The sequence below is a fragment of the Chanos chanos genome, chromosome 5 (assembly GCF_902362185.1).
Source record: "Chanos chanos chromosome 5, fChaCha1.1, whole genome shotgun sequence".
NCBI lineage: Eukaryota > Metazoa > Chordata > Actinopteri > Gonorynchiformes > Chanidae > Chanos > Chanos chanos.
This window is the reverse complement of record NC_044499.1, coordinates 22,247,237-22,354,928: the sequence shown is the minus strand read 5'-3', so window position 1 is coordinate 22,354,928 and position 107,692 is coordinate 22,247,237. Positions and strand designations below refer to the sequence as shown.

Sequence of the window (107,692 nt, the reverse complement as noted above, 5' to 3'; positions counted from 1 at the left end):
TTGTAAGCTTGATAATCCTTAAGTTTTATTAATATTAGATTGCGCTCCCATTAGGCTTTGCTGGTCAGTGATCTGATCAGTAATCTTAGCCTTGACATGATGGGTTTGCGTGAAACTTGGTTAAAGCCAGATGTTTTTTTCCCTTTTAAATGAAGCTTCACCCCCAACAATTCCTTTTCTCATGCTACTAGAGCAGCAAAGAAAGGTGGGGGTGTAGCTCTAATTTGTAACACTGAATTCCCTCCTAACATCCTTAGCTTACCAAACTTTGCCTCCTTTAAGGTGCTCTCCATGAAACAATCCTGCACTACCTCATCTTTCCTTATAGTAGTGCTCTATCGCCCTATATTCAATTTCCAGATGAATTCTCTGAATTCATCCCTGATATTAACTAGAGTGGATAAAATCCTGATACTGGGGGATTTTAATATCCACATCAATAACAATTCTGATTCTCTGAATAAAGCGTTCACAGCTATTATAGGCACATTTGGCTTTAAACAATATGTCCAGGAACCCACTCATTCCAATGGCAACACCTTAGATCTTATTCTAGCTTGTGGTCTAAATGTCTTTCATGTTGTTGTATCTCCCTACTCTGCTGCCCTCTCTAACCATTTTCGTGTTACCTTCCAGGATACGCTCCCCTCCCCGTTAGTCATCTCTACCACGGTTCAGTAATTAAGGTAAGTGTAAGTATAAGTAATATGTGATCATTTGCTGAGTTGGTTAATGTGACCAAAGTCTATCACTAAAGTATCACTATCTAACTTTATTGATGTCCAGAATAATGTTTCAGTGTTGACGTACAAGCAGCTTACGCTCAGCAGATCGCCAACTATCACAAGCTGAGTAAACTGCTTATTTGTTCTGTCAGGAAAGCTGAAGAAGCTACTCTGACAACTGTAGTTAGGTGACAACAATCGGTCAGAGTAAACTGGTCACTCATTTTAACATTATGAAGTTGCTTTATTTACCTCTGTATTTAATTTGTCCGTTCATCGTGGGACCCTTTTCATTTATTTAGTGATAACCCATTCGCTAACTGATCTCCACTAAGTGGAGATTGCAGGAGTCTGCAGCCAGACACATTCTTGGGACAGTTGTTACAAGACCCTAGATGGCAAGACTCTTGTATTACAAAATAAGGTAGTGCACTTGAGCACTACATTAATGTAATATTTCACTTTATTTAGGTGTCCCCCATAATAAATAAATAAAATAAAAATGAATTAATTCATTAAAAATATTTATATATGTGTATATATATATATATATATATATATATATATATATATATATGTGTGTGTGTGTGTGTGTATAGCCGGCACCATGATGGACGGCCACTGTTTCTCACTCAGTTGAGACAGATCATAGGCAGACATACCGATGTGCACTTTACCAGCCCCCTTGCCCAGAGACCATTTAGCCTAGGCCAGCCACATGTGCTTCTTTAAAAGCAGTGAACTAACGTTATTTGTTCAGGACTGAATTTTGACTGGCCAAGTAGCAGAAAAGCTTTTTCTTGAACCCTGTAGCGTTATCCTTTGGGCTAATTACACTAGCTACAAAGTTGGTGGCAACCTGAGAATGCCGTTGCTATAGATGTGCGCTACAGACAATTTAGTATAACTTAATTAAGCCGCATAAAACTCTAATGTTAGATAACTTTACTCACCTTGAAAGTGTAAGAAGATCGTAACTGGTGGTTGGCACCTAAACTAAACTAATGACTAAACTAATTACATTAAACAATTCCACTAAAAAATAACAGCCTGTTCCAAACACTGAAATGATAAGCAAGGTGTAACACTTCATACATCCATGCAGGCTCACTGTTTGGCAAGATCAAGTTAGTGCTGCGCTTTTTATCTATCTATTCTGTTAAATTTCCGATCTCACTAGTTGCTTATCTTACTTTATCTTGTTCCTTTATCAGACAGCATGTTAAACTGTCAGCTTGATCTCATTTTTATGACCATTTATTTATGAGTTACAAACATTTACAACTGGCAAAAGGGAGCCTTATTGTAAAGTGTAAAACACGTCACCATTTATTAACGAGTTACAAACATTTATAACTGGCAAAAGGGAGCTTTATTGTGAAGTCTAAAACACATCACCATCTATTGATGAATTACTAACATTTATAACTGGCAAAAGGGAGTCTTGATCTAAAGTTTAAAACACATCACCATTTATTAATGAGTTGCTGGGTTTTGTCTAGAGCGGGGGTGCCCAATACGTCGATCGCGATCGACCAGGTAGTGTTGGTAGATCGCATGCCAATCAAAGTCTGTCATCCATCCTCCCTACGGCACTTGCCAGTTGATTGAAATACAGGGCAGCCAATCTGAGATCTCGTTTTTTTTCTGACAGATGAATCACCACGCATGTGCAGTCAACCGCGCAAGCTACTGCAGCGAGTTAACTAGCGAGTTAGCCTTTCAAATTATTTCCTCTAAAGAAAGGGTAAAAAATGAGTGCGGGAGCCGAATCAAAAAAGAAACTGAAAACTTACCACTTCCATGCGGAATGGGAGGAAGACTTTTTTTTTTCACAATGTCACATTCAAAGTGCATTTGCTTGATCTGTCAATCTACCATTGCTATTCCGAAGAAGGGAAATGTGGAGCGCCACTTTCGGACTGTTCATAAAAGCTACGACACGGATTTCCCTCCGAAAAGCGAGCTGAGAAAAAGAAAGGTGAAGGAACTAAAATCACAGTTGTCCGGACAGCAGTCATTTTTCTCAGGGCTTACTTCACAAGGGAAGGCAGCTACTGAAGCTTCATTGCGGGTGATTCACTCCATCATTAAGCACAATAAGTCTTTCCAAGATGGAGAAATGATAAAAGAGGCATTCGTTGAAGCAGCAGACTCATTGTTTCGGGACTTTAAAAACAAACTGGAAATATTATCTTCAATCAAAGCTGTCCAACTATCAAGAAGCACAGTTACACGGCGCTGTGAGGTCATGGCTGAGGATTTGACTCAGCAGCTTTGGAGGGACGTCGCACAGTGCAAGTGTTCCTCACTGCAATTGGACGAGTCAACGGATGTAAGTGATACAGCCCAGTTATGTATTTTTATTCAGATGGTGTTTGTAGATATGACTGCAAAAGAAGAGCTGTTAACAATACTGCTCATGAAAGAACATGCGCGGGGAGAGGACATTTTTCAGTCTTTCAAAAACTTTATTGAGAAAACCCAGCTCCCAGTGTGCAAATTGACGTCGATCACCACAGATGGGGCACCCGCGATGGTTGGCCGCTCGAAAGGATTTATTGCTAAGTGCAGGGAGGATGATGATTTCCCCGACTTCCTTAATTACCACTGCATAATACACCAACAAGCATTATGTGCAAAAATGCTAAACATGAAAGAGATAATGGATGTGGCAACAAAGATCACCTGTTCTATTCGAGCGAGATCACTTCAAAGACGGCTGTTCCGTGCACATCTGGAGAAGGCTGACTGCAACCACTCTGAGCTCTTGCTACACACCGACGTGAGATGGCTTAGTAGGGGGAAATTCCTGCAGAGATTTCGAGAGCTCTGTCCGGAGATAAAGGAGTTTCTTCTTGTTGCAAAACATGCAGAATACAAACAACTCAGTGACGATCAGTGGCTGCTAGACTTAGCATTTTTAACCGATCTGACCAACATGTTGAATGAGCTTGTTGAATTTGGAGCTGCAAGGAAAAGACAAAACCGTGGTCAATATGATCAGCTCAGTTAATGCTTTCAAACGAAAACTGCAAAATCTGTCCTCAAAGCTGCAATGCCACGATTTGAGGAACTTCCAAAACCTCATTTCAGAGCTGGAGATGCAACGGAAGACATGTTTGCACCTTAACATTGCACGCTACACCGAGCAGATTGACAACTGTTGGTCAGAGTTTGAAATACGCTTTCAAGACTTTGCTTTACTGGAGCCAGTTGCTACATTTATGTGCTACCCATTTAGGGAAGATATTGAGGTTGATTCACTGGCATCAGAAATTGCAACACTGTTTCACCTGAACTCGTCTGGAGCGGAGGATGAGATACTGACACTACAGGCTGACATTCAGCTGAAGTCCAGGGCTCATGGACAGTTTTGGAACTTACTCACAGAGGAGAAGTACCCAAACATGAGGAAAATTGCCACCTCGACTGCATTATTTGTCTCTACTTATTTATGTGAGTCAGCCTTTTCCCACATGAAGATTTTGAAGTCCAAACACCATTCAACCATGACTGATGATCATTTGGAAGTCTGCTTGAGACTGGCTACCAGCAGCTACTGTCTGGACTATGCAGCTCTGGCTGATTCCATGCAATGCAAGTCATCAGAGTAAGGTAATGACCAAAAGTGTACTCTATTGTAGTGTGCCACAAGGGTTCATGCAGTTATGCAAGGTGCACAAACATATGTTGTGTTAAGTATACTCAGATATATATATTCAGCATTTTTAGTGTAGGTAGATCACTTTGACATGGTCATTTGAAAAGTAGCTCACAAGGTGAAAAAGTGTGGGCACCCCTGGTCTAGAGTGATGTCATTGCCTTTACTTTTTCAGCAACACAGCTTTTATCTTGCACAGCACAAATCAAGTAATAACACATTTAACTTGCTGACACGGTAGGAGGGAGGTACATCTTTCACGCAGACAATTACATTTACGGTACACAGATAACATTAAACTATCACAAGAATTAACAACAGAAAGACTACATGATGAACAATACACAAACACTTCTACTAGACACAATGGGGAACATAAGCTGAACAATAATGAACTGGGGCTAAAAAACAGTCCATCACCCCAAGGCATGCTGGGAAGCTCCATCCATCTCTCCCCAACACGCCTCACAATATACCACTTTAATATACAGTGTGCATCGCAACCTGATAGCATATGTCATATGTGATAGCATATGTCCTCGTAACCTGATAACATATGTGATAATAATGAGGATGGCTGCTGATAGCATGCTGAAAATGTCATGGTAAACAGTATTGCCACTGCCTTAAGGCTGATTTATACTTCTGTGTATGCTCTATGGGGAGCCTATGCCGTAACCTACGCGAGTGGCCTGTGCCGTTGTGAGCATTTATACTTCTGCGTTGGTGTGTCTGCGTCACTCTGTAATGAAACCTTCAAAATGCTAGTTTGCGGTGGGATTTCTATGCCATTGTGTTGATTTCCTCGTGCATTACAAACGATGGAGTAATGTTGAATAAAAAGTTGGAATTCAGTCATTGCACAGCAATATCTGTAAAACAAGTTTTGCATTTAAAAGAAGGACTAGTTTCTAAACTTTGGGGGACAAACAAACGGAGCTTTTAAAACAACGAGCGTTCAGTTCGCCATTTGCCAAATATTTTCAGTCGTGACTGAAACTGAGTGGATCATGTTGGAGTTGGAGCTAATAAATGTTGAACAACAGTTACTTTTACTGAAATGACTGCAACACAGAAAAGAGAGAAGACATCGGAGGAGATGGTGTGTACGACCATTGAACAGATTGAGCAGAAGGAGGGTGATCCTATCAAGTGAACCAATCACAGTTGTTATGGTCTGCAACGACGTGTAGTTACATTTATAGGGAGGTGCGTGTCAGGCTACGGTGTAGGCTATGGTGTAGGGTATGCTGCTACGCAGAGCCTATGCCATACCTTATTAACTTATTAACAAATATGTGATGAAACTAACTGGTATAAATGCTGGCTGATGGAGAAGACAAAGTAAGCCAAGTAGCCACTGAATTCATCACTGTATGTCCTATAGGCTGCCTGGTGAAGTCAGACATAAATGTGAACTCAGGCAGGACACTGTCTGACAATCTGACTGTCTGAGCCACTGCAAAACCCCAGAAACTGCAAATTTTTCTTCATCTAATTCCTTTATATACCCTCTAAGATGACGTTCCATCTCTTTTTGTTTTGCTGTCATATTCTCTGGGAATTTCAGCAGCCTAGACACTTTTCTTGGTGTTGGTTTAAGATCAGTGCACATCTTGGCCATCTGATCATAATTCACTTTAATATGTGGCTGGATTATATTTCTCCAACAATCAATCACAAACATTGGCCTCTGCAAAAGTTTTTTATGTTCAGTCTCCATCTGAATTGCTGGAAAGATGTCCCCTTAGGCTCTCCTTCTGCACTCATAGTTGTCAAGTACTTCTAAAATGTCATCAAAATCAACAGTCTTTTACAGCCTGTCTGTGGATTTCTTGCTGTTGGTCAGTTGTAAACTGCAAAAAGCTTTAACACTGCGTGAAAAGAGGTGTATTCGGCCTGGAATACTCCTGTATATTCCCAGATACTCCACAGATAATCAGCTGTATCCGGCAGTTTGCAGCTCTGTTACGCGGCATGGAATACTCCTGAATATGTACCGTGTTTGGGGGTCTGCCTAGAGCCCTTAGTTGCCATGGTGAATAATCCCTTGGGGGTGCTTGCAAGGGAACATTTGCACTTCACACCTTGGGCCACCAGGTATCCTGCAATTGGTCAAAAGTCTTTCTTTGGATTGGTGGAGCAATGTCTTGCCCCTCCTCTAAAACCCTTCCCCATTGGTCCATTGTGGGTCCCCAGACATGAATTCATATGGTTTATATTATGAATATTATTATTGTTATTAATATTATTATTATTGGTGGTGGTGTTGTTTTATGTTCATAGGTAGATTGTATAGATAGTCTGGCAAACAAAAATGAATTACACAAATTTTATTATAAATAAAGAAAATACAGTATAATATAGATTATAAGGCATATAAATTGACATACATACATATATACACACACACACACACACACACATACATACATATATATAGATAGATAGATATATACATACACACACAACATAACAGAATAGAATACATTAGAACAGAATATACTGTAATATCATAGTATATAATACAAATGCTTTTTGGGAGCATAAATGAAACTCTGAATGTTGAGCATTCCCAAGAACAACCCAGCTTCCGTGGTCTCCATTGTGAATCTATCCACACCAGCTCATGCATGGTGATTCACAACATGTTTTTAGTCTTTGTCCAGTCTATTCTGTATCACCTCACAACTCTGTACTAAGCGGGAGGATCCACGCTGGCCCTCCATCCAAGATGGCGTCCTCGTCAGAAATTATGTCTACTGATGCGGTCCTCCATATGGCAACCTCTTCCTCAGTTTAGAGAACACTAGCTCTGGCCTTGTGCTGCTGCAAAACACAGTGAAAACAGAAATTAGATCGCTGAAAACAGCAAATGGAGAAAAAGTCTAAGAACTACTGGGGAAATGGTGTTTTGACTTACTCTTCTCCTCCTTTGCCTCGTTCGAGTGGCGATCCTGCCTCCCCTCTTTGTTCGCTGGATTCACCCGGTAACTCTTTCGAATAGTCTCAATAGGTCTTGCAGGATGCAATAGAGAAAGAAAAGTGGATAAGAAAGGAAGATTGATTAAAAAAGTTTGTTTAGAATTCCAGGCACTGCTATGAAACAATCGCGACGATATAGTCTACCAACAAAACACGTTGTCTTACCTTGTCCGTGGATCATGTCTGTGCGTGTTGTTTTCAGCATTATGCATTCTCCGCACAGCTTCCTGTAGAAGCAAAATTAATACAAGAGTTAAATTCAACCACATTAAGGGATAAAGCAGATAAAGATATGTGAATGTTTCAGCATGCGCGGCAGTCAAAGACGAAAGCCAGAAGGCTACAGAAATAAACTTACCGAAACAGAGTTATTCCCCGCTCGTCTTCTTTTTTTGGGCAGACTCCTCTTGCGCCTCTTTGATGGGACTCCATCCTGTCCAACCGCCGAATAACATTCTCCATTAACGTTTACTGCTGTTAAGACATCTTAAAAATGCATTTAACGGGGACACCAGTTGTTTGTTTTCGTTCGGATTCTGCGTCGGAAAAATTGGATATTCCCGGCGCAGGAGTAGCCTCTCCACTCCGCTGTCCGTTCGAAAACTCAAGTGTTCTTTTGCAAGCCATCTTCCAAATGCACACTATCAACAGAATACGGAGTACAATTTCTGTAATCCTTCTGTGATTTGCTTTTCCTACTTACAGGTAACCCCTTCCCAAAAGCAAATTTCGCGCTGCAGTTGCATACAATGCTATTGGTTACTGTTACTCTACGCCATGAAAACTGATTGGACAGGACTCAACCTTAGATTCTGAGTGGGTGGTTTGAAAACGGGGCGCGTCCTCGTACAGAGGAGAAACATTCCAAACAAAGCGAGGAACAGCAACAAAAACTCCTATTCCCTGTAAACCTAAAAAAAACCCCTCCTGTATCCTTTGTCCCGCATCCCTCATACTGAGATAATGCCCCGCATTTTCGCTGGTCGTTTGGTTTTTAACTGTCAGAAATAAAAAATCTATGGATCCATTATTTTACCCGCCCGCACATGAGCCGCTTATGCCATTGCGGCATAGTTTCTAATCTATTTAATAGCGCTATGTCAAAAGCAGTAAAAATGCAACATAGCAACATAGTTTTTTTAATAAAAGCCTTGCTTTCACCAAATGGCTGGGAGGAGAGCATTGAGCCTGTGGCGGCCGTCAATCAAACTGTGCAGCTGTGGGGCCGACGAATTTCTTTGCTACGTCACAAAAACCAAACTTAGTAAAACTTTACAGGTATGAAGGTACACGCTGTCAGCCGACATCATGGTCAAAAGAAAGGAAAAAGTTCTTTTATCCCTTCTGACCATGCTACTCATCCAGTAGAGATTTTGGCTTGATATAAAGATTTACATTGAAATTGTTTTATTTTATGTAATATTTTATTTTGAGCCTTATTTATTCTTATAGTTGGATTTGGTCAGGGGTTTAACTTGAAAGACTTGAGCTGTTTGATGCCTGCTGCTTTGCTTAAGTACAGTTGCCTTCGATGGGCCTGTAATGGCCAATGCATGTTGGATGTCTATCAATACAAGTGTATACAAGTGTTTCTTATTCAGTTAGACTGACATTATATCTAAGTTTTACATCATCTCTCAGCATTAGTAACAATGTCCCACATTGTCCCACACAAACTTACTACTTGTCCCCCATTTGGTCTGTTTGCATCTGGTCACCCTGTACCTTTGACCCCAAGTAAAGGACAGTTGCATAACCATCAAATATGTAATTAATGAACCTCTCATTTAGACTTTTTTTAAATTATGTTTTCAGTGTGTTTTTGTATGCTCCATTTGAAGTGTCCGTTGTGATTTAGCTGCACGACAGAGCAATGACATTAAAGGCTACATGGGCCTAACACTGCTGTATTATACACCATGCAACACCTAACCAGTTTGTGTGGTTATCAAAATATAGCCCTAAATATTACATATAGGCTAACTGATAGAAAGTTACAGCGAGGAAGGGGGGCAGGTTTCTATACCCAGTCTCACCTAGACCACTGACTGTTATTAGCATTTGAAAGACCAAGCCATCAGCTAACGACTGTGGTCACACGGATGCCCGAAAACTGCCGTCTAACAGCTGTATTCGGACATTTGCGGGAGTTTTCAGGTCCGCAAGACAAAGTTCTGCGGACATCCGAATACCTCCGGAAAACAGCAGGTTTAGCGGAAGTTCACTTTGTCCAGATATTACTTATAAGTTAGGCTTCTGAACACTTCTTCTTCACAAAAGGTGGTGCAAGTTTGATAGGAACGTAGTGGCAATCTTTGTATCCTCTCCAGAAGATCTGGCCAATGGCTTTCCAAGTGTCAGTCTTGAAATCCTTTCTGATTAATGAGACTTTCAGAGTTGTTCAAGTTGTGCAGTGGTCATAGCATTCTTGCCAGAAAGAACTGTAGGTATCTCTAATAATTCCTGATGCACAACCAACTTCCACAAAGTTATCTTGGAGTGCTTCACTGATATGAAACTAGACAACTTTCACAGGTAATACTGTGATTCTTTTTCTAGAATCACATCATTACCTGTGAAAGAAAAAAAGATTCACCCTCTTCTAAAACACAAATTAACTTGAACAGATTTACGTGAATGCCTCACTGTTTTAAACAGTTTAATTCTGTAAATGGTAACAAATTTGTGGTCAGCGGTCTGTGGACAGTTTTGAAAAATTAGACTGAATTCTACAGATTATTTAAATATTCACAATTGAAAATGTCCAGGAACTGGCCCTCCTGTTTTAGCTGATCACATTTCATGTTTAACTGGAGCTGACTTTTGATGACTGCTCTACATCTTTAAGCAAAACTATAGAGTGTGTTACCTTTTCGACAACTTTGGCACAGGCTGAAAGAGGAGCAGAAACTGCCGCAAGTTACTGGCTCCAACATTTGTAATTCAGTAACTGGTGCCGTATAAACTGTTTTCCTTTCCACCCCAAAGTAGCTTTAAGCATCTGCTTTTGTTTTCCCTCTTGCCACTGCCAGAAAAACTGTGATAACATGAAATCAAGTCCTCTGGCCTAAGGACCACAAAACAAAGAGAAGTCATTTAATCCCCAAGTTGGTACCCAGTTCACACCTAATTCAGTGCATCAAGTGACCTACCACACAGAAAACCTCTCAGATCCCAAACTCTTCATAACTCATCCGTTCATGCCGATTTTATTCTTTTTTTCTGTTAGTGCATCAGGCACAGTCAAAGCAGAAACATCTAACAAATTTCACTGGTCACATCTATACATTTGATGAATCCTAAAATTCTTCAACCAAACGGAACTCTCCTGCTTTAGAAAAGAATCTCATTGGTTTAAAGATGTCTGACTCATGGGTGCTCATGCCCTTGGACACACATGAATAAATCATCATAGGGTGCAGCAGTGTCAGTTATGTCACAAACACATAGATTAACATTTTCTTCACTTAGCAGTGAAACCAGTTTCGATACATACACTTATTCATACATTAGTCTTTGGTAATTTAGCTCTCCTGTGGCAGGGGAATAAGAAAAGAGAACGAAGGTAAGTTTTAACCCTTGGAGGGGTGTTTTATTGTCAGACTGTGCAAGAAGTATTGGTTAGGGGTACTCTATTGGTCTGCTGGTGCTCAGCATGCTAGTGGGGAGCCATTCAGTGTGGAGTGGAGCTAGTCCTGGTTGGCCTTGGAAGGCTGGTTGTTGGCTCCAGCTGAGAGCAGACAATGCTGTGAATCTCTAAGCATCCAGTGGGGTATTGAACCCTGGGTTCCTGGGTGGCAGGTGGGCACTCTCGTCATCTCAACTACCCGAGCGGCACTGCTCAGTGAGGGAGGAAGATCAGGTCAAGCCTGTAGTGGTACAACAATAGACATTAGTTTCCTTTTTCTTCTCCCCTTACCTCTCCCTGAGCTTTCTTTTTTAACTAGAACTTGATTTGTCCCTTGATGGGTCACCAGCCTTGCCTCCTTAGGGTTATCCGCCATTTCCCCTGGAAGACAAAGCGACTGTCTTAGCTAGAGGGAGAGCACATCGGCAACGTGGATACAGTGGTCTTCTGTCAGCTGCTCTACATTAAGAAACAAAGGAGAACTGTGTGTGGTGGAGGAGCCTCTGTTTGTGTCACGGGTTGACCTCCAGAGGTCGCCAAAGACTCGTTGTTCTTGTTATGCTGACCCAGCCCTCTTAAGGAAGTTTTTATTGTCATTCCAAAACATGTTATTCATGGAAAGGAACAAAATAAGGTACTCAGGCCCCGGTTCAGGTAATAAATAATACAAAACAAAAGAAAGCACACAGTAAAACACCGTTAAAAATAAAATAGAAAAGTAAATAGGTACTTAATTTAAAGTAAAAAACCAAAAATAAATATGTAAATAACTATAAAGTTAGCAGAGTGTGAGGTAGTAATAGACTATAAAAATCTAAAGATAAACAAGATAAACAAAGTGGCCAAGTGGGCCCAAATCATAGCATGCCCTGGTAAGGAACAACAGTAATAGTACCAGCAAAAATTGTTCAGTGAGAGCAGCAATTGTTACCCAGCTCCCCTGTACCTCATTGTCTCTGTCATGTGCCTTGTTTGCTTGTTATCTCAGTGTATTTAAGCCCAGTCTTCTACGTTCTTGCTAAGGCTATGTCCACACTAAACTGGGTCAGGGGTGAATGGAGAAATAATTATGCCTTTTCAGATTTACCCGGTTTAGTGTGGACGTAGCCTAAATCTTCGTGGTTCTTTTGTGTATCCCAAACTCTAACCCTATTTTTGACTGTTTTTAAGCCTATTTGTGACTGTCTTTGGATTGTTTGCCTGGTTCCACTCTGCTTGTTAACGGTAACCCCTTTTGGATTTTCCCTTGCTTGTTTTTTGCCTGTTTCAGGGACTGATTTTCTGTATCTGACTCTGGCTCCGGTTTTGGATTCTGATTTTGGATCATGGATTGGACTTGTCCTGCCTGCCTTCAGCAGTTTCCCTGTTTCTTCTTCTTCTTCTTCTTCTTCTTTTTTTTTTAAATAAAATAAGTTGAACTTTTACTAAGACTCCCTCTTTGTTATAAATCTAGATTTTTATTGCTTGCTCTGGTTTATTTCAGGGGGAGCACCCTTAGCACAGGGGAAGGGGTAACAGTCCCAAACCCTAGTTGTACCCCCCTCCATTTGTCTCATCTTTTCATTCAGTCACTAGCCAAATTGAACAGAATTAACTGTTAATTGTAGTACCTTTAACTGTATAGACTAGCTGGTTATTGTTAAAGTTACAAGCAAGGTCAAGTTAACAATAACATCTTGTTGTGATGCAGTTGATGTCCACCCATTGTCCACTGTTAGCTGGCTAACATAAGTTAGATAGCTAGCCAGTGTACAATTAAGTACAGTCAGTTCTGTCAGGAGGTGAATTGGCTAATTCTTCTTTCTGCTAAAGTTTCTTCTTTTTCTCCCACTTTCGCATCCTTCTAGCACAGTGCTTAATTTTTTGAGTGATCTTAACTTTGTAGGTTTTGGGAAACTTGCCTCTGATCAAATGAACTTGAACAATTCATAAATCTTTGAAGATTAAGCTGATGTGTGACTACTGTCTTTTCAGACATCTTGAATAAGAGTATGCAGCATACAAACAAATTTGGCATGAATTACAGTTAAGACATACAAAAAATGGTTTTGTGTGAAATTTGTTAATTAATGTTTTACTTTTAATTAATAATCATGGTAGTGTGGGTGTGCAGAATAGTCAGTCTGTGTGGGTAGTTTCATCCTAAATGAAATGCAGGAAATCAGTAACCCTGACGGATAGTCCAGTTTACGTTAGGTTAGATTTGCATATTGTGGTAGGTTAGTCTATTGTATTGACATTAAAATATCTGCACATCAGATATTATAGGCATCTAACAGAAAATAGACATATTAAAAGCAAGTGCACAAATGTTCAGTATATTAAAGATTAATCCAAGGCTCCCTGCTTTGACTCTTAGTATCAGAGATTGAGAAACTCACTCTTTCTGTCTTATGCTTAGAGGCAGCGAAGACCACCAGTAGTAGTTACATTTGAAGCAATAATAATAATAATAATAATAATAATAATGAGGCCATCTACTTAAGTAAATTTAATGCCTTATTAACAATAAATTTCAGCCTCTCGGATTAGCGTATTTGTCACTGCATTTTCAATTTACTGGTGATTTATATGAAGTGTAAAAGTTTTTTTTTTTGTTTGTTTTTTTTTCATTTAAGTATACTCCCTGCATTGCTTTTGTGCATTGTATTACATTATTACAATCATGGTTTGTAAACGAGACTGGATGCATGTGCAGGGTTGTCTTAGCTTTATTCCAATGACACATGAGACAAGGACTCCTTTGAACTTACAGGATAAAGCATTCAGGCTTCACGATACAAACGACAAATTGATAATCCAATACAATTATGTAAAAACACAAAGGCAAAAACTAGGAGTATTCTTACAAGACTGGGCAAGACTAAACTAACTGAAAACAGGTGGAACTAATAAATCAGTCATGGTGAAATGAAAGAATCCAGGAAGTAACAGAAAACCTAACATGAAACTAACCAGTAGAGGGGGAAAGTGAGAACCTGGGCATGTCAGTTACCTTGTAATGTGCCACGGTTAAAATGTGAAATAATAGTTATGATTAAGTAAACACCCGTTTAGTTGTTTTCGGTTTATCTGGTGCATCTGAGACAAAGCTGCTTTTCATATTTGTGTGAATAAAAACAATTGGGGAGACAATTTTGTTTTGGTTTCGGAGTCCTTTTAATAATTAACAATAAGTGAGGGGCGGGGCCAGAGCATATGGAAAACCAAAATAAACAAAAGCACATGACCAAAAAACAAAAACAAATGACAGCCAACACCAGAAATGACCAGCAGGGGCACAACAGAGAAAACAGTTGTAATTATACATAGGTTGAGTCTTGTAGTCAGTACAGGTGCACTAGTGATTTAGCCTACCATCACATGACTCAGCAGATTTCACTGAAATGGGAGAGTATGAAAACACAGGGTGCCTGTCTGGACTGCCAGAGTTTAGCCCTCAGACATCTGCCATAATGGGTCCTATGGGGATAATGTGAATGTGTGTTTGTGTGTGGCGAGGGGGGCTCTGACAGTGATGCCCCCACACATATGTGAGGAACTGTCTTCAGTTGCCATCCATTTATTTTGGGCCTCTTAACTACATCACCAATCACTTCAGGAATGCTGGGAGCAGCTGTATGTGCTCTCCCCCAATCCAACTCCCTTTCCTCCAAGAGGGGGAGTGTCAGATAATGGGTATCCCCTTTTCTTCTTCCTCTGCTGATCTGAATGATGGATGGCAGTCCTCTACAGGTGCTGACCTTACCTACAGCCCCATACCCTGACCAGAAACCAGGGACCAATGGGCTCAGAAAAAATGTGTATGTGTTCCAGTCCAACAGGAACTACCTGCACAACTTCATTCAGAGTATCTTCTCCTCCATCGACCTGCGGGACCGGCAGGGGTCCACTGTAGTGGTGGGGGGCGATGGACGCTACTTCAACAAAACTGCCATCGAAGTCATTGTCCAAATGGCAGCAGCCAATGGGGTGAGTTTTTAGCAATGGCTTGGGTGGTGTGTCTGGAATTTTTTGAGTTTGAGGTAGGAATATGTTGAGTCTGATTCTACAGGATTGTGTTATTTGTGAATCATAGAGTTGTGTCACAGAGTTTCTTCACTGATAGCCTACCTATATGATGTCTCTGTAGAATGCGTGTTGTTGTGTCACTAATATCAATAGACTATCAGAGGGCACTTGCTAGATACATCACTCCACATCACTCACACCTTTCAGTACTACTTCACATTAATATAAGTGAATCCAAATGTCTTTTTCGACTGTACCACCTGACTTATCGTCATTTAATCAGTGGATTTAGGGTATCTTCCCTGAATTTTGTGAACCATTTGGCCTTGTGTTGCTTGCTGAAAAATCTAATCTAATCTCATATTGTCTAATCTAGCCTGTATTTACTGTGCAGCAGTGAGAGATTGTTGCAAACGCAGTCAAACAGAGACTAATCTCCTGAAATAGATTAGTGTATAAACCTGCTTTGTAACTGATGTGTTTCGAAGTCTTCACATACTGAAAATATAATTACTCATATGAGTTGAAGCACAAGTGGGTCAGGGGATTAAAAGTAAATTGAACATGACACCCTTCATAAATTTATCGAGTCAAATGCATCGCACAGGTGCAGGGGGCATGTTTGGGCAACTGTGTAAAACCAGCCAACTATAACTGACCTGATGACACCCTTATCAGATCACCACAGTCTCTATATTTAAGACACAGTGCACTGGTGTGAATATAACATGGTTTCTATCTGACAGTTATTCTAATGGTCAGTCAGTTGTTTACGTATCACTGTATCAAGAATAAAAAAAGTCATTAAGTATAGATTTCTGTGTATAATTATGGAGAGATTGATATCTGTGTTACAATTTGTGTTTGTATATTGAAGAAATACACATTGTGTGTTGAACTGGTATATGAGGGTGATGAAGTTCTGTTTATTCTATTTTTTATTAATTTTTCATTCATAATGAGATAATGAACAAGCAACAGATGTACCTGATTATTGGCAAATGAGTGGAATTAACTATTTACCAGTAAGCCAGTGATGCCAAACATTGATAAGTAATCAGAGGGAGGTAGAGCTGGAATTATGACAGTACCCTCCCTGTCAAGTAACCTGTCCCTTATCTTTTGTGGAACATCTGTCTTATTAGAAGGGCACACATCATGTGCAGGGTCATTTACCTAAGCTTTGCAGATACGTTGCTCCATATCCCACAGAACTGGTGCCATGATTCAAGAGATGTTTAAGATGGTACTGGGCTTGTCCAGCATCTGTTTTAAGTCATGACTGCATCTGTTTTCGATGTTCTTTGACTATGGATGATAGGATACAGTAAAATCAAATTTCATTAAAAAAATAATACTAAAGCCCATGCAGCTTTACAGGGTTTAAGTTGTTTGGCTGTACATATGTACTCAAGGTTACGACAGTCTGTCAGAACTAGGGATGGTGCCTACACACCTTTTAGCCAGCATCTCCACTCCTACAAAGCCAGTTTCACCACCAGTAGTTCTCTGTTACCTATGTTCAATAAAGGACAGCTTCCTATAAAAGAATGTACAGGGATAGAGTGCAGGATGATTTCCATATCTTTGTGACAACATCCCGCCCACGCTAACCGTCTGAAGCATCGATCTCCACCAAGAACTGCTTGGTGTGGTCAGGAAGTTTTATGTTTACTACTGAGGTGAACCACTTCAAGTGGTGGAAGGCATTGACTGTGGACTCATTCCAATAAAGTCTGATAAAGAGGCAGAGATGGCACTGAATTTTGGTAGGAACAGTCAATGGAAATTAGAGAGTCCCAGGAATGTTTCATTGGTCTTTTACCATTTTTGCCCAAGGACTTACTAACTCTGCTTTTCGCTCCTCTGTTCTCACTCTCATTTGGGCTGATCATGTATAGGAGATGTTGGTTTGATGAAACTTCTTTCTTCTATGTCAAGGCACTTCTTTGTAGTAGATGTTGTAAAACTGTTCTTACATGTGATCTTCCATGGTGGCTAAGTGGAATAGGATATCAGCAGTGTGGACAATCATGAATTGGCCCAACATCTCATGGTACCTCATTTACAAATGCCCCCAAAATGGAAGGTGTTTTAATGAAACCAAAAGGCATTACCAGGTATTAAAAATGACCCAATGTTGTGCTGAATGCTGTTTTCCACTCGTTATCCTTCGAGATCCAGATTAAGTTATATGGACCCTAGATATCAAGTTTTATTCAGATATGGGACCCTCTTAGCTCTTCAATCACCACTGGAACTAGACAGATTCAGTATCAGTAACTAGGAATAAACCTCCTTGATGTATTCCTCCATTGCATTGTCTCTGTCATGGACAATGGGTGTACACAGCCTCTTGAGGAGCTGCACTAGCAAGTGAGTGGCACATCCCAAGGACAGCGAGGAGGGAGACACATGGTTTTAACTGAATACGTTGGTAAGATTCTTATAGGCCTCTGGAATTTTTGTATGAATGAAGGTTAGCAGATGTTCAGTGCTGGTAGTTGCACAAAGTAACTGGGTACAGGTCTTCCAACAGTCTGGGGGCCAGGCTGTGATCTTTATTTCAATCCATGCAATGGAGTTGCATTGTTGGAGCCTGGGGAATCGTAGAATGACCTTATGTACTGCTGGAGCAGGAACTAGAGCTCTTCGTGATGAACTACTCTGATTGTGACGTGCATCAGACTTTGACATGAGTGATGGCACCAACCCTGTACTGGTGCATCAAAGGGTGAAATGGAGGTGTTTAATGACTAGGTGGAGTTCTTATTGATGAAGTTATCAGCAGAAGAGCTGAGTCGGTGGAAAAGGAGGCACTGCAGTGGGATGTTATAAGTGGAATGAATAGTTTTTAATACTAGAGCAGAATGAGGAATGCTTACCTCAGTTGTTGTATTCACTGGTTTGGTTGATTTATTCCTCCTTTGTCATGATGACTGAGCTGGCCTAATGGGGCCAGGGCTCTGGCTACATTGATGATGTCTCCATCACTACATAAACACAGACCTCTGCTAATCAATCCATTGCTAGTTTACCCAATTCTCTCTGTGAGGTGTGTGAATCCTCCTTTTTCGCCCTTAAGGAGATGACCAAAAAATATCAGGTGATCAGTAGACCAGCGATGCCAAATGCTGATAGGTTAAGTCAGACGGAGGTAGAGGAAGAGGCTTGACAGACATACTACAACAGTGAATTGTGTTTTGGAATGTCTCACATCTTGCTGTTGTGAGAATTTGGGTCTTGATCTAATGGTAAAGTTCTTGATCTAAAACCATTCTTGACCCATCAACCCAAACTCTTTTCACACAAACCCATTTGTGCATCAGGTGGGCCGCCTTGTGATTGGTCAGAATGGCATCATGTCAACACCTGCCGTATCTTGCATGATCAGGAAGATCAAAGCCATCGGTGGAATTCTCCTTACCGCCAGTCACAACCCCGGCGGCCCCAGTGGAGATTTTGGCATCAAGTTTAACATTGCTAATGGAGGTATGAGGGACAGCTATGTGGATTCTGGGAAAGAAGGGAAGAGATGTCAACTGTGACTATAGAGTCCTTTGACATAGCATTTCATTTATTTAGAGAACACATTGACTCACTAACATTGTTCCTGTCCTATTCTGTGTCTCATTTTTAGGTCCAGCACCAGTGGCTGTCACAAACAAAATCTTCCAGATAAGCAGGACCATTGAGGAGTATGCTATATGCCCTGACCTCAGAGTGGACCTAACAACCCTTGGCAAGCAAATATTTGACCTGGAAAACAAGTTTAAACCCTTTACAGGTGAGGATGTTTTTCCACAAGCATCTGTGTAACTTCATGCCCATAACTCCTCAGTGCAGAAAAACACAAGCAGATGTAACACGCATGTTAAATATGTAATTCATAATGATAACAGCAATAATAATGTTAAAGCTTTAGAGAATAATCAAATTATGTTGTAAAACACTGAAACCATGATTAATTTTGCACGATCCATTGAAACCATAGGCTGGGCTCTTAGTCTCACTGTTCTGTTTCAGTGGAGATTGTGGACTCAGTGGAGGCCTATGCCAATGTGCTTAGGAACATCTTTGACTTTGCTGTGCTGAAGGAACTGCTCTCTGGCCCGAACCACATAACCGTCCGCTTAGATGCCATGCATGGAGGTACAAACTCGTCTTCTCCTTTGTCAGTAATGGAGATCGGTAATTCATTAATTAATTCAGTAATTCATTCATAATCCATTGAAATAAGTCTGAATAACTGTTCACCCACTCTATGGTTATACAGGATAAATTGTGTAACATTTATATAATCAGTGAATTTGTGATATTAATAGTTGTAAAAAGCCTGATTCATGGTTCAGTGCGCAACACCTCAAAAACAGGCTTCTAATTCATTGGAGTGATTGAAATAGCAGCGTCATAAAACTTCATTATGCCGCACTGATTTATTCATGCAGCAATTTCATCAAAGAGAACAAAAACCTGAACGTTGAATTGATTTCAGCCTGACAGCCTGGCTGAATCAAAATTGCTTAGCTTGCAAAGCAACAGAAAGACTAATGGACTTTGTCATAAAGTCTTCCTGAAGTTATTTTTGAAGAATTAACATACAGTCATGGTTTCAGCTGTTGAGAGGAGTTAGATAGGGTACAGAGCTTGGAGACAAGAGACTGACTGCCTCCCTCTTAACTGGAAGATTATGGTCTTTGTTAGTGTATTAATACAAATTGTCTATAATAACATTCACAAAGAGGAAGGTTAGGGTCTTTTCCTATGATGTCAAATTGCAAGAATTCTCAAAGTGTGTGGCATTTCAATGCGACTGCATATTCAATACTCCACTCTTAAGCTTAAAATTACACAAGCCAAGCATTGTCTCTGTCTTCTGGCTCTTCTTCTGAGGATTTAGGAAAGTGAAGTGGGAACATTAGTATCCAGATTATATCAACAGGGAGCCTACATGAGGGAGAAATTCACTAATTTACAAATAAATATAGCAAGTTAGCACTGGGGTCAAACCTAAAACCCATAGTAGGGTCTGTTCTTTCTGTTGTCTGTTAAATCAGTGTAACCATATCACCACCTAAACTTGAATGCACTGGTGAGGTTTTCTGAATTTAAGTGCTACAATTACCCAAGGAATGAACGTTGTGTGCAGCTGTTACGTGTAATCTTAATCAACTTGGCAGTAACATGGTACAGACTTTTGAATATTTAAGTGGCATTCAGTTTGTCCAATAAAGTTTGTTCATGACTTTTATATTCTGTTGGCCTATGTCTATTCCACAGTTGTTGGTCCATATGTGAAAAGGATACTGTGTGAGGAGCTGGGCTGTCCTGCCAACTCAGCCATTAACTGTGTCCCTCAGGAGGATTTTGGGGGCCACCATCCTGATCCAAACCTGACTTATGCCTCCGACCTGGTTGACACCATGAGGAGTGGCCAGTATGATTTTGGAGCTGCCTTTGATGGTGATGGTGTAAGCACTGTCTACCAAATGCTGACTTCAAGCTGCACCCATGGCTGACGGTTCTCTATAAGCCTGACATTAGTTTTATGTTGTTTAAGTTTAATGTTTCTCCATAAGCTTTACATTATTCTTGTATTCAGACAAAAACAATGCAGAATGTCTGTTCTACTTATTTTGACTTGTGCCTAAAAATCTTGACAGTATTTGTTAGAATGACTGTTGACCAAAATTGATGAAAACTTGAGTCAAAGGCAATGGAATCTACTTTTACACTCTTATCAGTTGCTTCTCAATGTGGCTTCCTTTTCAGTTATGTTCTTCTTTCTTATGTGTCTCTAGATGAACTTTCCTAAGTTCAGGACAAGATATGTCTTTGTCACAATCTGCTGAATCTCCTTGTCCCATTCTCCAGGACCGTAGTATGATACTGGGGAGGCATGGCTTTTTCGTCAACCCTTCAGACTCTGTCGCTGTCATTGCTGCAAATGTCTTCTGCATTCCGTACTTCCAGGTTTCAGGAGTTAGAGGGTTTGCAAGAAGTATGCCTACCAGCAGAGCGCTTGACCAGTAAAGTGTCACTTTCATTTATCTGCCTAAAGACTGGGGGTGTGGTGGTTTTTTGTACAGAAACTGGAAACTGTGATTCTATAGGCCTCAATTTGGTTTGCGGTATGTGTCTAGTGAAATGTGGATTTTTTTGTTATTTTAAGTTTTTTGTTTTTTTTTACCTCAACTCTTGTAAGTGAAGTTTTTTTTTCTTTTATCCATGGTGCTTTAATGGATAATACAAGCCACATAACTCCACTGAGGACATATATAAACTGAATATTTACTTTAAAATGTGATATTTCATCTGTCAGACACCTTTTGATGACAGTAAGTCCTCTGATGTTCCAATATAAGATATGTAACTTTTGAGCATACCTTTAGAAATAGAATGATTCCATAAACTGTGAACCTGTAAGACCCTGCTTGTAGATTCTATAGCATAAGTGTAGGTAAATGTAGTTCTAAGAATCCTTTAAGCAACAGAATGATTCTAATGTGTGTTCAGAAATATTATCGCATGGTGACACAGCCAAAGGCTCAAGCACAACCTGTTCTCTTCTCTGGGAGTTTTTGGGTTAATTCAAGCGAGAGTTAAACCCATGACAATACATATGTTTCTGCATCATTTTCTGTTATCTAAAGCGTAGCCAGAGCCACCAAAATCCAAATGTATGAGACACCAACTGGATGGAATTTTTTTGGGAACCTGATGGATGCTGGCTGGCTTTCCCTATGTGGAGAAGAGAGTTTTGGCACAGGTAGTGAATGAGCGGTTGAAGAAAACTCTGGATCTCCATGTGTGCTTGTGTTCACATTCACTGCATTTTGCCCCATACAGTCTCTCCAAATCTCATTTTCAGGTTCAGACCACATTCGTGAGAAGGATGGACTTTGGGCTGTTCTTGCATGGCTTTCCATCATGGCCACTAGGAGGCAGAGTGTTGAGGAGATAATGATCGACCATTGGCAAACATATGGTAGGAACTTCTTCACAAGGTGAGAAACTTGAAAAATGTCAGTATGATGGAAGGCCTTAACTTTTGCCAGATTTGTTTACTGCATTGAGAGACATTTTGAACTGTAAAAAGACAGGATTATGATTCACTGAAGTTAAAGTTATCAACCTAACAGTAGTTTAATGCGAGACATAATCAGTCACTTTCCTCACCCCTTAACCTTTGATGTCTCCCAATATCTGTCTACCTGTTGCACACCCCCCCCCCATCATAACGACTTCCACCATATGTATTTGTCAAATCAACCAATGTTAGTTGTTGTTTCTGTTTTTCAATGTTTTTCAGGTATGACTATGATGAGGTGAATGCCCACACAGCAGTGGAGATGATGCGACATATTGAAGCAATGATTTTAGGTAAGGCGTTTATTGGACAGAGGTTCATAGTTGGGGAGAAGACCTACCAAGTGGAAAAAACAGACAACTTTGAGTACAGTGACCCAGTGGATGGAAGCGTTTCAAGAAACCAGGTGAGGGTCCTCGGCTATTACTACACAGATTATCCTATGCTAAACTCTTGTGATAATGTTTTTTCTCATCCCTCAGGGAGGAGTGGTGTGCCTTACCGCACATAGTTTTGTACATGTAAAGTGTCAATCAGTATCTTTTAAGATATGTCCTCTTTATTTCACAGGGTCTGAGAATAATGTTTTCAGATGGCTCTCGAATCATTTATCGTCTTAGTGGTACTGGAAGTTCTGGGGCAACAGTTCGGCTCTACGTTGACAGCTATGAGAGAGACCCACAAAATATATTTCAGGACCCACAGGTGTGTCAAACTGTTTTACGTAACAGAAAAAATTGGAAGTATATATTTTTTATGCCATGCACAGCACAGCTTATTGGTACTCAACATCACTGAGCTGAGTTTTCAGAAACTGCCATAACATATTGCGACTGATTTAAATGTTTATTGATTATTTTGGGGCAGGTGATGCTGGCTGGGCTGGTCACTATCGCTCTGAAAATCTCACAACTTCATGAGAGGACAGGAAGGAGTGGTCCAACAGTCATCGCATGATATCACTATAAAGTTCCCCAGTTTCTAATAAAATGGGGCTTCTCACCAAAAAGAAAGAAAGAAAAAAATATATATATATGAAGGCAATTCTATGTTGATCACAGCAAACCATGGGTATCCTAGAACAGACCGTCTACCAAGCTAAAGCACATTTAATCTTAATTCATGTTCATAAAGCTCTTGTTTGCCCTGTTGTTGTTCTTCACAGTGATCACACACACACACACCTCTGTATTACAGCATTCACTTAAAAACTGTTTCAAGATGTCTTATCTGCAGCTAATTGGGAGTTCTGAAGTGGAGATCAGGGGGGTATTCCAGAAAGCGGGATCAGTGAAAACTCAGAGTAAGTAGTAAACCGCCTAATAGAAGAGCCCTATGGCTTCATTCTCCTAGCAAAACAAACAAACAAACAAAAAACCTATCCAGGGTGTTTCCCTGCCTTTCGCCCAATGAACGCTGGGATTGGCTCCAGCACCCTCTGCAACCCTAATTAGGATAAGCAGCTTTGAAAATGAGTGAGTGAGTGAGTGAAGAATTCAACTGTGTTACTCTGGTGGTGCAGCCTGTCTGTGGTCAGCGTGAAACCCCTCTCTTCCCCTAATCCAGATTACAGATTTGGATAATATTGTTTTATGTGTCAGTGTTTGTTTTTTGTTTTTTTTTTGTCTGTAAAAGAGTATTACTTAAGAGTTACTAAAGTGTTCTACAAAAAATGTAATTATTTTTTGGTTTTGGTGTCTCAGAGATCCAAGCACATTCAATTATCATATTCATCAGAACTATTCAAATGGAAATCTTTGCACTTTGGATGGAGAAATGAAGTGGCAGAATCACTGTTGTACAATAACTACTGAGTGAGATTTCCAGTTTCAATCATACCCTAATAGTCAGTGATGAAGGATGTCTTTGAAATCATTTAGAGTTCACTAAGCTTTCGCTCTTGCTGTGACAATCAACTAAGGAAACCCAAACGCAGAACACAACTCTGGTTGGAATGAAGGAGGGTTTATTGACAGGTTGTAGGATGGAAATGGAAACAGGCAGAGGAAATGCAGGTGGCTAGCAAGGATGCGGATGATGAGCAAGGTTGTAGAGTGGCGAAGTGAGCGAGGCGGAGTAGAGGGACTAAGGAGACGGAGCTGGAGGTTGACAGGCCGGCGAAAGGCACACTGGATGTGCGGAGTGGCTCGGAGGTGATCCTTTCGAGAGAGAAATGGGCAGATAAATACTGATATGCAAAATATCAAACCAATGGAATACAAAGAGAGACCAAGAAGTGAGTTCTACCACACAGGCTGAAACAACGATCTGGCGACGAGTGGATGAAACACCAGGGTTTAAATACCATGATGTGATGAGGTGACTGATCACAGGTGTGTAGGCAATCTGGAAGTGAAGAGAGACCACGCCCACAACACACACGCACAACAGAGAAGACAAACCAACAGGGGGAGCACAGGGAAAAGGAAACACTAGAAACATAAGGAACAGACTGACAAAATAGCCTTAACCATGACAGTACCCCCCCCTCAATGAGAGCCTCCAGGCGAACCGCCAGGTTTGTGCGGATGGCTACGATGGAAGTCTCTAATGAGTGAGGGGTCCAAAATGAGGCGACGCGGAACCCATGAACGCTCCTCAGGACCATACCCTTCCCAATCCACAAGATATTGTAGGCCACGGCCACGGCGCCGCACATCCAATAAACATCTGACTGTGTAGGCAGGGTGGTCGTCGATGACGCGGGCGGGTGGGGGGGGTCGGCCGGAGGGCACAACGGGCTGGTGGAGACTGGTTTCAATTGGGAGACATGGAATGTGGGATGAATCTTCATGGAACGAGGTAGCTTGAGTCTGACGGCGGTAGGGTTGATGATACTTTCTATTTCAAAGGGACCAATGTAGCGGGGTGAGAGTTTCTTGGAATCTGTTCTTAATGGAATATCTTTAGATGACAGCCAAACATGCTGACCAGGTTGATAAGCAGGTGCAGGGGTCCGGTGGCGATCCGCGATGTCCTTATTGCGTTCTATAGAGCGGGACAGAGCTGAACGGGCATTCCTCCAGATCTTACGGCAACGGCGAAGATGAGCCTGGACTGATGGAACGGCGATCTCGTCCTCCTGGGAGGGAAACAGGGGAGGTTGATAGCCTAGGGAACATTCAAAGGGAGACATACCAATAGCAGAGCTGATCATCGAGTTGTGAGCATATTCAATCCATGCCAGGTGAGAGCTCCAGGAGGATGGATTTTGGATTGAGACGCAGCGGAGGGCCGCTTCTAGGTCCTGATTGGCTCTTTCAGTCTGTCCGTTCGTTTGTGGGTGGAAACCAGATGACAAGCTCACAGAAGCTCCAAGGGCCTTGCAGAAGGCTCTCCAAACCTGGGAGATGAATTGTGGTCCTCGATCTGACACAATATCCGACGGGATGCCATGTAAGCGAAAAACATTACGAACCAGAAGATCTGCAGTCTCTCGGGCAGTTGGGAGCTTAGGAAGGGCCACGAAATGAACAGCTTTAGAGAACCGGTCCACTATAGTAAGGATTACCGTGTTACCCTGAGAAGGTGGCAGACCCGTGACAAAATCTAACGCAATATGGGACCAAGGGCGACTGGGGACAGGCAGAGGGCGAAGCAATCCAGCCGGTGGACGGTGGGAAGTCTTACCTCGAGAACACACAGTGCAAGCAGCAACATAAGAGCGGACATCTGCATCCATGGTGGGCCACCAGAAACTACGTTTAAGGATCGACAGAGTGCGACCAACCCCTGGATGGCAGGCAAAACGGGAAGCATGCCCCCACTGAAGCACCTGGGAACGAACAGAGTTAGGTACAAAGAGACAATCAGGGGGACCGGTACCTGGGTCTGGTTGATTTCGTTGGGCCTCCCTTACAACAGACTCAACCTGCCACAAAACAGCCGCCACAACACATGAAGGTGGAAGGATGGTGTCAGGATTGGAAGGAACCTCTTCTAGGCAGAGCTGGCGTGAGAGAGCATCTGGTTTGATGTTCTTGGAACCTGGGCGATAAGTGAGGATGAAGTTGAATCGACCAAAAAACAATGCCCAACGGGCTTGACGTGAATTGAGGCGCTTGGCTGTCTGAATGTAAGCTAAGTTCTTATGGTCTGTCCATACAATAAAAGGCTGCTCTGCTCCCTCAAGCCAGTGTCTCCACTCTTCCAAAGCAAGTTTAACAGCCAGTAACTCCCTATTACCCACATCATAATTACGTTCGGCAGGGGACAAGCGACGAGAGAAAAAAGCACAAGGATGGAGTTTCTGATCTGGGGCAGCACGTTGGGAAAGAACGGCACCCACTCCAGTGTCCGAGGCATCAACCTCAACAACGAATTGGCGAGAAGGATCCGGTTGAACCAACACAGGTGCAGAGGTGAAGCGTTGCTTGAGTTCGGAGAATGCTTGGTCTGCCTCAGGAGTCCAGGTAAATGGCACAGAGGATGAAGTGAGCTGGGTGAGTGGTGCTGCAACCCGACTATAATCCCTAATAAAACGACGATAGAAATTGGCGAACCCAAGAAATCTCTGCAGCTGCTTAAGAGAAGTTGGTTTCGGCCATTCTGCTACTGCTTGAACCTTTACAGGATCCGTCTTCACTTGCCCACTCGCAACAATGTAACCTAAAAAACTTACAGAATCAACGTGAAACTCACATTTCTCTGCCTTAATAAACAATTTATTCTCCAATAATCTTCGCAGCACTTGACGGACATGCAGAGTATGTTCCTTGAGACTGCGGGAAAAAATGAGAATATCATCAAGATAAACAAACACAAAACGATTGAGAAAATCACGGAGAACATCATTAACAAGGGCCTGAAAAACTGCGGGGGCGTTCGTTAGACCGAACGGCATAACTAGATACTCAAAGTGACCAAGAGGGGTGTTAAAAGCCGTTTTCCATTCGTCTCCCTCCCGAATCCGCACCAGATGATAGGCATTTCTCAAATCCAATTTAGAAAAAACCGTGGCTCCATGTAACAGCTCGAAAGCCGAATTAATCAAAGGTAGAGGGTACTTGTTCTTTACGGTAATACTGTTTAACCCACGGTAATCAATGCACGGACGAAGTGAGTTATCTTTCTTAGATACGAAAAAAAACCCAGCGCCAACAGGGGAGGAAGATGGACGAATAATGCCAGCAGAGAGCGACTCATTAATATACTTCTCCATTGCCTCACGTTCGGGACGAGACAGGTTGTATAATCGACTGGTGGGCAACGGAGCTCCAGGCAGCAGGTCAATCGCACAGTCGTATGGTCGATGGGGAGGCAGAGAAAGGGCTCGCTCCTTACTAAAAGCCTCACCCAAATCGTGGTAAACGGGGGGAACTGAAGACAAATCAGGAGGTTCCATCATGACTGAGGAAGCTGGGGCATCAACGGGAGAGTGAGCGGACTGCAGGCATGTAGAATGGCAAAAAGGGCTCCAGCTAATTACTTTACCTGTGGACCAGTCGATATGGGGATTATGACGAGCCAACCAAGACTGACCGAGCACCACAGGAGCGTGCGGAGAGGAGATGAGATGAAATTGAATTTGCTCGCGATGGTTGCCAGAGAGAATGAGAAGCAAAGGTTTGGTTCGGTGGGTAACGCGGGCAAGGAGTCGGCCATCCAGAGCATTGGCATTTAAAGGCTGATCCAAGGGTTCCATGGCAATACCTGCTTGCAAGGCCAGAGTTGCATCTAAAAAACTCTCGTCCGCCCCGGAATCCACCAGTGCGAGGAGCGAAATAGACTGTTGTTTCCAACACAGACTGACTTTAAATTGCAACCTTGAACGAGGAGAGATAGGGGTTGTTTTTCGGCTCACCAGCACCCCCACTGCGACTGATGAGCCCTTTATTTTGGCCGAATTGGGCAGGCAGCAACAAGATGACCGGTCTGACCACAATAAAGGCACTCACCAGACTTCATTCTTCGCAGGCGTTCAGCGGGGGAGAGATGAGCTCGTCCTAACTGCATGGGTTCTTCGTCCGTGGAAGCTGGGGGATCAGGGAGAGAAGCTGCTTGGGACGAAGAAGAAATCACAGGGCGGTATCCAAGAGCGAAAGAGGGAGGAGTTGAAAGACGACTGGCTTTCTCTCTGCGACGTTCACGAAGGCGATTATCCAATCGCGTAGCCAGAGCGATCAAGCAGTCCAGGCTGTTAGTCTCGTCCCTGGCGGCCAACTCATCCTTAACTTTATCGCTGAGGCCATTCAGAAACACCCCCTGGAGCGACGAGTCATTCCAACCAGAATCCGCTGCTAGGATTCGGAATTCCACCGAGTACTCAGCGACGCTCCGAGAACCCTGACGGAGATTTAGCAGGCGTTTGGCAGCGTCGTTACCTTGGACTGGATGATCGAATACCCTCTTCATTTCCGCGATGAAATTAGGATAAGAGGAACTAATGGTGGGTTGGTTCTCAAAAACGGCCGTAGCCCAATCTAGGGCGCTACCCCTGAGCAAGCCCATTATATAAGTGACTCTGGACCGATCGGAGGAGAAGGTGGATGGTTGCTGTTCGAATACCAAAGTACACTGTAGGAGGAACGCTCTGCATTTACCCAGGTCTCCAGAATAAGGTGCTGGCTCCGGTAGATGAGGCTCTCTAGACCGCGGAGACGGAGCAACCACGGGAGTGGATTGAGTTGGCTGGGGTTCTGGAGCAGGCGGAGGAAGTCTCGAGGAAACTACTTCGAGCTGATGGCTGATCTGTGAAACTTGGGCCGACAGCCTCTGGAGGGTCTCTATAACTTCACGGAGTTTTTGATCATGCTGTCCAACTAAGACTCCTTGCCTGGCGATGGCTTGTTGAAGCGAGTCTGCGCCTGCTGGGTTCATCGTGGCCAGATCGTTCTGTGACAATCAACTAAGGAAACCCAAACGCAGAACACAACTCTGGTTGGAATGAAGGAGGGTTTATTGACAGGTTGTAGGATGGAAATGGAAACAGGCAGAGGAAATGCAGGTGGCTAGCAAGGATGCGGATGATGAGCAAGGTTGTAGAGTGGCGAAGTGAGCGAGGCGGAGTAGAGGGACTAAGGAGACGGAGCTGGAGGTTGACAGGCCGGCGAAAGGCACACTGGATGTGCGGAGTGGCTCGGAGGTGATCCTTTCGAGAGAGAAATGGGCAGATAAATACTGATATGCAAAATATCAAACCAATGGAATACAAAGAGAGACCAAGAAGCGAGTTCTACCACACAGGCTGAAACAACGATCTGGCGACGAGTGGATGAAACACCAGGGTTTAAATACCATGATGTGATGAGGTGACTGATCACAGGTGTGTAGGCAATCTGGAAGTGAAGAGAGACCACGCCCACAACACACACGCACAACAGAGAAGACAAACCAACAGGGGGAGCACAGGGAAAAGGAAACACTAGAAACATAAGGAACAGACTGACAAAATAGCCTTAACCATGACACTTGCTACCAGATTTCCATAAGCTTGATGATTCTGATTAGAGCATTTTGTCTGTGTCGAAAGTTTTACATAAGCAAAGGTGTTAGGATAATAAACGCATCCTTACAATAAATGGAAGCCAGTGCTTTTTTTTGTTTGTTTGTTTTTTTTTCTTTGTTTTGTTTGCTTTTTAGGATCCATTTTAATAACTGTTCAAATCTGCAGATTTAAAATAAGTTGGAATCCAGTGGTTTGCAGTTTCACTTTGAGGATGTTTTGTGAGATTCCCAAACACCTCAGTGACCTTGGAGAAGAGTTACTTCTTTTATGGTATACATGGGGCAACTACTTTGGATGGACATGCACTGTAAGACTGGATGAATATTGAAGGTCAAACACAGATATAGTATGGAAAATAGGAGCATACAAAGGTTAGAAATACAAAAGACCATGGATGAATTAACAGATCAATTGTGATACATGCTTCTAAAATGAATTGTTTTTAGAGGCAAAGGCTTCTTAGTTGTCCTGGGCTCCAACTCAAGTGTTTCTGTGGTCCTAAGAGGCAACAGCCACTGATTTAACCGGCACTTCAGAGGCCTCTAAGGAACAATAGAAACAATGGTGATTATGAATCATTGTTCATAAGAGCTTTTGAATGCAATTACAAAAGCAGATCAACTTGGCAGCATATTTACACATTTTATACCAAAACAGGAAAGCAAGCCTCAGAATTCAAGACAGGATTTCCGAGTGGTGAAAAAGAATGTCTATTGGATGACCGTGGAGCTATTGTGTGATTTACATACATCTGGACACTCATGATGTTTATCAGTTAAGCTCAAGGACAGTGGATGCATGTGCTGAATGGGTTTATTTATAACTTCAGAACCTTTGGATTAGAATATGACGCTATTAAGGAACAAAAACAAGGGCAAGAATTAAACTGATGAACATGAGTCACAATGATACTAGAGGAAGGTATAACTCAGACTCTCCGGGGAAACAAGTAGACTTCACAAATTAGACACTGAAAGAAACAGGATACATACACAGGGCATGCAGGCAGATGAACAGACAACAGGTGAGACTGATGATTGACAGTTGGGACCAGCAGTTAGTAGTCTGTTGACACTGAATGCTGGTAGGTTGACCGGGAGGGGGAGGGAAATGATGTGACTATGTTCAAATTGTACAACCAAGCATTTGAGTTCAGCAGTGAAAATAATATGGATAGACAAAACAGCTAATTGTAGTTTTGACTGGGAGCTTCAGACCCTTTAGTGGGGAACCAAACCCCTGTCTAGTTGAACTCTTCATCTCCTTGGTCTGAGAGTGGTGTCATGACTGATCTCTGAACTATCAGCATCTGCCTCATTAGAATCCTGGCTTGACACTCAGATAAGGTGGAGGATGGGTCTTCATGTCAAAAAGGCCTTCAGAGTTGGCCACCTTCCTGGTGATGAATCTGTAAATATCCTTCGTGATGATCGGGTCAGGTTTCTGGGGCACTTGAATGAGTGCTGGCAGGTGGTGATGTCCTAGATGTTCTGACTGATGTCACGTCTGGGTCCACTATGCTGACCAAATACTCCAACTCTGACAGTTTTAACGATGGTGCAATCAAGTCACCCTTCCAAAGAGTCTTGGAAGCCACTTGCTAGAGATGCTTAGCCACAAAAACTGCCTCAGCTCACCCTCACTCAAGCCATCCATCTAACGGGAAACCAATTCAGCTTATCCCAGAAAATCAGAATTTCATGTGGAGCACTGAGTCCCCGCGCCACTGAGTCCACCACGGCTAAGGTCGGTCAAAGTTACCTGACATTACCGGAGGGCCTTTTCAGTTCTTCAACTCTTGTTTATTTGCATCAATAAATAAAAAAGGCATGAAAGTGAGGTGAAACACACCTTGATTTTAGTTTGGGGGATCTGTGGCCAGACAGCCCCACAGCTGTTGCCTCTGCCCCATTGACAGATGTAGCGCTTTACTCAGGCCACCTTTTCATAGAGGGTGCAGTGATGATATGGTGTGCAAGCAGCCTGGAGCAGGCTGCAAATCAGGACTTGAATAGTTGACGTGACAATTTCCTCAGTATCCCCAGAGCTTCCTTCAGTACACATGCTTGGGACAGTGCTAAGGATAGAGCTCCAGACTTATGCTACAGAAAGTAGAGGCTTGTCCTCATGGGTGCATTTGTAACAGAGTTCATAGAGCTGCTCAGAAACTTAGATGCAGCTTGCCCTGTCCCCTGGCAATGACTTCGGTCTTGTGCCAGTCCCAATTTTGGCATTATTTGGGAAACAGCATCACCTGCAGACCTGTTCAAGCCATAGATGCTGCTGTAGACGCTGATGAGGATGCTGACCTTTGTGATGCTGTGTGAGGTCTTCAGCAGCACGTCAGTATCACTCTCTGCTGTCTGTCACCCAACAGCTGATTGATATCTTCATCCAGTTTGGCCAGTGGGAGTCAAAATATTGGAGTTAAAGTAGATTTAGTTAAGAGAAATTCACATACAATTAAAAGACCGTTATCCTGACCACATCAGTCAAGGTCATTGTGACCTTGTACAAATTTTCTGTTGATAATTAGTCTCTCCCTCGCTTCCAGACAGTACATCACTGTGAGTCTGATGCTGTAAGAGTACATTAAACAATAAAGAATCTCATTACTGAGGATTGTACTAGCAAACCACGGCACCACTTCAAGGCACCAAACCTGTTGGGTTTTTTCTTTCATTTACACCAGCATGTTAGCACTAAGACAGATTGTGTAATGGGGCTGGATACAGCAACCACTGTTTAACTGTACATTCACCCTGAGAGTGGTGAGAGCGTCAAGATTCGCTCTAGCTGCCCTGCCAACAACGCTTTTGAACACTGGACGCTCTGACGTTGATGAAATAGGCGGACACAAGTTTGTTCTAAATGCTTGGTCTTACAAACTTTTTTTATAAGGACTGAAAGTCAAACAAACATGTCAACCGGTACCTTTGTGCCGACTGACCACAAGCAGGGTATAAGTTAACTTATGAAATCTTTTAAATGTAAAGCTGAGAAATTGATCGATCAAGGAAAGAAATCAACAATTATAATGATGTGTTTGGTAACAAAATAAACTAAGGAAATAAACTAATTAAAAGCCATTTGTGTGGTGTGACCTTTGCTAAGTGCTAACATTCTGACAATACTAAGTCAATTTTCATCACGCAACGGATGTGATCAAACTCCTCCGTTGTGCTGGAAACTATAATTACATGTTTGGTGGGAACAAAAGACAATTGTGTTCTCTAGAATTCTGCTGGGAGCACTTCTAAATTCCGACTGGTTGCTGCGTCATAGCTCATTACCATAAAGTTAATGGAACTTCAGCTTTATTTTGACGCCAAAACCAGCCTCGCCGTGCCACTCCTAGCCGCTGTTGGAGAAATGAGAGAAGGCCTCTAAGATGAGAGAAGGCCTCTAAGATGGGAGAAGGCCTCTGTAAGTTGAAAGTCAACAAAAGAAGGCCTCGGCGTACAAAAAAAGGGAAAATGCAAGGATAGCAAAACATGAAGGCAAAATAAAAAGGGTAAAATCTAGGATAGTGATAAGAAAACATAAGCAATGGTCGGGATGCAGCTGCTTCAGCATCCGTTTTGCATGGGCTAGCCCAACGCTTGATAATTAACACCTGCATTAAGGGTAAAGTGTCTGGGGTGAAATTGGGGACATGGTTGGGTATTCGAGGTAAACTGAGGACACGGTTGAATATTATTTTTTATTTAACCAAATAAGGACACTCTGGAAATGATGGCGTATGGAATAATGAATTCTGAGAAAATCTGGGGAAATTTCTGGAAGCAAATGGGTTGGACAATGCAAAACACCGATGATGTAAGGGGTGTTACCATACAACCATGTTATGCGTTTATTGGTTACATAGATTTAGCATGCAGGTAAAAATTTTAGATATAAGTGCATGATTTTCTGTATTATATTCAGTCACTCCCTGGGACCTGACTCAGTTTGTTGTATTTTGCTCACTGCTGAATGCAATAAACTTACACTGCATCGGACTCCTGAAGACTTTTACTGCTTTTTGAAACTTAGACTTTATTTTCAAAAAGAAGAAGAACTCAGCATAAGAAGTACAGCATTTAGTGTGGAGAAGGGACTCGGTCTTATCTGGCCCAGACCTGGGAGTCTCTCCCACACCGCTCTTCACCACTTAAAGACGCTGGCTCACATAGAAAATGAATGACTTCCGATCACTTTGATGCTCTCGCTGCTCTCAGTGTGAATGTATAGTAAGGGTGTTTTCACACTTTGTCCCTTTCAGCCCTCAAAACGAACTCAGAGCGAATAGTCTGCATATGTGAACACTCCAAACGAACTCAGACCCCTCTGAAACGAACTAGTTCACTTCAAGTCCGGTTCACTTAACCTGTGCATTGTGAACACAAATCGCTCCAGGTTCACGTCACCTTTTGCCATTGTATTTTAGCCCTCTAGGTTTGCCATAGAGAGATCACATGCTATTGCACTGGGATGCTCAAAAAAACAAATACATGGCACCACAATTAATTCAAGATCTCCCATGCTAACAAATTAATTATGTCATCACGGGAAAACAAAGTTTTGTTATTTCATAATGACAGATAAGTCGAGAAAAAAGAAAAATAACATGTTATCATGAGAAAACAATCTACTTTAAATGTAAATTCATGACATCTTAGGGTTTCCATAGGTAACGAAAGCAAGAACTACAGTGTGAACAGAAAGAGGACTGGGGCCCCATCAGAGCTGAAGTGGACCAGAAAGATAACTGAGTCCTCTGTCAAATGAACTTACAGTGTGAACGCAAAAAGAAATGAGTACCTTTTCTCTTGGTCCACTTTAAGAAGACTGAGTTGGTTTGTTTAAAAAGGACTGTGTGTCATGCTTGTCAAGAGAGGCTGGATGCATGTGCAGGTCAAGATTCAATACATTCATACTAAATAAAACAAAGTTCCAAAAGTTACAGAAGGTAGATTACAGGCAGACTGGGTAGACAAACCACAACACAGGGTGAACAGCAAACAATGACGAACAAACAACCAGGGAAAACCAAGGAAGTCTAAACGAGGAAGAATTAACTGAAAACAAGTGGACTCATAGATTCAACCAACAAGACCAAACCAAGCAACTAAGAGCAAACCGAAACTGACCATAAGAGAGGGGGATAAAAGGAACAGGGCATAACAGTACCTCAACTGACAACTAGAAGGGGGAAAAACAAGATAAACAGAGGGACAGTCAGGGACGGGGTGTGACAATGTGAAAACACCCTAAGAAAAACTATTTTGTGACACAAGTTATCATCTGCACTGATAGGGAAGAAAACAATTTTAATGTCATGAAAAGATTTAGCGCTACCATCCTTGAGTGATGGGATAATTTTTATTGGAAAATGTAATAGCTGGAATTTCATTCTTCTTGAACACTAAATATATATTGTACAGGGATCTGTGGGACAAAACTTCAGTTTGGAAATTCTGGAAATTCTTCATGTACTTTGTCTAACTTTAATGTGGAGCTTTTAATGTAATGTAGTGAGTATGTAATAAGCAATCTGATCTGTTCATACAATAAAATCCTTTCATATTTGAAGGTTTTTTCAATCGAGGCGGGATGTTCCACAAGTTTAACAGAATCATTTGAATTTATTAATTTATTTAGTCTTTATAAACCATATGAAGTGGAACAAACATGGAAAAAAATTCAACATATTTTTAGCATTTTTGTTCCATCTGAAAAATTAAGTATATTGGCTACAAAGCAGAATGGAAATCCAATCAAATCAAATCAGCTAAATGCTGAAATAGCAGATATTTCTGGCATAAGGCCAATCCTAGGAACATAAAATATATCTATATCAATGTCATATAAATGAAGGATAAATGAAATATTATACTGATCAATAGGAATACATTATTAGAATGATGTATTTTAAATATCAGGGATGTTGAATTCCTAGAAAATTAGCAAGAATAAAAAGCATTTAAATGAATGGGACCATGCTTTTAAAGCACTTTTAAATGATAAATTTGAATAGGTTTAGTGTGAATGGAGCAAAGGTACACCCACAACAGGCATGAATGCTCCTTTGCTCCTTAGTAATCCTGGAGCTAAAAACTCCATAATGGCCCTTAAAGAGCAAGACATAGCAGACAAGCAAATTCCAGCAGAGCATTCCTGACCTCTTTTCTTCCCGTTCAATTAAAACAGATGACAACTAGTCTATAATACAACAAAGCATTTACTAAATGCAAACATTTTTAATCATTTATTCCAGATTCTTAACCGTAACAGACAGTGATTAATCGATTAATCATGGTGAGACCTGAGAGGAACGGGAGCTGAAGAATAACTAGAAAAATAACCAGACATTGTACATCAGATGGTTCCTTTTTCAATCAACTGCCATTTACTTTTAGTCATAGCTGTACTATGACTAATTAATATGATAAACAGTACACATTAATCATATTGAAACTGAGCATAATAACCATTTGAAGATAAGTGTGGGAATTTTGTACACAGATCTTTATTAGTTGTTTTTTTTTGTTGTTTTTTTTTTTTAAATGTAGGGAGCGTAAGTTAAAGTTATACATATTCATACATGTTAAGCTCCTCTGAAGTACAGCTGAACACGTTCATTTCATGGTCAGTCGTATTTACAGAGGAAGCTCTTATATGTGAACGACATTTTCATTAAAAATGACTATTGTGGTCTTTATTGCACTGAACCTTGCTCTGCTTCTGCATTCCTGAAGAATGAGAGAAACCACAGAACATTATCATTTCCTTATGCCTGGCAGTGTGCTCTCTCTCTCTGTCTCTCTCTCTTTCATAATTATAATATTCTTGCTTTCAAACTCTGCCCTACTGCACTTAAAGACATTTAACTCCACACACTACAACTACTAGAAATAAAAACAAACATTTTTTAACTGCAAGACAACATAACAATAACCGTTAAGTGTATAAAAATAAGAATGAAAGGTGTAATTTGATAGAAAATTCATAAGTTTCCCTGGATAAGAGCATCTGCTAAATAATCATAATAGTGATTAAAAAATATATTGTCATTTGTACTGCCTCTTATGTTAAAATATCCCAGATACACGTCTCTGCATTATTACTGAAATGTCTTCTCACAAGCATGTTATCACAGCATTTGATGGCTCATCAGAGTAACAAGAGAAAAATTTATGCTTCCCACAAAAACCAAAGGCATGAACGCACCCTTAGGAGAAGGCTATAGTTATAGCTTGGTTCTAACAGATGAGTTGCAACAATATCAATTTCAGCCCCAAAATACTCTGCTAAGCAGTGTCTATAGCTCATGTCACTCAATATTATTCAAATAACATTTGTCTCATGCTGCTATCTCTTTAACCTCTTTTGTCACGGCTGATGGGATCCTGTGTGAATGTTTAGGGCTCACGGAGAAAAACACCATCAGTTTGAGCCTTTTCCAGAGAGTTTAAAATAGGAATTCTTCTTTGGAGATGAGGTCCTCAAACACTTGAATAAGGCTTTTGAACTCCACCCTATCCTCAGGAGCCTTTCTCCAGCACTTCTGCATTTGTGCATAAACCTGTAATCCCATGGAAAAAGAATGGAGACAGGGTCAAAAACAAAGAGGGAGGGGGGTGTCCTTGAAAATAAGTAAACATTAAATATTTCTTTGTACCTTGAGATCTACAAAGAACTATTTCTCTCATGATATTTTTAATTTTACGAAACAAAAAGTTCTTGTAGTGTTTTTTTTGTTTTCTTTTATTTTGTTTTTACAGTTTCTAAACCTGTTAAGAATTTCTATATGTGAAAGCATTTCAGTAGGGTCTCTAACCACTGTCAGTAAAAGTGGACCTTACCACATCTGGACAGTAGGTTGGGTGTGGCAGCCTCCAACCATCCTCTAGAGCTTTCACCAGTTTGGTCATGGTCATCTGACCTTGGGATCGACCAATCATGTTCAAGAAAATCTGTGCACAAACAAACAAGTCAGGGTGCTTCCCCTTCTGCTTTCAATTACAGAAGCTTACCAACGCTTTCCTAATCTATGCCAAAATTTACTGTCAGCAATCCAAACTCAGTTCTCAAACAACAGACATTAATATCAGAACAGGGCATACTCAACAATTCTGAAAGAAGTAGACAAAGATCATTGTCCATTGCGACTGGAAAGGACTTGATGAATTAATCAAATTAATCAAATGACCCATGTCAAAGGGTCAAAGTTCAAAGCCTGATGCACTGACCTCGGGCGGGCTGCTTTTCCGCTCACAGTAGGTCATAAGCTCGTACAGTGTCACGCCAAAGGACCACACATCGGAGGCCTTGTAAAACTTGCGGTGAATAAGGCATTCAGGAGCGTACCTGCACACATGTGTACACAGGTAGTCATCTCAATGTTTGATAGGCACAGCGTAGGAAGCTTAAGTTACTTCAGCTTTCCCTAGTCTGATCATAATCCATAACCCAAGTACAGGACAATTAAAGAAATTAAGCATAACCATGTACAAGATCAAATGCTGGAATTTAGGAACAGCTGCTGCTTCAGTAGGCAATGCAGATTCCCAAAAACGAGAAGGGTTAGATACATACTGTAAGTACTTTGTTATATTTTGCAGTTTCACAAACCAAAAGTACCAGACACACCATTATTCGGTGTCTGACCACTATGGTATGACAGTTGCTTTGACATCATATTCACTGTTGGAGTAGTCTAGTGTTACAGTGTCTGGAAACTCACCAGTAGACAGGGCTGTCCTGCTCTTCCCTCATTCTGTAATAATCCTCGTTTTCTTTGATGCTCTTGGTCAGGCCAAAATCTCCGATCTTCACCAAGCTCTCATTCTCCATCAACACGTTACGGGCTGCCAGATCTCTGTGGATGTAGTTTTGGGATCCCAGGTAATCCATACCCTGTGGGGACACATAATGACAGATTAAATGACCCCCTGAAACAATTACACAGATTTCCACAAAACAAAAATAACAACTAATAAAACAGTAAACAGAAACAAAATAACGGTTTTGTGATGGATACTATGTTCTCTCATTTTAGCTAAGGAAATGTCACATACCTCCAAAAAGATTTTTTGAAAGAAACTACACTATGTGCCAGAGAAAAATGATATATGGTCATTTCTTTGTATGTGTTTCACAGTACCCCTCATCCTTCAACATGAAACACAGGACCGATTTCTAACCACAGTATAAAACATTAGGAATGATTATGAATAAACTGTTATAAAAGGTGAATGTCTTTATTGTTGTTTAATAAGAGCAATTCTTATGCAGTATTAATATCACCTTTCTTAAACATTTTGCAAGTAAAGACAGTGTTGCTTAAATCCAGGTTTCTAAACAATATTCATGCATATTAACATGCACATGAAAAATCTATAATGTAATCGTGGTTTAGACCAAACACTGCCAAAGAGATTTGTTGGTTAAATCAAGGCCTATGGAAGGCAGCTTCTGTTACCCGGCATATTTGAACAGCATAGAGTAGCAGTCTCTTCAGGTCTATTTGAGGCTTGTTCCTGGGGAGAAACTCTTTCAGACTGCCTAAGGGCAGGTACTCCATGATCAGTTTAATGGTTCTTCCCCCTGACAAACACAGAGGAGATGGAACATGGTTTCAAAACGCTGTGAGAGATTTATGTGAGTGTATGTACTGTAGACTGAGACCGTGAGTCTCACTGAAAGGAAACTTCTAAGTGAGATATTACCAAAGATAAACATATTTAAAGATCTTAGACGGTGTCTAAACAAATATGTGCACTGTGTACACATTGTGTGTGTGTGTTTGTGTGTGTGAGTGCGTGCATGTGCATGCGTGTGTGAGTGTGAGACAGTGTGTGTGTGTGTGTGTGTGTGTGAGTGTGTGCGCGCGTGTGTGTGAGTGTGTGTGTGTGCGAGTGTGTGTGTGTGCGTGTGTGTGTGTGTGCAAGTGTGTGTGTGTGTGTGTGAGTGTGTGTGGGTGTGTGTGGGTGTGTGAGTGAGTGCGTGCGTGTCCTCTCACCCTCCTCGTTGCACATTCCTTTATATTTGACAATGTTGTTGTGGTAGAGCTCTCTCATGGTGTTGATCTCTCTCCTCAGGTTGTTGCTTTCCAGCCCGTCGCTCTCAGATTTAAGTGACTTCACAGCCACCAGATCACCTGTCTGATCACCGTGGGGATCGTACAGACACAGCTCCACCTTCCCAAAGTGGCCCTGTGGTGACAGAGTTACACACATACACACACGGCATACAGACCTTCAATAACCAAAAAGCACAGTCACTGCTCTGACTACAGTATGTTGACTGAGATAGGTAAGTCAGATATGTACAAACTAACATTTCGCTATGGGGCGTTTGATGACACCATGTGTTCCAACCTCTCAGTTGACAGGTATGTACAAATGGACTGAAATGTGAATGACTGGGAAAACGTGTCTATGCATAAAGAAACAGTGAAAACGATTAGGTTTAAGACCGTCCCATACCTCTCCCAGATCTCGGACTTTCTTGAGGAATCTTCTCTCAAAAATGGTTGGATCCACTTCCTGAGTGGGAAGGGTACTGGTCACCATCACTGGATCTGTAGGAATTAGAACGAAAGAGACAAAAAAGGGAAAAAAAAGAAGAAGAAACGGTGACATCATTCAAAACACTCTGACTCCCATCAGTAACAAGAAGATGACAGCTCTCAGTAGCATAATAACTCTATTCTATTCTCTCCCTTTTTGTGAATGGGCAGCTACAGTATATATGTGATTTTCTGGACTTCACTTAATAAGCTGCAGCACATTGTTTCCAGAGGAATCTTCATCTGACATGAAACAATACATTTAAGGTGATTTCTTGCCATCAAATTTCACAACAGCTACTGCAGACACTCCTCCAATTGACAGCTCTCCTTCTGGTGCCACCTTAACCAAACACACCAGTAACTCTAATTACAGATCTCCTCTGTAGGCCCTGGCTGAACTGACTCAGGTGTTTATGGGAACAACAGAGCCAACAGAAAGGGGGCTACCTAACCTGACGAATGGCCTATTGTCTTGACAACATCAGGTCATTCTGTGTAAAGAGACAGGTTGCTTGTGTAAAGAGGCAGGTTAATGGGGTAAAGAGACATGTTGCTGGCTAATCTGGTGCATTCTTACTCTGCTCTTCCAGTCGGTCCAAGTCTCTCACGATGGCCCTGAAAAACAGTCTCTTCCTGGGGTCATAGTTCATGCACTGGGTGATAAAATCAGCCAGCTCACTGCTGTCTGGAGTCACCAGGGCACACTCAGCCTCGTAAAACCTCTCCTTCTGCTCACAAGGCAGAGAACAACAACAAAAAAAAATAGATCAGGTGGCAGTTGGATTACAGTCTGATGACCACAGTACTAAAGACAGGAAACCCACTTCAGACTTCCAATCTGACTAGCTGTATTCTAACTCAACATGAGTTTTAAATGTGTTCCAAAATGCCACTTGCAGCTTAACCTCACAAACTCAGCAGGTATTTTTATTACTGCTGTTATTGTTCTTATAGCAGATATTTTACCATATGTCAATATAACGTTTATGTGAGATATAATGTTATATGAGATATAATATTTAGCCGCAGAGAGCTGTAGAGATGACAACAGCCAACAAACCATTAGCATTTGTCTTTGAGTTCAGCATTACAAGCATTTTCTGTGACCAGTGAGCACATCCATTAAACCTCCTAAAAAAGTGATCCTATCCAAGGTAATTGTACCCATTGCTAGTTTAACTTCTAGCCAGGCAAGACAAACTGCATCGTGTTAAGACTTTCAGATATGGAGGTTTTTCAGCCCAGATCAACAGAATCCTGAGATGAAAAGACTCTGACTCTGAATTATGATTGCATAATGTCGTCAAAAAAGGAAGATTTACATTTAACCATTCTGGGAGAAAGGGAAAGCCCATCCCTACCTCAGTGAGTTTTTTGCCGTGGAGTGGCACCTCTCCGTTGTGACAGATCTCCCACAGGGTTGTCCCAAATGCCCATTTGTCTGCTGCAATGCTCAAGGCTCTGGGATCCTTCACACATTCCGGAGCAATCCAAGGGATCCTGTCAATACACTCTACAGGGAGACATGGGAGACACAAACCAGATTATGTCATTCTGCAGTCGATGCACTTGGATGACAGCAGGGGGCGGTAACAACATAGGAGGTGAGACAAGTGGCTGGGTAATTTCAGGGGGTTGTGAGTTCAAATTTCAAAAACTGACAATGCATCGCTGATGTGTCCAGTGAAAAGCATTGAGTCCTGGACCAACGCAATGATAACCGGAGGTGGTTTTGGCCACGATTGTATATTTGAAGTCTCATTTGGACAGATGAGACATTTTGCGGTGGTTCCGGCAGTTGCACTTTTTCACCAGAGTACTCCCATTTCCTCTGATGAACATTTGAATTGTCATGGTGAAATTACACCCTCGGTCTGTGCATAGGTATGCAGAGATGAACAGCTGTAAAGATGTTAAATCAAAGACGTTAAATTAAAGACATTACCCTCTCTGCAGAGCACGGTGATGGGCAGACCCGGGTCACTCAGTTTGATGAAGGGGGCACTTTCGTTATCCATGCCATCTCTGGCCAACAGAATGTTCTTGGTACACACATACCCATGGACCAGCTTCTTATCCTCCTAATGGCCATAGAAATACAAACTGTTTTCTGTCTTACTCTGATACATCAAGAAGTGGCGAAAAGATGTCCGGATTAAAAGAGATTCAAACAGAGGCGGATGTAACAAAAAAAGGATAGGTAGACTACCTAACCTTGGGTAATCCTAATCCTACAGGATTTTATTTCTGACCTAATGTGGCACACCTCAATCTCTGAAGCCCTGGATTAGCCAAACTGTCTTCCAGCGCTGGATTGCAGCAAAACCATACACATCCTATTGCATTTACGAAGAAGGACTGCCCTCCTACCCTTACAAAATTTATATCGGCAACAAAAATTTGCGTACATTGTACTGTCATTTTATCTAATACGTTACTGTAAATTGTAATATTTGCAACTCAGAAGTGTATCGGAGCCATCTCATACACTGGTGCACCAGAACTAGTTCTTTTGCAAAAAAAAAAAAACAAAACAAAAAAAAAAACAGATATGTGAAAGGAAAAGTATCAAGACATTCTAATATGATACATTTGCTCAAACGTAAGTAACTGTTCATGGTGATCTTCTTACCAGATAGCTGAGAGCACTTGCTAACTGTTTAGCAACCTGAAATTTCCAGGAAGGAGTGAGACACAAGTGATGGTTACGCATGAAGAGATCCAGCGGACCGTGATGTACAAACTCCTCCACCATGATAGCTGACAGGAAAACATCGTCACACAGATAGCATCATTTTCACAATTATCAGCTGCTAAACCAGTTATCATAGACTACACTGGAACTAGCATATTTACTTTTCCACCCACATCTGCAAAAACAGCGCTTGAGAGTCATGACCCTGTATAACGAATGTCACAATGCTGTATCATCTGAACTAGTCATTTTTTATGTGCTAGTGGGTAGACCTGCATGCACAAAACAATTATTTTCTCATAGACGCTTGCAGAATTCTTTCATATGTAAATGTAACTGTCCATGTTATTAATGTCCACTTTATAGCTAAAATGCATGAGGGCATGTTTTAGATAAGATCCCCGCTCTGAATGTCTGATAATCAGTGTGCATTGTGTTTACTGTGAGAGAAGTCTGATAAAGACAGCTGTACATAATACTGATAGGCATCCGTTTTAAAAAGGGAAAGGAGTTCACTCACTGTCCATGTTACGCACACAAATCCCATACAGCAGAGCTATATGTTTATGGGAGACTTGACGCATCATGCTGACTGTCTCCAGGAATGCCTACAAAGAAAAAGAAAGAAAGAGAGAGAGAGAGAGAGAGAGAGAGAGAGAGAGAGAGAGACAGCGAGGGGGGGGGGGGGGGTGGGGGTGGAGAGTTCATTGATTTTATTTTATTTATATATTGCTGCCATGGGCAAGGTTTTACAGCTCGAGATATGTCTGAAAATGAACACATCCAACAAGACATTACGTACAATCACGTTTTCCCCTTTGGTCTTCTTACTCACTGCAAGATTTGTGGATATTGCTCTTATTGGCATACAAGGCACATTACAACATACCGTGGATAGAGGGTCTATTAAATTTCATTTCACTTTAAAACGTTGGGGGAAGACCATAAGGGCAGGGCTCTTTAAGAAGGAACATAAAGGAGTAAACGGTGCGGGTGCGTGTATTTTGGGAACGTGTCAGAAAGGATGAGGCTTGCACTCACAGAAATGTGTCCGGCCCCAAGCACCTTCAGCACCACCTTCACCTGCTGAGGAGACTCTCTCTCCCCTGGATACTCTTCATCCTCACTCCTGACCCTCAGCATGCCCGCATAGATATTGGTACGGGTGCCATGCCCCAGGTGCTCCATCTGTGTCACAGGTAAACCCACAACAGAAAGTGTATGAAGGCATTAGCTAACATTTGCTAGTGGTAGCTGTTCAACACATTAGCCATCAGCAGACTGTCAGTGTTTTAACCAAGATTAATCCTGTCATCCATAGCCCAGCATTCCTCTACACTGTCTACATGTCCTGCCTGCGAGATTAGCAGACATATGCAAGCACTGTTAAGACTTAGTAAGTGTATGAGTGGGACTTCCACTTAACATTGTTAGTCTAACAACACCTGCACAGTGACTAATACATACCCAACTCTTGATCAGGCAACAGCTGTACCCTCCATAAAGTGGGATTAACATGAACTGCACAGATGTGGGAACTGATGCCGTTTAAGTCACCCACCCACACACACACACACGCACACACACACACCTGAATTATGTCTTCACTGTGAATTCTGTGAAAGATAACATGGCAGTCTGGGGGAGGAGGTGAAGCCGCGTCTGGTCTTGTCACCACCAGCAGGTTGGAGGCCTCTGAAACAAAGAGAGGGATTCGGTTTGTGTATACAGCACTATGCTCCTATTCAAACCTACCAGGAATTCTCACTGAATGTATTAATGCGGTACGTGTTTTAAATGTCCTCCAATCTCAATACTTTGGTGGGAAATACAAAAAAGGAGTTTTATATATATTACTGAATTTTTTTAATGTACATTATGAAATATTTCACTCTCTCATACATACATATATGTATATATATGTGTGTGTGTGTGTGTTTGTGTATATATACATACATACATATATATATAAATTACACATATATGTATACACATACACACACACACACACACACACACACGCATAAATATGTATGTATGTATGTACATACTTATTTGTTTGATTTTTATGATTCATACACCTGAACACAAGAAAGGTATTCATCACAAATTCATCCTTACAATCTTAGAATTCTGTACCATAATTAACTTAATTTAATTTAGAAACCTAACTGATAAAATGAGCAAAACCAAATCTGTATTCCTGTGATGCTATTACGTAGTGGTCTAGTCTGTGTGTGTGGGGGGGGGGGGGGGGGGTGTTAGTGGTGGCACTGTGTGTTCTCCTGGCACCTCGGGGCTGGGGTGGACAGCCTCTGGAGAGTCGCAGGCTCACATGATCCGATCTGAGGCACTGTCCGGACAGGTAATCCGTCAGAGCCTTAAGGGTTGGCTGCAGTATATCTGTGCCGCACAGACGATAGCCGTCCGCACACGCCTTGATTTGGAAGTTCTTGAAACTCTTTGTGAGCTCGGATCCATACGCATCTCTCTGTAACAAACAAAAGGAGGGTACATGATCATGAACCAGGACAGGAAATGCACAAAAACATTTAAGAACAAATCATCCAAAGGACTGTTTTACCTGTCAGATGTCATGTTTTACTCTGTGTCATCCAAACCAGCCAAAAGAAAAGGTTTCCCAACAAAGTGTAAAATCTGTTTTCTAAATTTTAACATATTTTTAAATAAGAATATATGAAACGATTCCAGGAGTCAGACATTTATCTTTAAAATACATTAATAGATAGCATTTATGTATGTGTACTGATAACCTGTCTGTTACGTCATTGCTGTTTTGAAAGTGCTGAAGTGTTGACATTCTGCATTGGCATCAGAGATAGACAAACTCTCACGACAGACAACCTCATCCCTCAATAACAAACATTACGCAATACCGTGCTACCGCTGGAAGCATCAGTGCGTTTACAAACAACACTTAGAAAACTATAGGAAAATAAAGTGATATAGCCTCACATTTTTGAGAGGTTTTTTTTGATAAAGTATGATCCTCAGCTACATAAAAAAAACCCCATACACATTCAGGAGTTTGACTTTCACTCAAAACTCCTTTCTTTTATGTTGTTGTTTCTGCACATTGCTATGTGTCTCTGCAGCTCACTTTGCTGTCACCTTTGAGGTTACGCTTGTGCTCTGGCACGCTAGTCTATCTGACGTGCTATCTGACGGCAACTGTACCTCTTCACAGATGACAGTGAGGAGGATGTGGTCGTATTCGGCGCTGCTCCAGCGGAGAACGTACATGCCCACCTCATTGCCCTCCTGTCTCAGCTTGTGCATGGCGTAATCAGTGCTGGAGATGAAGGAAACCAGGTTACGTTAGCCTCGGAGAGCAATTTCATTTCATCTTTTTTTTCCTTTTTTTAGCAGTTGCAAACATTCATGCATGTTTGTGCACTGGGCTTTGGCATGTCAGCCAACAACAACAACAACAAAAAAGGAATAAAGTGCTAACAGTTGAGGTGTCATATGAAAGAGAAGAACCTACATATAATGTTCAGGTCAGTAGTGTAATTTGCCATTATTCTCCATCCCATTCTTTGACATATTTATTTATTTGACAGTTTATTTTTTTTTCAGCTCTTTGCTGGTCAGCATTTTTCTTCTGCTCCCAAAAGTTCTTACCTTATTGGACCGTGACAGCCATCACGCAACTTAATCTCTACAGAGTTAGGTGCCACGTCTGTGCACAGGAAGTGATGCGCATCTACAGTCAGCCTGAAAAAACCATCCACCAGGCTGGCAAAGGACAAGGGCTGTGCCTCCTTTGACAGTTTCAGCTCCTGGATAAAAAAAAGCCCAAGACACAAAATCAAACAAAAATAAGAGCGATCACTCTACATATAAGGAATTTATATAGGATAAATATGATATAATATGACAAGGCTAATATTACAGGTAACTGATCTGTAAGTTAGAAAGATTCGCTAGTTACAATTATGGGGGCTTCTAATATACATTTTTTTGCCATAGCTTGCATTAATAAAGCATTTGTTGTTCCCAAACAAACTGTTACTTCTCACAATGAAACTTCTTACCATTTTGTTGTTGTCTTGTTTGAAAACCGTGACCACAGAATCTCTGATAACAATGTGAGTAATCTCGTGGAAATCGGCAAATACAGTCCAGTCGTCATTTCTTGCGCTGTTTGTCAGCTGTTGACCCTGCCAACCACTTCTGTTCCTCCTCTGAGACCTGTTCCTCCCTTGGATGTCTGATGCTGAAACAGGGGTCTTTTTAAAACAAAAAGCAAACAACAAACAAACAAATAAATAAATAAATAATCCACTCTGGGTACATGAGCAGAGTAATTCGTCCAACTAAGTCATAAGTTGGGTTAACCACCTGCTCTGAGTCTGTGAATTCAAGTCTGTCATATAAATCAATGCTTAGTACAGCCAATTTTTAGGACGCTTCACTTTTCCTTCCTTCTTTTCATTTCTTTCCCCTTCCTTCCCTTTATCTTTTCTTCTCTTCCTTTTCCTTCCCTTTCCTTTCCTTGGTATTTGCGACTTTAGACCTGAAAAGTTGTAAACTGTAAACTGGAGAAATACCAGTAACAATACCAAGAGTCTTCTATATTCTGCATTCTCTGCTATAATGCTAGATGCTTCTCTGGGTTTCATACTATCACCATCACACCACTACCACCCATCAGAGCCTCTAAGAACAATGAATCAAGACACGAGCAAACCAGCAAAGGAAACCATGTGAAAGTGTAGAGGTATCCTCAGTCAATCCAAAGTTTCTAATTACACATTTGACTCTTGTCTGTGGTCAGCTAGCATTTGACCACTTCACACTAAATGGTAGAAACCAAAATTTTTTGCGCGATTTAAAGACTCGGTGTCACAGTGAAAGACTAAACTGCTCTGTCAAAAGCTACTTTGTCGACATGAAGAAAGCGTTCACTCTCTTCTCACCTCTGAAGGTTTTTTGCGCCACTTAATACCAAAGTTCCCCGACACGAGCACCTGGAATGGCCCGGCCGTTCCACTGTGTGTCCCCTCACTGTCCAGTACATAGAGAGAATTGGGCTCAAAGAGCTCAGAACCAAAGTGCTGGGTCAGAGTTTCCATCGTGGAGATGTACTTGACCTTCAAGTCATGCGGGGTCACGTTGTTACCCTGGATGGTCCTGCTGTTGAACTCCTTCAGAAAGCGTCTGAAGACAATGGAAATCCGCTGGCGCGTGAGAATACTCCTGTGGCTGATGTCGTCTTTCATATTCTTAGGAATGCAGTTCTTATACCTGCGACATGACACAACATAAGCGGAAACTACAGTAAGTTACGGTAAGTTTTCTTATTGCAGTCCAGTACAGACTTAGGACTCCATATTCATTATGTCACCCAGTGCTAAGACAACAGATTCACTTTACTGTGGGTCTGATGGACAATCATCATTGAGTGCAAAAGTCAGCGTACGTTTCAGTTAATCGTTACATGAACAGCGGCTACTCTGGTTTCTACATATTGGACCAATCGACATAACATTTTTCTGCAAATATTCACATATAAGTATGGTCAATGTTTTTTTTTAAGGAATTGGCCACCTGTTTTTCTTGGATATCTTCTGGATGGGCAGATCTCTCAGCATAGCCTGATGTGAGATAGCCATGACGGCCATGCCCAAACACTCATTTTCTATCTGCTGGATGTCATCTTCATTCGTGGTGTTTCTCACTGGAGCATGGCCTTTTACAAAGTCATACTGACACTGTACACACACACACACACACACATACACACACACAAACAGCAGCAGTGAATCCATGATATCCTCACCTATCGAAATTTGTTCAATAAAATTGGTGTGAATATCTTTAGACTATATTGGAACTTCAAATCAAAGTCTGGTTTTCTGAACATATTCAGTTAGGTCTAGACCAAGAGATTTAATCCTCACTGTTGTGTAGAGAATTATGAGTTGTAATAAACAGCATACACCACTTGGTTTGTATTGCATGTGTTGTAATGACTGAAGTTTTGAATCTTTTGGACTTCTTCGGAAGTAAACATTCAGAGCAAAATCATTCCACCCGAGTTTGAAATCGCTATCTTCAAATGTTGTTTAATACACTCCGGAACACATAGGAATGTGTCGCAGATTGTTTTTCTGGACTAGATTGCTATCAAAGACTCTAAAAAGGTGTCTTGACCGGAGAATGTGTAGCGGCAATTCAGCTGTCACATCTTCTAAGACTGGGGTTTCTCTATTTGTTTCTTATATCAGGGCACCATACCTGTTCGTAAAGGTAAGCCAGCGAAGCAACGTCCAGAAGGGCTGTGCCGTGTGACCCATTCCGTTTCAGCGTGCGCCTCCACACAGCTGGAATGTTCTTATTCGTTCCATGCCAGTTGGCGAAGTAAAACCTATGGCGCAAAGAAAAAACAATCTGTATTCTGCTTCCTTTTCAGTACATAAGAATCAAGCATCAACTTTCAGTCAGAATTTCTGCTGGACTTAATGTGGTTTCTCCTGGCCGTAAATGGTAACATGTGGTACTCTGGGTGTCATTTAAACGCCAGATCCTTGGAAATATTCTTGAGAATATTTTATTGCATTCTGCTAACATGAAGGAATTTAGAAACGTATGGAGAGACTTTCTTAATCACAATCATCTGAAAGTAAGTGTGAACGTTCCTTGGAATTATGGCTTCTGAGAATCGAACTTGCTCCACCAACAAGTGAGCAAAACTGGTGTTTAGACAATCTTGTTAGTTACATTGTATAAGGATGCAGATGCTTGTTACACCGTGACATGTATTTGTAATAGGAAATTCTACAGAATCTGGACTATCTGGACAGGAAAACTCAACACAGTCACGCACAAACACATGTGTGTGTGCGTGCATACACACACACACACACACACACAGTGGAGTTACCTCATGCGATAGTGAAGTTTTAAGGGAGTTGCGTCATTTATCTCAAAGATGTGATTGGGAGGATACCATATTTTATCGTCCTCATTGTACAGGGCGAACAGACTGTTACAGAGTGGAGATATACCTGGCAAAACAGAATAACATCCTCTTTGTTATGTCAACAATGTAATATGGCTTCCACAAAATAGACATCTAAAACAAACATCAGACTATTCAACATTGTTATTGACCAAATGTCCTCACCAAACTTCTTGGCAATCTCGGTGCACAAATCTTCCGCAGAGTGGCGGCCTTTGAGGTATACCAGTGGGTAGATGTCATCATAATAAAAGTGAATTTCAAGACCCTGCATTACGCCTGGCACCGAGAGCTGGGTCCTCCTCTTTTTCAGTATCTTCTCAAGCATTTCTTGGCCAAATTCCACATCCATACACAATGTCACAGAGCTCCTGGTGGAGTAAAGCAAACCCAGAACGTTGAAACATTATATTTCATTTCTCCATCTGAACTAGACATGTCTCCTGGATTCAGGGTAAGTTTATCTTCCTAAACTAAAACAAACTGACAAATGTCTGAGAGCCAAATCAGGTAAATGGCAATAACAGGGCATAATTACACTATTGTTTCAGTAGTGTTAGTGTCCTCCACATACCTTCACAGAGGTAACTGTATATGATGACTCACATCACAAAAATCCTCCTATTCAGTAGGAGTACTGTCTTTAGTGACACTTGTTCTGTATTGAAATGTATTGAAGCCCCCACACATATTGAATTATTCATTAACTAATTGGAAATCATAATACGGTGACTGATAAGTGAGTGAACTATAGAACAGGAAAAAAACATTGTGTTCCCTTCGCTTACAGATTACAGATTTTACAGTAGAAAAACTGAGGGAGGATGACAGAGAGAGAGAGAGAGAGAGAGAGAGAAAGAGAGAGAGAGCTTTTGTCTTTTCAGCCCAAACCAATGTGTGGACAAATGCTCTTGTAAGAAATCTAAAACAGGATCATCGGAGCAAGGAAATCAAAAGCAAAAATGGTAGACACCTAGAAAACACAAGGGGAACAACGTCCGAGAGAGAGAGAGCGCGACTGAGTGGAGGAGGGGGTTCCCAGGTTAGCAGACGAATACTTCCTTGAGTAAAAATGAAACAGTCAAACATTGAAACACTATAAAACTGTCCGCACGAACATTTACCGAAAAGGTACAAAGAATATATTACAATGCTATATTAAGAAGTGTGATAACGCTACGTTATCTTAAAAAAGTCCTTGGATTAAATTATTTTCACACGGGACCTGCGCACATAGCGTTTCCCTCAGACCTGAGGATCAATGTTTCGTTGCCATTTATTCATCCCTGTCACTTCACGAAGCAGAATAAATTTAAAAAAAAAACCTACCTTTGATGTCAACTTATTCTCATATGTAGACGCCACACATTCCAATCTACTCAAAAAGAGCACCATACGAACACTTTCGTTGAGTTATTTTGCGCGCGACAATACTTTCCATTATTTTCCAGTCGGACTTGATGCCTTGTATCTGTCTACTTCCTTGTTTCAAATCGCTGTGGTTCTTCTCGTAAACTGTGTCAGTAAGCAACTCCCCATCTGAGGCTGATTGGCTTTTTGACACATCGATCAAGTAGTGTCAATTCGATTTAACTGTTGCATTCACAGTACGCATGGCATTACACACGATTCGCGACTCTCTCTCTTACACACTTGCCCTTTAAATCGGGACTTTAAGCGATCGACTTTGTAGTCAATGGCGCACGTCACGAATGACAAAATTTCTGAAGAAATTCGTATCAGGGGTCTGACACAGAACCGCTGGGAGTCCGAGACTTAGGTTACATACACACGACATGAGGTAAACTATAATTAGACCAGGCCTGACTGAGAAACATAAACACGGAGTACGAATCTCTATGAACCAATGAAAATCGCAAAATATTATCTGTATAACTATGGCATACTCTTGCGATCAGGTCTGAGAAAAAGAAATTCGTGATTTTATTCGTGATTTTAGCCGCCTTCCAAACAAAATACAGACAAAAATATTTATAGAAGAATAAATAGGCTATGTCTTGCCTGCTGAAATTTAAGCTAGCATTTTAAATTAAATTGTGTTAAATACTATACCTGACACAACACAGTAGATGTGGCTTAACAAAATAAGACACTTGTCCCTTGTCTAAATATTATGTTTCTTATATCACCTGATGCACTCCACATTTTTCAGACATGAAAGGACTATGGTGAAAGCCCGCGAGAAGGAGCTGCAGGTGTCTACATGAAAGAAAAAAAAAACATACCACGATCATCTGTGCGGACTTGCGGAGGAGCAAGCATTTTCTGCTCCCATGAATGATATCGTAAATGAAGCAAAATCATTATCGATGCTCTTTTTTAATCATGCGTAGTTTTACCATCTGCATTTTACAATATTCAGTTCAACGCACCACAGCGAATACAATTCAGTAGGTACAACTTAATCCTGGGGCAGCAACAAAAAGCAGCCTTGGAATTTGCTGTCAAGCGGCCTCAATTTGACACACCAAATTCGAACTGACACAACATGTTTGTCGATCGACGAAAAAAAAACCCCACAATCTGTTGATTTGTATTGTTAGGCTAATATGTAAAACGATTAAACTAATTTTCTAAGGGTTTCCTCCCCATGTTTGCGTGTACAGAAAGCAAAAATTCAAATTTGAATTAATGTAATGATCACATGACACCTAATTAATGCTAATTAATCATAATAGTTCACAGCACATAGCATGTAAGCATGACAAAGTACCTGCTCCCTACTCACTCCTTTGATGTTTCTGCCTCTTCGCCACTGTGATCATCGTCACCTGTAGACTGCTTAAATAAATCCGTTATCTTAGCACACTTTGCGGCGTCAGCCAGCAAAGCCTTTAGCTTTTTTTCTTTTTCTTTTTTTTTTTTTTTGGCGCACCTTCTCTGCACCGCCGGCCGCGGGTTTCTATCCATGTTTCGGCAACGAGTACTAGATACTTTTATCAAGGGATAGATACTAACTGCCCGAGTACTACATACTTTCAGTGGTAATGGACACTGCTACCTGCTATTACGGATTGCACCAGCCGTGTCGCTGCAGTAAAATATTTTAGTGAAGATTTCTGAATATCCGTCTATTATTGAATATCTGTATATAGGCTATGTAATGCCGGGGTTGGGAAATAAAGACCGACCCTCACAAGACCGAGCCACCGGGAAAAAATTCCGAACTTCCCGATGGCCAGTCTGCGCCTGACTGAATCTGAGTTGCTAAAGAATAGTCGTTTACACATGAGAGAAGTTTGCAAGTACTTCATGATACTTTTTATATGTGAATCTGGTACATGAGCCTACATTACATAAACATTAGTCATAGACAGATTTTAAGGTAGTCGGGACTGGATAGAGTACCAAACAGGCAATTCCTAGGTTCTGGATTTTAATGCGTACAAGCACACTTGGCAACTGGGAAAAAAATCCTGTAATAAGTTTCAGGTTAAGCAATGTCAGTCACATGCATGAGCAGAAATGACATTTTTCTGATTAAATGTCCAGGAAAAGTCCTGAATCCGAAACTCCGATTTTCAAAACTTTTCATATTCCTGTGTCTTTAAGAAACTCGCTCGAATGGCATCACTACAGAGAAGGAAATAGGAAGTAAAAGTAGGAGCACTTGGCACAAAGAAGGGAAAGCGAGAGAAAGGATTGCTAGACATGGCGGGGATTAAAGGTAAACTTTTATGTCATTTTGTGTACTGGAACCTACATTACTAAACTAATAATGAACTGATTCCGAAGTGGGAAAACACAGCCCACTGAGAGTTTCACCTTTCTGCGACATGCGTCGTCACTTTGGACTAAACAAACTCTGCGTCGCTATTGTTTTTGCGCTCGCTGACCTATTTTTTAGACTGATATTTTTAAGTTGTCTTTTGCTTTGATTTGAATAGCTAGTGCAAATACACAGTATATGCTTTTGGGTTTCGATAGGCCTTTAAAAGATGTAGGCTATATTCTTCTATACTGTGAATAAAATCTCAAAATGCGAGCGACATATCTATAACGTCACTGATTATAAATATTTTATAGCTCTGACTAAAATCAAAAAAGTGCCTAGACAAACCTATGGTTGTTACTGTTAGTAGTTTTCATATGACTTAATAGAAACAGCTTATGTCGCATATATTTGCACCTCCTAGATGTGCCCTATAGGGGGTAGCAACATGTTAAAGAAGACCAAGTGGTTGGAAAACTCATTGTAAACTACATGCTGTATTTTCACGAATTATAATCACACACACTTGTTTCAGCACTGGTGGGGCTGTCCTTTAGTGGTGCAGTTGGACTGACATTTCTCCTTCTTGGCTGTGCATTGGAACAGTATGGGTAAGTTCACTACACATCAGAAAAACAGCAACTATGAAAACGCGAGTGCTTTGTGACAATACCAATGCCCAGAGCGCAGATGGAAAAGTCGATAACCTAGATTCAAGGTGTGGTTCATTAAACAGAAAGTGAAAGGTTTTGCGCAACACCTTTTTTGTGTTTTCAGTTGGACCTGCCCAGAGACAACTTCTGACATTTTAAAATAAGTTTTACGTTTCTTGTCACTATGTTTAAAAATTATAGATGTGAAGCCAATCTTGTTCTGTCAATTCCAGGGTATACTGGCCACTGTTTGTCCTTTTCTTCTACATACTCGCTCCCCTCCCACACGTTATAGCAAGGAGGTGTGGGGACTACGGTGATTCAGCTAGCAACGTGTGTCTGGAGTTGGCGTACTTCTTCACCACCGGTATCGTTATATCGGCGTTTGGCCTACCTATAATCCTCGCCCGCAAATCTCTGGTGAGCCCCATCTAGACTTGTCTTTTTCTTTTTCTTTTTTTTTGTCGTCGTTGTGCCCTAGTTTTTTCGGACGGAGATGTAGCTAGTTGTGTTGCGTGCGTTTCTGAAGAAATCGTTGGTAGGCTACATCTTACCTCTACAATGGTGAAAACAAGCAGGAAAAAGTCACCTGCCCTGTCGCGATTGGTATTCTGATGACACTTATATGCAGAATGAAAAACAACCATTTAACTATGGTAAAATATGGAAGTTTCTAAAGCAGGTGCGTGACAAAGGTTTTTAGCAAATCAGTGAGAAGGTGCTTATCGAATGATGGAGCATGCGAATGATGACAACTGTGTCTGTAGGTCATAAGTCCATTGTTCTACATGTCTGATACTTTCGTATTTGTATAGGTAATATAGATAGATCTATAGATCTATATTAACTTTTATTTAATAGTTTCCGTACCACAAAGGAGTTAAGCACTGTAAAAGGATGACTGTATTTTTTATTGGTAAACTTGGCTGCACATGTTCTGTTCCTTAATAAAGTGTTTGTGATGTTGAATTGAAACTCTTTCACAGATTCAGTGGGGTGCCTGTGGACTGGTAATGGCAGGCAATGTCTCCATCTTTCTTACCATCCTGGGATTCTTCTTGGTCTTTGGAAGTGGAGATGAGTTTGGTTGGGAACAGTGGTAGAGCATCCATTGAGTCCACGGGAATGGGAGAAGACAGAGGGGAATAAAAATCCACATGTATATACCTTTTTGGGTGGAGAGGGGAAAATGTGCAATAGTGAAACACTAAGACCAAACATAACCATTCACTCAAGCATTACTGTGCCAATGCTGATGAGAGGATGCACCTGGAACAGGTGGATGAGGTGAGTTGAAAAAACTCTGAGGTATAGTGACAAAGTAAGGTGGGTTTTGAAAGTAGTTAACAGTCATTGATTTCTCCTTGCCAGGCCGTCCACCTTCACTCATCTCTCTATTTCATACCATTCTTTCATCAGTGGCTAACAGTGGTGTTACAGTGGCTTTACCTGGGCACTACACACATGACATACAGTATACACTACAATATACACTATACATTATAAGGGAAAAAAGCTGTCACCTTGTCGTTATCTTACAATCACCATTACAAAAAGTTTCCTAGTCTCTATCTATTTCTCTGTTTCTCAGAAAAGTGGCCTATTGGGGTGTGTGTGTGTGTGTTTTTTTCAAATAATTCCATGGGTTACATATTAATGAAATGGCCTTAGATTAATGTATGGGTGTGCATGGTACATTTTCACATGTGAGCCCCATAATGGATATATTTTTAGGATTTATTTTTGTTCCTTCAGATGACACATTGTTGCTCTTTGTAATATAAGTATGGTTATTTATCTAATCTTAAAATGTTACCAGTTCCCCTGGTTTGGTTAAAAATATGTATAATTCTCACCTGTTTTCCCTTTAACCTGCTATATCTATCTCTATGGGTGTTATATATATATATATATATATGAGACATGTGGAGGTTGGTAGTCTATCTTCTTGTAAGAAATTAACTTTTTCTAGTTAATGTTTACAGTCACCAAAATTCATCAGACTCATCTATCAGTAGACTGATCATACAGCATCCAAACTTTAGTCCCATGCCTGGGAAAAAAAAAAAAAAAGAAACCAGCAACAACAACTAAATTGCTGTAAGTGTATGGCTAAGAGCTGTAGGCAGCATCACTGATGAAAGCCATTCCAGCTCAATTCAATTGTGACTCACCTTTTATTTGAAGGCTTTTGATTTTGAGTGTGGCAAAGTGCTTTATTTGAAGTGTTCTTTTGACTTTTTTTGGAACAAAGCTGTTTTTGCTCTGAAAAAAATGTACTTTTTATATGTGAGTCTATGAAATTTTCATGTGTTTCCATCATGTATTGCCTTAAAATTGACGGTAGCTGTAGAATTCAACAGAAGTTTTTCTTTTTTTATGCAGACTCAGCCACTTTTGTTTGGGAGCCTTGAATCATTAGCTATGCACTTGAAAATGTTTTTATTAGTCTGATCCATATGTTCTGTGTATATTCTACTTAGTTCTATTTTACGTAATTCGACTCTACTCTAACAGTTTTGTATTGCTGACAGTTATCACTTTGAAACAATTACACACAAGCTCTGTATTCACAAAAGTAATTGACATTTAAACCATTATGTACAATAACATCCTACGAGTTTTCCGTGCCTGTGTGGTTTATTAAAATACCACATCCGTTAAGAAATGTTTGTTCTCTGATAACTTTAATATGTCTGTAATCTACAGCAATTTTACACGTCTGTATTTGTTATACACGACTCTGTCTAATTTGTAGTTTGATTAAGCTCTTATATATTTGGACCTTACGATTAATTAAAGCCCGTATATTTTGGATTGTGCTCTCTCTTTTGTTTATTTATTTGAGTCAGACAAATCAGTGTTACTGGTTGCAGACAAGTCTCTGTGTTAAAAATCATACTGTTCAGATGGAGAGCATAGCCTTGGCCCTTGAAGGATATTGATCACTTTTCCCAGAGAAATTGCTTTCTCTTCTGTGCTTGTGAGAGTGTGTGCGTGCCCAAACACAATTAACCCTCATCTTGTCTTTTTCTGAACCCTGCTGCATTGTGCATGTCTCCCTCTTTCTCTCTCTCTCTCTCCCCCTCTCTCTCTCCCCCTCTCTCTCTCCAGCTGTTTTATAAGCATAAGCTGTATGAGATCAGCCATGATGTATCTGAACTACATCTTCACCGTTGATAGTACACACACAAAGAGATCCAAGAAAATGAAATCTGGGAATCTGGAGTTAGATTAAGATGTTAGAATTGTGAGTCTAAAGTGCAAATGTAACTGTAATTATCACAGTAGTTTCACGTCTGTCTATTACCTAAAGTTTTTCAGCTGCTGTTCACTCACACTAATAACGTCTATGAAAGAGACTTTTCTAATGAACCATCGGCTTTTGATCTCACGTTTTTCGTCGCATGAATTGAGAACCAGTTTAAATATTAATAACAGATTCAGAACCATTATTTCTCTTGAAAGGGAAGCCTTGCAGTTAAAGAAAGGCAAAGAGAGAGAGAGAGAGAGAGAGAGAGAGAGAGAGAAAGACATTAAAACTAAAATCAAAGAGCAGGCTATTCGACACTAACACTCTGTCCTGCTGAGATGCAGGCTTCGTCAGAGGCAATGGTCTCTGCTCAATCCTTTTTTTTTCTTTTTTTTGAGTGAAGTAAATAAATGAATCGTCCCCAGATTCTGGCTTTAACGTGGCTGGTGTGGCTGGATAATGATCCACCCTGGTGAGTTCTATTTTAAGACAGATCAGACCAGCCAAGGTCCACGTTGAGAACAATGAAAAGGAAGAGGAGGAACAATGCAGTATGATGGAGACATCAGGTAGAGACGTCTCTCAAGAAATATGGCATTTTTGACATCAAGTTTAACACTCACAACCAATATATTCAGCAACTGAATCAAAAGGTTGCAAGAGGCAGGTTTTGACATAAGTTGAATTTTAAGATTTTACTATCATAGAACCGGTGCTTGAAATGCGATGTTGGCCTGCCTGTCTTGTAGATGTAATTTTTTTTTCGTAATAGTGGAAAAATAGTGTTCCCACAATGATACACATCACAGATTTTGACTCTGCCATCTTGAGCTGACATATCAGCTCATTGATGTGCTACCTCACAGTCAATAAATGCCCCAAGCTCTTACAAGTGCCTTACGGGAGGAAAAAAAACGTAATTTATTCATGGACGATTTGACACATGTTTATGTTATTATCCTGCTCCGAATTAGGGTGACGCCTCTTGACCTTTTCACATTTGCACACTTAAAGATCCTTCAGTGACACAAAAACCTCTCAACTCGTTTATAATTTACAATTGAAGCCGAGGAATATTATCATCTGACGGTCTGCTTTTTTTCTGGTGTGCAGTAGATAGTGAAGGGGTGTGTACGTGTGTGTGTGTGTGTGTGAGAGGGAGAGGGAGAGAGAGAGAGAGAGAGAGAATTATGTCTAATTCAAAGAACCAGAAGAAGTTGTGGGGAAGAGGAGGAGCCCTCCAGTGAACTGGATCTCTGCACTTGAAGAACCGTTGCCTGGAAACGGACTAGCGATAATCCGCTTTTTTTCTTTTTTCTTTCTTTTTCGTTGTATTTATTTATTTATTTATTTTTTGACAGGTAAGTGTGGCCTTGAACACAAACCCTAGAGATGCAGCATATGGTGCTGCTTCTACTACTTCTGGTTGTTATTACTGTCTGTCAAAGGGTTCCATGTGAGTCCATCCAGTCCTTTGCCTGCAGCTCCTTGGTTACAACCAAGAGATGCAGACTGATAATTGGACACAATGGGATAAGTGGAACGTTTGCTTTCAGGACAGGAACTGTGTAAATTACGCCTTGTTGATTGTTTACTCAGGCAGGAAACCTTTTCTTGCACGTCATTCAATCATTTAGCCAAATTATTCAGTTCTTAAACAATATGTTTGCTAAAGCTCCAGCACCAGCAACTGAATCTTACAAAGCAAGCTCGTCAGATAGAGCCAGTCCTCCACCAGCTTAATCACTTAAATCGTTTAGAGTGATGAGGTCACAGGAAGCATAGGCTATATATTATAACCATCTGTCTGAGGTTTAACGATTTGAATTCACATCTGATTAAGCGATTGTGTGAAAACCATTATGTTCGCAAATAATCACAGAGCATTTGATGAAAAGATTTTCCTTACTCGTTCGTTGCCGTTTAAAAATGCTCACTATGGCAATGGGGTTTATATTTAGTGCAACAAAAATCTATTCTCCAAGGCAGCACGAGGTGTTTACGGAGCTTTTTTTTTTTTTGAGGATCTACCTTGTTTCACCCGTTAGTGCGAGGACGACTGATGTTCTCTGCCTCCAGGGGAAAAGGTGCCCTTGGGTGTAGAGAGAGGGTGCATCTTTGATTTCTTAAACCTCCATGTAGAAAAATATACACTGTTCTGGCTAAAGCCCTTCTGCACAATTAAGTATGAACTCTTGTTAAAGTCTGAGAAGACAGATTTTGCACGAATTATGATAATATAATAAATGAGGATTCCCTGAATTATCAAGTATTAGCCCTCAGTGATTTCAAATGTCATTTGAAACTATCGTCAAAATCGCTGTTTAGCTCTCGATGTTGACATAAACTAGCTTACATCGAGCGCAGTGTCTGTTCGGCGCTGGGCTAATGATTCACTGGCCACGTAACTCGGGTCCAGCACAATTCAACTGGGGGACGTTCGGGCACGGACAGGACAGTGCTGTTACACGACTGGGACACAGAGACAGTTGATTAGTGGATGCCAGGGACAAAGAGCGACCTGCCCTACTCAGTCAGCCGACGGATCAACAACTGTGCACATCGCTCTCAGTCTATATGGGATAGGAGGGGTTAGTACAACAGTGTATGCCGCACCTCTCAGAGGTTTCAATTCAGTTATCTGTTTACTCTTCCAGAGCAAAGTGAACACAAGGTAAGTCTGTTTCTATGTTGCTCAATATGTCTTGATTTAAGGGTACAGGTCTACGGGCGGACTGAACCAAGACAAGCGGCTACCCTGATGCTCGGCTAAGGCTTGAGATGTTTCCGCGGGTTTTCGGTACACGGTCAAAGAAAAATAGTTCTTTGGCCGAATTCTTTCTGTGAATGCACCTGTAAGTGTTCGTTACAAATCTAAATATTCTATGGCATCAGCAACAATATGACTCTATGCACGATTTCTTCAATCGCTTAGAGATGAATAGCAGCACAAATGTTCCTTCAGTTCTCAACAAAGAGTGAATGGAAAACGATGGACTGCTTCCTGTGGAAAAAAGTGGAAAACCCACTCTTCTGTATTTCTGCAACTACCACTTGGTGAAGACGATTTTGTGTCGTATGATGCCTAGTGAACACTAAGTAGCGGGTCTAAACATGTGGCTAGGGTGAGATGGGACCTTAAAGCTACAGTCTGTAATATTCAGTAGCTAAGTGTAAACTCAAACAGTGAGATAAATAATCCTATCGATTTTTTAGAGCTGTAATTTAATGCATTACTTTACTTACTTACTTTAAATGCTTTACCCATAATGGCGCCAAACACAAGTTACTACTCTGAAGTTTCATTTGAATCACTTAGTTTAAAATAATGCTCCGATATTATATTTTGTTTTTCTGCCTTTGGAGAATCATGGACTGATATCCCCCATGTCCATAGCACTGACTCTCAATCTGAGATGTAACACTGGAGAATTTTGAGCCTCATGTATACGTATGCGTGAACTTGTTTGTTTAATATATAAATCGCCGCTCCAGTGCGGTGCTTTCATAGATTAATGGCTCTAAATGTTGAAATAGAATCCCACGATGTGTTTATTCACAACGTGAGCCATTTGCATGACCTTATTCATTAATCATCTCTGCTAATTAAATGGCCATGCTGACAGTCACTTCTGTTGTTTACTGGGCCGTGGAAGCGGAGTACTGAACTGTTTTAGTCCCTGGTAATCTAAATGCTATGCTTTTACACTAGAGGGAATGCAGCTCCATCGAAGCCAGACTAATCAATCAAACTGTTTCGTAGAGTAGCGTTTTTGTGAATGAAAGCTTTTAAACACTCTAGGCTCTTTAGCTATTCCTTGTTGTGATACACAGGCAAGTTTGGCATATTGAGATTAACAAAAATACTCTGAAAGAGTGTGTGCAAGCTGTAATTTTTATTTTATTTTTTATTTTTCATTTTATTGTTGTTATTCAATTCTTGTACTTTGTGCTACATTGGTAAATACCAAAAAGAAAGAATGCACAAGGTCATGAGGGATACAGATTATAGAAAAAATACTTGCTTCCACACAACTTCGTTGATTTAACAGTTCACATCCTGTTAGATTTAGAATCCTTTATAAAAATGCTGGAGAGACTCAGTTACCTAATATTTAGCTGCCATGACTAAAGGAAAGATGTCAGTGACTTTTAAAGAAAGAAAGATTTGGGATACATTTAGGGGGAGCTTTAGTGATGCAGACTAGGAATAGTGGTTAAGGTGATTACTGACATTGGAGTCTCAGGGAGATATGTTAGCAGCTGGGGATCACCTTTGGTCAGAAGACCATACTCCTCAGCTGTGATGAAAATGCACTGGCTCAGAATGCCAGACAAAACAGATAAGTCACTCCGAATTGGTTTAGTACAAAAATATCAATCCAGGATGTTACTAGGCTGTTTCATAAAGAGCAGCCTATGGAGAACTTTACAGAGAAGAACATAATAATAGGCCTCCAAACGTATAAACCCATCATTATAGCTAAGGATGCAGGCCTGCAAGTAAAGTGGTTCAAAGAATGAAGGCGGTGAATTGCCGAGCGATCGGAAAGAAAAGTCATGTGGTGTGATGAGTCATCCTTCACCTGTTTCTCACCCAGCAGATGAGTGTCTGTATAGAACACAAAGCGAAATAAAGATACAGGCCTGAGTGCTCCTATCAAAAAGTGAAGGGGTTCTGATGTTCCTCTTACTGTGCTGGGTGGAGTTTTCCCGACATGATTTTGGTCCTCTCATCTCCTTAGAGGGCATGATAGATGCCAGCCAATACATAATCAGTGTAAACGATCACCTTCATGCTAAAGTGAAGCACTTCTGTCCTCATGGGACATGAACCAAATGCTTAAGTCTTAAGATCAGGACCTAATGGGAATCCTATGCTACCTGGAAACAGCATTTTCCACCACTATCAACAAAACACCGAATAATGGCCACAGAGGAATGATGTAGCATGTTTCCCATTCCATGCCAGGGGCCTTTTGGAATCTTTGCCAAAGCACACTGAAGCTGCTCTGACAGTTTATTTTGGCCCAACACCTGCTTAAGACACTTTATGTTGGTTTTCCTTTTAGTTCTGCAGTTGACTGATATTCTTTTAAACAAGCTGGATGAATAGGGTTTGTTTAGTTACTGATGGTGATGAAAACAACACAACCATGTTAAAAGAGCCATTCATGATTAATGAAAATCATGAAATGTCACACCATTGACTTCACAGACAGCACCGCTCTCTCTAAAAGAACTCTCATGCCTTATATCTGTACATCTGTATAGCATTAGGGAAGACACAGCTCTTTCTGAAGACAAACACACAGCTTGAATCATAAATTGTAGAGGAGACAGTGTTTTTAAATTGAATTCTGGAATTTCTGTTCTTCCTAGGAAAGAAGTCAATATTTCTAGTTAATGGTGGGTATGTCTGATGTTCAGTGGATGCTGTCAAACACATCTGACGTCAAAACAGAAGAGGCCGCTGTTCTTTGTCCACTATCCTACATTCTCTGTGCCTGTCACCCTCTCTCTCATTTTGTTTTATTTTACAAGCTGCACAGGCTCTTAAAAGCGGGGTAATTACATAATTAATGAGGTGAGTCTATAGAAGCACTGCATTACGCACACGCTCAGTGGGACTACATGAAAATTCCCATGAGGATACGATGTCATTCCTCATGGAAAGATCAATGGACAAATGTTGTCAGGGCTTTTCTCATTCCAATAAAGAATAGATGTGGGAGATAAATCTTTCATTAAAAACAAGAAAAAAGCGCATAATTCCTTATACATTGTGGCCAGTTGGGAGTTAAAAAAGTAACTGTGTACTTTTTTAATTGATTCAGCAGTGTAATTGAACCTTTTTCAGGCTTATGGTGTATTATTCAGAGCTATCATATTGAGGTGATGGAGTAATCTAAGCCCAGTCAGCAGTGTTTACATCACTGAGCTCCACTACGTCTGCTTAGCAGCAATGCATGTTGGGAGCCAGTCAGAGTAAAGATTAAATGAGAATATTATGGTTTTTTGTTTGTTTGTTTTGTTTTGTTTTTAATTCACCATGTAAATCCTCCCTTGACATTTGTCTTATATATATTGTTTTGAAGAAGAACATGAAAAAGAACTTTTTTTTTTTTTCAACGAGTCATTACTGCAATGCATTTTCATCTAATCTGTAGACCACTTTGCACAGATACAGTTCCGTTTCAGTATCGATGTAAAATTTACAATGTACTCTTTAAGCAGTGGGCAGTAAGTTGTCAGTGTGTTGTGTTATTACATGAAAAAAAAATTATATCAGATATTATAAACATAATATCTCTGAGATGTCATTTCAAATATACTCTGAGATTGTTGGCATGTTCACCTTAAATCAGTTTAAACTGTTTGGTTTTTTAGGCCGTTTACATGCTGTTTTTTGTTTCACTGTACCAGCTCTTTGTGTTTGGTACAGGATGAACCTTTAGCATACCTAGGCCTTTTGTGAATTAGCTAGATGAACTAAGAAGAACTAATTATGGCTCTGTCTTGCCATTTGACTGAGCCTTTTCCTGGTAGATCAGTCTTACTGAACCCATACCCTGGTCCGATCACCCTGATTGGATCTTACTCTGATTCGTCTCTCTGATCTTGGCTTTTCTCCATAGCTGATTTACAGCTGCCCATATTGTCTCATGGCTCGTGTGTGGTGAGTTTTCTCACACACACACATACACACACACACGCACACTCTTATATCATATTGGTGGGTCCTGTACATTAGGTCGGAATAAGCTATGAGTCTACCTGTGCCCTGGAAAGTGCTGGAAGCCTGAGAAAAGCAGCTGTCTTACATACAGGGATTAAAATGTCAAAAGCCAGTTATAAAGCAAAGGCTGATTCAAAAGGCTTTGAGTCACATCAGGTCCCAGATAACCTTTCAGACAGTGAAAAAGTGGCTAGAGAGGCTACAAGGCTTTTTTTTTTGCCACTTTTAAGCATGATAGAAAAGAGAACCTGAAATGTGTTCATTACATCTGTCAGTACCACAGTCTTTTTTTTTCATGCAATGTGTTCGTCTTGTTCACCGCATGAAAAGAAAATCATTTTTAGGGTAAGGACACATGCTGCTCCTGTACCAAAGAAGAGCATGAGGGAAATCTTTTCAACAAACAATTCTGGCAGAGCCTCAAATAAGTAGTTCAGATTTAAGAATTAAATATTGAAAATAATTACTGAATGCTCTGATGCAAATACTGAATTCCTATTGAATTCTCGCTCTTCTCTCCTTCTGAAAAGATATGAGCACAGCATAATAAAGCAAATGGCTGAAATCCTTACAGACATCTCATTAGAATAATTAACTTAATAATGAGTTTGAATGTTCCACACATTTCAGTTCCTGCTGATCTGCCAACTGCTTTGTGTAAAACGTCACTCAGTCATGATGAGTTTTTCTGCCCCTTAAAAATGAGTGGCTTTCATGACTAATGCAATTTATTTTATTTCTTTGTGTGTGTGTGTGTGTGTGTGTGTGTGTGTGTGTGTGTGTGTCTCGGTACCAATCTGCAAGCTCATTCAGTGTAGCCTGGGATTAAATGAACTACATAAAAAAACAATTCGGTGAATGAGGTCCGGGGTGGTTCTTTGTTGAATAGGAACAGTAACCATCTTTGTTAGGTCTCCTATGACTCTGAATGAGTTGAACATTAAACCACCCTCCAAAGGCTACCATTGTTTTATATACGTCAGATGATGTCGTAGACCAGTCTCTGAGCTTCTCACCTCTCCAACTGACCCGTCTGACCCAGTGTTTGTTGATATCATCGCTGTGAGTGTGTGAGAAACGTTCTCCTCAGTCAACTTACGGCCAAGGCCAGCTATAGGAACGAATTTTTACAAATCGCCAGGAGTCACAGGAAATATGTTGATGAAAATGCAGAAGGACAAAAAACCAAAAGAAGAAAAATGTAGTCCTGAAGTAAAACCCACACAGAGACGTAAATCCAAAAATGTTTTGCTGAGTGCTGAGCAGTGACCCCTGATGGCCCCTGTGGGTCAAGTCTTGACATGACTGTTGGTGTGTTACTGTGAGGTCAGATTATGGCAAATGCCACGTTGTCATAGTTACAGACCTCACATAATCAAACTTTAGCCCAGACAGATGGGGCTCTTGTGTTAAGCGATGTTTGAATGGCTGAATGGTTCTTACTGTTACTCTAGTAATAGTGCAATTGAACTTTCTTTTTTTTTTATCGAGTGCGTCTGTCTGACGTCAGCAGAGAATTGCGTTAGCTCCATCACTGGTGTGGTTGTACGTTTGACTATTTGCTGTTCAAAAGAGTCCAGGGCACATGTCATCAGCACAGGGTGATGATGAGAAACAGCGGTTCCTGCTCTAGTCCCTAACCAGGGTTCATCTGGAGACACGTTATGCCTGAGTGTTAGTGCTTCTACGACCTTCACACCATCTGAATGACCTCTAACTGTCATAAGGTCTCTAGATTTAAAAAATGTTTAATATTATTGTAGTAATATTAATAAGAAACAGTAAGCGCACATTTTAACACATTTGCTCTGAGTTGCCATTAGAGAGAGGTTAAAAGATGTTTCACTGTATTCCACGTCCTGTAGTTCTTTTTTTTTCTTTTTTTTTTTTGCCGAAGTATTACTCATACAGATGGAGCCTTGTGTGTGAATATATAATGGTAAAACTGATGACTTATGGGATGTTGTCATATCATTTCGGTTCTCTGTTGCACGAGAGCCCATTCACATGCATTCGTTCATATGCATGCCTACAAGATTTATGAGTAAATTTCAAGGTGCTACGTTTGAAAATTGAAGCGCTACCATAACGACACTTCCACTCTGATTCACATCTACAGTAGACAGTAATTTGCTGTACTGAGAAACATGCCGTCTGGGAGATAAACGATAAATTGGCCCTTTTTTGACCTTAACGCTCGATTTCCCCAGCCTGTTTTCCACATGACTGTGCCGTTCCCTGTTTCTAGCACCATCAGAAGAAAAGAGGAAGATGCAGATTTCTCTCCAGTAAGTTCGCACTTTAACAGGAATCTAAATGTACTCATTAAGTTTCGGTACAAGGGCCATTCAGTCTTCTTTTATTTTTTTTAACTGTGCCCCTTCAGTTTGAATAAGGTTATATTAAAGGGGAAGTTCATCTTTTCTCTCTTTGTAACCTCACTGTGGAATTCATTAGAACTACGGTCAGTTTTGTCACTCAGATTCATTTTGTTGTGTGTTGTTTTGTTTCTTGTGTAAAATGTTCATTTTCTGTGAAGTGTTTAATGCACTCTGAGCAATAATGTTTTATGGTTGTGGCTTTGCAACAAATAACCTTTTTGAAATGGGGAAACAAAAGGCAGAAAAAATGGGTTAAAATAAAGGGGGAAAAAAGCTACTGGGCAAGGGATTTTTGGAAGATCATATTATCTTCTTAGCACGGTTTTAATTCATCGCTGTTTAAATTGCAACATGTTTTACTACTGGTAAAGATAGGTTGTTTAACTTTTTTCCTTAGGTCAGTACTCAAGTTTCACAGTACCAGATATCAGAATGTAAATAATAGAAAGCATTGATAAAATTTTTATCAAAAAAACAGTATCCACAACTGTCAGAACAGGTTCAGAGAGACTTTTATTGGTTGGATCTTTGGACTGGAGATTTTAATGAACTAGATTTTATGGTTGAGCGGACAGGAGGACGAAGGGGTAATTAGATTTGATGTACAGGCCACAGCACTCTCAGATAAGTCAATAGGTTGCATTTGTCTAGACTGGAGCTCAGAGTAATTCATTTTCACCGCTTTCTATGAAAATGTATTACAAAATAAATACATACAAAAAGAACCGAAAAAATTGTTGGTAGGACATTTGATCTGCGATCATATCTCTTCATTTTAAATATATTTTATTAAAAGCATAAGCCGCCTGTTCAAGATCATTTTTTTTCTTTAATTCCGTGTCGGTGCAGTTCTCCATCCCTGACCATTTTCGGTCAAGTCAGAATCTACTCAGCGGATAAAAAAATAGCTATTGCTTTTCTCATTGCTCTGAACATCCAAGACCAGCGTTAATCGTTTTCATTCCCTCATTCATCTTGTTTACGTGTCTCTAAAGGATTGGAGCCAACTTAATGTGTTTTTTTCCAGAGGCTGTAGGTATTGCCGTGTGTCCCGTGTGAAAAGGATTCATGTGGGATTGTTGTGGACCTGGTCCCTCACCCTCAGGCCAGATCTGAAGGGGTCACGTTGGACACGGCCAAGCTCTTGGAGTCTCAGAGTCTGTTTTTCATGTGGGTTCAGTGTCTCACATCTCCAGAGTGTGTGTCTCACACTAGCCCTCGAGAACAGATTTGGAAAAATCAGAAAGAGTCGGGGAAAAACAGTCTCTGAAGTTTCACTGAGCTGTGGCTTTTTTAGCAAAGGTCAACTTGACCTTTCCCATCTGGGAAAATATCATTTACCCAAGCTCAGTAGAGCATATGATATGACCCTCTTTTCATAAACACAGTTACTGGCAACATGAGTGGGCCAAAACGTTTGCTCATTTCACTTAAGAGTTTTTTTATGCGTAGTTTAAAGATACATGGCCTCCACCTCTCCTTAATGAATGATAGTGAGCAAGAAGTGCAGTATTTTTTGGAAACTGTCTTTTCTTAGCCAGATATGTGATGCCTGACAAATTGAAATGTTTTGGGAGGGTTTTTTGTCTCTTTTAGAAAACCATCATGGGAATTCTTTCTTTCTCCCACCCTTTCATCCATCTATCCTTCCATCCATCCATTTATATTCATTCCTTTGTTCATTTATTCATTCAGAAAAGGCATGAATGAAAGCTTTTCCTAAGTATGCTTGTCATGTGTTGTTTGCAGAGATAATAGCAGACATGCGGTTTCTGTGAGGTATGTGTGTTAGTCTCTGACCCTTGATATCCTCTCCATTAACAACCCTGCAGCCTGAAAGAGGAGAACGTGTGTTTTATCGTAATGCTCACACCAAAACACTCTTTCGGCTGTATGTTAACACGGTTCAGCCTGGGTTTATTTGAATCAAGGTCATCAGCTCGTTCTGCTCGTGCCAATACATTTGATGCTGAGTCAGTGGCTCCCTCTCTTTCTCTCCCTCTCTCCTCAAGCCAACGCTGTCACTCTGGTGAAGCGAGTACCCGTTCAGGAAGGCAATCTGGAGGAAAAAGAGGCTCATCTGTCTCTCTGGCAGGGGTGAGGATGAAGAAGAGCAGGAGCGTGCTAGCGGTGACGCCGGGCGATGTGAGTGCTATGCTTGGATTTTCCCCAGAATTGGTGTGAATGTAGTTTACCCATTGACACTTCTGAATGTGGTTGGTGCTGCTTTCCATAGTTGCTCTTCCTTCTTTGTCCTTGTGCAGGTTTGATGTTGTGTACTGTCTACTGTATCCTTACTGAAAATATTTCCATTTCAGCTGTTCACTTCATTTATAACACAGTGCTCCACAATTTTTTTACAAAAATTAAGACACAGTTTGTTTTCTGTTATTGCTCTTACCTACTGTTTTTCCATTGCCATAATCAATTTTGATGCACAGAGTGAAAAAATAATAAAAAAGGCAGAACAAGAGGATGGAGCGAGTTGTTAGGCGATGACTCAATGGCATGTGACCGGAGGAACAGACTGGCCTCCCACGGGGCAGTCGGCAGAGAGAGAGAGAGAGAGAGAGAGAGAGAGACAGAAGGGCAGAGAGTGAGGTAAAGAGAAGAAAGAGGGATAGACAGATGACAGAGAGAGGGCACAGTGTCCATCTGTTTCTTGTTGCTAGTGTGGAGTGATACTGTTAGATGGCCTTGTGCATTTTTTTTTTCAGTAGTGTTTGTCAGGACGTTAGCTGCTCGTAGTAAAATTCATCAGAGTCCAGACCCTGATTCTGTTTAGAGTATCTGTAACAGACTATGTGTCCTGCAGCCAACAGTCTCAACCACACGGCAGTAGTAGTAATCCACTGCCTAAATTAGGGTGACTTAGAAGAGCAAAGATTACCCGGTTACCTAGTCTCAGTTTCCTTTCTCAGCATCCAACTTACCTTCAACATCCTGTTTTCAAACACATTCTCTCAACTTCCTGTTCTGTCATATTATGAATGCAATTTACACTGTCAAAACCCCCCTTTTTTCTTTTGGTTTTCTTCGCAATTATTTCTCCATCTTCATTACAGTTCAAAATCACACCACGGTTTTATGTCATTTGCTCCTTTGCTGTTGCCCCCTTTCGGCTGACATACATGGGTGTCAGGAACCCCCATTGCCAAAAGCAGCATCATGTGCTTGGTTCAGGATCAGCCCGCATCAACCTTTTATCAAAATTCACGGCCAAGCTAGTCAAAGGCGTTGCCATGGTAACCACGCCTGTCTTTCCGTCCGTCTCTTTGTCTGATCAACAGCTGATGTTCCTGCTGCCCGCGTGTGTCCGTACCACATAGATGTGTATAAATATTTAAAGCAACAAACAAAAAGAAAAACGCAAACTGACTCATTGGAGTTGGGAAAAGTACCTTGGGAAATGACATTTTACTGTTTTCGGAGCTGTGAAAAAGTGTTGGCTTACCCTAATGCGTTGCGCAGATTGAAACCTGTTTGGCAACCTGCTTATTATCCCAGTACCACCCCTGTCTTTGTCTTGAATGTATCTGTCTGTATGTCTATAGAGCACACTCTGTGTGTGTGTGTGTGTGTGTGTGTGTGTGCCTTTCTCTCTTTTTCTCTGCCTGGCCATTCGGCTGTCTCTTCTTTTTTATTTATTTATTTATTTGTTTATTTATTTTAATCTATCCTCCTACACAATCTCTGCTTCTGCATGCATGTGTGCACTTGCCTGCCACTCCATCTTTCATTTCATTAGTCCAGTCCTGCTGTCTCTCTCTCTTTCTGTCCACCTCACAAGCCTCCTTGTGATGGTCAGTGACTGATTTTTCAATCCGTCCCCTAGGGCTGTAAATGTGTTCATACAACACTATCTACATAGCATTTGCAGTTCATCACACACACTACGCACAACGAACTGAACCGTTTTCCCCTGTGCATTCAGTTGAACTGGGCAATGCATTCACTATATAACACTATACACATAGTTGTGATGTGATGGCAGTCTTGCATGATGCAATTTTGGTGCAATTTTTGTTGCATGAAACTAAATTGCAGTTAGTTGATTTTCATGCTTCCTGAAACAGGTCTCATGCAAGCACCAGTCAGCATCCCTGCAATTCATAATGTCTAAGTACAGCATTCCTGCAACTCATAATGTCTAAGTACAGCATCCCTGCAATTCATAATGTCTAAGTACAGTTTATTTGTAACTATGTGGATTAATCCATACGGGTTCATTGTGCAGCTCGCTTGTTGGGTAAGTGCGGACATATACTTAGGTTAGCCTGCGTTAGCAGGCAAGTTAGGAAGGTAGGCTGGGAAGCAAACATTGCAGATGGACTTCATTCATATTAAATGAGGGAAGACATACATAAAATGAAGCTGATTGGACGCTGAGTGTGACTTTAATTTCTTGTTCTCATAACAGTGACGATACATGAAATGACATCGCATGTGACTGGTTCCTGAAGCCGTGCTGTTTGTTCACATGCACAGCACAACACAGACTGTGAACTGTGAGTTCTGTGACCTGTGACTCCCTCATTCTCCCCAGTATCTCTGACTCAGCCTTATTCACTCTTCTTTTACAACTCAGCTGAAGTGTTAGCACAGAGCAATACAGCAGAGAGACCAGTCACTGCAGTACCATTATCTTAGGTGTGAGGGACAGAAAACTCACCGTGCCTAAAGAGATTGTTCCTCTGAACACCCATCACGTTTTACATTCATTTTAATAATTCGACGAGAGAAAACACATTTGAATCTAAATATCCACACATTTACGGGTTATAACAATAATACCATATCTTATATTGTAGCATGAGGGTCTCTTTTTTTTGTTTGTCTGTTTTTGTTTTTTCTTTTTTCTTCCGTAAGATGGAGTAATTAAGGTCACGGTTAGGGATTGGGGTTTGAAAGATGGTCTCGGGTCAGATCTAAGTTTAGGGCCAGACACATGCGAAGTCTGAGTCCACAGTGTATCATTCACACTGAGAAAAATATCAGCTCGTTATGATGTCTTAGGAGCGTGATAAATAATGTTGTGAGACGAAGCCTTTTGGACATTCACAGCATTTCCATTTGCCAAGTCTATGCACATGTTTATGTCACTCATAAACTTCTGTCAATCATCCAAATCTCAACCTGCTGAAACAGGCGCTGTTCCGAGTATTGAACCAGACGAGATGCATCTGATCTCGCCTTTTCATATGCAAGAGCTTTGTGTATGAATTTCTAATTGACATACACTCATAAGCTGAATATTCAACAGTCTCTTGGCAGGGTCATTTGGCGGTGCTTAAATTTCAGTGAGAGGCAGAGTCAGAATTGAGAATCACAAATCAAAAGCTAAAAATAAGCAACTACCAAAGACAAGATTTCCTCAAGCTCTGTTTGAGGAGTAGCCACTGATAGAGCTTACATGTTTATTTCACTATTATGTCAACTACAGGACATTGTGTAAGCATTAATTTCCAGTTCAGACTTAGAAATAAAAAATGTATATATATATATATATATATATATACATATATATATATATATATATATGTTTTTTAAGTGTGTGGCAGATTTATGGTATAAAACCCTAAAAGCAAAACATAATGGCAGTGAGATGGACAGACACAGTGAAGTGCTGTACTATGAAGATATTACAGAGTTGTTACCATGTAATAAACTGCCAGGTTGGCTGACAGGGTTTTTCATCAGCAGTAAAACAGCAGGAACGTGAGACGGTACAAAAGCAGACTTAAGCAAAACTAGAGAGCAGTACTCATTATAGGGCAGCCGGTCTTTTCCAAGAATTCATTCCGAGCCAGCCTAGGAAAGATGTGTGTGTATGCGTGCTTGTGTGTGTGCCTGTGTGTGTGTGTGTGTGTGTGTGTTGTTTATGTCCTGCTGTATTTCTCCTGGCTTCCTTACATTTGTGACTGCAGCCCCTCTCAAACACACACACACACACACACACACACACACACACACACATGCTTTCAGGCATCATTCGAAGAATCCCTGTCACAACCCCACCCCACCACCCCCGACTTCCTGGTAATTTTGTTTGGGTTATAAACTCCACTGACGGTGATGTGGGCTGCAGTGTGTGATTGGACTGGAGCAGGACACTTTTCATTGCTCTTCTGTCTGACAGAGCTGCTTTCTCACAGGCTTGGTCTGACTGAAACAGGGCCATTAATTCACACCACTCATAAATCTCTGTAAAGATCCAGTAACAGCAGGCTCAAGTCAGTGACGCTGCCACACAGCACATCCAGCAGCTCCTCACAACGCTGAAAGAGGGAGTTTTCTTTTCTTTCTGTTCTACTTCTTCTTTTGTAAACTTATATAAAAGTGGCAACACTCTCACAAGCATACGTCATACCATCAGCTGAGTCATGATGGTAAGTGTGTGAAAAAGAAGAAATGGAGAGGGTTAATCATAAAAGGATGAGGCTGACACTGCATGTGTCTTATTGATTGTAACTCAATGATGTTCTGGATATCTGACTAATGTAAGACCATGACGATGATATTATGGAATTATTTAAGTCAAAGGTAAGACACCAAAGACTGTGCAATGACATATGATTTGAGATTGAGATAATAAGATTATGTAGTATTAATTTGATAATGCTTATTAATCTTTGGCTGATATTTTGTATTGATGGGGGCTAAGTGTTAATTGGCTTGCGGTAGCAGAGCGCCCTCAAGTGTACATAGACAGACAAATATTTACTCTGGGGTATTGCTGAAAAAAGTTGCCTTCAGTTGTCTGAGCACAAACGCAAGATCAACTTTTGTGTAACTATGAGAACAGAACATTCTCTGGTTATGAAGCTGTGTTTCCCTATCATTCATTTTTTTCAAGTTTGTGGTCAGGGACTTATTTTATGTAGTCAACAAACTGATAGTGCCTGTAAATGTCTTAAATGTCTCTGGGCAGGACTGTAAGGAGCCCCTCGGATACGCCTCCTCAGGACACACGCTGGGCGTAGACCTCCGCAGGGGGCGCAGGCGTCACTCTGGCACCCTGCTGCTGCCGCCGTTGTCATGGAGACAGGCAGAGAGGTCACGGACCCCTGAGGAGGATCCCGTGTCCAGACCCACGACCCTGGCGTTTGTCGCCCCGCCCCGTATCGACATCACCCCTGTGGCTCAAGAGAGGTGAGTGACAAAGCTCATTTTCCTGTTTCCCAATCAATCAGCAGAAGTCAGGTTTCAAGAGGTATATATTAGGGAGGGGAGGAGTTTGGCTCATGTATCAAAAAAAAAAAGAAAAACACAGTAATGCTTTGATGTCGAAATGGCTAATTTTACAGCAGTAAAATGTCAGAAAGAATATGGTCACTCATGCCCTTAGTGATATTTTACTATGCATTAAGCATGACAAAAGGATGTTCTCTGGAAGGAAAGAGCCATATTTCGAAGTATGACAAGTTTCCCAAGTTTCTTTAAAACTTATTAGAGACAACTCCAAGTTTGATTTATTTTGACAATTAAATTTTAATATTCACTTCGGCCTCAACTGCGTAGTTTATTTGGTGTGGATTTACCTGACTGCAATGTCAGACTGTCTCCACAAGGTGGCATTTTACTCTGAGTGACATTTCGGCAAGGCTGCCTGTAAATCAAACAAGGTTTTTTTTTTGAGTCATTTATACAGAGTTTGCTGTCATTTCTCTTTCCCACCGTCATGGAAGGTTTGAGTTTTGAAAGTTTTGAAAATGGGCAAAAGACACTCTACCAGACACTCTTTTCATATCAGTGGCTTCAGTGTGAATCTCCCTAAATTAAAAAAAAAATGCCCCAGACTTCCACATGAAAACTAGGCCCTCATCTTTTAATCAGAAGGGCCAGGGGTAAAAAAAACAAACAAAAAAAACAAGCCTAAGGCTATCTTCGCCCAGCACCTGTCAAATTCAGACCGTTTGGATCCAAGCTCACAATGCATTTAGGAAGATGAAATGACTGCCAAGAGGAGGGGTTTCCACGACAGCACGACTTATTATACCTGGAAAACCTTGGCTTTCTCACCCTGGGTAGTACTGTGTAAAGCAATAAGGTGAAAAGGAGCAGTCGTGATCCTACGGCTTTACGTCTGTCTATTTATATCGGATGTGAGAGAGCAAAGAAGAAGCTATTTAGAGGGAGAGTTTTTGGAGCGATTTCACAGACCCCAGGGAGGGAAGAAGGAGGCTCTGTAGAAGGCTGAGTATTCTGGAGAGGCGTATCCAGTGCCTTGCGACACCCCAAATGGGACGGAATGAGGGGCAGAGGCCTCAGAAGTAGGGCATAGATTGGACGGAAGGACAAAAAAAAAAGAAAAAGAAAAAAAACCACAGGGATGAGAACAGGATGAAATAAGGATGTGGATTTCGGGTATTCTAGTCCAGCCTGTAAAAAAACACCTCTATAGCTGCTTAAACCCAGTTCTACCACAGTGTTTGATTTGTACTTTTGGTGGATTTGGCTTTCTTCAATCTTGAAGAATAGGTGCTCAGAACGATGGAGGGTAAAGAGGCTTTCTGTGAGGGGCTGGAATCGGGTTTAGACATAAAGCACCATAGGGTTCAGATTAATTTAGGACTAGACCAGGAGCTGGACCCAGAACCTCAGCCTAACATGACAGAACCGTCAGCTTGTCCAAAAAACTCATCAGAGACTTCGCCGAGAATGTTCCGGAAGCTGGTTGCAAATAAGAGCATCCGTCAACGGCGACGCTTCACTGTGGCTGTTTCTCATGCCCGGTAAGGCTTGGGCAGTGTAAAACGATTTTGTGCGTGTGTGTGTGTGTGTGTGTGTGTGTGTGAGGGCACATAGGTTAAATGTTCAGATTATTATTTTCCACTAGGATGATTTGCTGAGAATTTTGTGTACTATTCATTTGTCCCTATTGATATATGTCAGCTCCACTCACAAATGAAAATGGATGGGATGTTTTTGAATCATGGGGGGGTTGACCAGGGGACACTCCTGTTTTCTGTGTGGTGGTAGTGGTGGTGGTGGGGGGGTGTCTCACAGGCTGAGCTGAGAGTGTGGTGAAGAGAGGAGGTCCGATTTGAAAGGCTGTTTGGCTTGTGGCACTGGAAGCATGGTTCTGAAATGAGCTGGTATCTCTGAAGACTCTCTTATCCCTGTGAAGAGGTCTGTTATGATGAGTAAGCAGTAACCAGAGCTGTGCAATACCACCCAGACAGTCTGAGAGATTACCACTCGCTCACATTTAGACATGTCTGTGCACGCTCTCTCTCTCTCGCTCTCTCTCTCTCTCTGACACATAAACACATGCAGACATACACATGCTTGCATGCAGGCGTATGCACACAAACACACACACACACATACACACACACAAAAATACAGACACACACGTGCACACACACACAAAAACACAAACACACACACACGCACTTTCATTTTAAAGTATGTTCTCAAACACATTTTCTCTCTCAGACCCACACTTTTCCTTTCTGTCTTCTTTTTCTCTCATCAAGCCCCCCACCCCCCAGCCCAGCCCCGCCCAGCCCATCACTAACACTCCAGGGAGATGGTTTAGTAAGGCTGAAGGACATGGAAATGAGAAGCACTTTCAAGGCTGTGGCGCTGCACTCCTGCTGTGTCTTAAGTCATCACATTCCTTCTGCTGTTGCTTGGATCAAAGCCCACCACCATTTCTCCAGTCCCCTCTCATCCCATTACTCTGTGACCCACATACGTCTCACTGTGCCAGTACATGCCCGTCCTGCGCCTTTCTCTCTCTGTCTATCTGATCTTCACTCTTACTTCCACACATATAGCACTCTAGATCCTACAATACACCCACATATGCCACTCTGGGTTCTACCATACATTCACATACACCGTTCTAGGTTCTACCATACGCTCACATATACCATTCTAGATTCTGCCTTAAACTCATATGTACCATTCTAGAGCTTACCATACATTTACATATACCACTCCAGATTCCACCATACATTTAAATATACCACTCTAGATTCTACATACATTTACATATACCGCTCTAGATTCTACCATAGACTCACATTTACCACTCCAGATTCTTCCATACATTCACATATACCATTCTAGATTCTACCATACACTTACGTATACCACTCGAAATTCTACTATATTGTACCGCTGTATTCAATTTAATGAGAACAGATTTTCTTTGGTTGCATCAGGGAAGCTGGATAGATAGATAGATAGATAGATAGAGGGAGAGTGACAGAGAGAGAGAGAGAGCTGCTAGGAATGTGCCATTGCTTCTCTTCCCACAGAAGAGAAACAAATTGGGAGATAAAGAGCAGTCGGCGAACAGATAAAAAGAGTCCGCTCCCTGTAATCCAGCCCAGATGTATGGGCTGTCTTCTGTCAGGCACAGAGTACAGGGCTGTCTGTACAGTAAAGTGATGGGGCGTCCTGCAGACAGGCACTCCCCTTCTTACTGACCATGCCCTGGCACAGGTCAAACATTTATGCCTTACGACGTATTTATCGTTTATGTGTGTGGGTGTGGTTGTGCAGTGGTGGGTGTGTTTGTTGGGTTTGTCAGTTCATGGTTCACGTAACAGTAACATCGTGCCGTGTGGACCTGTTGGCCCAACAAGGAGGTAAATTTCTGGAAAAACTCACCATGTGCCAGCCAGTTCTTTATCCTATTTTTTTAAAGATTACTATGACTGAAAAAAGTTTCAAATATTTCATTTCTGGAGTTCTGATTGTAGTAAGGGATAGATTTGTCAATCTTCAAAAACAGTTAAATGCAACTGAACTGAAATTCCTCATGAGTATATAGAAAGAAAGTGTGTGTGTGTGTGTGTTAAACTGGGTTAAATTTGTGTGTTTAATGTAGAGGCAATGCATGGAGGAAGTGTAGGGCTGCCTTTTCTAGTTCCCATCTAAATGTAATCCATATTGAATAATAATCTAATGGAGGGATTAGCGGGGTAAATGCCAGGCAAATATTGAGAGGGCTATCGTGACAGCTGCATTCAGAATCATTGGTGCTGGAAAAACAGCTTACTGGCCATACACCTCCTCCAGCCAATGGCAGACCAGTGTGTTCAGGTATGGCACGTCCAATGGTTTAGACCTTTTTTTGTGTTAAGCTTTGATGGACAAACTCTCTCATTCATAAGAAAAAGAGCACACTTAAAGCATCCTTCTCTGAGGTAATGGAATATAGCCATAAACTAATAAAGAATCAGGGATGAATGTACACTTTTGAGGTTATCTTTGGACTGCCCTCTAGTGTATTCTATTGGTAGGACATAGGACTCTTACCGAGCAAAATTTAAAAGACTCTTAAAGTGTGTGTGTGTGTGTGTGTGTGTGTGTGTGTGTGTGTATTGGCAATCCACTCAAACATGTAACTTAGAAGATGAAATAATAAGTTGATAAAAATAAGAAGAAATTTAACAGTAACAGTAATGACTGCAGTGTAATAGACACAGTGCAGTTAGGGGACATTAACATTCCTCCTTGGCTGCTGGTTGTACATTTTTACAGTGAAGACTGGTGTGCAGGTGTTCTTTGGAGTGCTAAACTTTTAATGTGATTGCAGTTCGGTTCAGACTGACAGTTGCTGCAATGGGTATTCTGTTTTAGAGGCAGAAATGGGAAGACAAAACAGATCATTCAAGTCTTGTATAAGTCATTTAGTTTGCAAGTCTTGAGGCTGCGTGCTATGTGTTTGCCTGGGTTTGTTAGATGAGGAGAGAGTATAATTAAATTGCATTGCCAATATGCTTAACATGCTCTTAAAGCCTTTACAGTCTTTGTACGCCTACTGAAATTGGCAGTATAATTGGAAAGATTTAACATGTCTTGGCCATCGCTGAGAAAAGACATGAGGTTGGACTCAGACTGCGTAAGGAATCATTTAAGTGAAATCTGTAATGATCATTAAGGAAGCGAAAGAAGCGCAGTCAAGTGAAGGAGAACTCTAGTTACTCCCCACTCACTTCTACTGATAACTATTACTACTCACTGTCACTGCATCTTATTAACTCGGATCAATTTCATTGGTCAATGTCTAGGAATTTTATGAATATTAATCAGCCTGTTAATGATTTTCATTCATCCATGTAAAGAGACCACTCATCACTACTGAATTACTCAGCAGTGCTTAACTCAGTAGTGTGTAACTCAGTAGCATGTTATCTACGACAATCAGTTTGTTCTTCCATGTAGCCAGAGAACCGTGCATCAAAATACTAAAAAACGATCTCCACCTTTTCTCTGACCTTGGAAGTGATTCTGAGCAGCGGTTGTGCAGCTGTCTGTCTGTTTTTGACCCTTGTGTTGTGTAATATAATTGTGTAATATTATGATGCAATTGACATTTACATCTTCGGGAGGATTTTTCATTGTTGGCCTGAGGTGGTCTCACCTTTCCGCACAGGTGACTGCGTAGTATGGGCTGTCGTGCGTGTACACAGAAACACGCCCTTCAAAACAAACCTTCCGCACATTCTATATGTTCAGGAGGTTTAGTCTCTTCAGATGATTGTGTTTTCATTTTATCTTATGATTTGTACAGAGCGCTTCAACTTGCTATCTGGAGCATTTCTGTGTTTGACTTCTGTAAACCTTTTTATGGTGACATGGCTTCATACCGCAACAAATGAATGAATTCTCTTTGATCACCGAGCAGCAGGTGGGGGGGAGGGGCGTGTTATTGGGTGGGTTGAAATGGGCTTTGGCCTTAAGTTGACTTTAGGTGCCTTCTCCCAAATATGATCTGCTCAGTGGAAGAACTCAAACAACACAAAGCTCAATATATTAGTTATGAAAATTAGGCCTGCGCGATATGAAGAAAATCTGTGAGGTGCGATAACATTGTTCAATATTGCGAGGACAATATGACTTACAATAAATTAACAGATATTGAACTGTGCATAACTATACAGTTCCTGTGTCTTTCTGCTTTAATAGATACACTGTTAACACAGACCCCAAACACTGAATAGCCTATGCCCACTGAATAGGGAAATGAAATAAATGATTTCAAACATGCTTTTATTGAATAAATTGCACATGAATACCTGACCAATTAAACAGAACATTAATTTAAATAAGACATTATAACTTTAACAAATTAAAGTTTAACTCTGTGAAATGGACTGTTGTTGCAATGATGGAAAGGTTTTAGATTTGCTGCAGCTCGACGTTTGTGGTTTTGTGGTTTTGTGGTTTGGCCAGTTTTGAATTGTTCGTGTAGTTCTTTATGGTTGTATTACAGGTGGTGATGGGGGTTGGTGTGTTTCCTCTAGAAGTTGTGTTATGTTTTACATGTTTTACACAGTGCCTGTGTTTGTAACAGGTCGTCTCTCCTGAATCCAGAATAATTCCAAATAGCAGAAGTGTTGTTCGTCTTCACCACAAGGTCTTCGTCAACCACATTTTCCTCGCTCTTCTCTCCTTCCTCAGCCATCCTGTGAGCTAACCTCGCATTCGTCACCAAATTGACACCAATTAAACTTTGAGTAGCTGACGGCAAGCTGGGGCCTATCCTGGGCTTCATCTTCAGGGTCAAATGTTCGCATGCTGAGTGTGAATGCATGGCGCATGTGAATAAAAGGATTTTTCTTATTCATCGCGTTTCTTTTGCAAGCTGTTTATTGCGCATGTTCATAATGATGAAAATACGATTTATCGGTCAGCACTAATGAAAATATACAAACAGAAATGCATGGCACTTTTTTTTTTGTTGCAGAGAAAGTTTCTCCTTTCACTTCTGAGGTGGAAAAGAAAATGAGAGTAAACTGGAGATCTGTTTCAGGCACTCAGTTCAATGTGAATCTGTTCATAATACCAGCCTTCACCCAGAATTGAAACTGTTTTCACTTTCTTATCATGGATAAAATATTATGTGAGAAGACAGGATCTAGCAGCATTTTAAGAGATTCTTCATGCTGCTCCAGCTTTGAGCAGCCACAGTTCCTTGCATTATGAAGCAGTGCATTCTGTTAAAAAAAAAATTTCTATGTGAATTGGGCCTTGGAAATCCACTCTTGCCCTGTCAATGCCTGAAACGTCACGGTATGTGGAAACAGGGTTCACAGTGTACTTCAGTGTAACCTCAGGGCTCTGATGTCATATTCTTGTCATTATCTTGTGTACAGTCTAATCATTCAAAAACATCACTGACAGTGGGTTTTGTTCCAGACACTAATCAGTATGTTGCATAGTCATAATCAGATCTCTCTCTCTGTCTCTCTCTCTCTCTCTCTCTCTCTCTCTGTCTCTCTGTGTCTACTGTTTCCCATGCAGTTTCAATGTGGAGAATGGTCCTCCAGGAAGCTGCAGTCCCCTGGAGTCTCAGGTCTCTCCAGGCTCAGGTCTGGTCCTCCACCCAGGTATCTCCAGTCACAGCCAGCGCAGGGAGTCCTTCCTCTACCGCTCGGACAGTGACTACGAGCTCTCCCCCAAGTCCATGTCCCGAAACTCCTCCATCGTGGGCGAGCTGTGAGTGACCCCGCAGTGGGCTCCAGGCTGTTTTTCTAGCTGAATAATTTTCTTTCTTTTTTTTTGTCCTCGGGGTAATAATTTTCATTGGCGCCTTGAAAGATTGGATGCTGGTCAGTTTCAGTCGGATTTATTTTAAATACTTTCTTTGCATTCATTGACCTGTTATGTCACTTTTGTGTAGTTGTTAGATGCCCTGATCTCCATATAGCAGGCATCTAATCCCCCTCAGGCCAGGGAGGCCAGACACTGAAGTTTCAGACTCTTTGACCTCCTCTATGTGGAGTCTAAACTTAGACAATACATCCTAGTTAAACTTCATTTTACTTTACTTGGGGCTACTTACTGTCTCAGCATAAACAGCAATAAAGCAGATGGGGGACCTGAACAATGAGACATAATCTTCTTCTTTTTCAGACATAGTGAAGATTTGATTGTTACACCATTTGCACAAGTAAGTTACTGATGTGGTTTTTTGTTTTGTTTTTTTTTTTGTTACCACTGACTCAAACCCCTTTGCATTTAATTAGCACACATTTACTATATGCTTACATTGTGTTTTTTTTGTTTTGTTTTGTTTTGTTTGTGATGGTAGGTACTGGCAAGTCTACGCACTGTGAGAAACAATGTCAGCATCTTAACCAATGTACAGTGTCCTTCTAGCAAGTAAGTGATTTTTTTTGAATGTTATGTTTAAGACAATTCCAAAGCTAGTCATCATAGAAGATGCTATTGGATCCTGATGGGCTTCACTGTCATTGTAATGTATCTGCCACTAGAGGGCGCAGTAGTCGTCTCAAATTTCACATGTAGTCACACAGGGGCTTTTTGTCTCTTTGCTTGACATGGTGATGTAGTAGTTATATAATTTTACACTTAAAATCATTTAATTTGTCAGATGACTGCCCCAGGATTAGTGTGACACACTCTAAGGAGAAACATAAACACAAAAAAAAAAATAAGGTAGCAAACATAGTGTAGAATGTCCTAAAGTATTCTGAAGTGTACTGTTCCATTTCCAAAAAGGTCATTTGTTTTAAACTAGGACAGATACAGATGTCAGTTTCTGCAGACAGTGAGCAAATACTATCAACAAACATAAACTTGGGTCATAGTCAGGCTATGTAAAATAAGGGAACCGTAAAAAAAAAAAAAAAAGTCTATATGTTTTTGTAAAACAGTAACAGTTTTATAGTGACAGATATGTTGATAAGTCTCTTTTGAACATATTAGAATGCCAACATGTTATTTCTGTTGCATAGTTAGGACATCGATCAGGGTAAAATTATTTCTTCTTTCTTTTTAAAATGCTTTAATTTTTTTTTCTTTTTTTTAAAGGAGGTCCCCTGTGGCTGGACAGCCTCCAGGGACACAGGTTTGTCTGTCAGGTGAGCTTTCACATCTGCTTTCTCTGGTATTAGCGTACATAAACCGTTTCCTTATTACAGTATATCAAACCCTGTTCCCACTGTTTTCACTTCTCTTTTATTGAGTTGGCAGAAAAAAAAAGATGCAGTCGATATGTTACCATCGCACAAACTGTGATAACTCAGGCCAAGCACACATAACCTTCTATAATGAATTCAATCTTGGATTTAAATGAAATATTTGATTGGTCTTCCTGCCAGCAGCGTACTTCAACAGAGCAAATTTGGACAGTATTGCAAGTGCATTTGCTTTTATGACCTGACGTTGGCCGTAGAGACTGGTCTTCATACTTTGATGGCAGGTTTAAGACAGTGAATTTCTCTGTAGAGAAAACAATGATGGATATTTACCAGTAATAAATTGAAGTAGGCAGTAGATGAAAGAAAGTAAACAAAAAGAAAAAAAAAAAAGACTGGAAGGAGAAAGAAAAGAAAGGAGAAAGAAAAAGGAGAACTATGGTCCGAAGAAGCGAAACCATCATTTGAAAAGGCCCTGCAGGTGTGCTGACGTATGAAGGCTTATTTGGCATATTTGTTGGCTTCTTTGGAAAGTGCTTCGCTGAAACTTGCCAGAGCTTCTCTCTGCATTTCCCAGGAATGAGAATCTGAGAATGCAGTCTGGTTATTTCAAAAGAGAGAGAGAGAGAGAGAGAGAAATGAGTGAGAGGAAAAATGACTATGAGGCAGAGAGAGAGAGAGAGAGAGAGAGAGAGAGAGAGAGAGAGGAAGGAGAGGCAGGGGAGGGTGAAAGAAAGTATGAATAAGACCTGAGGGATACAGCATAAAGATCTGTAAAGTACACAATGAGCCATTGTTTATGGCTTTATGTGGGAATACTTATGTGAGTGTGTGTTACGTGTAGGTGTCTCTATTGTTTTTGCGTTTGTGAATGGAAAAGTGTCTTAGTGTGTATGCAAAACCTGCAGGTCTTGTGTGTATGTGTGTGTGTGTGTGTGTGTGTGTATGTGTGCGCGCGCGTGTGTTTGTGGGTATATGTCTGTGTGTGCGTGCGTGTGTGTGTGTGTGTGTGTATGTGTATATGCGTGTGCGTGTGTATGTGTGTGTGCATATGTGATTGTATGTGTATGCTTTGCTGCAGCTGTGCACTGGGCCAGGTGGAGGTGGATGTGGAGGATATGCAGGGGAAGGGGGGAGGGTTTGGGCGATGTTTTGGTTCCTGTTTTGTGGGCTCCTCTAGGCCTCATTGACGTCAGCTGCGGCCCACACGCCAGCTCCTGCACTTCCTGTGTGTGTGTGTGTGTGTGCAGACACTACGCAGGCTTAGCTCAGGAAAAAATACACACATTGCAGAAGACTCCGCGAAGCACTGGAAAAGTGTGCTCATTCGTCTCCTGTCAGCTGATGAAATGCTGGTGAGGATATGAGATAGCACCTCTCCTTACGCATTCATTACTACAACATGATCAACTTCCTGAGCACCAGCCGTTTGCTGCCTGTGAATCGTCTGTCTGTCTGTGGAGGACTGTCATTGCTCCTTCTGCTGATTAGACCGATTAGAGGACCTTTTTCAGGCTTCATTACCTCACGCAATTCTGAGTAATGTACATGCAAACCACAAGCCAGAATAGGGAAATAAATATGCTGTCATTTATAGAAATAAGCGTTAATCGCTCAGCTTTTCTGGAAAATTAATCTAACTCATGGCACTTTGCACTTGCTTGCCTCCTTCAAAAAATGTCAGACATATCCTTTTATCCAACACAACGGCACCTGCACCAGACACAAAAACAACAGATCATGTCAGCACCAGCTGACCCAAACAATGAGTGATCCAGCCATCCAGACGGCCACATTGTCGTCAAACGGGGGCCATTTTTCCTTCAACGTCCTGGCTCTGTCCCCGTGGCTCCTGCAAAGGCTTTGTGAAAGAGAAGGAGCTGAAGGCTGGAAAAGGAAATCATTAAAGAGAGCCAGACTCCTGAGGGAGTGAGAGAAGCTGTCCCGGGGTCAGGACTAGGCAGTAGGAGCAGGAGAGGAGGAAGAGGAGGGGAATAAGGAGTGCGTCAGAGACTCGGTCTCGATGCCAGAGGCCTGTCAGCCCGGAGAAGACGAGCAGCGTCAAGGCAGAAACGACTCGCTGGAGGTCGCAGTTAACGATCGGCAGGTGGGCATGCGGGGTGGGGTGGGGTGGAGAGGTGGAGTGCTGAGTGGCATACAAAGCCAAACATACCGAAACGCAGGGTTGACTGGACCAGACGGGGGAGTTGGTCGACAAAGACAGGACTGGATCTGGTTATTGAATAGGTTCTGAAAACGACTCACCGACGCCTGTTCTCCAGATGAGACACCCGACTGACGTCTAATATCCGTCATAAAAAAAAAAATCATGAAAAGATGCATTCACACATGGGAATAATGAGGGAAAGTATTTAGCTTACACTCGGCCTGCAAAAGTTCTTTACAAAACAACTGTGCAGTGTTTTCAGCCCTACTATGTCCACGTCCATGGAACTGTCTCTGAAAACAGTTTAGTCGGTCAGACTGTTAGATGTAGACACCTTGGATTACTTGGTCTTTGACCTTTTCTAGCACTGGCAACAGGTTACACGGGTTGTGGTGACATAGGGGAAATTATAACATACGTCAACAACACAAGCCATTTCACACATGAAACTCAGAACCAGTTTCAGTTTTATTCAGTCACTGAACTTTCTAACAGAATGTCACAGCTGTTCACACAGTGAGTGTGTGTGTGTGTGTGTGTGTGTTGGGCGTACAGTAGACAGAATGTATGTGTAGGCATGTGACATGTGGTTTCAAGCCATGCTTTAATTGTCTTCTGTGTCTGTGAGTGTATGAGTGTGAGCATTAATGTAATTTTACAATTTGCAATTGGCTTTTAGCCAAAGCAACTTACAATTAGTACTGTATTCTCAGCAGTATGGATCAGGCCTATTTATATTGATGTTTTGCATGTGCTGTTGTTTGCATGGATATGTGTATATGTGGGTGTGTGTGTGGTGTGTGTGTGTGTGTGTGTGTGTGTGTCTGCACGGTTATTATTGAATATTGCACCCAGGTGCTAAGCATGTCTGCTCAGCATTAGACTGCATATGAGTGTTGAGGAGATGAGTTCCTGCTCTCTGAGGAGTCACTGACTCTTAGGACAATTCACTTTAAATTCATAATTTCACTTTAGGCTTCGTCCGTCAGGCACAGTCTGGTCTCTTAGGTGGCCTGTGAAATGCAACACACAAAAGCATTTTATCCAACACATGCAGCAGCTGTTTTCAGTGTGGTAACAGACGAATGGATTCCTCTCCTATCTGTCATTCTTCCACACTGTCTCATTGTCATTACCCAGTCCAGATCAAAACGCAGTTTGTCTTGGTTTGCATGCCAGTGTTTTTTACTTTCTCTAATCAAACGTTTTAACCTAGTACTAACCTGTGATTGGTGATCATAACTCAAGCCCTCTGGCCAGAATTACTCTCAGAACCAGTTTCTTACAGCATCCGTGGGCAGCTGTCTTTACTGTGAGTCAAAAACCAATCAAATTCACCATTTGCATTGTAGCGAGCTAGTGTTAGCCCTGTTATCATTCTCCTCAGAGTGGAGTCAGCATCACACTGCTGCCGTGGTGGGACACAACTGAGAGAAGTTGAGTGACTGTTAATTTCCTCTCAGTCGATGCAGATTTGGGTTTGATTTTCAGCCTAAGACTGATCCTGCCTCCTGTAAAGGCTTTTTGAAAAAAATGTCTCTTGTCTAAAATTTATAATTGTGTTGTGTAATAAAATTGTCCCATTCTGAGGAATACATTCACCCTGTGGTTTTAGGGTCCAATCAGTGATGATACAGCATCAAGTTTGTGTTTGTTTGTTTGGTTGGTTGTTTTTATATGTGAGTCTATTGAAGGGCACGCTGGATGCTCCTGTTCACGTGGTGCTCAAGTTTACTTCGATTGCTTCACAGCCAAAAACCATGCATCCATCCATCATTCCAAAACTACAAAAGATTTTCAATTTTTAGTTTTGATTTTAGATTTTCACCCTGTGGAGTCAGGTTCACCAAAACCGCTAAGCCTGAACTTTTGGGCAAGTTCCAATCAGCGTCAGTGATTAAAGAAGCCTTCAGTCAGTTTACCTCATGGTTAAAGTCCATGCCGGGTTTTCCCCTGTGCCGGGCTGCAGTGTGTTAGTGCAGGGCTGAAAGCGTGCAGTCGGGTTAGTATTTGAATTATGCTATTGACGTCAGCAGGACGGTAAAGCAGGCCAGAGCCCTTCCCTAACACAATCCCCAGCCAAGAGAGCTCCATGGTGCATTGTGGAGCCTGTCAAACAGGCATGAGATGAGTGGCAGACATGAAGAATGAGAGAGAGAATTGAAGAAAGAAAGAAAGAGAGAAAGCAAAAGAAAGAAAGAAAAAAAAAAACTTGGGAGGCTGAAGAGAGCTGGCAGTTAGCAGACTGCGGTTGTTGTTGTTGTTGTTGTGAGTTGAGATAAAGCCACTCTCATAAACCCTTCCTCCCCCCTCCCCTCCCTGGCTGTTTTTTTTCTTTTTCTTTAGAACACCAGCGAGCGCGAAGACATCATTACAGTTTATCATAAATGACCTGTGTTGTGTAGGATTCAAGAGAAGACAATTAAACATGATCGAGTTTAAGATTGAGATCCAAGAAATGATTGCATACGATGGTTCACAGAAAGTCGTGATGACTCTTTAGCTTGGAACCTCTTAGGTCAGAGTTTAGGCCTCAGACATGAAAAATTTAAGTTTTTTTTTTCTCTGTCTTGGTTATCCTTTAAAAACTCTCAGGAAGTTGTGGTGCAAAGCACACAACGACTTTGACAAGTTTCATTTGAATCACCGTGTATTGAGGTGATTGTTACTAAGATGACTCTATGCTGATCTGTTCAGCGCTTACGCGTGTCTGAAGGTGACCACATACTGACTGTGACGACAGCAAAAAACGCCTCACATTTTTTTCTCTTACCCTCCCGCAGCGTCAAGTAGTGACTGCGCTCCGAACCAGGTGACCTGAGTCACACACAGGTGTGAATCGTTTCCCTCTGAGACAGTTTTTGCACTTATGTGTACGTGTGAAGCCAGACAAACAAAAACAACAGTGTATGTGTGTGTGTGTGTGTGTGACCAGCTATGGGGGCGTGCCAAGGTCAAAAGCATGTGTGTGCTGATAGCTTGGCCAACGAACGTGTTTGTTCTCATAACCCTGAAAGTGCTCAAGTTAAGGCTTGCCAATCTGCTTCCTCCTAGAGTCTAGTGTTTTCCTTCACTTACACAGGAAAAGCTCAGCAAAAGGATAACAGAATCCCAACTAGAGTGTTTGCTGAGGTCAATGGACTGTTTTTTTTTTTTTTTTCTTTCTTTTTTTAATTTCATTAGTTTTTTTTTTTTTTTTTTAGCAAAATAGTTCAGCCAACTGTGATGCATGTCTTAGCAATTTATTGAAAAGTGTAAGGTGATTTGATTCTGTTGGGGCCAGCAATTTGGTTTTACAAAAGAGCAACGTCAGAAAGGTCCCAAGAAACAAAACAGTCCCCTAGAAAATCAACCATTGGGCCTGACGTGCAGCTTGTAGCATTTGACCTCAGAAATGAGTGAGAGAACTTAGTAGAAACGGAAGGCAAACTGCAGTTTGTGAACTGCTTATCATTCTTAAGACTCAAGTCGCATGAGTAATCCTGCACTGAAACTAAGACATATTAAAGACCTCTTAAATCTTGACAAAAGGCTCTCAACTCACGACTGAACGATTGCCCCTTTTGTTGACGTGTTCTTCTATTTAAGCCAAACCACTGATTGGATCCCCAAGTCCTTCTGCTATGGCACAGTTAATTCATAATAAACTGGTCTACCCCAATCCTGCGTTGGCCACAGCAGGCAGAAAGATCCGGAACACTGACCTGCGGCCAGTTTACTGCTCAATGACTCACATTCAGCAGACTGGTTTTTAAATGAGGGCCTGCACACACACGCACGCGCACACACACACACAGACACACACACACACACACACAGTCGGGCTTTATAGCAGAGTTTGGGAAACCCTGGGCTAGATGTCGGTAACAGGGTTGCCGGAGGCTGGCGAGACAGAAAGAAGCAGTTGTAGGGCAGTCCGAAAAGGAAAGAACGGCCGACAAATGATCACAAACACAGTCCGTTTTTTGTGGGTTAAAGAGGACGCTGGCTAAAAAAAAAAAAAAAAAAAGGCCTTGAATACTGTTGCCTTTTTGTAGGAATAGTAAACCCATCATGCCAATCTGTAACGTTATGCAATCCAAAGACCATAAAGAGAGAGAGGAAAAAAAAGAAGATTGCCCAGTTAAAAGTGTATGGTTAAGCTTCTTGAAGTTCATTTACCCAGCTAATGTGCGTCACCCAGCTTCAGTGTGCGGTAACATTGCGAAACATCCTGTGACACGGTCAACGTGACATTAATAATCAACATCTCCATGGATGTTTAAATTTAGACACACTTCTCATTGTCAAACTGAAGATTCAGTGCTGTACAAAGGTGGTTTTGATGTGTTTTCTTGTGTCTGTTGAAAGAACAAGAATAATTCCATGTATGACAAAAAGGCGTTGTGAAATTTGTATGACACTTATGTGAATAAGTTTGACATTTTGAGATACATGTGAATAGACTCAAAGTATTTGATTATTTTTCAAGGCTAGTCTGAGTGAGAACATTGTTGCCAAGTAAATATATTTTCTCAATGCTTATGTACTTATCTTTATGGGAAAGGCCTCATTATCTCTATGGGAAAGGCTGGATTCCACATCATTTTGAACAGATGAAGGCTGGTCTTCACCCAAACCATGACTTGATTTTGAGTTTCTTGGTTCTGATATACTGCAAAGTGCTGAAATGTAGATATTCCCATCAAAGAAACATAAAGTGAAAAAAAAATTGCAGAGGAGTACAGGTGTCCCTGTGAATCCATTACAAGCTAAACTGACAAAATTTCCTGTACTGTCCTTCTGTGCTCCCTTGTTCAGTTTTAATTTCAGATGTTCTCATTGTTATTCCAATTCTGACATAGATTTTGGAACATTCTGATTCTGGTTTTGGTCAAGTTTTTCTACTGAAGGGCTCTTTATTTAAAAAAAAAAAAAAAGATTGGGTATATCTTATTACATGGCGTGCTTTTGGCTGGTAGAGGATGCCCATACATATATTAGAGGTTTAGTATATCAGAGGACCTGAGTGAATTGATCATGTTCAGACAAGACCAACACAACACAACACAACACCAGACTGACTGGTTTCATTCTAAAGTAATTGACTGTAGGGCAATGCACATGTTCTTTAGTTGTCAACTTGAAAACTAGCCTGATTTGTAAGAAGACAGCTGAAATACCCTACATACCTATTACCATTATTGAAAACTAGCCTGATTTATAAGAAGAAGACAGCTGAAATAGCCTACTTACCTATTACCATTTCTGTAAGCTCTGAAAACTGAGTTAAAGAAGTATCAGGAGAGTTGAAATGTTTTGATGAATTGTTTTTGTTTGAGATGTTTGGCTGTTGTAGGCTAATTTTATCCTGAAAAGAATCACCCTCCCTCTACGTATTAATTTGCATTTACATGTTAAGAAATTTTTGAAACTAAAAAAAGCCAAAAATCAGAACACTCCTAGCGATTTTAGTCCAACCGTTTGTCTCGTCCAATAATACACTGAAATGTCTCATGATGCACGAAAATTATATTCCAGCAAGCTGTGACATACAAGATGAGCTTGTCAAAAATGATACATTTTTATGTCACTATTCATTTGTTTGTTGGATTTTATTTTCATAATTACTACTGAAACTATTAAGAGATAAAGTTTCCTAGTTTAACAATAATCATGTCAGGGTAGTTAGTTTGGAACGAGCAACAAAATGTTTTACTTTACCGCACAAAGAATTTAACTAGCTAAAAAAATGTTTGCAGTATGTAAAACTAATGGAACTAGTGCACTGGTATACCGTATATGTATGCATGAGAAACTAATACGTTGGCTAAACAATGGAAAACAGAACTCCAGCTCCGTCGCATTGTTTTAATATCACATGCTTTTGTCCTTAACCCATGCTCAGCAACACACAGAATGGTACTAAGCTGGAGGTTTGGACTGTAATTGTATTTTGCTGTGGAATGAATCAGTCATTTTGAAACACGACCCTTCAGGATGATTAAGACTTTGCTATTGCATTACCTTTTCTCACAACCGAAATGTTTGTTCTTTTTTCTTACATGACAAACGTAATAAACTAAATAACGTGTAGTCAGTGAGTACGTCAAGGTCAAAGGAAATAATAGAGGCATGACACAAACTGTTTTGGGCTAGAGGCGGCAATTAAGAAAACAGACAAATGTTGACACTGGTGGAAGGCGCTGCTGAAGGAGGCGTTCGTTCTTAATTATTCACCCCTCAGAGCAGGATGTGGAGAGTCAGCTCTCTCGTTATTTTTTATGCGTATCCAACAGCCAAAGTAAAGCACAACCCCAGTCGCTGTTTTGGCGGCAGGGGCCTCGGACGGACCCAGTTAAACCCCCATATTCCCATAGAAACTCCTGTGGTGATGACATGCTTATGGTGTTATTTGTTTGTGTTCCTGCCAAACGTCAGATCTGTGCACATGGCTTAAATCTGCTCCATATGCGAAACCTTGAGTTTCCACCAGACCCACCTAACTGAGCCAGAGCGCTGCTCTCCAGTCCACTCAGGCGGGTCAACAAATGGGACTAAACCCCCTCCCCCCATTTTCACTTTACAGTGAGGGTGACTACAGCCAAAGTTGGTGTCCTGCTTTTTGTTTGTTGTTTGTTTGTTAATTTGTTCTAAAGCCTCGCAAATGTAGTTGTTTAAACATAAGGTTTATCCTTAATTTGCCTTTTCATTTACGTTTGACTCCAAGACTTATAGGAAATTCATTACTATTATCTAACTTCGTGTCTAAAACAACATAGTACATATATCAGGGGTGGAGCCAAATCCAAATACAGTATTCGGCAAAGCACAAACAGTGGGTTTTTTACGAATTTTTATTTCTTACAAATATTTTAAAAATTATTTGTTTTGGGGGAAAAAAGTCAAATTGCTGGTGTTCCTCATTACGATGGAGTATTAGAGCCACATTGAGGAAAAAAAATTGGAGATTTCGAGAATAAGGTTATGGGTAATATTAAGGGAATAAAGTCGTAATTTCAGAAGAGCAGTCCGTTGTGGTGCAGATGTGCCAAAAGATCAAGTATTTTGTTATTACTGAAACCTAAACTAAAGTATAACTTCACAGGTCCTCATTTTAATGCAGGCTTCATCAACAAATACAGATACAAATACAAATGCTGGACTCTCTGCACATCCCTAATATATCTATATCTATATCTATCTATCTATCTATCTATCTATCTATCTATCTATCTATCTATATGTATATATATGTGTGTGTGTGTGTGTGTGTGTGTGTGTATAAAATTTTGCCTTTCAATCCAGCCACAGTTTCCCTGTACAATTCTACATATGACTCTCTGAAACTGTTCAACTCTCCATTGCCTCAGTGTGCTATTGAGTCGTGTCAAAGTAGTTATACAGTGGTACAGTAATTCTTTGAATTCAATTCTCCTACCCTCATACTTTATCTCTGGGATAACCAACTTCCTGTATTGCTACATTCAGCATCTTAAGAAACAAAATATTATAAACCTCTAATACAGAAAGGCCAATGCCAGTGATTATTGTTAAAAGAGCATTGAGAAGAGGGCAGCATTTGAGGCTTTTGGCCAGTCAAAGGAGCTCTCTCATGGAAACTAAAATGGGATTCACCAACAGACAGAAATAACAGTCTCTAAACTACAAGAACTAAAACAAACCAAAAGGATAACTACCTCACAACTTTCAGCACAGCAGAGAAATTGAAGTCATTTCTTCTCAGAGGACGCACAATTTGCTGGGAAAGCAGCTATATCAGTTATGTTCTAGTGAAATTACTTATGCCAAAACGACAGTGTGGGGAGGGAGGGGTATGGGAGAAAACGATGCCCAAACACAAACGGATGAGACAATCCAGAAACGATACAGTGGCAAAACCAGTCTGGGTTGACCAGATTCTGGATGGTGTCGTGACGGCCCAGTGTGTGAAATCTTGTCATGCGAGAGGGGTGTTTGGCTATTAGGGTCAATTGGTGTCCGGACGTGACTGGACCTGGACAATGAACTAGGAGGAAATTAGGAAGAAAGAGAAGAAAGAGAACTAGAGATTTCAGGTGGAAGACAGAGAGAGAGGGAGAGAGCGAGAGAGGAAGATTTTTTACAGTTTCCTCATTAGTAGAATAATTAAGTGCATTGAAATATGTCTCCTCCAGTCACCACATGACAGTTGAATCCAGCTTTAGCAGTTCCACAAAAAATCTACTCCACACTTTAGTGGCATCTTAGCCCTAAGGGGAAATGCTTTGATTTGCTTGGCACAGGCTGATCCTTAGCTGGACGCTTTCCAGAGAAGGGAGTAATGTTTGCTTCTCGTGTTGCTCTTTCAAACACAGCACTGTCTTTGATTTTTTTTTTTTTTCCTTTTTGCACTCACTTTTTTTTTTTTTTAACTTGTGGGGCGGATCAAAGTTAAGAGTTGGGTTGTATGAACTGTGGTCGTTTTAGATCTTTGACACCTTTTTGGAATATGGTGCTGTCAACAAAAAACGATCAGTAACATCTGAGGCCCCATGTTTGGAGGGCCTTCTCCCAGCCTTGCTTCCATTCTTCACTCTCATCTCTCTCTCTCTCTCTCTCTCTCTCTCTCTCTCTCTTTCTTTCTTCCTTTCTCTCCCTGTTTATCTAACTCTATTTTACTCAATTTAGCAATCTCTATTTCTCCCCTTTTTTGTCTACTCCTCTTTATCTGTCTCTTTCTCACACTTGATCCTTTCTGGTTGCTTTCAAGTTTGTTTTTCTGTTCATAAAATTTAGCTGTACTGTCTTAGTGGGATCAGTCACAAGACATAAGTGGCAAGACAGCTGACAACAACTGACATTAGTTTCAGATTTTATTTGACAATAATTTATCTAGAGTTTATGCACAGGGTCTCCCTGTTATCTCTGATAAATACTTTTTTCGTTGTGTAAATTATGCTGCGTATAGATACAAACACAGAGAAATGGGGAGAGTGGCTGAAAGAGAGTGAGAGAGAGACAGAGCAGGAGAGACAGACAGAGTGCAATAGTTTGTTCACAGTCCCTCCCTCTGCCCTCCTGGGCTGGAGGGTCGTTGACACATCAGCACGAAAGGCAAAATTATGAGAGTGAGAGACACAAGAGAAACAGAGAGGGAGAAAGAGAGAGAGAGAGAGAGAGAGAGAGAGAGAGAGGAGAAAGAGTTAGGGGCTGAGCAAATAGACTATATGAGTGAGAGAATGACAGAGACAAAGAGAGAGAGAGAGAGAGAAACCATACAGTAGAGCAATATAATGAAGTGAGGTCATTAATATAGATATTTGGGAAGTAAGGTAGAGAAGGAAGGAAAACATTAAGCCACAGTGACCAAGCAGGAATCCCGGAGTGGAGGATGAACACAGAAAATGCCAAGAGCCCACCATGAAAGATTTCTGTAGCCCTGTTTGCTCTGAGCTCTCTGGACCTCCCCCATTGAGTATGCAGCAGCTAGACCCTAACCGCCTGTCCGTCTGCCTTTTCTCAGAAGACTCTTACCAGAAGCTGGCTGTGGAGACCATGGAGGAGCTGGACTGGTGCCTGGACCAGCTGGAAACCATCCAGACGTACCGCTCGGTCAGCGACATGGCCTCCAACAAGGTGAGAGCGCTACCTTCCTCTCTGCCTATTCACTGCTACAGTCTGGAGTTTTGCCCAGGCCAAACAACTGGCTAAACTGTGTGAAACTCCAGGCTTTGGTTGTACCGTGATAGAGCAGTAGATAGAGCAGTAATAAGATATTTCAGAGACTGTGCAGAGACGCCCGAGGCACATGCACACATGCACACACACACACACTCACACACAAACACATACATACACACACACACACTCACACACAAACACATACATACACACACACACACACACACACACACACACATACATACATACACACACACACACACACACATACATACATGCACACACATGCACATGCATGCGCACATAGATACACACACTCACACACACACACACACACACACACACACACACACAAAAACACATTTTATTTATTTCCTCTGTACATACTATATTTCAGTTTATCTAAACAAAACAAATCCTTTCTGATAACAGACAATGTGGCTGTGATACTTGACACCATCACGACACCCTCTTGTGGTTTTTAACAACGCTGGTTTTGCACAGTTCCTCTGACGTATCCGCAAAGTGACCGTTGTTGTCGTTACGCAGGATGGGGACTTTTCATGGCCGAACCAGTCTGTAGCTTCATCTTCACTTCAACTTCATGTTTTTAAAGTTTATGTTTATTTACAGCGTTTTATAAATCCGCTGTCTTCAGATGGTCTTTGTGTGTGGGATGTTCATAGCAAATGAAAGGCAGATAAAACAGTGTTTTTTATTAATGTTAAATGATCTCAAAAACATGAGGTTCAGTAGAAGGATGTAATTTAGCTTTGGAGAGCCACAGCTTTAAGGCATATATGAAAAGTGCTCAGGTAGTGTTGGTTTGCATTTTTTTTTACAACTGCTCCATTTGGACAGACTTCCTGTCCTGTATTCAGACACCAGTCAAAATCTGCCAGTCACAGGAGTAATGAGGGACTGCACAAACAGGTGTTCGCTTATTCATCACAGTCGTTTCCGAGTGAGGAAATCATCCGTCCTGACTCGTCACAGACAAAGGGGTTTTCCCCGCTTCTTGTTGGATGCGGCAGGAAAGCCAGGGATTCTTGAGAAATGGATAAATATCCTATAATCATTTCCTGGCTATGGGAAACTGCATTTGTTGTTGTTTCCGTAACCCTCACAGCTCAGTAAACAGGTTTCTATTGTTCAGCAGTCAACACTGCTTGAGTGTGCAGCCTAAAGTTTACCTATTCAGTGTCGGCCATATAATTCTACAGACTGAAGTTTGCCTATTCAGTGTTGGCCATATAAATCTACAGACTGAAGTTTACCTATTCAGTGTCGGCCATATAATTCTACAGACTGAAGTTTACCTATTCAGTGTTGGCCATATAATTCTACAGACTGAAGTTTACCTATTCAGTGTTGGCCATATAAATCTACAGACTGAAGTTTACCTAATCAGTGTTGGCCGTATAATTCTACAGACTGAAGTTTACCTATTCAGTGTTGGCCATATAATTCTACAGACTGAAAGTATAGATCAGACGTGATAAAAGTACCATTCCAGAGATGTCTCCAAATTTTATTACACAAAATTGAACTTAATAGTAACTTTATACCGATAAGATGAAAAAAAGCTGAAACTGAAAAAATCTTTAAATAGCATTGGACATGTACTTCATTTGATTGAACTTCCTTGTTTCCATACTTGGAGGAGAAAAATATATGTATTTTGAGACATGAGAATGACGCATGTTATTGTATTCATTCCTTTTTTTATGACTAATGCTGAAAGATTTCCCATATGTGCAATGCTTATACAATCTACACCTAATATTGATCAACAGTGTATCATCCCAGCTTGCTCACAACTGTACGTAACCACTAAAACCAATGTATGAAGTCAGTAAATGTTGTTTGTCAAGCCCCTGATATCTGCTCATTTACTAATACTTACAGAAATGACAAAGACACACACACACACACACACACAAAAGCACGGTCATTATAGGTGTTGACACATTTTCTTTGTAATTACATATAAGGAGATAAACTGAGTATTGTTTCCTCATATGAAGATATTTGCATATGAATTCATTCTTTGGAATTCATTCTTTAGAATGAATTCACTCTGTAGAGAGTAAACTTGAACCGCCAGGCACGAAGAGAAGACAGATTTAACTCTTTGTCAGACACGACCTCCCAATCCTGAGAAGTGTTTGCACGAATAACAATCCAAACTAGGACACTGGCCCTGGCGTGGTGAAATACTGAACCCGTTTACCTTGCAGGAATCGCTCTGTTGGAAGTTACAGATCCTTAACTTTTTTATTTCATTATCCCTAGCATATTCCACAGCTATGGAAATAAGCTGTATAGAAATTCCAGTCAGATTTCATTTTTTAGTGTCACAGTTCCAGGAGTGATGATCAGTCTTTTTTTTTTTCTTTTGCCACCTCTACCTCAACTCATGGCTTACAAGCTTTAACAAAGAAACAGCTGTGCAGGTCCATATGTGTGTGCACGGGTGATCATCCACGCTATTCATCTTTTAAAGGTTACTGCCGTAATTTCTTATTTAATAAGGTGGGTCACTACACATGTGCAGACAGGAAATGAATGAGTACCTGGGGCTGGGTATGGAGAGAAAGAGACACATAAGTATATATATAGAGAGAGAGAGAGAGGGAGAGAGAAAGAGAGAGACACAGAGAGAGAGAGAGAGAGAGAGAGAGAGAAACTAAAGGGAGGGGTTAAGAGTGGTGCGGACAGAGAGAGGTGGGAGAGTCGAAAAAGAGGCGTGAATCAGTCAGGACTTTGTCTGGTGCATTTCCTGATACTCGTCAAAGTGAGTGCACATGCACAAGGCCAGCAGACGTTCAGAAACCTCGCGCCCGGCGCCACTGCAGTTACAATGGGACTATGCTGCTCGGAGAAGAGCCCTAAGTTTGGAATGCGTAAAGGCTGGAGAGAGGTGAGGAGACGCAAATCTGAACAGGCTTCCATTGTTGGGCTTTTTTGTCGTTGTTGTTGCTTTTTTTTTTTTTTTTTTTCCTCTGTGCCTTTTTTGACTTGAATATTTTTGTTTGTTTGTTAAATCTGTTTGAGGCGAGAAGACTTGGTATGTCGAGACATTGTTCAGTTACTTATGTGGTATATGAAGCTTGTGTTTGTTGTTGAGTTTATGTGTTTTATGACCGAGCTCAGTTATTTCTTTGTTGAAGGTTTATTACAGCGTTTGGTGATCAGTGCACTGTGTGGAGTGGATTCTGTGGAGTTGATTCTGACTTTTTTTTAAGCAGCATTAATCTACCATGTTCCGTACCAGTCCATTGGCTCCAAGTGTTTCTCAGTCTTGTAGAACGTTCATTATTTTACATGCAGCTTTTTCATTAGTTTTGTTACCACAGTCATGTGAGTTGTAAATGCTCACTTGAGATATGGAGACAAAATTTGTCAATGCAAAGTTATGAAAATGTCAGTTTTTAAAAATATACTTCTTAAAACTGTCATTACATGGAATAAATGTTGCTCTCTCATGGGATATGTCAGCCAGGACTTTTGCATTTAGCGAAGAAGTTAATTATAAGGCCGTGGTCTGTGCACATTTTTTTGCAATAATTTCAAACATTTTTGGAAAGTATAATAATGATGATTTGATTAGGTCAGCTGATAATACTTTACAGTCATACATTTATAATTGAATTGTGCAGTTCTGGTCTGCAGCTGCACTGTATGGTTTTCTTTTAGCCCACATTTTGAAATGATTTATCTTTATCTATGATGTGGCAGTTTAAATGGCAATTAATGAGGTGTGTTGAGTTATTAAATAATCACTAACTCATTATTAACGATGAATTAATAATTCAAGTTAAACAAACAAAAAAAACTTCATATGACCTCTCTTTGCACAAAGATTTTTGAAGTTCAAGGCTCTGATCGGTTTACGGGAGTTAACCACTTGTGCACAAACTGTTAGTAATTAACTCTTTTGCTGTTAAGTTTTTATTAACATACTGGAGCAGGTTAATAACAGAAAGAGCTGATTATGTCCTAGCTGTTCCACTCTGATAACACTGCTGTCTTGTCCTTTAGCCTGTGTTGTTAAGCATACAGTAAAACAGTAAAATAACGGACGTCATTCAGTGAGGAATGCCACCACAGTGTGCCAGGAATGAATGCATGTAATGATATTTACGTATGAAGAACTTTAATAGCCATTATAAAAAGGTAGACATGAAATTAAAGCAAAGAAGTGTTAGGTTATACAATATAGGGGTTAAAGAGTGCCTCTGTGTGTGTGCGTCTGTGTGTGTTTGCGTGTGTGTGTGTGTGTGTGTGTGTGTGTGTGTGCATCGGTGTGTTTGTAAGAGTGTGTGTGTGGGCGTGCAGCAGAGTGACAGTATCTTGATGGTCCATGTCAGTATGTGGAGATTTCGGTCCCTGTACAGGGACCCTAAATACAGAGACACTATTTTTCATCTTGACATGGAGAGCTTGGTGGGAAATTTCAAAAAATAAAAAGAACTGCCTGGATTGATCACATGATACTGTTGCTATGGTATTTGCCTGTCACTGACACTGACACTGAACTGGTAAAAAAAAAAAAAAAAGCCCAGTTTTAGCTGAAAGAAAGAGCTGCCACAAATATTATAATGAAAATGCAGTTTCATCTTGAGAAGTGCTCTTAACAAAATTATGTACTGATGTCTCATATCTAACATAGTGTCTTGCTAATGTTGTGCAGATGTGCACAGTAAACTGCCTTTAACAGCGTCTTCTGCATCATCATTATCACACTCTTGGTGTGATAGTATTTGACTGTGGAACTGGGATAGAAATCTGAAGCATCAAACCCTTGAGCACTAATAAGCGGTGGCAGCTGCATCTGTATGCATGTGTGTGTGTGTGTGTGTGTGTGTGCATGTGTGTGTGTGTGTGTGTGTTTATGTATGCACATGTGTGCGTGTGTGCATGTGTATTTGCGTGTGTGTGTGTGTGTGTGTGTGTGTTTGTGAAGCTGCAGTGGAGGTGCAGGGGTTTCCTCCCGTCTCATGCGTGTTGCTGCAGGATGTTGAGGAGAGGGGGCGGGGGAGAGAGAGAGAGAGAGGGAGAGAGAGAGAGAGAGAGGGAGACTGTCTGAGATGCGGAGAGCATTTCTCTGATGGACTAGACCAGCACACCCCTCGGAATTCTCTCCGAATCTAATCTGGTTGATTCCTGTTTTTCCACTGCTGTTTAGGATTTGTAATGGAATGCAGCAAGGAGAGCTGGGGGGGCTGCAGGTTACTGCCGGAGTGTGTGTGTGTGTGTGGGGGGGGACTGGAACTGAGCGGAGCTCTCTCTGTTACTGTGTAACACGCTAGGAGAGGAGGGCAGACAAGGCTTCAGCTGGCCACAGCCACTGGTGGGCAAGATGCCTGAGGCCAACTACCTGCTCTCAGTCTCCTGGGGTTACATTAAGGTGTGTGTGTGTGTGTGTGTGTGTGTGTGCGTGCGTGCGTGTGTGCATATGTGTAAGTGTCTGTGCGTTTGTGTGTTTTGTTATTGTCATCCTTTCTCTGGGATTCTGTGTTCCTTTATTTGTTGTGTAAATTCTTTGGTCAGTGATGTACTGCAGACAAACTGTAATATGTGTGCATGGTTGCTTGACTTGATCACTTTGGATTTCAAGACACCAAGAGATTGTGCTGACACTAAGCTGTACATTTATGGTCAAATGTTTATCATGGCTGTTTTTTTATGTGTTGTAGTTCAAGAGGATGCTGAATCGAGAACTGACGCATCTGTCAGAAATGAGTCGCTCTGGAAACCAGGTGTCTGAATACATCTCAAGCACATTTTTAGGTAAGTAAAACAGAAATGTCCCTCATGCCGTGCATGTCAGCCAGTGGACACTGCTGTCGGAGTAGTCTAGTGTTTGTCTCACAAAGCACAAAGTATTGCCTAATGTATTTTATTGGTCATGATAACAGCCATTTAGGCTTACTTTTATATATATATATATATATATATATATATATATATATATATATATATGTATATGTATGCATGTATGTATGTGTGTGTGTGTGTGTGTGTGTGTGTATGTATATATTAGATAGATATGGATGTAGTATAGTATATTGCTTTAACTAATAGAAATAATAAGATATCTAATAATCCAATAAAACATCCTTCCCCCCCTGTAATAATGTAGTTATGGAATGAGAGGCAAAGGAAAGGAAGAAACAGGAAAATAAAAATTACATGTTGCCTCTAGATCAGTAAGAGAGAAACCATAATGCAGGGGAGAGAGAGTGAGAGGAGGAAAGACAAAGAAAAAAAAAACAGGAGAATCCCCAGCCTCTCCTGCCAGGGAGAGAGGGAGGGAGAGAGAGGGAAAAGAAAGGGAGAGGGAAAGACAGAGGTGGGGGGGGGGCATGCGGTTTTCCTGCACCACTGTTGCTAAACCAGTCTGATCTGGTCTGCAGCAGTACTGTCTTCGCTGCAGAGTGAGTGAGTAGGAGATACTGGAAGAGAGAGTGAGAGAGAGAGTAAGAGAGAGAGTAAGAGAGGGAGTGAGAGAGAGAGTAAGAGAGAGAGTGAGAGAGAGAGTGAGAGAGAGAGTAAGAGAGAGAGTAAGAGAGGGAGTGAGAGAGAGAGTGAGAGAGAGAGTGAGAGGGCTGAGGAGGAGTTGGGAGGGGGGGGTTGCTGTGGGATGGACTGAGGTCAATGTTTTATTCAGATGGGTCAGGGTAGTCCCCCCTCACCTCCTGAATGCCAAACCCTACGTCCCACTCCATGACTCACACTGTAACTGACAGGGAGGTGTTCGCCCAGGCCTTCTGTGCATTCACAACATGGCTTTCAGTCAGACGCACAAACACGCCTCCATTTTCTTCACAGACAAACAAAAGAACAGATAAAACAGAAGGATGGGTAGAGAGAAAAAAACGAGGGGAGCTGAAGAGGGAGGGGGTGGCTGTGAAAAATGATGAGATGAAAGGAATATGTACACGCCAACTGGATAAATTACACACACACACACAGGCACACACACACACACAGGCACACACGCAGTCAGACACTCCTGCATCAGCTGTAATGGACACGTGTTCTCTACCTGCACCAAACATACCACCACTGCTGTCACCAGCATAAAAGGATTCTTCAAACTGCTGTATAAAAATACAGCCAAAGTCCTTTTACCGCATGGCCACGGAACACATGTTTATATTAAGAACAAATTTATGAGGGTGTTTTTCTGAATTTCCTGTGAGGATTTTTCGTGGAATGGTACACAAAAACAAATTCATTTCACCTTTGTTCAGTTGTCCTCTGAGTATTATATCAACAAGTGTGGTCGTTCATTTTTTTTTTTTAATTATTTTCTGATCTGCCAGTCAGCAGTAAATGATTATGATGACTTCTCTCTACTGTCAGACTCTTAAGTAACCTGAGGTTACTTTTCGTGTTAAGTTGCCGTGAAATGTAACCACACAGACGTAATGACAGATCCGATAAAGGTCACATAGTCTATTTTCACTATCAGGTTTTTTTGTGGGTGTTGACCTGGGGGGGAAATTAACATAAAGTTTAGACGCTGTAACGGTCTCTCCTCCTCCTCTCTAACGCAGACAAACAGAATGAGCTGGAGATCCCGTCACCTCCACCCAAATCGAGAGAGAGGAAGAGGAGGCAGCAGCAACAGCAGCTGATGACTCAAATCAGTGGGGTGAGGAAAGTCACGCACGGCCCTGGACTCTCTGGGGGTGGTGGCCCCGCCCGCTTCGGGGTCAAGACCGACCTGGAGGACCTGCTCGCCAAGGTACGACCCCACAGCTGTCTCCAGCTTTGTGCTTTTACCAATATACAGGTTTCGTGGAACCTCTGAAGTACCTCCACACCACTCACAAGTTCAAGCTTTGTTTTGTAAGGCATTAATTGCATTGTTTTCAATGTTTAATTTTTGACCTCTGTCCAATCTTGCTCCCTTTAGGACCTTGAGGATATTAACAAGTGGGGTTTGAACATCTTTAGGGTGGCCGAGCATTCCCATCGGCGTCCTCTCACCTGCATCATGTTCGCCATTTTTCAGGTCAGCATTCCTCTTTTCCACACTAATGGACCAACCAAAACAAGTCAAGTCACTTTAAGAGTTAACATATAACAAAAAATTAAAAATTCAGAATCCTCCTTCATGCTTTATGTTATATTGAAACGTCCCCCTCGTTTTGCGTGTCTTAACAGGAGAGAGACTTGATGAAGACTTTCAAAATCCCCATGGACACCTTTGTGACATACATGATGACACTGGAGGATCACTACCACTCGGATGTGGCCTATCATAACAGCCTTCACGCTGCAGACGTGGCCCAGTCCACACACATTCTGCTCTCCACTCCTGCTCTGGATGTACGTCATCTCCACTTACTCCCTCGTTAAACTCTAATTCGCCACCTATTCTCCATTTTCCAGAACCTTCTTTCAAATGCAGCTGTTTACATGAAGTCAAGGCTTTAGTAAACCTTTCTTTCTTCAGAGCTGAAACTCTTTGCTTTTGTATATCTTGCGTCGACTAGTCAAAGCTTCGATTGTCCCCCCTGAATGTTCTTTGTTTGTAAATGACTATGTACACAACCTCGCTAATCCCAAACCAACGTGTCATGTTTGTCTGGGTTTCATTTTGGCTGTGCATATGTTTTCACTTAATCCATCATACTGACGAAAGACAAAGCTGGATGGGATTAATTGTTGTGTGACTCTAGCTCTTCACAGATTGTTTCTGTGTCGTGGTTCAATTATCCCAAAACTTCACCTTCTCAATTCTTTTAAAATCCGTTGTATTGCAGGCGGTCTTCACTGACCTGGAGATACTGGCAGCCATTTTTGCAGCCGCAATCCACGACGTGGACCACCCAGGCGTCTCCAACCAGTTCCTAATTAATACCAGTGAGTATTTTTTTTCCCCTCAGTGTCTCCCCTCCCAGCCTAGCTCTCTGAAGACTGTGTGTGGTTGTGTGGTCGAAACCCCGGTTGTGGCAGTCGCTGTAACTGCAAGCAGATGGAACAAACCCAGTGTTAGAAACAGACACGCACACAGACACAAAGACAAAAAAAAAACCCCTGTGCAATGCTTATTTTAATAGCGTACAGTCAAAGCACAAGTTTAAACATATCGTTTAAAACTCAGCATGTTAGGATTTCTCCTAACCCTGTGTTTTTTTTTTGTTTTTTGTTTTTATTCCTGTCTGTTCCACAGACTCTGAGTTGGCCCTCATGTATAACGATGAGTCAGTTTTGGAGAATCACCACTTGGCTGTAGGCTTCAAACTCCTACAGGGAGAGAACTGCGACATCTTCCAGAACCTCTCGAAGAAACAGCGACAGACCCTCCGGAGGATGGTCATCGACATGGTGAGCTTCAAACCTCCTTATTCACGGATATTGTTCCTCCATTCATCGTTAATGAGTACCTTTTGCTAAAATTGGTCTGTGTACCTTGTCACCAGGTACTTGCTACGGACATGTCCAAACACATGAGTTTACTGGCGGACTTGAAGACCATGGTGGAAACCAAGAAGGTGACAAGCTCTGGTGTGCTACTGCTGGATAACTACACAGACAGGATACAGGTGATTTCCCGCCCCACGGTTCTTGCAAAGCCTGGACTGTCTTCAATAATCTGTCAAAACTGATGCCTTTCATTTTTAATGAGCAACTCTTTGAATGTGTTTTTTTTGTCTTCTGCGTCTTTCCAGGTGCTGCGTAACATGGTTCACTGTGCCGACCTGAGTAACCCCACCAAGTCTCTGGACCTGTACCGCCAATGGACCGACCGAATCATGGAGGAGTTTTTCCAGCAAGGTGACCGGGAGAGAGAGAGAGGCATGGAGATCAGCCCGATGTGTGACAAACACACTGCCTCAGTGGAGAAGTCCCAGGTGAGATCACACACACACACACACACACACACACAGACCAAACAATCTACTGTCACAGAAAACACAAATGTATTTTACATAGTAAATGGAAAAACTGATATAACTAAAAGATCAAATGAGCTCCAATTTATGCAGCACAACATACTCAAAAGGGAGCTTGTCCCTTTGTACATGCAAGTACTGACAGTACCTCTGATCCCCTACAGGTTGGTTTTATTGACTACATTGTGCACCCGTTGTGGGAGACGTGGGCTGACCTGGTCCACCCCGATGCCCAGGATATTCTGGACACCCTGGAGGAAAACAGGAACTGGTACCACAGCATGATCCCCCAGAGCCCGTCTCCGCCGTTTTACGAACAGAGCGGAATGGGAGACGCCGCTGACAAGTTTCAGTTTGAACTGACCTTGGACACAGACGAGGGTGAGGAAGGTACCCAGCGCTACCTGCACCATCCGGAAGGATCCACAGAGACATCCAGCATGGAAATAGTCACGGAAGCCCTGACGTCGCTCTCTTCTGCCGACACATAACGCCCCGACCCACGGGTCAGAGTGTCATGTCAGTTTTAAACCATGCGACAGAGGCCTAACGTGCTCCTGCTGTTTGATTGGCCTTTTGGGAGGCGTAACGTGCTCCTGCTGTTTGATTGGCCTTTTGGGAGGCCCTGAACGGTCCAGACAAGCAAGGCTGGAATCCTGCTTTTGTCTCAGAGCCCACGCTAGCGTGAAGGTTTTCTCAGAAGTGAGTTTTGGAATTTGGAGGAATCCTACCGAGGTGACTTGGACTTGATTTTAGAGACTTAGTCGCCGGAGGAGAGAAGGGTCTAAGGAAGGTTTCTTTCTTACGTGTTATGAAGGACTGATCAACCAGAATCAGGATTTCTGATTCAGAGAGCTGTGACTGATGTTTCAGTCGTTTTTGAAGAACAACTACTGACTCTACAAATGCTTCTATTGGAGAAGGGTTTACCTTTTTTTGTAAAACTATTCAAAGACTTTCTCTGACTTTTTGTACATTTGTCTGTTTTGTAAAGATTTTTTTTTGTAAAGTATAGGCTCCAGCAACACTTTGACACACGTGTTATGTACAAAGTGACTCATTTTTCTTCTGAAAAGAAAAGAGTGGATTTTTTTGGGAGGGGTGGGGGGGGGGGGTGTCATTAACATTACTGAGAGCACAGTCTTCCCTTGATTTGAGGCAATAGTATGGCTTACCCTAAAGCTCAAATGGTTTGACGTTTCAGTCAGATTCCAATCATAAAATCGCTGTGTTGTGCGTGATTACTTTTCTTTTTTCTTTTTTATGTGTGTGTGTGTGTGTGTTGTGCCCAGTATTCTGAAGGTACAATTGAAAGAAATCCTGGAGATGTGTAACTTCACATCAAAAGAAAAGAACTGAGTAAGTCCCAAAGAAACCAGGAGAAAAGCACTTTATAAGTGGCACTAAAAACACTTTATGGTGAGAGACAAATATACCAGCCCTGTTTACTGCTCAGTTTGATTTAGTTTCTCATTAGTAACCCAGATCTGAGTGTCCTGTTTTGCAGAATTGCCCTTTGATTTATTCTCATAACAGGAAATGAGTAAAATGAACGTAACTCATCATCAAAGCATTGAATACTGAGGTTATCAAGTTTGACCTAAAGGAAAAGATGTATTAAAAAGAAAACCACACACAAAACACACAGTAAACCTAACCCCGTATCATGCCACAATACCTCTGAAATGGGCCATTCAGTTTTCCTAGAATTCGGTTTTAAGTATAAACCTTCCGCAAATACCAGCTGACTGTAAAACAAGATGTTGTTTCTTATTCTAGTCAAGCCACACCCCCGTCACAAGAAGACCGGACTGATCAACATGTCTCATATAGTTAAATGATTCATTTTAATGACTCGAAATTGTAATACTGTCAGTCTTAAATACAAACACAGATCTCAAGGTTGCCCAGAAACAGTGATGTGCATTGTTTGTTTTTAAGTGCTTATTGGAAATTAGTTCTCTCTCTTTTTTTTTGTGTCTCCTCTGACAGTTCTCTCACCTTGTCGTGTAAGCTGCTATGTTAGTAGTTGCTATTCAGTGCTATTGGTACTGCAACTACTGAGAACGAAATAAACTGTGTTTGTGTGTGTGTGTGTGTGTGTGTGTGTGTGTGTGCGCGCGCATGCATGTGGCCATAATAGCCCATGTTTGGTTCATTGTTAGTATTGTCATCATTTTACTCTAAAACACGGTTGTAAAGCGGTTTTGTGATAAGTTGACACTGTGTTGGCCAACACAAGTTTTTGGCATGTTGATACATTTTGTTTGGGTTTTAATTTATGTGTATTTATTTAGACTTGCTTGAACAGAGGTTTTTTTTAATGTCCAACACTGAAACAGCAGAGGACAGAAAAGAATAAAATCATTTCAACTCAGTTCACTGAATAACACACCTGATCTGCAACAAGCTCAAACCTGTTGACAAGAAACAAAGCAACAGTAAACCGTCCAATCCAATATCGTATCAGATTTTTTTCCCCCCAGAGTCTCAAAGTTTGCCAAGTCAGTGATAAATTACAGCACTATGCTGAATCTGTTGTAGATGTTTGTTTGTTTTTTTCCCTGGTGGAATTTTATAAAAGAAAATTGTTTTCTTTTGGTTTTTTTAGATGTGTTGCACCAAATATGATATACTTTGCAATATTGTACTCTATAACATGATGGTGTCCATATTTCTGAATTTATTAAATATATAAATACTTACAGAACACTTCTTTCTTCTTCTTTTTCAGTGGTTTAACACACTTGCCAAATGCGTTTTATTACGCGGAGAGTATGTTGAGGGAGTTATTTACAGGTGACATACAGGCATATTTGCGTGTGATAGAGCAAATACAAAATGCTTTAAGGACTCTTAACCACCACGATTCAGGAGGAAAGTTCTAGATTTGAGTGAATCCAGTACCCGCCCAAGTCACGCTGAGGCTTAAGCCCAGATCAGAGTGAGGTAATGTAGTTGAGAAAGATAAGGCTGCTATGCTTTCCTCTTTCCTGCTCTCAGTCTCCCATGACTCCCCCAGTCAACAGCTCTAGATACAGATCAGGAGACGTGATCTGCAGCACCTCTGAAATCCAGATAACTGCCAAAGTGCAGAGAGAACGAAAGACAGAGAGAGAAGGAGAGAGAGAGAGAGAGAGAGAGAGAAAGAGAGAGCTTTTGCTGGGCTGGGTTTGTCAACAGGGCAGTGGAATGAACTTTAAGGGTGATGAAAATAGACCATTAGCTGTAGCTCTGTCTCGTTTCATTCTCTGAAGGTCAAATCAGTGCATGGACCATAAGGCTTTATAAACAGCCCCATACCACCAATACCAGAGACACGTTAAACCTTAAAGTAAAGAAGTAAGGTTTAATGACTTCATGGATGCAGAAACAAAGAGAAAAGAAACCTGCTAGTACTAGTGTTGTGTGGAAATAAAGATAATTACTGAATATGTCATAAAAGGAAGCTCTTTCAAATATCTATCCATGTTTGAAATCTTGTTCAAGTTGTTTGTCTTGTTTGCTG

At 41.2% G+C, this 107,692-nt stretch overlaps 4 protein-coding genes across 5 annotated transcripts; 3 read left to right on the top strand and 1 right to left on the bottom strand.

Annotated features, from left to right (window-relative positions):
- Positions 1 to 14,716: 14,716 nt before the first annotated feature.
- On the top strand, positions 14,717 to 23,060 carry LOC115812290 (phosphoglucomutase-1-like). The gene is made up of 11 exons (XM_030774775.1): positions 14,717 to 14,974; positions 18,343 to 18,505; positions 18,654 to 18,800; positions 19,040 to 19,165; positions 20,294 to 20,484; positions 20,888 to 21,042; positions 21,667 to 21,782; positions 21,885 to 22,020; positions 22,326 to 22,509; positions 22,674 to 22,808; positions 22,971 to 23,060. Exons 1-11 carry the CDS (start codon positions 14,717 to 14,719, stop codon positions 23,058 to 23,060), a joined length of 1,701 nt encoding a protein of 566 aa, XP_030630635.1.
- Positions 23,061 to 36,046: 12,986 nt separating this feature from the next.
- LOC115811230 (tyrosine-protein kinase JAK1) lies at positions 36,047 to 51,267 on the bottom strand. The gene is made up of 24 exons (XM_030773347.1): positions 51,121 to 51,267; positions 49,957 to 50,162; positions 49,714 to 49,837; positions 49,068 to 49,197; positions 48,378 to 48,541; positions 47,747 to 48,074; positions 46,862 to 47,056; positions 46,449 to 46,606; positions 46,002 to 46,116; positions 45,096 to 45,294; positions 44,395 to 44,498; positions 43,845 to 43,991; positions 43,324 to 43,411; positions 42,741 to 42,868; positions 42,054 to 42,189; positions 41,470 to 41,621; positions 40,686 to 40,836; positions 40,023 to 40,117; positions 39,557 to 39,749; positions 39,017 to 39,141; positions 38,279 to 38,451; positions 37,785 to 37,902; positions 37,398 to 37,508; positions 36,047 to 37,117 (listed from the first exon to the last, which is right to left on the bottom strand). The coding sequence occupies exons 2-24, from the start codon at positions 50,141 to 50,143 to the stop codon at positions 37,004 to 37,006; spliced, it is 3,435 nt and encodes a 1,144-aa protein (XP_030629207.1). The 5' UTR covers positions 50,144 to 50,162; positions 51,121 to 51,267; the 3' UTR covers positions 36,047 to 37,003.
- A 2,141-nt stretch (positions 51,268 to 53,408) lies between these two features.
- leprot (leptin receptor overlapping transcript) lies at positions 53,409 to 56,074 on the top strand. Its single transcript, XM_030773757.1, has 4 exons — positions 53,409 to 53,479; positions 54,060 to 54,135; positions 54,411 to 54,597; positions 55,164 to 56,074. Exons 1-4 carry the CDS (start codon positions 53,464 to 53,466, stop codon positions 55,278 to 55,280), a joined length of 396 nt encoding a protein of 131 aa, XP_030629617.1. The 5' UTR covers positions 53,409 to 53,463; the 3' UTR covers positions 55,281 to 56,074.
- Positions 56,075 to 68,653: 12,579 nt separating this feature from the next.
- pde4bb (phosphodiesterase 4B, cAMP-specific b) lies at positions 68,654 to 105,250 on the top strand. Of its 2 annotated transcripts, XM_030773291.1 has the most exons (17): positions 68,654 to 68,695; positions 69,426 to 69,443; positions 73,482 to 73,702; positions 80,819 to 81,013; positions 81,431 to 81,467; positions 81,609 to 81,679; positions 82,352 to 82,401; positions 94,110 to 94,222; positions 99,970 to 100,063; positions 101,836 to 102,026; positions 102,198 to 102,296; positions 102,449 to 102,613; positions 103,051 to 103,150; positions 103,461 to 103,615; positions 103,711 to 103,833; positions 103,960 to 104,142; positions 104,349 to 105,250. In XM_030773291.1, exons 1-17 carry the CDS (start codon positions 68,654 to 68,656, stop codon positions 104,673 to 104,675), a joined length of 2,184 nt encoding a protein of 727 aa, XP_030629151.1. In that variant the 3' UTR covers positions 104,676 to 105,250. The 2 variants fall into 2 exon arrangements, with proteins under 2 accessions (XP_030629151.1, XP_030629150.1); XM_030773290.1 differs by lacking the exon at positions 69,426 to 69,443.
- Positions 105,251 to 107,692: the final 2,442 nt, after the last annotated feature.

What these genes read in the sequence shown, in the direction of transcription:
- LOC115812290 (XM_030774775.1), top strand. Translation starts at nt 14,717, where the DNA reads ATGGATGGCAGTCCTCTACAGGTGCTGACCTTACCTACAGCCCCATAC. An exon ending in CTGCCTTTGATGGTGATGGT is followed by an intron (nt 20,485 to 20,887) that starts GTAAGCACTGTC and finishes CCCATTCTCCAG; the next exon opens with GACCGTAGTATGATACTGGG. An exon ending in GAAGCGTTTCAAGAAACCAG is followed by an intron (nt 22,510 to 22,673) that starts GTGAGGGTCCTC and finishes TTTATTTCACAG; the next exon opens with GGTCTGAGAATAATGTTTTC.
- LOC115811230 (XM_030773347.1), bottom strand. Translation starts at nt 50,143, where the DNA reads ATGGATGTGGAATTTGGCCAAGAAATGCTTGAGAAGATACTGAAAAAG. An exon ending in GGCTGTCACGGTCCAATAAG is followed by an intron (nt 46,117 to 46,448) that starts GTAAGAACTTTT and finishes CTTCATCTCCAG; the next exon opens with CACTGATTACGCCATGCACA. An exon ending in CAGGACAGCCCTGTCTACTG is followed by an intron (nt 37,903 to 38,278) that starts GTGAGTTTCCAG and finishes ACATGTGTGCAG; the next exon opens with GTACGCTCCTGAATGCCTTA.
- leprot (XM_030773757.1), top strand. An exon ending in TGTGCATTGGAACAGTATGG is followed by an intron (nt 54,136 to 54,410) that starts GTAAGTTCACTA and finishes TGTCAATTCCAG; the next exon opens with GGTATACTGGCCACTGTTTG. An exon ending in TCCTCGCCCGCAAATCTCTG is followed by an intron (nt 54,598 to 55,163) that starts GTGAGCCCCATC and finishes ACTCTTTCACAG; the next exon opens with ATTCAGTGGGGTGCCTGTGG.
- pde4bb (XM_030773291.1), top strand. Translation starts at nt 68,654, where the DNA reads ATGAAGAAGAGCAGGAGCGTGCTAGCGGTGACGCCGGGCGAT. An exon ending in GACACAGGTTTGTCTGTCAG is followed by an intron (nt 82,402 to 94,109) that starts GTGAGCTTTCAC and finishes GCCTTTTCTCAG; the next exon opens with AAGACTCTTACCAGAAGCTG. An exon ending in CCTCAGTGGAGAAGTCCCAG is followed by an intron (nt 104,143 to 104,348) that starts GTGAGATCACAC and finishes GATCCCCTACAG; the next exon opens with GTTGGTTTTATTGACTACAT.